General features: G+C 42.1%; 2 protein-coding genes across 5 annotated transcripts; one reads left to right on the top strand and one right to left on the bottom strand.

Moving 5' to 3' along the window:
* Positions 1 to 31,585: 31,585 nt before the first annotated feature.
* On the bottom strand, positions 31,586 to 35,647 carry LOC147640695 (alpha,alpha-trehalose-phosphate synthase [UDP-forming] 6-like). 3 transcript variants are annotated; one of them, XM_086814293.1, is made up of 5 exons: positions 35,263 to 35,647; positions 32,851 to 35,027; positions 32,486 to 32,759; positions 32,005 to 32,388; positions 31,586 to 31,884 (listed from the first exon to the last, which is right to left on the bottom strand). In XM_086814293.1, the coding sequence occupies exons 2-4, from the start codon at positions 34,833 to 34,835 to the stop codon at positions 32,056 to 32,058; spliced, it is 2,592 nt and encodes an 863-aa protein (XP_086670419.1). In that variant the 5' UTR covers positions 34,836 to 35,027; positions 35,263 to 35,647; the 3' UTR covers positions 31,586 to 31,884; positions 32,005 to 32,055. The 3 variants fall into 3 exon arrangements, with proteins under 3 accessions (XP_086670419.1, XP_086670410.1, XP_086670414.1); XM_086814284.1 differs by having other exon boundaries at positions 32,851 to 35,030; positions 35,408 to 35,647; XM_086814288.1 differs by having other exon boundaries at positions 35,408 to 35,647.
* Positions 35,648 to 49,843: 14,196 nt separating this feature from the next.
* Positions 49,844 to 119,500, top strand: LOC147640694 (uncharacterized). Of its 2 annotated transcripts, none has more exons than XM_086814276.1 (15): positions 49,844 to 50,304; positions 76,047 to 76,169; positions 83,551 to 83,692; positions 83,968 to 84,263; positions 84,397 to 84,452; positions 84,564 to 84,658; positions 84,752 to 84,854; positions 84,994 to 85,088; positions 98,701 to 98,839; positions 98,946 to 99,054; positions 99,210 to 99,322; positions 99,447 to 99,505; positions 99,592 to 99,700; positions 118,771 to 118,920; positions 119,043 to 119,500. In XM_086814276.1, the coding sequence occupies exons 1-14, from the start codon at positions 49,896 to 49,898 to the stop codon at positions 118,909 to 118,911; spliced, it is 1,989 nt and encodes a 662-aa protein (XP_086670402.1). In that variant the 5' UTR covers positions 49,844 to 49,895; the 3' UTR covers positions 118,912 to 118,920; positions 119,043 to 119,500. The 2 variants fall into 2 exon arrangements, with proteins under 2 accessions (XP_086670402.1, XP_086670398.1); XM_086814272.1 differs by having other exon boundaries at positions 99,577 to 99,700.
* The last annotated feature ends 22,862 nt before the right edge of the window (positions 119,501 to 142,362 follow it).

Below are 142,362 nucleotides of genomic sequence, written 5' to 3'. Positions count from 1 at the left end.
CATTGAAGCGACATTCATCATTTGAAGGAATTGGCCTTCGATAATGTCCCTTCGTGTGGAAGGATTCTTGTCAAATGTTGTTGAGTAGGACCTGTTTCTGCTTTCTTCTGTCCATGTGCTTTTTATGTTTTTATATATATTTAAGTACTCTTATGAAGCAGATATACATGAAGTACAAGAATTGAGTCATATAGAGTCTTATTGAATTGCTCTGTGTTGAAATAGCCACTTGTTGGTGAGGATTGAAAGAATTACGTTGACTTGCAAGGCTAATATAGATATCTTCACTAAGGATTGCATATCATTGATTTGTGAAGATGGTGACCACAGGCTTTCGCCCACCATGGCCCCCCCATCCAGAGATGTACCTAGAAATTATCGATGGTGAGGTTTTCGTCCAAATGTTCTCTAGTGCATGAGTATGGATATGTACTCATGGAGTAGCTGCTACATTAATTTAGCCAAAAGAATAGTAAGCTATAAGCTTAACAAATATATAATGGCTATTGAAGATCGTTGGGAAAGTGTTAATGCGTGAGATGGCTTAATCCGTGATATGGCTTAAATCGTGAAAGTGTAGGTTCTTAAGCCGTAGACTATTAATTCGTGAGAGACCTGAACTCATGAGATTGCAGGCTTTTTGGCCATGGGATATTCCGTGAAATGGGGTAAACCTGTGAAAGTTAATTTCGTGAAGTGGAATTCCGTGAAGTGGAATTCTGTGAGATGGAATTCCGTGAAGGGTAATTCCATGAATTGGAATTCCGTGAAGGGTAATTCTGTGAAAGGTAATTTCGTGAAATTGCAATCTTTTTAGTGTGAAAGGTTATTCCGTGAAATGGCAAACCCGTGAAAGTGTAGGTTTTGACCCCAATGATTTTTTATTGAAACGATTCTATGGGTTACCTAGGGCATGACATGCGAGGAACAGGTTCTTGTGTACTTATGCTTCACATCTCCCAGAGGGGTGACAAGAGCATTGTGAGTTTGTATTGCAAGTTTTTTGGCCATGGGATATTCCATGAAATGGGGTAAACCCGTGAAAGTTAATTCCGTGAAGTGGAATTCTGTGAAGTGGAATTCCGTGAAGTGGAATTCTCTGAGATGGAATTCTGTGAAGGGTAATTCCATGAATTGGAATTCCGTGAAGGGTAATTCCGTGAAATTGTAAATTTTTTAGTGTGAAAGGTTATTCCGTGAAATGGCAAACCCGTGAAAGTGTAGGTTTTGACCCCGATGATTTTTTATTGAAATGATTCTATGGGTTAGCTAGGGCATGACATGCGAGGAACAGGTTCTTGTGTACTTATGCTTCACATCCAGAGGGGTGATAAGAGCATTGTGAGTTTGTCTTTGATGCGCTCATAAGTCTCCGTGTTGCAGACATGGAAATTGATTCTTGAATTTTTGGCTCACATGTTGTCGAGGCAGTAGATAAGACTGCTCGTTGGTTACCATTGCGGTTGCTTGAACACACAAGCTCTTGTGTAGGTGTTGAATGCACGAGAGTGGTTGAGTGGCTTGGTTGGTGTTGCTTGGGCCTCCATTCTTGTCGAACTTTAGGTGAAGATGTTGGGGTTGAAGTCCGTGGGGTGAGGTTTTCTTTAGGTTGTTCAATTTTGGCAACCATATGATGGGATTACCATCATAGTATCTTTGTTGTTGAAGCACATGCACAGGCATCCATCTTTGATAAACATTATAAACTAGGGGGCTGATGTGCTTGGTGCTGAGGCTTCCTTCTTTGTGCAAGCTTAGGGGACTTTGTGATGCACTTGGGATCCAAGCTTTGGTATTACTTTGGTAGTACCCTTGTGCTTGCAGTAATCTTTTTGGTACCCACACTTGCTAACTTGGTGGAATTTGTTGAGGAACTCGCATAGGCTTTTGTGGACGGTGTTGTGAAGTACTTTTCTTTTTCCTTGGGCTCTGAGTAATATGTTGAGGAAGAGGCTTTGACTGTCAAGGCACCCAAATTTGATTGGCACCTTCATAGTAGCCTTGAGCTACAAGTAGCTGCTTCTCCACCCACATCTTGATACTATTAAGATACCTTGATCTTGGTTGTCTTGGTGGAGTTTTCTTTTTGATTGATGCGGAAGGTTTGGGGCCCACCTTCACACTAGAGTTTTCTTGATCTTGATCTTGGTTGTCTTGGTGGAGTTTTCTTTTTGGTTGATGCGAAAGGTTTGGGGCCCACCTTCACACTGGTTGGCACTGAGGGTGCAGGTTTGAGACTCATGGCAATTTTTGACGATGATGAAGCTAGAGTCTCTTGTGGGGTGGTTGTTGAAGATGAGGCTTTCGAGCATGTGGTTGTCTCCTTTGGTGGGGTTTATCGATAAAGGGGTATAGGCTCCGGGGCTTTTCCTTTGAGTTCCTTGTGAGAAATAGATGGTTACATTGTGGGAACTTCTTCAGGAATAGCTATTGATTGCGACGTTTTGGCATTGAACTTCGTTGGTGAGGATGGGGTTGAAGGAGTAGATGCTTTATCGGATTCGGTCGTTGATGCATATTGTAGGTCATTGTGTAGAGGGGTTTCTGTGGAATAGGCTTGTAACCTTTTGCGTTCAGCATCATAGAAATCCATTAAAGTTGGATCCTCTTCCTTGCAGTATGGTATTGTCCACTTTTTATCGTTGATCATCATGATGACTCTATTGCTAGCAAAGCACAGTGGTGCTTGGGTAGCAATAGTCCATTTATACCCCAAGATCAAATATGCTTCCAACACATACTCAACCACAAAAAACTTGCAAGTAAGGAGGTTAGTTTCAATATACATTGTAAGTTCAAAATACCCTAAACATGGCATGTTCAAGTCTTGTGTAAAGGGAATTCTTTCAGGATGGGCTTTGAGTGTTGGTTGACCTAATAAATCCCATAACTCGAGGGTCATGAGATTGTGTTCTCGTGTTGGATAAAGTTGTACTTGAGCTGTGGTGATTTTATTCAAAATTTCCAATCCAACCAGAATCTTAGGGATCTTTTCAGTAAGATATGTTGGAAGTTCCAGCTCCTCCAAGGTCTCTTCCTCCCGTAAATTGTACATTGCCTGCTCCAGGAGTGTTCAAGGTGACTGTTTGCATGGATTCATCTATTGAATACAATGATTCACCTATCCAAGTTCCACCAAGGATGACATCATACTCAAGGGAATCTAGGGTAACATGGAATGTAAATTCCATATCTCCACCGATTGTTTGAGTAGTGTAGCTAAAGTAACTTGGAACTTCAATGTTTTGTCCATTGGCTCCTCTTGCAAGACTATTGTCTGTAGGGATGAGTTTAGGTTGTCCCAATGACACCCAAGTGTCTATTGTCATGATGTTATGACTAGATCGAGGGCTAATAGATGCGCGTTTGTGCTTAACATCATTACCTGTCACATCCAATCATACCATGATGGAATCTTCCAAAGGAATCATGGATGTTTCAATTTTTGTTTTAGCTTCAGATCCCGTTTCTGTTTCATATTCCCATTCACTTTCATCCTTATTTTGGCTCTTAGCTTTTTCAAGAGTACCGAATGTGTATACTGGCACACTTGGCCCTCTAACAATTCTTAATGAGGTCTATTTGGAAACTTACGAATCTACACAGTCCTGTTCTATGGAGTTCTTTATGTCTTGGTATAACGCATGTTGAGCCCTTAAAGGTGTAAGTCCTGATGTTATGTTGGTGTCACCATGAGATAAGAGCATTCCTCCAAATGAATCATGGATGTTTCAATTTTTGTTTTAGCTTCAGATCCCGTTTCTGTTTCATATTCCCATTCACTTTCATCCTTATTTTGGCTCTCAGCTTTTTCAAGAGTACCGAATGTGTATACTGGCACACTTGGCTATTTCATATTCCCATTCACTTTCATCCTTATTTTGGCTCTCAGCTTTTTCAAGAGTACCGAATGTGTATACTAACACACTTTCATCCTTATTTTGGCTCTCAGCTTTTTCAAGAGTACCGAATGTGTATACTGGCACACTTGGCCCTCTAACAATTCTTAATGAGGTCTATTTGGAAACTTACGAATCTGCAGTCCTGTTCTATGGAGTTCTTTATGTCTTGGTATAACGCATGTTGAGCCCTTAAAGGTGTAAGTCCTGATGTTATGTTGGTGTCACCATGAGAGAAAAGCATTCCTCCAAATGAGGTTTTGAGAGACTGCTTTAATTTTGTAAGGGAATTATCGAATTCCTGACGTGCTTTCTCAATTGCATAATTCGTGCAATCTGACTCGAATGACTCTTCTATAGAGAGTATGTCTTCCTCTTGAAAGGGAAAGCGATACTCCTCCTGGTTTTGTATGTTGGTTGTTTTTTTAAGTTTGACATTATTAGGTTCAATCAGAACCAATGATCCTGTAAGACACTCAACCAAGCTAAGCATGCTCTCCTGAGCTTGCTTTGTGCATTCCGCATATGTCATATGATCATGATTTCCCATTTGGGGTGGTTGGGTGGGTTCTAGTTTCTTGATTGGTCTATCAAGTGCACTGAGTGATGAATCAGAACTTGTTTCGTCTTCTTTCTTTGGATTGTCAAATTTTCATTATGTTTGTCTATGATGCGACGACATCAAATTTTCTTTTGGGCTTTTTTAGCCTCTGTTGTACATATGGGTTTTGTGATTTGTGTAGTGGCCTTTGAGGTGGATGCTTCTGCATCATGTGTAGCTTTCAGCTCTTTTGGGTTTATGTTCTCCATAGGTTCCTTTTCCCTGTCCTTTAATTCAACCTTGGTTTCGATAGATTGTTGTCCCTTGTTTTTCTTGGGTTTTGAAGGTTTTGTTTTCTGTTTTGGGTTCTGCTTTAAAGCATATTCTTCTACCCATGTTGAGGTATTGTCTTTTGCATTCTTTTTGACCATTTCTCATGCCTTGGCTTGTAAACATGTAAGCACATTCAAGGGTACCGTGGACAATTGCCCGTTTTGTACACTTAAGATGTTAAGAGTTGTATTTTGTGAGGCAAGTTGCATTGAAGCAACTCGTCTTGGGCAATCTTGGAACATGTGATCAATGCCACAACATTCACACATGGATCGCAAGGTGTCAATGACTATTGGCATGGAAGTATTCCAAATTGTGCAGTCTGCCACCTTGTGAGGTCCACGACAATAGAAACACTGAAGTGTTCCATTAACTGCTTCCTGAGCAGTTTCTACCCTTTGGATTGTTTCTGTTTAGTGCATGGGAGATGGAAGTTTTGAGTCAATTGTGGATGAAGTGGGACACTTTTTAGTATAATGGTCAAAGGTTTTACAATATATGTAGTATAGAAAAACAGATGCCCATCATGAAACATCTCTTCAATTGGAAATCATTTAATTTTTTCCATGACTCACGTCGTGAGTCCAAGAGTTTTATCCATAGGATAAAGTCTCTAATGGATTCATTTGGTTTACGCTCAATTGAATAGAGTTGTTTTGCTGCACTCCACCGATCACCTTGTTTGGAAAAGCCGTGGATAAAGGCTATTTTCAAGGTTTTGAAGTTGGTCTTGATCGTCGGCATCAATGTGATGAACCATCAACTAGCTTTTCCCTCTAAGCATAGGTTCAATGCATGTACCTTGGTGGGACAATTGGGATTTTCAAAGGCTTCACATCTCTGTTCAAACATTTGAATGAATTGAATAGGGTCTGTTGTTCCATCGTATTTGCCCATAATTTTGGAAATCTGTACGGCCGTATTTCTGTATGAGTCATCACTGAGGCCATATGTGAGTGCTCTTGTTGGGAGAGACTGACTCAGTCCTTGGGCTACCCCCCTTCCTAGACTAGTCACAGTATGTCCAAGGTGTGGGCATCCAGGAAAGGGTTGGTACCTATAGGATTTGTGGGAATGTTAGATAAGGGACCAAATCCCGGTGTGATCGAAGTGACATGTGGTGTAAAACCCGATGACACACTTGTTAGGAGCATGGCCAATGGTATTGGGAGGTGCACTTGCGGCATAGATCTTAATGGCTCAAAGATGTCAGCCATTGGGTTCAGTCATTGTGTGATCCCTGGCAAACCCTCTATCGTTTCCATGTCTGATTGCGTGCTTGCTCCTTAATGAGCAAGCACACATTTTTTTTCTTTTTTGGGCTTTTTATACACAGCCCATTTACAGTCTCAAGAGGCCTGGCGTTCTCTTTGTTGGGTCAAATGGGTGTCCATTCGCCCTAATTAGCTTAAGCATTATACGCACGTAAACAACCTCTTAGGCGTTCTCTTCGTTGGGTCAAACGGATGTCCATTCACCCTAATTAGCTTAGACGTTATACGCACGTGAACGACCTTAGAGATATTTTTCTGGAAAAAGTGTATGCTAGTAACTTTCCAGATGAAAGAAGAGGTCCTAAAACCTATTTTCCATCACTGCCTCAAAATGGGAAAAAAAAATCAAGAATTTTTTCCATGTTTCACAGCACGTTTTTGAGAGTGTTTCAAAAGGAATTTTGAAAAACTATGTATGAGAGAGTTGTAGTATTTTTGGAGTACTACAACTTTGTTTCCCTAAGTCGTCCGTGATTTTGTCGTATCTAGACCCTCAAAAAGTAGCCCGAATATGGTTCAATGTCGTTTTCACACTTTTTTTTTTACGATTTTTCATGCTTTTCGAGTTGTTTTTTGCCTTGATTTTCGGGTCAAATTTTAAGGCTGCTAGTCGGAGGCCAAAACGATCGATTTTGACTTCGGATGGCCACTTCCAAAGTTGAAGAGCTAGATGTCAGCTTTCCGATATGAGCCATAGAGCGCCTTCATCGGATATACGGTTTAGGAGATACAGGCCTCCAAACAGGGGTGTTTTCCAGAGTTGTTTTTTTGGCCACGTGAACAAAGGGTTTCACGCCATGAATCCTTAGCGTTTCACGCTGTGAACTGGACTTCACGAAAAAGTTAAATTCAATTTTATTTTATTTTTTAGTGCGGACTCTTAGAGTGTGAAACCTTATGTCGTGAAGTTGTAAAAATGGTTCACAGCATGAACCATTTTTTTTTAAAAATGAGTCTAGTGGGAAAGATGAATTTCCTTTTTGGGAGGAATATTTTTTTAATTTAAAATTAAGGAGATATGGGCATTTTTCTAAAAAGGTAATTGAGATTTAAAAAGTCAACCTTTTTATGACACCTCTTACAATTTGACAACTCATGAGTATCTACTCATTGATTGCTCATTAGCCTTAATAGGTTTTATGTTAAAAAAAAGTGATTAAAAATTAAACCATGATTAATCTTTTCACTAATCTTTTTCTCTTTTACACTAATCAAGGACTCTAATTAATCACTAATCTCTAATTAATTCACACAATCAAGCACATCATTGGATAGAGCAAGGCAATACTAATCTATGTGCATTAATAATTGTGTAAATTAATCTAAAATAAGAGATTAATTAGACTCTTAATTTTGGTCTCCTCTATTAAGGCAAAACTAAGCAAAGAGAGTTAAATTTTTCCAATTAATGTGTTTTGATGCATCTAGATGCTCTCAAAACACTATAAAACATTAATTTCGACTACTCATATGATCAATTTAGGTCCCAATTAACACATTTTCTAAATTTTTTACCTCTTAAATAAGATTAATCACCTTTAATGACAAAAACCAGTCCATTAAGAGAAATTAGTCGAATTCAAGGGTTTTTTTTTATGGTTTTAAGACATTCTTTGAAATATTAAGCTACTCCTAATGCTTGCTAACACTCTAATGCAAACAATTTCAACAAAAAACATACAATTAAACTAAAATTAATGATCTTAGTTCTATGTTTAACACTAAAGAGAGTTAACATTCATTAAAAATTACATTCTATTGCATTGTTTGATGCAATGGATGCAAACGAAGCCTAATACAAACTATATGCAAGCCCTAATAACATGAAAAATCATAATAACCAGCAAAAATAACAAATTAAGCTAAAAATTAAGCAAAAAACATTCTTTTCAAAGAGAGCTATTCTACACCAAATCACACACAAATCACCATCAAATCCACATATTTTTCATGGGAAACCATTAATCAAGATAATGGGCAATGGGTAATGCGTAGATTAGAGGAAAAATGATGGAAAAAGCCAAGGGATGGTTCCCCAGCAGCAGCGGTGCCAAAAATGTTATGGCTCACCCTAACCTCCCTTGAAACACATCGAGCAAGAGATTACCTGGTGAACCGCAACTGTCATGAGGATCTTTCCAATGGCCAAGCTCATAACCCTTGAGGTCTCCAAGCTCCATAACTCCTTGATGAGAAGTAATCCCACTGTGCCTCTCGCGACGAGCGATGTCACACCACCGCGTTGCACTATGGATACTCGTCCCTCTTCTCACCTCACTTCACTCACACACACTCACTAGCATGCATAAGGGAGAGAGATTAGGAAGAGTCTTGATCTCCCTTGCAAAAATAACAAATTTAGCAAGAGCAAGACTCGATTGCACAATGGAAGAGTCCCTTGTATTATGAGAGATATTCACTTATATACATGGCCATAAGTGTTCACACTCACTTAAATTGTGGCCGGCTGGGCACTTTAGGCTCATAAGAGACCTAATACTATTACAATGACTACTCTCATAATATATCCATGAAGTACATCACTTAGGACTTCATCCTAACTTGCTACCACACACTCTTGAAGCGAGAATCGCTATAAATACTCCGTCACACCATTACAGGCCTATCCAAGTTGTAGCTTTGGACACTATTGCTTCATATCTTGAATGTATGACCCTTTAGTGTATCTATTGTCGTGACTCCTTGATGTAAGATAATGGCGGTAGATCTTGTTAACCTTGGAATTGGGTTAACATTCATGAACGTGAAACAGCAGGGTTTCACAATGTAAGATAATGGCGGTAGATCTTGTTAACCTTGGAATTGGGTTAACATTCATGAACGTGAAATAGCAGGGTTTCACAATGTGAAATAGACTTCACAGACTTAATTAAATTTATTTTTTGGGTGTGAACCTGTTTCACGACGTGAATTAGGTGCGGTTCACAACAACGTGAACACCTAGTTCACGGATTTTTTTATTTTGGCGACATGAACTAGGTGTGGTTCACGATATGAATTGGGTAGTCTATGAAAATTTACTCATGGGCAAGTACGATGGAACAACTAATCTTGTTTAATTCATACAAATGTTTGAATAAAGATGTGAAGCCTTTGGAAATCCAAAGTGCACTACCAAGGTACATGCTTTGAACCTATGCTTAATGGGAAAGGCTAGTTGATGGTTCATCACATTGATGCCAACGATTAAAACAAATTTCAGGATCTTGAAAACAGCCTTTATCCATGGCTTTTTAAGACAAGGTGATCGATGGAGTGTAGCAAGAGAACTCTATTCGATTGAGTGAAAACAAAACGAAACCATTAGAGATTTTATTCTTCAGATAAAAATCTTAAACTCACGATGTGAGCCATGGGAGAAACTAAATGATGCTTAATTGAAGAGATTTTTCATGATGGGCTTAAAAAATAACAGCTTACGCAACTTAATCATTGTATCCAATCCGAAAACATTCGATCAATGTTGCAAAAAAGCAATACGTTTAGATGACAACATAATGGAGAATAACCATGATATGAGATGTTCCTCATCTAAACCAAGTGAAGCAATGGCTAAAGAAAAATTAATCTCGAAATTGTCATTCCTTGAATTTTACGCATCCTTACTTAAAAGCTTTAAACTGGCATCTCCAAGAGAGGATGAGCTCCCTCAAAACCAAACATCCTTAATACCTCTCAAAGTGATGGGCAAAATGCCTTGTGTTCATTGCCATCTCTATGTCCATCCCAATCCCTAATGTGCGTACAATAGGCCTATTTTTATGTATTGCATATATTGTAAAACCTTTGGTCATTACACATTGCAATGTCCTAATTCACCTACCGTTACCTCAAAACCTCCATCTCCTGTACCCCAACGAACATAATTCAAAGGGTAGAAACTGCTCAGGAAGCAGTTAAGTAAACACGTCAGTTCTTCTATTGTCGTGGACTACAAAAAATGGTAGACTGCACAGTTTGGAATACTTCCATGCCCACTGTAACTGACACTTTGCATCCCATATGTGAATGTGGCATCAATTACATATTCCAAGATTGCCCAAAACGAGTTGCTTCAATGCAACCTAGCTTGCATAATACAAATCTTAACATCTTGAGTGTGTAAAACGGGCAATTATCCATGGTACCCTTAAATGTGCTTAGATGCTTAGAAGACAAGGCATGAGAAACAGTTATAAAGAATGCAAAAGAACATGTCACTTCAAAATGGGTAGAAGAGCATGTTTTAAAACAAAAACCAAAAGAGGAAGTAGAACTTTCTAAACCTAAGAAGAACAAGGGCCAACACTGTTGAAACCAAGGTTGAAATATAGGACAGGGGAAAGGAGCCTATGGAGGACCCAACCCCAAAATATCCAAAAGCTACACATGATGCAGAAGCATCCACCTCAAAGGCTACCACTCAAACCACAAAACCCACGGGTAAGATAGAGAACAAAAAAGTAAAAAAAGAAAGTTTGTTCTCGTCGCATGGGCAAACATAATGAAAACCTGACAATCTAAGGAAAGTTAGAAGATGAAACAAGTTCTAGTACATCACTTAGTGAGGACGAAACAAGTTCTGACTCGTCACTCAATGCATCTCACATACCAATCAAGAAACTAGAACCTGCCCAATCACCCCAAATTGGTAATTATGATCACATGACATATGTAGAACGCAAAAGCAAGCTCAGGACAGCATGCTTAGCATTGTTGAGTGTCATACAGGATCACTGGTTGTGATTGAACTGCATAATGCCAAACCCACAAAAGCAACAAGAATACAAAAACTAGAGGAGTATCGCTTTCCCTTCCAAGAGGAAGACGTACTCTCTACCGAGATGAACCCATCAAGCCAAGAAGAGTCATCAAGAGAAGATTGCACGAATGATGTGATTGAAAAATCACGTAAGGAATTCGATGAATCCCTTAAGGAACTTAAGCAATCCCTCAAATCCTCTTTTGGAGGAGTGCTTTCTCTCATGGTGAAGCTAGCATAGCTTCAACCCTTACACCTTTAAACGCTAACCCCATGAGTTATACCAAGATATCAAGAGCTACATAGAACAGGACTGTAAGGATTTGCAAGTTTCCAAAAAGACCTCACTTAGGGTTATCAAAGGACCGAGTGTGCCATTGTACACATTCAGCACTCTTGAAAAAGCTGAGAAGAGGATGAAAGTGAAAGGGAATATGAAATTGAAACAGGATCTGAAGCTGACACAAAAACTAAAACATCTATGGTTCCACTTGAAGATTCTATCATGGTATGGTTAGATTTCCCTATGGACAATGATGTTAAGAAGAAATCCACATTGATTAGCCCTTGAGCTAGTCATAACATCATGACAATAGACACTTGGGTGTCATTGGGCCAACCTAAAATCATCCCTAAAGACAATGGTCTTGCAAGAGATGCCAATGGACAAAACATTGAAGTTCTAGGATGCTTTAGCTATGCTACTCAAACAATCTTGAGAGAAATGTGGAATTTAGATTCCATGTTACCCTAGATTCCCTTGAGTAGGGTTGTTGCAAGATCAGGGTATCCAGTTTTATCCAGTTTATGCTGGACTGGGACATAGCTTGGAGAGCAAATTTTGGGGGCAAGGTACTTAAAATTAGATCAAGCAAATAATAGAAAATACGCTTGTCGTTAAATTAACCTAATATAACTTAAATTAATATAAATTAGTCTAATTAATCAAAATTAATCAAAAATATGATGAAATGATAAACAAATGATCTTTTCATACTTAGAGTGATCCAATTTATTTTTCCATAGATGCACCATTACAAGTACACTAGTCCCTATAGGTTTTAGATCATTCACATCAAAAATGTAATTTTACTAATTAGATTATTAATATTTGCACGCCTTCTAGTAGTCTGGAAGAATTTTGAAAAAGAGATCATTAAAAATCCAACCATTGGATTTGTAATTTTTACTAACCACCACATTCTACTAATGTCTCAGTATCTACCCACTCTTTTGATCTACAAGATTGAGGATTTTAAGTGGTAGCTATTGTGGGTACAAAAAGAGGCGTATATTATAACACTTTAGAGACCTTGAAATGTTTAAAGAAAATAGACAAATATCTTAAAATATTCTCGAAAAATCAAGTTAAGCTCCATATTATGTGAAGATCTAAGGTACAAAGTGGGAATCTCATATGAGTTTATATGTAAAAGATATTAGCATTTTATGGAATCAGTTCAAATTTGGGACAGGGTGTATACATTGACTTTGTACCTAAGAAAATGAGGACTTTTGACCATCTAATGCTTAATCAAATTATGCAACTATATTTCCAACTTTGAATATGATGTTCCAACAAAAGAACTTGAAACGAAATTCCTTCATTTACTAGGAGAGATTAGCCACTAAATGTAAACAAATGCCTGTTTTTTACTGTTTATAGGGTGCCTGAGTGGACAAAACTGGGTACCCTGATCTTGCAACCACCCAGTATGATGTCATCCTTGGTGGAACTTGGGTACGTCACTCGTTGTATTCAATTGATGAATCCATGCAAATAGTCACCTTGCACACAACTACAGGCATTGTGAAATTGCTATTACAGGAGGAAGAGATGTCGGAGGAGCTGGAACTTCCAACCTATCTTACAAAAAAAATCCCAAGAATTATGGTTGGATTGGAACTTTCCAATAAAATCACCACAATCCAAGCACAGCTTTATCCAATGAGAGCACAATCTCATGACCCTTGAGTTATAGGATTTGTTAGGTCAACCAATAATCATGGCGGCTCATCCTGAAAGAATTCCATTCACACAAGACTTGGACATGCCATGTTTAGGGTGCTTTGAACAAACAATGTATATAGAATCTAAACCCCTTATGTGTAAGTTTTTTATGGTTAAGTATGTGTTGGAAGTAGATTTGACCTTGGGGAATAAATGGACTATTGTTGGCCAAGACCACTATGCTTTGCTAGCGATACGATCATCATGATGGTCAACGACACAACATTGACAATACCATACTGCAGAGAAGAGGATCCAACCCTAATGGATTTCTATGATGCTGAATGCAAAAAGCTATAAGCCTCTTTCTCAAAAGCCTCTCTACATAAAGACCTACCATCTACATCAATGACCAACTCCGATAAAGCATCTACCCCTTCAACTCCATCCTTCACCAATGAAGTTCAATGCCAAAACCTCGCAATCAATAGCTATTCCTCCTAAAGAAGTCCCTCAAGCGCAACCATCTATGTCTAAAAAGGACCTCAAAGAAAAAGCCCTAGAGCCCACACCTCTTCATCCACCACCCTCACCATAGGAGAAGGTTACATATTCAAAAGCCTCAATGTCATCAGCCAACACCACTCCACGAGAGATTCTAGCCTCATCGTCGTCAACAATGCCCATGAGTCTCAAACCCGCAAACTCAGCGCCCACCAACGTCAAGGAGGCTCCCAAACCTTCTGCGTTAACCAAAAAGAAAACTCCACCACGACAACCAAAATCAAAGTATCTTAATGGTATCAAAATGTGGGTGGAAAAGCAACTACTTACAGCAGCTCAAGGCTACTACAAGGGTGCCAATCCAATTTGGGTACCTCGATAATCAAAGCCTCTTCCTCAAACGAAAAACTCAAAATCCAAGGAAGAATAAAAGTACTCCACAACATCTTCCACAAGTGCAAATGTGAGTTCTTCAAAGAACTCCAGCCACTCAACAAGTGTGGATACCAAAAAGATTACTGCAAGCACAAGGGTACTATCAAGGTAATAATAAAGTTTGGATTCCCAAGTGCATCAAGAAGTTCCCCAAGCCTACTCGAAAAAAGAAGCCTTAATTAAAGGCATCAACCATTGTTCATCAAGGATGGGTGCCTATGCACGTGCTTCAAAAACAAGGATATTATAATGACAATCCCATCATATGGTTGCCAAGTTTCAACAAAGTGAAGAAAGCCTCACCACCGACTTCAATTCCAAGAACTGTACCAAAAGTTTGACAAGAATGGAGGCCCAAGCAACACTAAGCAAACCACTCAACCCATCTTGTGCATATAACAAATACACAAGAGCTTGCATGTTCAGTCAACCCTAATAGCAACCAACCAGAAGCTGTACCTATCGCCTCGACAGCATTTGAGCTACAAATTCAAGAATAAATTCCCACATCTGTAAACAATGGAGACTTATGAGCGCATCAAGGACAAACTCACAATGCTCTTTTCACCCCTCTAGAAGAGAAGCATGAGTGCAGAAGCTAAGCGGCAGTCGTAAGAACTTATTCTCTCAAAAAGGAGAATAGTCACAAGAACATGTTGCTCGCATGGTGGTAACAAACAAAAAATAAATAAAAGAAAAGAAAAGAAAAAGAAAAAAGAAAAAACCAAAACACAATGGAGTCACACAAATGGCCTACCTAAAAATCGTAGAATATCACAAGAAACTCCCAACAATCTTCAATAGTAGCCAACACATTTTTGTTAAGATTATAGCAAACTATTCTTTTGGCTAAGTTAATGTAACAGCTGCTCCATGAGTACATATCCATACTCATGCACTGGAGGACATTTGCACCAAAGCCTCATCATCAACAACTTTTCAGGTACATCTCTAGATGGGGGAGCCATGGTGGGCGACAGCTTGGTCAATGGTACAACCCATCGCCTGGAATTTTCCTTCAAATTGCAAACCTCTCCAAACGAAGCGAGAGTCTTCACAACACATTAATCTCTAATCCTTAGTGAAGATGTCTACATTAGCCTTGAAAGTTGATGTAATTCTTTCATGCCTAACCAACCAGTGGCTACTTCAACAAAAAGCATCAGTTCAATAAGAGTCCAATTGACTCAATGTGCTTCATGTTTACCTGCTTCATAGAGCACTTAAATAAACATAAACGCATTAAAAAAACATGGGAAGAAGCATGCCAGGAATAGATCCTACTCAACAACATTCGACAAGAATCCTGCCACACAAAGAGACATCATCGACGACCAAATTCTCCAATGATGAATGTCGCCTCAATGAATCAAATGAGGAACTGAGAATCATAATCTCATTCTAATGATTTTGTCTACGTTCCTCTGGATCCTTTCTCTCTTCTCCTTATTAACATCTCTTAGTTTCCCAACTAACACAAATAACATGTAACTCTGTTTATGATTGTCAAAAGCAAAGTGAGCAAGCTCACAAAAATATAAAAATGCAATCACTCGCAAAAACCCCACCACCCCACTCCGTTAGGAATTCCCGCTAATCTTTAACCTTTTTATTTACTTACTGGCCTTTCTTATTCCTTCCAAAGGAACAAGGACCATTGAGTGTCACTCAATATCAAAAGCCATCAACAAAGCTAGTCAATTCTCCCCACACAAAGGTCCTCAACACAATCCGAGGATGCGATCGACATTAAAAAGGGGGAATGTTAACCCATTCTGAGGGGGATTAACAAGAGCTACCGCCATTATCTTACATCAAGGAGTCAAGGTAGATACGCCAAAAGTTCATACATTCAAGATAAGAAGCAATGGTGTCCAAATCTACAACTTGGACGGGCGCCCATAATGGTCCGATGGAATACTTATGGCGATTTCCACTTCAAGAGCATGTGGGTGGTAGTAAGTTAGGATAAAGTCCCGAGTGATGTACTTCATGGATATATTATGAGAGTAGTCATTGTAATAGCATTGGGCCTCGTATGAGCCTAAAGTGCCCAACTGGCCACAGTTTAAGTGAGTGTGAACACTTATGGCCATGTATATAAGTGAAAATCTGTCATAATATAGGAGACTTTCCCATTGTGCAATAGAGTCTGGCTCTTGCTAATCTCTCTCTCTAATCTATGCTAGTGAGTGTGTATGAGTGAAGTAAGGTGAGAGGAGGGACGAGTACACGTAGTGCAACGCGACTGTGTGACAACACTCGATGGAATTGCTTCTCAAGGAGTTGTAGAGCTTGGAGACCTCAAGGGTTATGATGGTCAATGACCTTGGCCCTTGTCAATCCATGAGGTTTGCTATCTCTTGCTATGTGGACTTTCCTAGTTGTTTAAGTACTCGAGTGCTAAGCCACACAATAGCACAGTCCCAAGTAATAGCACCAAAATCTTGTTAACCTAGTTGTTGTGTGGGTACAGAAAGGTCTTGTTTAAGTACTTGAGTGCTAAGCCACACAATAGCACACAGTTCCTAGTAATAATAGCGCCAAAATTCTATTAACTTGATCATTGTGTGGGTGCAAAAATGTTTGTGGGATGCTATATCCAATTACATAGAAGAGCTAATGTTGGAAAATGGTGATGACAACACAATAAATCTAGTTACACCTACTCCTACTATTCTTCTCACTCCTAGTCACACCTACTTACACCTACTCCTACTATTCTTCTCACTCCTAGTCATACCTACTTACACCTACTCCTACTATTCTTCTCAATCCTAGGCATACCTACTTACACCTACTCCTATTATTCTCCTCACCTTAGTCATACCTTCCCTAACCGACAATTTGGAGTCTTTTGGATTACCTGAGGAAGGTTGGAGCTCCATAGACTAACTTATCTACTACTTGCAACTTAGATGAATATGCATGCAAGGTGTGAGGGGCATAAGGCACAAGGCATGATGTGTACCATGCCAAGTGTGAGGGGTGCAAGAAGTTGTAAATAATGAAGCACAATGGGGCAATGTGATGTGCCAAGTGTGAGGCATAAGGTGCAAGATACAATGTGCGACATGGATGGTGCAAGTTGTAATGTGACATGGTATGTGTAGTGAATGTTGTGATTGTTCATCCAAGCATGAGAAGTAATCTTCTTTGTACTTAGCTCTCCTCGTACCTTCTCCTTCAATGGTTATGCCTCCTTATGCTAACTCATTCTCTCAAAGCAACACAAGGAAGAGAAAATGGGAGTTTTCTCTTAAGATTGAACTCTTATCATCACTTGTATAGTCCCACTCTTCCTCTCCTATGCACATCTCCCTTTCATCTCCCTTCCATCTTCTTAGCTCCATGTCTCCATTTCATCTTCCTAGTTCCACTCCCTTCCCATGTCAATGTTCACTCCACCCTAATCTTATGATTTCAATCCAAGCATTTCTCCTTCAATCAAGCGAAGTCAATGTGACCTTCTTCCACTCACACACACACCTCAAATCTTTACCAAATAAAACTTAACTAGAATACACAACTTAAGCAAAAACACAACAAGATAAGAGCTCAATGTAAACAAGTCCCATGAAATTTAAAAATGCCAAGATCACACATAGAGAGTAAAGAGAAGCACACATAAGAGAGAATGAGAGCAAGAGAGCTCCCAAGCCAAAATGAGCATTTAACAAGTGTTGTAAGTGTAGAGATTTTGACTTATATATGACTTAATTTACAGGCACGTGTTCACACTTGTCCACCAACCCATAACAACTCACTAGTCTCTAACAACTCACTAGTCTAGTCTCTAACTTATTAGCCATAACTTATTAGCCATAACTCACTAGTCTCTAACTTATTAGCCATAACTCACTAGTCTCTAACAACTCACTAGTCTAGTCTATCTCTAACTCCTTATTCCCCCATAACTCACTAGTCTCTAACTCTTTATTCCCTAGGCTCCTAATTTAGCACATGTGGGGTACTATTGGAGCATCGGATTTTATCTTTAGTGCATAGTGAAAGAAACTTCTATACAAGATCCTTCAATCTTATAGTCCCATTAGTATGTAAATTTCTAGTGAGGACTAGATAATATATATAAATGTTTTCTGGTAGATAATATTTATAAATGTTTTCTGGTAAGGACTAGATTATGGAACTTTTAGATTCCTCGAACGGGCCTAGCCTAGATTTGTATAGAAGTAGTCTCTCTTGACAGTGAACTTACAAGTCTTAATATATTTATCATGCCACCCTTTCCTTATTATTATGGATGATTTGCTGAGCCCGTGCCCCTCATGCTCGGGTTTCAGCCAACTTGGAGAGCTAGCCAATTACAAAGGGACTTAATATCAACAAGGTAATGTTAGCCTCTCACAAAGGGACTTAACATCACCAAGGAAATGTTTCGCTATAACTCATAGCCTTGGGATTTGAAATTCTATAATCTCTCTCTCTCTCTCTCTCTCTCTCTCTCTCTCTCTCTCTCTCTCTCTCTTAGAATTACATTAGTAATGAGGGATACATTAGCAATTAGGGTTACATTAGTAATGGGGATGATGAAGTGTTGAGATTAATGAGAGTTACATTAGAAGGGTGTCTTAAAAACACATCAACATTACATTACAAAAACCAATAATCAACCCAAAGAAAGAAACCAAAAGGAGGAAATAATTTGGTAGTCTATGTTTTACTAACATAAGTTCTCATGTTCCTTTAAAAAAGTCTTCTTCTCATGTTTTTGTTCCTCGTGTAGTTGTTTTCCCTCATCGTCGTCGGGATTGTCTTCCTCAGGCAGCACACTCTCCTCTTCAAGGTTGTCTTCCTCTGGTAGCTTGTCTCTATATCGAAGAAACTTTTAGTGTTGGTTGTCTCTAAGAGCATGAGTATTTAAATCAATAATTGCCTTAGCATAAGCTACATTAATTAAAAAATACCCTACCTCTGATCCCCAGAATCCTGGACCATATCCAAATACCCGTATTGCTTCTTGCCTCTCTAGCAACATAATGTTTTCTACATTACGTTGGATCTTAGCATATCCAAGGTATGTTGATCGTTCGGGCCATTAGTGGAATGTGTGGATCATCTGAATACTTTGAATGATAAATGATCAACACATTTAGAAGAATCTTTGATATATAGTGTCCAAGGGCATAATCTTTCCCAAAACAAACATACATCTGCCTCCACCTTGGTTGAGGAATCCATCCTCATCTGTTGTCTCCAACTTAAAAAAAGGAAGCATAGATAAATTACTTGATTAAAATATTAACTCAAAGAAAATAACCTTTTTATGTGTACTTCTAAAAAAATACCTTTTTTCTCATCTGCAACACAAGTCGCCATAAGTTTATTGATCCTTATAAATGAATTTCTTCTTCTGCCTCAATAACCTTTAGTATTGGATCTCTTCCCATATTAGTAATTCCTATTTTCTCTTGAATAGCTTTAAATTCTTCTTGTGTGGGAAGAGTGTTTTCCTATTCTTTAGCTTTTTTAAGACACATTTCTAAAGCCCTTCGTGCTTCAATGAAATTGTTACCTGCTTCTATATCAAGGACTGAAAATTCATCAATCTCGTCTGGATCAATGAAGTCTAAAGCAACTTCACAAGCATATGCTACTATCAACCCAAGGGAATAGAATAGTTCATCAGTCTCTGGATATCTATGTGATGAGTACAAATTATTGATTCTCCTTAAGTGGAAAGGATGGTAGATATGGGAGAGTTATCTCCTTCTCAGATACCTCTATGGTAACATCTTTCTCCACTGATACAATTGATCTTGCCTTGAAATCAACAACATCAAAATCTCTACTCAAGGTTTGTTCCTCCTCTTTTTCTAGAAACTCCTCCACATCATTAAGTTCTTCATGACTTTTAATATCCTTTAAGAAAACAAGTAACTATGTATCAGAATTGTGAGGTTCAGATGTCCCAGCTTCCTCATCAATAGCATGTGCATGGAGGTAGAAAAGCAATGTTTCATGGTGTTGAAGAAGCCTACATTTCCTATTGTGGAACCTACAATGTTCAACGATTACTTTCACCTTCTCAAAGAAGGCATCATATTTCTTTTGTAACTTGGACTTCTCTAATGGTGTCTTTGCCAAACTTGTTAAATGATCAAACCTTAAACCCTCATTATCAATTCCATTAGCATTTGTAAGAGCAAAGAAATATCTGATTTCTTCCTCATAATACTCCTTAAAATGCATTAAAAGTGAGTCCAAGTCAAAAGGCACATTGAATGAAGCCTTGCACTTGAAACAAATATACTTTCTGCACTTGATGCTTGCAAAAAGTCAAATAGTCCTTCTTGAATTGTTTGTTCTAAGACTCGAATCTCTTCATCTAATCCATCATCTATACACCTATATAATTAAATAGACATTAAAAAGTTTATGCAAATATACCACAGAAAGATGGCGCGATATGTGCAATCTGTTATTGATGGATTCTTCATATCACGTCATCTTTCCTTGGTGGCAAGCTAATTGTTGAAAGCTTGCAATTAAAATTGTAAAAAGGTTTACCTTGTTCTTGGTTAGGTGTAAAAAGCTTAGTCTTGGATTAGTTAAGTGTCAAATACACAACTGATACAGTGAATTGTGAGGCTGAACCCGACTGGGAGAAATGGGTTTTGTTGTGTAATTGAGTTCAATTTCATGTGGTAAAGAACTTTGAAAAATGTTGGGTTACCCCTTTTTATACTACTTTTGGAAATCGTACGAGTGAAACGTGGTAGTACGACCACACGTGTCAGTATAACTAGCTGTTTTGACAATGGACATGTGGCAGTATGACTAGCTGTTAATAGTGGACACCTAGAAGTACATCGACATGTGTAAGTCAGTATGTAGACATGTGGCAGTATAATTGACCGTTGCAATGACATGTGGTAGTATGACATTACATGAATCGTATACACATGGCAATGTGTCTACAGGCCACACGTGTGAAAATACCAACTATATATATGTTGAATCGGGCTCATATATTTTGTTATATTTTTGTGCACACTTTTTGTCCTCAAGCCCTCATATTATGAGGGGCATTAATCAATACCTTAGGTACCTTCAAAATTTGAGGAAATATAACCCTTACAAAGTGGAAGCCCACTAATTTGAGGAAATAGAACCCTTACAAAGTGGAAGCCCGCTAAACCTAGCAAGCTTAGGAATCTCATGTGGTTCGGCATCGGTGCTATCATCGGCACCATCGACATCTTCGTTCTCACCGACAAAGAAGCCAACCAGGATGTTGGCCCCGCCATCTTCCTCTCCTATGTTGCGACAAGCATCTCCAACATGCTCTCCGTCTTCTGCTACATTGAGTTTGCCACTTGCTTACAATAAGGGCGATCTCTCTCTCTGAGTAACTCTTGATAGGAAGTAGGTTGGTAAGAACTTGAACACAAAATGACAAGGTTATTTGCGACCACATCCTTTGCCTTAGTGAGTGCCATAGCTTGTAGGTGGATAACAATCAATCCCCCCTTCAATTCTATGATATGCAAGGGCAATGGTGGAGAAAGAGTACATGGAAATGTGATCCGATGTAAGCACAATGAGTTCTTTACACAATATGTTGTCACAGAAGGAAAGAACCCACTCCCTACAAACTAACGAGTAAGAGAGAGAGAGACGGAAGGAGGAGGGAGGGATGACATTCTGCTTAGCTTCTAACTGAACCTAGAGAGCGCAAGACAACCCTTGTGAAGATATGTGTAGGTCATGCAGAAAATCCACTTGTCAATTATTACTTCTTAAGGAAGATCTAGAATGATTACTTACAGGCACTTCTTTGCAACTTACAAAAACCTTTGAAACCATGTCTACTCATTGCCCAAACTAATTAGTTTATATATATATATATATATATATATATATATATATATAAACGTTTTGGGTGCTTATTTTCGAGGGCATTTATGTGAACTCTTATGCTATTGACACATTAGCATAAGAGTTTTGGGTGCTCGTGTCATACATCGTTTTCTATCATATTCTCTCCCGTGAGATTTTTGCGCCCACGTCTGCCCACAATGCTACTGCTGTTTGCTGGCGACGATCCTCTTAACTTTTCGAAAGTCGGCGGCCTCCCGCTTTGACATGTTGAGCTTATAGAAGCGCACAACCTTTTAGAGCCGAAAGTGCACCGGAGGTCCGGAAGCATTTCTGGAAAGCGGGTAGTTGTCGGAACCCCAGATTTCTACAGGTTGCTGCACCGATAAGAAAAAAATCCAAGTTTAGTGTAATATCACCTTCAAATTTTAAGAAAAAAATACGTGCAAATTTATAGCTTCAAGGTACCAATACTTGTAAAATTTGAGAGAATATAGTACAAATACCTTCAAAAATAAAAATAAAAACTCTTCATTGATAAATTTTTAATTTTATATATAAAGGTTTTCCAAATTTTAAGAAAATATTTTTTTTCGAGCACTGCGTCTGGCTGGCTGCTACTAACCAACCCTTCTCCTTTTCCTTCGGCAAACGAAACCATGGATTATGGAGAGGAGTTTGGATGGTCAATTTAGAGTCCTCTCTCTCTCACACACATGATGTCACTAGCTTTGTTAGCTCCAATCAGTAAATAAATAGAAGTCATGATTCATTTATAAGAGCTTCTCTCTCAATCAAATGTAGCCTTACATCATATGATTGCCTGCATCTACATCTGAAGCCTCCCTTCAATCACAACATCCTGACATCTTCCTACTTAAAATATTTTTTACAATCAAAGCTACCAACATCCATAATCGCCATCTTCCTTCCATCTTGATCTTTAGTTTCATTTCAAATTTGTTTCCATCTTGTCCACTTGAGGGCTAGAACAAAGAAAACTGTAAGGAAAGTCGGTGAAGGTCTAGGTGTTGCCCAAAAGGCTGCATCAATTGAAAAGAAGGTCCCAAAGGTAAAGTTAAAGAAAAGGATAAACCAGCATTTGAAATCACATCAGTTTTTTATTTTTTTGGTATGTTACCTAAGTTTTAATAAATATAATTAAATTTTTAATATGAATTTGTTGAGAGTTTAGTAAGAATTGTTATTGCTATAGTTCCATTACAAACTGATGGAATTTCATGTGAATGGAGAGTGATAGAAAATGCATGGAGATACATGCAATCAAAATTTCCATAAAAAATAGTAGCTATGAGTGTGTGTGTGTGTGTGTGTGTGTGTGTGTGTAATATCCCATATCATACTAGTATATACTAAGACTTGTTTCAATTTTAGTTGTTTTTATAGTTATCATTTTCATGTTATACAGACATATATATATGGTGGGTGAGAGTAAAGGCAATCAGATTAATGCTTGAGAATCATGTAAAGCTTCCCCCTAATCCATATTCACCACCACCATCACATAAGAAGAAAAATAATATATCAAAAAAGAAGAGTTTGCCCATAAAATCTCCATTGAAATTTGAGGCATCCACAAAGAAGAAAACTGCAAAAGTGCAAGAGAATAAAGGAAAGGCTTGTAATCTTGAAGTTTAGTTCTTAATACAAGATATTTTTGCACACATTTATCTTATCTTCTGGATTAACTATTGTTATATTTAAGACCCAAGACAAGCTGATCAATGTTAAACAAGAAGTTGAACTCAGTAGTTATTCAACCTTCTTATATTTAAGATATAAGAGAAAATGATCAATGTTAAACAAAAAACAAAACTCAATATATAGGGTAAATATACAAGTTGGCTAGATATAAAGAGTGAGAACAAAATCTCTTGTTCTCAATAGTTTTCTACTCCTTAGGCTTTGGCTAGATAGTTGGTCTCCGTGGGTTCTTTAGTTGACTTGGACTCCTTTTCAACAGGCGTCACTTTTTATATACCATCACCACATAATCAATGCAAGCATTACACTATATAAAATCACCCTTGTGGAAGACTTTAGTCATTTTCCATTCCTCTCTAACTGCATTATCCAAGTCAATCTCATATATATGTCTAGAAGTCCACATTTCTTTTGTCCTCTGCATGTTTATTTCTCTTGAAAACATCCCACAAATACATGAAGAGGTATAAACCATGATAGCTTAATCCTCTTAGAAATCCTTCCTACTTTCATAGACTTATGAATATCCAAGATAATCTTTAATTTAAATGCTAATAGAGTGCCTTTTTCTGGAAAATCCCAATCGAAAGAATCTAGACTTGGTATAGGCAAACTCTCTAGTCTTCCAGAGAAGAATCTATTACACAATGGAAGAGTATATTACATTATGAGAGAAAGTGACATATATATAAGGCCATAATTATTCACACACACTTAAACTATGGTCGAGACCGAGCACCCAAGGCTCATAAGTAGAATATTGCATATACAATGCTTAATCTCATAATACATGTGTGAAGTACATTTACAAGGAATCCATTCTAACTTGTGCTTTTGTGTAGTGAGAATCGCTACTATAGGCATCAATTAGACCATTTCCAAGCACCCATCCAAGTTGTAAATTTGGACATTGTTGCTTCATAGTTTGATCATACATGCTTTTGGTGTCTCCGCATTTTTTATTTGATATAGAATTATAATGGTATCTTCTGTTAAACCCAAAATGTATTGATAGATATGGTAATTAAGGGAATTCTGTACATACCTCTCGATAAGGGCTTTTAGTACATAGGAATTAGAGCTTTTACCAATTATTAAGGAGCACCTAGTGGAGCTAGAAAGGGGGTTACCTTGGGGTGGCATGGTGCCATAATTAATACTAATAATGAGTTGTATCATGGTTCTTCATGTGAGCGCAAAACTTTTATTGTCTAGGCTTTAGCAATGGACACATTGTACTTGTACGATTTTATAGAAATTACACACCAAAATGTATTCCTTCATAGAAATAGGTGTGGGTGTCCAGCTTGAAGAATTTACCATTATTGTTGGTTTACCCTTGCTGATTCGGGCTAGCCTTGAGGTTTACCCTTGCTGATTCGGGCTAGCCTTGAGGTTTACCCTTACTAGTTGGGGTTGGCCTTGAGGTTTACTCTTGGGGCTAGCCAATGTTAGGGCCTATTCGATTGAGTAAATTTTATGCCAACTCATCCATGCTCATGTCCTTGATGAGGACTCTTGTTGGTGTTGGTTGGGCACCCTTGGCTGCTAACAGAGGCTTTGGATGATGATGTAGCATCTCCTATCTCTTAACTCTTAGTTTAGATGGATGACTTCTACATCCCTATCTTATTGATTATGTACAAGATCTACTACCTTGTGGAAACACTCATCAAAGATGTAATGTCTAGACCTATAGAGATGGTTGTGAAGCATCTTTCTCTTGAGACCAATCATGAATCAATTGATGAGAGATAGACCATCCAATCTTTTGTGGGGATCGTATCTCATATGGAGATGCTTGGTTCTAGCAATGTAATTGTCTCTCCTTCCTCTTGCCTTCCTCTTGCTTGAGGTTGTAGATTTGTGCAACAGGGCTCCATCTAGATCCATTGGGTGAAAATCCTACAATAAATGTGTGCCTAAGACCTCATACCTGGCCTTTTCAAGTGCGTTTAGTAGCCTAATCCATTGGCCCACTTTGCCTTCAAAGTTACAAATGGATCTTGGTAGGACCATTCATCCTTCCCATGGCTTCCAAACTTGATCAAACTTCTATATGGGATCTCCAGTTTCGTCTTTTTGGTCCATTCCTTGAGATGTGGATTGGATTTGTTTTGCCAAAATCTGAGCCTCCAGGTGCTATTTTCATGCCAACCCCCCCTTCCCATTTCAAACTCCATCCTTAGCATGTCTTGTGCATATTCACATGGTGGTGGAGTGTAAAAGAATGGTAACACAAATTCATATGTCTTAGGGTTTGGTGTTTCTTGCTCTATGGGATTAGTGGGCTATATAGTTTTAAATGGCACTTATACTATACATGCTTAAGATTACAATAGCACTGGGCACATCATGTGATTTCTCTTGTGGAGTCCTTTGGTTTGATGTAGTCCCTACCATTGGCTCTTTTCCCTTCCTCACATTACATGTTCCTCATGCAAATAGAGAGGAACTGGAACTTGGTTCCATGGGTGAAAAAGTTTCTATAATGTGCTCCTTAAGAAGATATGACACTCCTGCTCTTTCATGGTATGTGCTTACTGCTAAGTGTTTTGTAGAATGCCCATCCCTAATGGTACATCAAAATAGCCATGTCTTGGTTGCCCCTAATTATGGTTATTGCTACTTAGCCATGGTCAGATTGGGATAAAGCTAACTCAAGATCAACACCAAAGGCCTTAAAATTTGTAGCATTCGATATGATTTGACCACTTCTTGAGGGAGCAAACCTTGAGGTTCCTAGTCTTGTTCCTACTCCTTCACTCGAGCTTCACCAAAAGATAGGGCAGTTTAATGCCCTTTTCACACAAAGTTCATTAACTATTTATACTAAGCTAGGTGAATCATCATATGGAGATCAGAGGATCATGGTAGCCCTTGTTTTTAGGGGTTTTATCATTCCTCCACTCATGTCAATGTTTAATTGGCTCATCTCATCCCAAAGCTCCTAGAGGTAGATCTAAAGAATTCTTACCTTCTTAATAGAGGGGAGCACTCTATTGTGAACCAAAGGTTGGGTGAGTTTAAAGAGGGGTATGTTTTGATGTACTACAGTTGACTAGATTGTCGTTTCCAATAATTAGCCCAAATTGAGTTTGCATCAAAGTGTTTCTCCCTATGGTGGGGGGTCGATCTTTGAAGGCATGTCTAAATGGATTCAGACTTGTGTATCCAAGTTTTTTAGTTTTTTCAATCTTTTTTGGGAGTTAACTCACATCATACATGGTTGACTCACATCTCACTCGACTCTCACTTCTGGGGTGAACTCGTGCAAATTCAAAGGAGCTTGGCTCATGTGAAGTTTCTCATGGTGGCTAGCTCAATTCTGGTGGGCTCATGCAAATTAGAGTAGCTTGGCTCATGTGAAGTTCCTCACGAGCTAGCTAGTTTTATATCACAAATTTCTTATACAATGACTCATGTCTCACATCTCACATCTCACATTTGGTGAGCTAGCTCATGTCTTCTTTGCTGACGTCTCATCATGTCTCACATCTCATATTTTTATGGCTAGTTGGGCTCGTGTGTCATCACGGCTAGCTGGGCCTGTGAATTTTTATAAAATGCCTCACACAAGTCTAGTGAGCTAGACTCATGGATCATGGTCCATGTCTCATGTCTCATGCCTTGTGGACTCATACTTTGTGGCCTCATAGCTCACGTCTCATATCTCATATCTCTCATCTCTCATGTTAGGACTCATTGATTTTTATGAAATAGTCTACCAATTGTTTTCTTTTATGACTTGGGAACATATTCTAAGTAGTATGTGGGGCCTCGTGCGCCTAGGTTAATTATTGTGAGCAATAATCATAGTAAATGCTCCAATCATAAAAAGAACAAGAATTTCCTTGGAAATTCATGCTTATATAGATTGTATGACATAAAATTACTAATAAGACATTGAATAGGAGTGTCCTTATGAGTCTTCAAGGTAAGTTTAATTGGCCTGCACAATATAGATTCAACTACCCTTTGACTCATGCTCACGTCCTAGTTAAATTATGTCTCACATTTGTTATAGCTCATGCTCACATTTGTTAAAACACATGCTCACGTCTTGTCCATTATAGCTTACGCTCACATCATGTCTGTAATGGCTCATACTCACAAATTTTTTGTGTATGAGTGTGGACTTACCTCTCCTACTTGAGAGGTGTTTTTTGTCTGGTTTTTGAGATTTTTTTAGGTTTCTTGTACTTGTATGGGGTTGGCACCAATGTTGCCTAGTGAGTATCACCTCCATGTGGTATACTATTTCTCTTCTCTTTAAGGGCTTAGAGCTAGTAAAAACCCTCATCAACTTAAGGGGTGCTGCAAAAGCTTTATGACCTTGATTCTCCAAAACTAGGACAAAAGGTAAATGTCAAAGAGAAGGAAAAAATAAGAGGTGAAGAAATTAAAAACTTGGAGTTTTCACAAGGAGGAGCACAACGGGCACACCTTCATCCATCATAACCCATACACCTATATCATGCACCTGCATTACTCACAAGAACAGGTTGTATACAAAGGCACTCACACAACAATAGGTACCACCTACATTAAACCTCATCTTCAATAGCTATCAAGGTACATCGGCACTCACACAACAATAGGTACCACCTACATTAAATCTCATCTTCAGTAGTAGCGATTAAGGTACATTGTCATTCACACAACAATAGGTACCACCTACACCAAACCTCATCTTCAACAGCTACCAATGTGCATCTTAGGATGGGGGGACATTGTGGGTGGGAGAAAGCATGATCCATGGTACGACCCATCGCCTAGATCCTACTTGATTATGCAGGAACTTCCAACGATCTTCAGAGCAAACAACTCCTTGTGGTACCCAATGAACCATTTGCCTCTTCTTTAACTACCTTCACCATCATAATGCCAAAGGTATAACATGCAACAAAGCCGCGCCCAATCTCTGGTACAAGAGATCTGGAAATTATAACTTGCCAAGCTAGACATTTATTAACCACCATCAATCATTTGTTAATTAAATGAAGGTGGCCTTGGTACATAAATCTACGAGGCAAACCCATGGACCATGGGCCCAAACAACTCACAACCCTGAAAACGAGGCGTTGCATGAAGCATTTTCATGGCCACATGGAATCTCGACATGCTTCCTACTCGAGTAAATTAAACTCTATCTCCAATAACCCAAGAAAGCATGTGGATTGGTCTCTTCATCTTTGACCATCCACACCTCTCCTAAATCGATAACATTTTCACCACCTAAGCTTGATTATGCAAGGATGTTAACACTATGCCAGTTAACATGGGTTCACCTAATCATCCTACTATAAGGTGCTTTGTCATTTTACTAACGTCATGTAATGAGACTCTATTCTTTGTAAATGGCACTGGAATGTATGAAGCAGCCTTACCTTGAGCTTAATTAGGGAAGTCACAAACTTTCACCTTATAATATGAGAGACATAATCCCACCCCTTCAACACCATCTTTTTTGTGTTGAGATATATAAGGTGCATCAAAGAGCAACTTGAAAAGAGCCAATCTCAGTAAATATATCATAAAGATTGTATTTTTAATCATGTTTTTTAATAGTTCCATCATTATACATTCTAATTTCAGCATGTCTCTTACGGTAATATGTAGACATAGTAAAAATTGTTGGAGGACAACTAATTTCAGCATGTCTCTTACAGGTAATTTGTAGACATAGCAAAACTTGTTCGAGGAATAACAAGCATCTTTTGTCACCACTCCACTCCCCCAATGCCCTTGTTGGAGGCACCATAGCATGGGTAGTACCAATGGTTGCGAAGGTGAGATACATATCCAAAGCCACCAGGTGTTGTGCTACAAGATAACTTTTCTTTATCCACTAGCAGTTATAATCAGGAGGGCTCATTCAATAGTGGAAAAGGCATAGCAATGGCATGACTATTTATAGTTATGTAATTGGCATGCAAAATGTATAGCCATGTAATTGGCATGTAGTGTTTTGTGTGTGTGTGTGTGTGTGTGTGTGTGTGTGTGTGTGTGTAAGAGAGAGAGAGAGAGAGAGATGAAATGGGATTTTGTCATGTCCATCATTATTCCCACTGGCTTTTTTACAATGTTCGTGTATGTTTGAGAGAGAGAGAGAGAGAGAGAGAGAGAGAGAGAGAGAGAGAGAGAGAGAGAGTAATGGCAATTTTATCATGTTCATCATTATTTTTTTGTAATGTCTCATACATGAATTTGTAGACAGAGCAAAACTTGTTGGAGGACAAGCAGCATCTTTTGTCACCACTCCATTGCTAGCTTCCCTGTTGAAGGCACCATAGCATGGGTGTACTAATGGTTGCGAGGGTGAGACACATATCCAAAGCCACCAGGTGTTGTGTGCTCCAAGATAACTTTTATTTATATCCACTAGTAATTATAATAAGGAGGGCTCAATCAACAATGGAAAAGACAATGAAAATGGCAGGATTCCCTTATCATGTGCCTCAACCCTATGCACCCATCCCATTGCTTCGTCGAAACTAAATTAGACCTCCACGACCTTTCCGTCCACATAAGCCACCTAGCACTTTGAATAGTTTGTGTACCCCTTCTTGAACATAAATGCTACTTATAGTCATGTAATTGGCATGCAAAGCTTTATGTTTGGATTTGATTTTATGAAGAAATGAATTTTTTATTGAGAATGGTGTTTTGTAATGTCTCTTTTGTGTGTGTGTGCGTGCGCGCACGCATGCGTGCGTGCGTGCGTGCGTGATAGACCATAGAGAAGATGGTGAAGAATAGTTTAAGAGAGGGAGATGGAAAGCTCAAGTAAGAGCTGGCATAGAGGATAGAGTCGTTTTCCAAGCAGAAATAAAAGGAAACGAAGGGAGAAGCACCATATAACTCAAGACAATGCACTCACTATACACAAAATAATTTATTTCATTTGAAGAGACAATGTACAAAGGGGAGAACACCATATAACTCAAGACAATGCACTCACTATACACAAAATAATTTATTTCATTTGAAGAGACAATGTACAAAGGGGAGATAAGGGTTAAAGACAAGTCCAAATATGTGTCTATATGCCATTGTCTTAATCCAAATGGCATAATGTCTATATGCCATTGTCTTGGTCCAAATAGCACAGTGTCTCTATGTCATTGTCTTGGTCCCAATCTCTATAGTAGTGGATCAAAAATGCGAGGGCTATATGGGCAACTCTTGTAGCAATTATCCATCATTTAGGGGCTCTATGGGTAAGTCCCATATAAAATAGTTAGATGGGGACACAAGCCTCTTGTGGTCCAACTTAGGAGTAGACCTCTCTTACTTCAACTTGGGAACATGCCTTTACCCAACATAGGACAAATATGGGAGCTATGCCACTTTCTTATAATAATTGTTCTCAAGTGCAACAAAACATCTTTGTGAAAGATCTTTTGTGGGAGCTATGCCACTTTCTTATAATAATTGTTCTCAAATGCAACCACAAATAATCTTTATGAAAGATCTATCCTATATATATATATATATATATATATATATATATATATATTCCTTTTCGGGAAAGACCCTTAGGTAGGATTTCTTATGAAGAAATGATGGCACTTTTCTTGATGGCAAATATGCTCAATGGCCCTATTGAAGCTGAAGTGGCCAAGTGCTAGTAACAATTGCTACTTTCTAGGAGCTTGAGCTAGGAAATGTTGGGGGGGATTCCTATGGACAATAACGCTCCTCGAACATAGATTTTGAAACCTTTGGACACAAAAAGCTGTAGCTTGATAAATGGGGAAAAGACGCTTTGAGCATTCTTTTTTTTCACGACTCTGAAAGAGCTATTAGCCAACTAGCCCATGTGCTCTTGCTGATGGTCCAAAAAATCCCATGTGGGATGACTCGGTCTACATGGTAGCGACGGTACACACCTCTGGCGCGGTAGATCCAACATGTGCGTTGCAACCTCTTCTTGGATCATTTGCAACTTGCATGTGCCAAAAAACAGTATAATGCGCAAGCCAAAGAAAAAATTAAAGAAAATTAAAACTAATCATAAGGACCTGTTCACCCAAAGCATGCCTTCCAACCTGGCTGTGTGCATTGGGTGTCAGTTGGGGCATCAATTGTGTGTGCCTGGCTGTGTGCATTGGGTGTCAATTGGGTCATCAATTGTGTGTAAAAAAGAGGGTGCAAATACCCAAAATTGTGTTAAAGATCTTTACAGACACGTTCCCCCAGCCCATCAGATGGTAAGATTCATGGATGGGCAGGCAGGAATTGCGCATGTAAGGACCCATTGATAATGACAAATGCACTAGAGCAAAAAGTCAATAAAAAGAGCCCCCAAAACAATTTAATAAAAAAACTTGCACCATTATCTAAAAATAAAACTTGTATGTACACATGATTGTCATCATCTTTTACTTGTGGCTGTGAGACTGTACAGATGGCCACATGTTTTTGAACAAACTGTCTTTAACACCCTTTCAATTGGACCCTTCTCCACTGCTTCAAAATGTAGGAGGGAGGAAGTAACAAGGTGGTAAAAAAGAATAAAAGAATGCAGAAAAAAAGGGCTTTCCAACACTAGCTAGAAAATACTCTGATGAAAGATCCCAAAAGGGGGTTTCAGCAGCCTGCAAAGCATGCACCTGTGACAAAAGCCGAGTCGGCATTAGGGCATGAAAATCGTGCGTGTGCATGTACACAACTATTAAAACACCCGGAATACCCAGCTTAAATCTGGGTCGGGATTGAAACAGAGAACAAACCTGCTCTTTGGCATGAATTGCAGGTTTCTCAATCACCATTTTCCAGTAAGGTTAACAGAACTTTGTCCTCGGATGAGCCACGTTATGATGCATCAATGGATTGATGCCTTGCTCATCAGAAGGTGTCGTAAGACCCTGAAGCATCTTAACCACCTCCACTGTGTCCTCGAGGTAGTACTTGGCTTTGCTGGGTTTCTGGCCCACTGTACATGCAAAGACCTCCGCCAAGGGTGCTTGTGGAAAACCCTCCATGGCAGTTGCAATGCTTTCAAACATGTCCTCATCTGACCTGTCGTCTCCGACACACACGACAAACTCAGGCGGCTTCCCCCTTTTCACCATGGAAAGCAACAGTTCCTTGGCCACCATACCCTTGCTCACTCCCTACAATAGAAACCCTCCCATGAGCAAACATAACCAACACATTGATTCCAGTAAAAGTATTAGCCAGAAAAAAAATGCATGCATCATAGATTCATACCTGAGGCTTAACTTCAACTATATGATGACCGCTCTTCACAACAACAGGCTTATTAGCAAGCATGCTTTCCAAGTGGTCTAGAAGCTCCTTCGCTTGCCATGACCCAAAGTCTGGATCAGCATCTTGATAATGCCATACCAAAGCACTCTCTTTTGCCTCTATGTAAGACCCATCTGTGCTCTCGGTATAGCGTTTCAATACAGGTTGAACAATCTCCTTCCAGCTGAAATCCGAGACACAGACAGAAGTTTCCCACTCTCCATCTTGCTGCCATCTGGTCGACCAAAACATGGCATTGTAAAGCCCACATAACACAAAGCATTTATTTAAGAAAAACATACATGTTTGAGATGTTGAAGCAGTACCTGTTGAAGAAACCGTGCTCTGCTGATAAGCCCAACTTCTTACATGGAGAGAACAAATCATGCAGGACATACCGGCCCCTTCCACTCACTATGAAGACTAGATTATTAGGGTCAGCGCATAAACCATTCAGCAGAGATATAATCTTGGGGCTGGGTGTTTTATCAATTGAGTTGCATGGCACCATGGTGCCATCATAATCCAGCAGAATCAATCGGTTTGTTGTCCTCTTGTAAGCAGATGTGATATGCTCCAATGAAAGCTTTCGGAAACTGGAATCCAATGCAACAATCCTGAACCCGAATCCAAAACCAATACCCCAGCAACGGTGCTGTGCATGATCCTTGCATGTCCTTTCCAAGTCTCCCATGAAGCTCCGGACCCAGTATGCAATGTCATGGGTGCTCACATACCTGTAATGCTTCTCATGCCTCATTTCTTTCTCAGGACTGGCCATAGTGAGGGCTGATTCCATGGCTTCTGCTACGTTGTTGATGTTCCAAGGGTTCACCCTTATGGCTCCACTGAGAGAAGGGGAGCACCCAATAAACTCGGAAATAACTAGCACACTCTGCCTAGAAGGAGATTCCTTTGAGGACAAGCTGGTGTCTCCATTGCTGCCCTGTCGGCACACAGTGTATTCATATGGGATCAGGTTCAATCCGTCCCTTACAGCTGTCACAACACAGCACTCTGCAATGGTGTAGTATGCTATTCTTTCCTTTAGCAAGACCGGCCGTTCGACCAGCACCACAGGCTTGTAATGTTCTGATCCGAAGTTTTCATTGATCCTCGTCACAGTGGTGTGGATCTCCTCCTGGACTTCAAAAGTCTCTTGGCTGTTTACAGGATTTGCAATCTGCACCATCACCAGCCTCCCTCTCCATTCAGGATGCTCTATCAGAAGTTGCTCCATTGCGAGAAGCTTCAAGCTGATGCCTTGAAAGATGTCAAGATCATCCACCCCAAGAATGACGGTCTTGTCTTCAAACCGTGCCTTAAGTTCACATATCATAGCCTGTGTTTCCGCCATCTCCAAGGTGCTCATCAGCTGGCCCATGTGGATGCCGACCGGCATGATCTTGATACCCACTGTTCTACCGAAATACTCCAAGCCAATGTAGCCCCTCTGGGTCTTGAAATGAAGCCCCAGCATCCTACTACAGCAAGAGAGGAAATGCCGGGCGTAATCAAATGTCTGGAAACCAATCAAATCTGCATTGAGGAGCCCTCTCAGGATCTCTTCCCTGACAGGCAGGGTCCTGTATATCTCTGAAGAAGGGAATGGGGTGTGAAGAAAGAATCCCAGCTTCACCTTGAAGAATCTCTTCCTGAGAAAAGTTGGGAGGGCCATGAGATGGTAATCATGGACCCAAATGAAATCTTCTTCAGGACTGATGACTTCCATGACCTTGTCAGCAAACATCTTGTTCACAAATACATATGCTTGCCAGAGCGCGCGGTCAAAGCGCGCACCATGCTCAGGGGTGATGGGCAGCATGTAGTGGAAAAGGGGCCAAAGCTGGTGTTTGCAGAAGCCATCAAAGTAGTTCTGTCTGAGATCAGGAGGCACAAACACCGGAAGACAGTTGAACTTCTCAAGCAGAGTGGCAGCCACCGTTTCTTGCTGAGTGAACTCTATGTCTTCACTCAAGCAGCCCACATAGAGAATCTCTGTGTTTTTGGATACCCCATCTCTGATCTGCAAAAGAAGGGAGTTTTCATCCCATGTGAAGGACCATGATCCACCTGGACCTCCTTTTTCAACTTGCAAAGGGAGCATGCTGGCAACGATTATGGTTCTCTCTTGTGGTATTCTGGGAGATGAAGGTAAGGTAGTAATCCCGGTGTTGCCACCATCATCATCGTAATCAGAAAGAATTCCAGCAATTGTCATCACCTTGGGCAGGCTTCTACTCACAGTGGAGAGAGCAGAAGAGTGGCTTGCTGTCAGATCCAGCAGGTTAGTATAAGATCTTGAGTTCATCTTTGTGTAAAGCTGCCTCTCTATATGTCAAGTGAGGCCGTGTAGTCAGATGTAAGCTAATCTCTAGGATTTGCAAAGCTCTTTGATCTGTTCAAGAAGACCAGTATAGCCTGTTGCTCTTGAAAGGGGCAAATATGCCCAATAAAAACCAGCTGAGAAATTCGAAGATGGAGCTAAGGGCTCTTGATAGGCCTGCTGCGCTCACCCATAAAAAAACAAAAAACACAAAAAAAAAAGGAAACAAAATAAGCCATTGCTTAAATGAAGAATGAAAACGGACACCTTTGAAATTAGATTTTCCTTTTTTTTCTCTGCAGATGGAGGCAACCCAAATTCTTTTTAGCAATAATATGCATAGGCAGGTAATTATGCAAGCCTTCTTCACATACAAACATGGAAAACAGGCATTATTCAACAACCCAATTACCTTTATAGACAGAAAAATATGGTTTTTTCCAACAGAAAAATGCAGCCCAATCATTCTTTCTTTTTTTTAGGAGAAGGATGAAACCCAAATGCTGGTATGCACAGAGAGCATGGAAAAAAGGGAAAACTGAGTGAAGGATGCCCACCTACGCTTATCAAAGGAAGCGCACCACGGAAGAGGCAAGAGGGAGTGGGAGAACAGATCAGCTTGATCGCACTGTCCAAGAGCGCCAAAGAAAAGGGGAGAAGTTGGGGGGAGGTAGGCAACAGCAAAGAAAGCAGGCGGGCTGGTGGAAACTTCAAACAAGAAAAGAATATAGGTTTTTGGCTTACCTATAAACTGTAAAACCCCATATAAAAGAAGCGCTTGGCTGTGTTGGTTTGTTGTGTTGTTGACCCAAGCATAAGCTTGGCATTTAAAAAAAACCCCCTTTTTTGGAAAAGGGGTTTTGGATAAGGGTGATGATGACTATGAGGATTGGGCTGAAGTGTTTTATTCAATAACGTACACCTCTTCCACTTCATTGAATGTATCCTCATCATTCTCTAGGCATATATTACAAGTCAAGCCCACCTTGTAAGTTGTCATACAGCTTACTCTTTCCACCACCTAGGCCTATCCCCATTCCACCACCTAGGCCTATCCCCATTCCAATGGATTTTGGATTGGGACTAGGTTAGTCGGTAGGACTTGTGGGCTTGCAGTGGAATGCACATTCTCTACCCCCACCAAATGAGGTGTAAACCTTAGCCCTTTCTACATGGCTTTGCATAAACAATGCATTGGGAAAGCCCTTAGAATTTAAGCCTTGTATGCAATGTTGAAATGACTTTGTGCTTGTATGAGAGTACTCATGCATGTGTTTAGCACGTGAATGTGCATGAATGTGAATGTCAAATGATGTACATATATTACATGTGTCTTGAAGTCTACACCACACATATATGCACAACATGTGTGACGTGTCTGTGAGCTTGTGTGTATACGAGCTTGCATGTGTTGTGCACCTCATGTTTCCATGTGTGTGTGTGTGTGTGTGTGCACGCACACACATGCATGAGAGAGAGAGCACTTGAATGAATTTCATGTGTGTGAGTATGTGCATACTTGAGTAGACTCCTAGGGGATATACTAGTAAGTTGACAAGTGCTCATGATTTAAATACATATATGCCATACTAGCATGATTAAATGTAGTAGGTATAGCCATAATATTTCATTGCAAACTATGGGAAGAGACTATGTAACCTATGGATCCTAAAACACATATATTAGTAGTAAAGCACCATGACCAACATGATAATCCTATAACTTATATATTAGTAGTAAAGCACCATGACCAACATGACAATCCTATAACTTATGGATCCTAAAACACATATATTAGTAGTAAAGCACCATGACCAACATGACAATCCTATAACACATATGTCAGTAGTAAAGCACCATGACCCACCATGACCAACACGACAATCCTCAAAATGAGCTCCTTTGAGGCGATGTCTCCCCATAAGTAGAATCCAATCCATGATCGCCTGGCACCACTATATATATATATATGCATAGGTGAAGAAAATAAGCTCCTTTTTGAAGCAATGTCTCCCCATAAGTAGAATCTAATCCATGATTAACTGGCACCACCATATATATATCTATGCATAGGTGAAGAAAATGTGAATATGTGGGTGCTTTATTTTTATTTTTTTAAGTATGCATATTAGAGTCAAATAACTACAAGCAAGCACAAAACAAGTTCTATCTTTACAAGATATCAACAACCATGAGAGGAGGACATGTTGATGCCAAACACTTGTGGCATAGAGCCTATAGCAAGAGATCCCATACAAAGCAATATTTACACGTATATATTACTGAAGATAAAAAGTTATAAATCAGTAGCCCCAAGTGTAGACCTGGCTCAGCTTGTTGTGTGCGGATAGATTCAATAAAGTAGAATCAACCTAGATGTCATCAATTTTTTCACTGTGGTAGACTACAACAATAGAGTTCGTAACTAGTACGCCAACTTATTACTTTTGGATTGTGCCATAAAAGAGTGATCTTCTTGCTTCCCCACCACTAAAGAGGGATAACATGTATAAGAGGGAAAAGCTGTGAGCACAATAACTTTTATTTACATCAAGAATAAGATCAAAGCCTTCCCATAAGAGTGCCAAAGTTATTATAAGATCGATTATTCATATGAGCTACTAGTTGCACATTGTATTTATAATTCAATTTTAATTAAAGTAGATCTAGCCCTTGAGTTGAAGAGCCTTTAAAATAGATATCATTCCTTAAACACCACACTTTCCATAAGCATGTGAACCTGGTTGGCAACACAAGATAACAGATTACACTCCTCTCATCTCCAGAACTAAGTCTTTTCCGATTAGCAAATGTGACCAAGTGACTCTATGCTCTAAGGTGCCCATTATCTATCTCCCAAAGTTGAGTCCAAAGAATTCTTAATGTCGGGCATCCCCAAAAAGGGTGCCGGGCAATTTCCTTATTGGTTTTACACCTTGAGCACTTCCTTGAACCCACGTTTCTTTGCATGAGTGTCTGTATACACTTTTTGGAAATCGTGATGGGGCTCTTTCTTAATGTGTGCTTATTTTCTTCACTCACCCCATCAATATCTTGCTTGAGAAAGCAATAGATGTGTGTTTCTCTTCTTCATTATGGAAGTTAATTAGCTACATTTTTACAAGATTTCTTTGAATGTGAGGTTGGAGAATACACTCAAATCTTGATTAAACTCTCAAACCTTGTGTTCTAAGAATCTTGTACTAACTTCATTGCGTGTAAAAAACAATGGTATGTCAAAGTTCATTAGTTTGCTACATATGCCATACAATAAAAATTAGAAAAGATTATCCTTTTTATGTTTTCAATATTCACTAGTCACTTGCAAGACAATTGTGTGTACTTTAGCAATCATAACACCACCTTCACAATATGTCAAAGTTCATCATTAGTTTGCTACATATGCTATACAACAAAAATTAGTTTGCTACATATGCCATACAACAAAAATTAGTTTGCCACATATGCCATACAACAAAAACTAGAAAAGATTGTCCTTTTTATGTTTTCAATATTCTCTAATCACTTGAAAGACAATTGTGTGTTACTTGGCAATGATAACACCACCTTCACTATTGAATCTCACCATCTCTTTAGTACCTCTACTATTACAAGTTGCTTTGCTTATTGTTAAGTCCTTTTGCATACATGTATGCTTTGCTTATTGTTAAGTCCTTTTACATGCATGTATGCTTTGCTTATTGTTGTTAAGTCCTTGTGCACTAAACTAATTTGCCATCACAATAACAACATAAATTCGTGGGCCAATTAGGTTTCCATACATCTCATTATAACCAATCTTGCCACCCTATATATAAACTTTCTATTTTTGACTTTAAATAGTTAACGTATCATATTGTTATCAATAAAGTATGTCAAGACCTTAAGCGTAAAATGTAAGAATTTCTATTTCTTTACGAATTTTAATGGATGGATCTTAGATACAAAAAATATAAGAGTATTTTCTACTTGTGTAACATGGTACACGCCACCATAAATGTACCTTAAATCCTTTTTCATGTTCTAGTCTTCCTATTTATGAGAATTATTATCGATTTGGAATAGGATTAATAAGGTCTTAAGTCTTCCAATTACTCACTCTATACCTCAAAAGGTAAGAAATTCTACCTCTTTGTGAATGTTAATGGATACAAAAATTATAAGCACCTTTTTTACTTATACAACATGATGCAAGCAATGTAGCTTTAGCATGAGCCCTTTCATTGTAAATAGTTTTCTTGAATCTTTTTCCATGTTTTGGTGTTCTGATTTATGAGAAGGACTATTGACTTGCACTGGGATTAATATGATTCAATCATAAGATGCAAAGATCACCATGTAGAAAGGAAGCCTATATATCTTTTAATTGTTTACACATTAATATATATATATATAGCAAGTCAATGATGAAATTTAATATATTTAAAAAATAAAAAAATTATAAATATTTAAAGATGATTTTATGCAAATACATCAAGATTACCTTTAAGTGGACAAATAAGTAAGGCTCAATCAAGATATCCTTTATGTCGACATTAATATTTCTTAAACAACTTTCTATTACAAGGTTTTGCAACACTCTTAACATAATGTTATATCAAATAATATGTTATATGTTTTTAAATGCACATCTAACTCGTAAAAAGTGAAGATAAAACCATGTTGGATTTTCACAACTTCAACATTTAAAATCTAATCTATATATATTGTCAAAAGTATTGACCTTTTCACTTAAGTGTGATTGATTAAGAGATTATTACACTTTTACTTGAGTGTGTAAGCAATTAAAACATGTGGAACAAAGCTTTCTAGCTTGAATGTAAAAAGAAACTAGACTTGTCGCTTCAACAAAGTTCCACATCATGCCTAGAAATTGAAGGCTGGTGTACCCTTCCAAGGGGCACTTATAATCAAAAGTTAATACCACTTTAATATTTTTTATCCCAACACATAAGCTTTATGTGGCTATAAAGTCTTATACATTTGTATAGACAATCATGCTTACCTTTATTTGTATAGATAATTATGCTTGCCTTTATTTGTATAGATAATTATGCTTGCCTTTATTTGTTGGAAAGTGATGAGACTCTGATGCATGTGATGAAATGAATCAAGACTTGTACATAATCTTTATCAAGCTAAATCCCTAATGTGGGTTTTGGTTCGTGATTAATTGAATCTGCATTTTTTATAAAGTGACACATAAGCACATCTAGGTTCTATTTTATTCTAATCTCTAATAAAAGTATACCTATAGTTGTTTTTTCACTTTATGATGATATTTGCATTTTTTCACAAGTAGCTTAATAAGTTATTCAAAAACTATGCTTTTAGTTTGGTTATTTAGATCAATGCGATAACACTTTGCATACATTGAAATGTTCAAGAAGCTCTTTCACCACAAGGCATAAAATATTTGAACAAGCTTAAATTTTTCCTTTACATTAAAGCTACTCCAATAATATACATAATAGCCATACCAAAATGGGGCATCAATTTCTAAGACTAAAACTTTATCACAATGTATTAATAGTTTATCAACCCCTTAGCACCAATGATATTCTCCCTTTTATATTATAACATAATTTATTTAGGATTAATTTTAATTATCTTATGTAACAAGTTGGATCATGTCCTTGAAAGAAAGAAGCATATTAAGCTAGGTGAATTGCAAAGTGTAATGATTTGTCTTATGTGACTACCATAGTTCACTATGGCATGTTAGATTGAGGAAGATAGAAATACTTACCTTTATCACAATTCTTATGTTATATAAAAGGTGGGTTAAAAATAATGTATAAAGTTTAATATCAAGGAGGTTCATGTAATATTTTAGCATTTAATTATTGATTTAAGTTGGTAGTGATTTTGTTATAGCCACATGTAACCATCAATTATCAACTTACGTAAACCAATGCACACATTCAGAGACATTGAAAGCAATTGAAGCACTCAGTCTTGATAGCTCTAAACCAACCCTAAGTCACTGAAATTGGACAATGTTTGTAAATTTAGATTCTCTCTTGAGACAAGAAGCTACTCTCGAGGAGTGTCCCACTTAGTTGTGGCAATCTCTAGTGGCCCTCTATCTTGCTTATGGGAAAAAGTTTGACTTTAACCCAAATCAAACAATGTTCAAGTTGGATCCTCTCATGAGATAAGAAGCTACTCTTGAGGAGTTTCCCACAGTTGTGGCAAGATCTAGTGGTTCTCTATCTTGCTTGAGGGAAGGTGTTTATTACTTTAACCCAAATTAAACAATGTTCAAGTTGGATCCTCTTGTGAGACAATGTTCAAGTTGGATCCTCTTGTGAGACAAGAAGCGGCCCTTGGGGAAAGGTAGCTTCCTCCCAATGAGTGGTGGCAAAAGCACGAACAGTATTAAGATAACTGAGTTTTAAAGTCTAATGTTCTATCTTATGTAACTAGGGTAGATCACAATGGCATGTTAGTTTGATGAAGATAGAAATACTAACCTTTATCACAATTCTTATGTTATATAAAAGGTGGGTCAAAAAGAATGTATAAAGTTTAATATCAAGGATGTTCATGTAATATTTTTAACATTTAGTTATTGATTTAATTTGGTAGTGATTTTGTTATAGCTACATGTAACTATCAATCATCAACTTACATAAACCGATGCACACACTGAGAGATTGAAAGTAATTGAAGCACTCAGTCTTGATAGCTCTAAACCAACCCTAAGTCAGTGAAATTGGACAATGTTTATCAATTTAGATTCTCTCTTGAGACAAGAAGCTACTCTTGAGGAGTATCCCACTTAGTTGTGGTAAGCTCTAGTGTTGAGGGAAGGTGTTTCTGACTTTAACCCAAATCGAAACCATGTTCAAGTTGGATCCTCTCATAAGATAAAAGTGGCTCTTGAGACAAGAAGCTCCTCTTGAGGAGTGTCCCACGTAAGCTCTAGTGCCCCTCTATCTTGCTTGAGGAAAGGTGTTTTTGGACTTAATCTAAATCAAACAATGTTCAAGTTAGATCCTCTCATGAGACAAGAAGTTGTCCTTAGGGAAAGGTAGGTTCCTCCCAATGAGTAGCGGCAAAAGCACCAACAGCCTTCTTCCTTGCTCTATGGGAGAGGTGCTTCTAAATTTCACCCAAATCTAACAAGAAGTAGCTCTTGAGGAAAGGTACGTTCTTCCCACATTGAGTGGTGCTGACAAGCATTAGTAGCTCTCTACCTTGCTCGATGGAAGGTGCTTCTAAATTTCACCTAAATCGAACACAATTATATATATATATATATGTATATATATATATGTATATATGTATATATATATATGTATATATGTATATATATATATGTATATATATATATGTATATATATATATGTATATATATATATATATATATATATATATATATATATGTATGTATATATATATATATATATATGTATATATATGTATGTATATATATATATATATATATGTATATATATATATATATATATGTATATATATATCTGTATATATGTATATATATATCTGTATATATATATATATATATCTGTATATATATATATATATATCTGTATATATATATATATATATCTGTATATATATATATATATATCTGTATATATATATATATATATCTGTATATATATATATATATATCTGTATATATATATACATATGTATGTATGTATGTATGTATGCATATATATAGTTATATGAGCAGTAGGCCATGTTGATGGAGGCACACCAAGGGACCAGTCCATCGTTGGAATCATATGAATGAGTCTACCTTTTATACTTAATAAGTTAAGGCTTATTGATGCTTGCCACTGGGCTAATGGTCACTTTATTTGGGCAATGTTTATAAGCATGCTCAATCCACACTTATATAGTGTGTTCCCCCATAAAGGATAATTTCCAAGTCCTAACATAGGATTTGGTGCACTTGGTATATTGAGGATTTGTAAGGGTATTCAATAGCATAGTGCGGGACTTTACAATGGAAACATTGAAGAGGTTGCATGTGTGCCATATTAATCATGTTTCTTGGTCTTTGCGATTGCCTCAAACAAGGCATAGCTATAACATATGGGTTCTCCATGTTTGAGGTACCCATATTAGTCTTGTTGCTCATAGTTCTCTGGCTCAACAATCTCAAGGCTAGCTAACAATGTTATGGAGTATTGCTGAATCGACATAATACTTGGTGGAGTGGGTTGAGGAGGTAATATCGAAGGTGGTAATAGGCATGGTATGTGGTTTATACTATATACCTCTTGGTAGAGGGTTTTGTGTGCTAGAGGCACAACATGTTAATGCTTGTTTTAACGGAGCATTAGGATGCTGGGCAGGGCTAAGGGTTTGCCTTGGTGGAGGAAGCATTGGGCATTGGTCTCAATTTTTGTTTATTTACCTTTAACAACAATGAGAAGTGGAAAGCTCTAGTGGCCCTTTATCTTTACCTTTAACGATGAGAAGTGGAGAGCTCTAGTGGCCCTCTATCTTGCTTATGGGAAAGTGTTTATGGCTTTAACCCAAATCAAACAATGTTCAAGTTGGATCCTCTCATAAGATAAGAAGCTACTCTTGAGGAGTGTCCCATAGTTGTGGCAAGATCTAGTGGTTCTCTATCTTGCTTGAGGGAAGGTGTTTCTTGCTTTAACCCAAATCAAACAATGTTCAAGTTGGATCCTCTCATGAGACAAGAAGTGGCACTTGGGGAAAGGTAGGTTCCTCCCAACAGTGAGTGGTGGCAAAAGCACCAACAGTATTAAGCTAAGTGAATTTCAAAGTTTAATGTTATGTCTTAAGGACCCTTTTTGTACTTCTTGAAGAAATAATTTAAAACTCACAAAATACATCAAAAATTGAAACAGACTTCAATTAAATTTAAAAATAAATAGCATAGCATAACACAAGAATTAGAATAACATCACCATCAAGAGTAAAAGAGTAAAGGATAGAGAGTACCACACAGAAAACAAGATTGGGTGCAATCTCCCCCCTCAAGTGTGCAGCTCCACTTCCACAACTTGAGTATTTAGAGAATTTTATTCATAAAAATAGCCCAAGGATCTCAGAATAGATGTGCGTACAAATTAAGAATCGTACCTTTTGACTGTAATGATGTTCTACATTAAGAAAAATGAGAAAGCAATGCGAATGGATCGAGATATAATTATTATTCCAAACATAACTAGGGTTATATTAAATTATGACTTTATAAGAAACTTAGAGTAGTATGAATTTAAATTTTATGCATAATTATTTAAACATGATCATTATTGTAAGGATGGAAAGGAGAAACTTACTTGGAAAGTGTTTGAATCAATGTTTGAAAGATAAAGCTTACATAAAGATATTGGAAGAATTATTTACTAAGTTATAGAGGGTAGCAACTTACTTGTAAATGTCGAATAGCTTTGCTACAAAATACATCATTAAAATGACATAAATATTGCAAGTGTGACATTTTAATTTACTAAGTTATAGAGGGTAGCAACTTACTTGTAAATGTCGAATAGCTTTGCTACAAAATACATCATTAAAATGACATAAATATTGCAAGTGTGACATTTTAATTTGTTGATGATTAACATTATAGAAAATGGAGAAACTTACTTGGATTGGACTGCAAAATATCAATTAGAAGAAAACAAACCGACAAGTATCAATTTTATTTTATACAAGTAATCAAATTACACAAGGTGAATACTTAACTGGTAAATCATCAGAGATTTCGCATATACTAATTTGCACGTTAGTTTCAATTCATAGCATAATATTAAACTTCAATTGTTAATCTATAAAATTTAGAGGGTGTAGTTATTAGTTAGCTTTCACCTGTAATTCGCAAAAGTTGGAAACTTGTAGTCGAAGAGAAGTTGTTATCCTCATGGTTGACTTGTCATAATTAACAACCCTTGATGAAATCTGTAAAAAGAAAACCTTGACAAAACTTTTGAAAGTCTTATGTTGCTTGTAGTCTTTGAAATCCTTAATTTAATCTCCAAAAGGCAATGGTAGACATCATGCTTACACCACACATACATGTACAATCTCAAGTCTATAAACTAGGAGTGAAATGATCATACGGCCTATAATAACAGCAGCCTTAAGTTAGGAGTCTAGTATGAAATTTTATCCCAAATGTGAGTCCTTATAGATTTAAGAAAACATTTTAAAACCATTGAATTTAACAATGGATCAATATCGTACTAATAATCGCTCTTTTTGTCATTATTATTTTGCTTTATCAAGCTTAATTAGATGGGCAGTAGACGAGAATGAAATAAAACATCAACATATTTAAACAAATAAAAGCTTTAAAGTCAAAAGCTTTTAGACTTTAAAGCTTTAATTCAAAGCTTTGGTAAAGCCCCCCTCCCTTTTTAGAACTTATATGCTTTTATTAGCTTTTTCTAAAATTTCTCTTTATATAAATCCTTATTCTTCCTTGAAATCTCTAGATAAGCTTTTAGTTTTGGATCACTCTTGAGGAGGGTCCCACTTAATTGTGGTAAGCTCTAGTGCCCCTCTATCTTGCTTGAGGGAAGGTGTTTTTGGCTTTAATCCAAATCAAACAATGTTCAAGTTAGATCCTCTCATGAGACAAGAAGAGGTCCTTAGGGAAAGGTAGGTTCCTCCCAATAAGTGGTGGTGGCAAAATCACCAACAGGCTTCTTCCTTGCTCTATGGAAGGTGCTTCTAAATTTCACCCAAATCGAACAAGAAGCAGCTCTTGAGGAAAGGTAGGTTCCTCCAACACTGAGTGGTGACAAGCATTAGTAGCTCTCTACCTTGCTCGATGGAAGGTGCTTCTAAATTTCACCCAAATCGAACAATGTTATATATATATATATATATATATATATATATATATATATATACGTATGTGTGTGTCTGTGTGCGCGTGTGTGTGTGTATGCATGCATGCATATATATAGTTATATGAGCAATAGGCCGCCATGTTGATGGAGGCACACCAGGCGATCAGTCCATCATTGGAATCATATGAATGAGTCCACATTTTATACTTAATAAGTTAAGGCTTGTAGATGATTGCCACTAGGCTAATGGTCACTTTATTTGGTCAATGTTTATAAGCATGCTCAATCCACACTTATATAGCATGTTCCCCCATAAAGGATAATTTCCAAGTCCTAACATAGGAGTTGGTGCGCTTGACATATTGAGTCTCTGTAAGGGTATTCAATAGCATAGTGCGGGACTTTACAATGGAAACATTGAAGAGATTGCATGTGTGCCATATTATTCATGTCTCTTGGTATTTGCTAAACTATTGTCTCAAACAAGGCACAGCTATAACATATGGGTTATCCATGTTTGAGGTACCCATATTAGTCTTGTTGCTCATAGTTCTCTAGCTCAACAATCTCAGGGCTAGCTAACAATGTTATGGAGTATTGCTGAACTGACATAATCCTTGGTGGACTGGGTTGAGGAGGTAATATCAAAGGTGATAATAGGCATGGTATGTGGTTTATACTATATACCTCTTGGTGGTAAAGGGGTTTGTGTGCTAGAGGCACAACATTTTGATGCTTGTTAATGGAGCATTAGGATGCTGGGCAGGACTAAGGGTTGTCGTGGTGGAGGAAACATTAGGCATTGGTCTCAATTTTTGTTTATTTACCTTTAACAATGAGAAGTGTCATGGTTCCCATAATATTGGGAGTGAGCATAGTACGGGGGGGAACCTTGGTCTCACCTAGGAACACGTTGTGCCCTTCGTGCACAAAGTGTTTGTACAATGTTAAGATAAGGATACCTTTGTTGTTGAACTCTTTGGGGGTTGACCCCACTAATGTTGGTGGAGACAGTTGAGTAGATTGTCTACCAACTCGCATCAATGCTCGTGTCCTGAACTAGAGCACTCTCTTGCTTGGTGGGCATTGTTGAGATATCGAGCTCATCTAGTGAGGCGGTGGACACTGATGACCCGCCTGGGGGATAGGCCCCACACTTACACTACTGGCATGGTTGGTGAGATCATGGGTGATATGCGGCCAGTGGGATGACAGGCTGTGTGACAGCCATTCTAGAGACCGGCATAGTTATAGCACGAGCTCATTTAGTTGGGTTCACACACTATAGAGAACCCTCGTATGTATTTGCTTGAGTACCTTTTCATACTCATGTGTACTCTTATCTTTGTATATGGTGTGTTGAGTGTTGTGTGAAGAAGAAGAAGATTTTCAGCCTCTTACCGTGTGTGTTCTCTTTTAGGGTTTTGTGAGTGTGTGTGTGCTTGCAAGAGCTCAAGCTCTTTTCTCCCCTGCATCTTTTCAGGCATCACACCTTTTGAAGTCGAATGTTTTGAGAATGTATCCTAGGTTGCATTATACAACTTGTATAATAATTTGATGTGAATAATACATGGTTATTCATGAAATCTTCAAATATCTAGTAGTGTATCAGATAATATACATTCATTTTTATTGAGAAGATTTCAATAAAAAAATTATTATGTAAGCAATGCTTTGAGACCATTTCAGTTTCAATAAAGAGAAAGGGAAATAGAGAGCTCAAGTAATATCTCCCCCCTATGTGTGTGTGTTTGTGTGTGTGTGTGTGTGTGTGTGTGTGTTGGCGCTCTGTGACCACCCTAGCATATATGGGCCAAGTGTGGATACTTTGATTTTTAAATTTTAATTATTTACATATTTAACTTAGTTATTTTTAAATATAAAATTAATTTAAATTAAGTTTTAATTTATTTTAAATTTTATTTACTTATGTGTTAAATTTATATGTGTGTGAATTTGGGTTAATCGCACACTCTAGCACCTTAATGGGGTAGTTGTGCACATTCTAGCCCAGTGTTTCTTTATGTTTATCTTGGGCTACTTGTGTTCACTTTAGTGTCACCTGTGGATTAGCTATGAACACTCTAGTTCCATTTATTTGGGATAGTTGTGTTTACTCTGGTGTCGCCAACTGTGAACACTCTAGTTCCGTCCTATTTGTTTTATTTGGGGTAGTTGTGTTCACTCAGACCTCACATGTAGGCTAGTTGTGAACACTCTAGTTCTGTCCTATTTGTTTATTTGGGGTAGTTGTGTTCACTTTGATCTCGCTTACAGGCGAGCTATGGAGACTTTAGCTCTATCCTATTTGTTTTATTTGGGTTAATTGCATTCAATTTAGTCATTCACGTGGAATAGGTGTGAACACTCTAGTCTTATCCTAGAACTAGTTGTGTTCACTATCTATGGTCATGCATGTGGGCTAGATTTGGACACTCTAATTCTACCCCATTTGTTTTACCAAGACTAGTAATGTTCAGTCTGGTGACACATGTGTGGCTAGCTATAAACACTCTAGTCCTATCCCATTTTTTTTACCAGTACTAGTTACTTTGGTCACACATGTGGGCTAGCTGCCACGTTGGCTTTGTCATACCCGATGTGAAACTTTATGACTGTATGATGGTGTGAAAACTAGAGTGTGTGTCAAAGTTTGTAGTTTCCAAGATTAGTCGTACACATATAAAGGGGGATGGTGTCAAAGTTTGAAATTGGTGGGTTCAAAGAGACAATGTATGAAAACTCTAGTTCAATCCCATTTGTTTTGTTAAGTCTAGTTATGTGAAAACTAGAGTATGTCATACTATAGGTTCTACTCTTAGTCGCAAACAGAGTGTGAAAACTAGTGTGTCGTACTACTAGTTCTAAGATTAGTCGTAAAACAAATTAAGGAGGGATGTTGTGAAAGTTTGTTACTTCCAAGGTTAGTCATACACATATTAAGGGAGATGGTGTCAAAGTTTGAAATTGGTGGGTCCAAACAGACTGTGTATGTTTGTATCATGATGTGAAAGTTTTACTTGTACACGTTTACAAACTTGTGAAAGGTTCCGTGTTGATTTTTCTGACTTGAGAAAACTTTGAACCTCGATGGTTTTTTCTAAGGTCTTAGAACATGCCGGTTTAAAATTGGTTTTAGACAAGGTTAAAAGTTTCCTCCACGAGGTGGATTTAAACTCTTAGATAGTGAGAGTGGCATTAAGAGTATCTAAGGCACAGTTTCAAAGTCCTTATCTCATGGTGGTTTCAAACCTCTTAGAACCTAGTGGGATAAAGGACTTAGCTCATGACATATCAAAACTTTGTTAGAACCAATGTGAAAGTCGTTAGCTCATCGTAGGTGCTAAGGCACATTTCCCACAATTTCCAAGATTGTTAAAAACTGCTAACATGATTTCACCTTGAAACTTACGTGGTTTGATTGGGAATGCTAGGATAAAATTTGGCATGAAAATTCAAAATGAAGACAAAAATTTGGTGTGAAATGAATTTCCACGATGAGAGTTGGTGTGTGTGAACATTGAGTTATTTCCCATGACAAAAGTGAGTGAGTCAGTACACATAAGGGAAGTGGGTGAGTCTATCCACATAAGGGGAGTGGACAAAAGTGGGTGAGTCTGTACACGTAAAGAAAGTTTCCTCTTTAAATCTCAATGTGAAGGATTGAGTTAGGTTAGTATCACCTTAATGAGACAATACATGGATAGGACCTATCTTTTCAACTTAATGAGACAATACATGGATTGAGTTAGGTTAGTATCACCTTAATGAGACAATACATGGATAGGACCTATCTTTTCAACTTTTGTAAGCATGTAATAACCTTTTTCACATTTTGAATCAGGATGTTTTGGTCTCACTTTGTTTGACTCTTTTCACCAAAAAAAGAGGAAATTGATCATGCGGTAGATTAGGGATTTGATATTATTTGTCAATAGCAAAGGAGAGCTTAGAAGTGTTCCACAGAAGCACAAGTGTTGTAAAAAAAGAACTGTCCACCCAGATGGTAAACAAACCTTCAATTTTAAAGCTAGAAGGCAATAGTTGAAAAGTAAAGGATTCTTGACTGTTTTAGAACCAAAAACTTGTTCAAAATTCTAAAAGTTTATTTTCTATATTTTAGTTGGAAATAAATTAAACTCGGGTTTTTTTTCTAAAACATGATTAAAACTAAGGATCATTGAGAATCATTATCTTCATATATATATAGTTTTGGGAGCTAGCTGCTAGAGTAATGGCAGAAGACGACCTAAAAGAGCGAATGCACTACGCAGAGGAGCTGGTACGCGAGTTTCTACTCTTCCGAGGCTTCACGTCCACACTGCGGAGCTTCGAGGCCGATCTGTCGGGCGAGCACGCCCACGCCTTCCAGGTGGACCAAATCCTGGACCTCTTCTTCTCGGTGTACATCCCGCGCTTCGAATCCGACAAGCTGCATTCACTGCTGGCCTTTCTCAAGAAATCCTTCTTCTCTCCTCAGGACGCCCGCCATGCCCTGGCCCTCCGGAAGTTTGAAACCTCCCTTAAGCGCTATTACATCGTCCATGCCCTCCAGAAGGGCCGGGTCGACCGCGTACTCGAGTTTTTCCAACGCCATGGCGCGGGATTGCTTCAGAGTGGCGAGGATTGGCATGCCTGGTTCGGTATGTGTTTGTTCTTAGCTCAGGGGTGTCAGACATTCATTACTTAAAAAAAAAAAGTGAGTGAGAGAAAGAAAGAAAGAAAGTAAGTTGTATTAACGCCATCCTGGTACAAAATAGTAATAAAGAAAGATAACAAAAATCTAGAACTATAAAATGTACATGAGCGGAGAGCTCTCATACCACCTTAATACATATCTCATGGGTGCTCAAGGTGGTAAAACTAAGCTGGCGCGAGAAGGTTTTGCGATGATGGGAGATGATGGCCTGGATCCTCCTATGGTGGCGTGGCCGTGTTTGTCGAGTATCATATCTCTCGGCCAAGCGCCTGCACTAGCTTGTGCCCTCGGAGTGCTCGAGCAAGTACAACTGATCTCTTTAGCATCTGATTTGATCTCAACCAACTGTTAATATCGAGTATGCCTTCACATTCCTCTATTAATGTTAGGTGGAGATACCAAGGGGAGCTTCACATGTGTGTGTGGACACGTGTGACCCAATCGGAAGGAATTTAAAAAGTTGTCCGCTCTCAACTTCACACTTCAGTTGTGGGCGGTCAGACATAGCATTTGCTGAGATGTTGTGCCAGTCATGGATAAGAATTGCGAAAAGTTGTAGGGCACATCTTCCTTGCCCATTTTGTGTCCACCACCGAGTTAAGGGCCAATGAAAGGGATGCACAATGTGGAAGGCCCTACAGAAAGTGACTTCTAGCTTTCATGGGTTTTGAACCACTGCCCAAAAACAAGGCGTTCTAATGTATTTTTATCGACCAGAATTAAGAAAAACTGTTTGAGATTTTAAGTAGCCTTACTTTTAAGGATTGATTTTTCATATATTTGTGTTATAAAACTGACATATAGTAGAGATTTCAGAAACAAAAACCAGATAAATTTAAGAGTTGTTCTTATATTGAAAAATACATTTTTTTTCGAGCACTAATTTGAACCCATGATCTCCACAACTATAGGCCCCAGACAACTTTTTGAAATCATATTATGTTTTGTGTTGCCCCTTGGACACTCCCTGTGTCTGCGGAGCTCTAGAAAAAAAAGTCCTAGGCATCTCTAATCCGGGAAGTCCATGATCTTGGAAAGTGGTCCGAACCCAGCTTGGAAGAGGCAGTGGAACCACCCCCGAATCTCATAGTATATCGAATGAACTTGTGCAAATTTTTATGCCACATATTAGTTTTGAGCTTAACGGCTTTTTGTCCATGGGGCATGAGAGAGAGAGAGAGAGAGAGAGAGAGAGAGAGAGAGAGAGAGAGAGAGAGAGAGGATGGATACCTAGATTATACTATCTCTTATGAGACTGAATACAGCCCACGAGACCCAATCAAGCAAGTACATGTCTATATAAGAAAATGAAAAATGATAAATCAAATGGTCGAAGAGCTAGGAGTTTGTTGATGTGGTCCCGCATCGTCGAAGACTTTGCAAGATTCATCAATCGCATCTGCACTTCCAAGGAAATCTGCTTCATGGGTGATACCCTGTTATACAAAGAAGCCAAGTGTTGCCAAATCCCTTGGGCCAGCATCATGTGTTGATGTGATTGATCATTTGGGGTGTGCAATTAAGGAAGATGAAAAAATGCACATGGGCATTGACACGATCCCACAACTGTGCATGAGCCTCTCGCTCTTTCCTAGTAGAAGGTAAAAGGTCACCCTTCTCCAACTCTCGCCGTGCAACTCCAACCACAATGAAATCAGTTGAATCATATGACTCTAGGATAGACTCCATCATTACCTTCCAGATGCTATAATTGGTCCCATCCAACTGCCGGTCCATTGGGAATGTCGGGAGGCTGGGGATCTTCACATGCTTCTTAGCCACCTCAAGCAAATCTGCCATCTCAAGGGTTCACAAGGTCTTGTGAAGGGACGGTGGGTGGGAAAAAAATGAAGAAGAGGCTGCAAACACTATGCAAGGTGGCTGTCCAGCAATGATGGCTGCCTTCTACTTGTTTCTCCACGTCTTGAACAGCCCAAAAACTCTCCGATCAGCACCAAAAACCAGCAAACCCTCAAGCTCTCACTGTCTCCAAGCTTCAAGCCACATGGGGCTCTGATACCATGTCGGAATGCACAGCGGCGGCAAACAGCTGTGAGAGAGAAAACACAGAAGTGTAGAGAGAGAGAAGCTGTATAAACTCTGCTATATACATTGAAGATCTGGAACAAATGATACAAGAATGGTGTGGGGGGACAAGGTGCTACATATACTACTATGGGTAGCAGGTCGGCCAGTATAGAACAGGCTGACAGCCCGTAAATGAGGCCCACGACTGGGAAAATCCAGTTGGCCAGCACCAATGCAGCCGGCCAGCTCCTGCAACATGTCGGCTAGCACATGATCAAGCCAGGTAGCAAACAGACCATGTCGGCCAGCAGAAGACAGTCCCCCACGACTAGAAAAAAACAGGGAAAATATGGAACATGAGGAAAAATGGAGAATACTCCTAATAACTGGGCAGGCACACCTACAACAGAGGCCCTCACTCCCTATTGAGTAATATGGTACAGACATGAGACAACTGCCAACAGTGAGAGCACGTGCACCCGGCTTTGGTGCATGATCTCGATTTAGTGTAACGTGGCTCTATGGTGCCACAAGTAATTGAGCAGGACTTTCAGTCCCTAGTCCACGTCAATCTCACCTAGGGGTGGTGGAGAATTAGGGGCTAGGAAGCGGAATGTCAGGGACATGCATTCTTGGAGGGGAGGTCTGCATGGTTTGGTTGGTGGTCGGAGTTTCATCAATGTGATGTGTATTTTGTATTTGTGATTTGAGGGGAGACGTGTGTTCTTCTAGAGTATCGTGTGAGGAGAGGCAAGTGTTTTTTCGAAATTAGTGTAATGTTGTATGCTCTAAGGTTATTTGGTGTTTGTAAAAGGGGAAAGTGAAGGTCAAAGGGTAAATTTCAGATGATGTAAGTGGTGATGCACAGTGCACTTTAGGTGATGTATGAGCCACATGGAATAGAGAACATCCTTGTTCTAGCTTAAGAACTTAGCTTAGCTGCGACCTATGACAAGCAGCAGCCAGTGGCACATAAGTCGCAACCAGTGCTGACCAGCAGTCGTACAACAGTATACTTTCGCTGTCCCTCATCAGCAGCATAATCAACACCAACCCCCAAAGAAGCAAAGCAAACTCAAGAAGGTACAGATTTGGGGCTTTCATCATTCCCCGAAAATGCGGCTTGGCATCGACTATGAGGATACCTTTGCACTGACAGTGAGGATGACCACGATTCAAACAGTTCTTTCCCTTGCCTCTTCTCAATGGTAGCCCGTTGTAATATGCGGAAACTTCGGAGAAGGATCGGTACTTCAAAACTCAGAAATCAGCACTCTTTTCGCGACGGAATTAACGCACAAACTGAAAGACGATGTGCAGAAAATAGAGAGAGAAGGGGGAGATGGAGAGGACACAGTATTGGGTCCCAATTACCCTCTGTAGAGCCCCCACCACGGATGGTGTATTTGCTTTATTAGAATGATGTAAATCTGAAAACAAATACAAAGTACTTGACCTTTTCTTGGCTGGAAAACCTGTCCTTCACCCCTTTGCTTTGGCAAGTTCTTGGCTGTCCTGGCCCTTGTTTGGTTGGAGCACTTGGTGAATTATGAGATGACTTCAATGAATTCTTGGCTGGGCTTTTATACCCCCTTTTGCATCCAGTCGGCCTGTTTCATGAAGCCCCACGACTAGATTCCAACAAAATGAATTCACACTATATACCATGCTGGCCATCCTGCGCAGCCTTCTGGGGCAGCATCCTGGCTGCTGGGCAATTAGCGCATGGGTGTGGGACTGCTCCCTACACCTGGCCGACTAGCTGGGTAGGGTATTAGACCTGTCGGCTGCCTGTCCAGCAGCTTGAAAGCTGGCCGACAGCCCCTTCCAGCCCATGCCATGGCTGGTGGGCACAGCCTGGGCCCTCCTGGCCCCTTGGGGGTGGTTCTACACCTCCCCCATGCCCACACTACAAGTGCAAGTGCAAAATCTTCTCACTGGGGTAGCCCTATGGGCTGGCCCCATCTCTACATGCAAACCTACATGCCTACAGAGGCCTGGCATCCAGTTGCAAACCAGATACACAGAACATCTGACATCATTCCAGAGGGAGACTCACAGCGCGGACTGGCACTGCTTCATGTGCAGGACAGTGCACACCTGACCTTGGACGCATGTGCAGGACAATGCACACCTGACCTCGGACAACTGAGATGGATCCCTGGCTGACTCGTCCCGGACTGGGCTCACATGGGACCAGTTCACCATCCCAGGTCCTGCACCTTCTGTACAGAATGTCTACGTGGCATCCAAGTGCGTGTCAATAATGCCGGATAGTCTTCGAAAAATTCTTTGTCGAGCCATACCGCTTCATGAGTTCCTCGGTCCTGAAACTTCGTGAGAAACTGTCTTAGTCTTCGGCCTGAGCCATGCTTGAAACGGTGCAGAAGGATCTGTTCTGGAACCATTACTTCTGCTTCATCAATGATGTCTGGTTCCGCTTCATCTTTGACCTCTGAAGGGGGTGGACCTGCATATGGCTTTAACCAACTGACATGAAATACATCGTGCATAGTCCAACTCGGAGGTAGCTTTAACTGCATAGACACCTCATTAATCTTTTTCCGGATGGGAAATGGTCCGAAGCTCCTGAAAGACAACTTTGGGCATCGCTTGCCCACCTGCTTCAATCTTTGCTTCATAATCCGAAGATACACCCAATCTCCTTCCGAAAACTTCATGTCCCTTCGGTCTTTATTGGCCTGTCGAGTGTAGGCCTCTTGCGCTTTAGCCAATTTGTCTTTAACGGACTCTAGGATCTCCTGGTAAGACTCCGTTACTCTGTTCGCCTCTGGTACTGAAGACGAAGTCCTGGTTAACAACGACTGGAAAGGCCTTCCAAACGCTACCTCATATGGAGTCCTGCCAATAGCTGAAGAAAAAGAGTCATTCAAAACAGCTTGAACTAAAGGCAAAAACGATTCCCACTTACCTTGCTGATCGTGGACATAACACTTCAGCACATCAAAGGCCAACTGGTTGTATATCTCTGTCTGGCCATCTGTCTGTGGGTGGAATGCACTGGAAAAATTCAACTTAGTACCAAAATTATCAAACAATGTCCTCCAAAAATGACTGGTAAACTTGGCATCTCGGTCTGACACTATGGTCCTAGGAATCCCACCAATCGGGTACCAATGCCGAATGAATAGCTGGGCAACATCCTCGGCGGTCACATTGGCCCTGCAAGGAATAAGCATAACAAATTTGCTGAACCTGTCAACAATAGTTAAACACTGTGTATTACGCTTACTCGGACTGGGAGGCAGATTTGTGACAAAGTCCATCGAAATGTCTTGGAAAGGACCCTCAGGAATTGGCAAAGGCTGTAACAACCCTATCTTCTTTCCACGAGGAGCTTTCACCTTTTGACAAATGTCACAGCGTTTAACATAAGTAAACACATCACGCCTCATCTTTGGCCAATAGTATTGCCGTTCTAATTTCTCCAGAGTCGAATTCATGCCCCTATGACCACCTGTAATGGCGTCATGGGCATCATGGAGAAGAGCTGCCCGGAATGATTTCATGACACATAGTCGGCCTTTGTAGAAAAGCCAACCATCGCGTATCAGAAAATGGGATGGTCCTGTGGCATCCAATGCCTGTTCCCACTGTGTACCGAATTCCTCAGAATCCGCATACGTGTGCTTCATGTCTTCTAGTCCTGTACCAACAAGGTCAAGTCTAGTGGTCTGAATCGCAGATACTTGTCCCTTCCTGCTCAAAGCATCGGCCATTGGATTGGCCTTTCCTGGAAGGTACTCAATCATACCACCGAACTGCTGGAATATCTGACTCCAGCGGTGTTGTCGATCACTCCACTGTGCACTTGGCATCGTCTGAATCCAGCGCAATGCCTGATGGTCAGTGCGAACCTCGAAGTCACGGCCATACAGGAAATGTTTCCAATGTTTCAAGGCCTGAATAACTGCTAGGAGTTCACGATCATAGACTGAGTAGTTCTTTTCGGCGGGCAGTAACTTACGAGACATGTAAGCTACTGGATGACCATTTTGTTGCAATACACCTCCAATTGCGATGTTACTCGCATCGGTGATCACTTGAAATGGTTCGTCCCACGAGGCAAGGGCTAAACAAGGCGCTTCTGATAAAGCCACCCTGAGGTTCTGGAATGCCTCCAACGCTCGTGGAGTCATTTGAATCCTTTGCCTCCTTGTTTTCACTCCCTTTAGCAGATCGGTGAGGTCTGCCGAGAGATCAGAAAACTTGTCAATGTGGGTGGAATATGCCTGGCATATACCCACAAATGATCTAATGTCATAAGCGGTCTGAGGTACTTCCCAGTTAACAATCTCGGCCACTTTAGTCGGATCAAGTCGAATGCCTTCGGCACTGATTATATATCCCAAGTAATGTACCTGGAACAGATAAAATTCTGACTTCTTTTCATTGACATAGAGCTCGTTGCTTTCCAGCAACTTAAGGACTTTCTCCACATCAATGTCATGCTGCTCAACTGTAGCTGAAAATATGAGTATGTCGTCCAGAAATATGAACACACACACTCCAATCAACTCCCGAAAAATACGCATCATCATGCGGTTAAATGTAGCTGGGGCGTTCGTCAAACCAAATGGCATGACCACAAATTCATAGTGGGCCCGTTCTGTACGGAAGGCTGTCTTGGGGATGTCCCCCTCTACAACCCGTACCTGGTGGTACCCACTCTTTAAATCCAATTTAGAGAACACCTTAGCTTCATTCAGCCTCTCGAGAATATAGTCAATTCGAGGCATCGGGAATCTGCTCTTGATAGTCAGCTTGTTGAGTGCACGATAATCGACACACAACCGAGAAGACCCATCTTTCTTCTTGACAAATAAGATCGGTGCTGCAAATGGCGACACGTTGGGACGGATGAAGCCAGCTTGCAACAATTTTTGGAGTTGGCGGTCCAACTCCGATTCCATTGCCTTAGAAAGGCGATACGGAAACTTGCTCGGGGGTTCCGAGCCTGGGAGGAGGTCAATCTTGTGATCCTCCGGTCTGGACGGGGGGAGCTGGGGAGGGAGACTGTCCCGAAGAAAAATCTTCTGGAACTTTTCATGGAGAACCGAGTACTTCTCGGAAGCACTGGCCACCGTCTGGGCTGTCTGGATGTAAATCATCGCACACTGTGCGCCTTTCCTGACTGCTCGCTTAGCTTGCAAGTGGCTTATGAGCGGAAAGTTTGGAATACCTGGCTCACACTTAATGGTCACCGGGGTGTTTGACACATTCCGATCGATCTGGAACGTTTGCTTGTCCCACTTGACATCGGGAAGAAACTTGTGAAACCACTGGATACCCAAAATTATGTCTGCTCCTACCAGAGGGGCAACCATAAAGTCACGCACAAACTCTATGCCCTGAATTACTAATTTAGCACCTAGAGCTTCATACTTGACGCTCGTTGTCATACTTGTGCTAAAACCCTCAACTTGTTTGTCCACCGGAGTCAGCTCGAAACGGGCACGCCTAGCGGCCTCTTCCGTGATCACATCCTCCGTGCTGCCGCTGTCAAACAAGACAACGACTCTTTGGCCACCTATGTAGCCAAAGGACTTGAGCAATTCGTTGCGCTCATACTCCTGGTCATGGGCGCCCTTCTGCTTATCTTCGAGCTCCCGGCTAATAATTGCTCCAACTGAAGCACCGGGGGTTGAAGAACTAGGGGTAGCCGTTGGGGTCTGTGTGGGAGCTGTGCTCACCACGGAAGCTGTGGAGGCGGCGGCGGCCTTTGGAGGCTTCTTCGGACAACCCCGAGAAGTATGTCCTTTTGTGTAACAAAAGAAACATCTACCCTCCTTCCTGTACTGAGCAAGGTCCTCAGCACTCAACTTGCCACCTGTCTTGCCTGCCTCCGCTTTCTGGTCTGGAGTAAGCTTAGACGCATTGTTCGAGTTCTTGGAGCCAGAGGCTCCCGGGCTCTGTCCTGGGGAAGACCCCGTCTGGTTCTGGCTTTTGCCCCCCGAGGCGTTAGCCTTGGGAGAAGCCGGCTGGGAAGTCTTGGGCTTGCCACCATTGTGTTTCATTTTTGCACTCTGCGCGAGCGAGAGTGCGTCCTCAAAGGTGGCTGGCCTAAACATACGCACCTCCCATTGGATTTGCGTGTCCAGGCCATACAAAAACTGCCCTTTCTTGTCCGTATCAGATAAGCCTAATTGCAGACACAAGGTCGAAATTCTATTGGCAAACTGAAGGACTGGTTGCGCGTTCTGACGCGCTCCCTTGAACTCGTCTTCGAGTCGCTCAAGGTAGTGGGGCGGTAGAAACCGCTCCTTAAGGTCACGGACGAACTCGTCCCACACATAAGCTGCCATACCTGCTCTGGTGTGGGCATGAGCCCACTGAGTCCACCAAGGAATGGCCTCACCTTCCAAGTACCAACTAGCTAAGATCACTTTGTCAATATCTGTTTTCCTAACTGCGGCAAAGTAAGCTTCAAATTGATGTAACCATGAATACAGAGTAGTGGGATCGAGTTTACCGTTTTACTTACTGAAATTCATTTTCTCGGGAAAATGATTCGAGGGCGCCGCCGGTGTCAATCTGGCGTCCAAAGCTCGGAGGTAACGCTCGTGTTCCACTCGTCGTATGGCGTCGTCTTCTCGTTGTCGAATCTCCAATGCACGCATCTGCATCTCAAGCAAGGAGCTTGGCTGTGGCTGTGACCCCGCGAGAGGGTTCCTGTGACGAGGATCTGGTATCTGGGATACGGAAGGAGAGGGAGGAGGAGATGGAAAACGCGACGCTGGAGAGCGAGAACGCTCCTCCAGAGCCAAAATCCGCGCCTTCTGCTCATCCAACTTGGTTGTCTGGTTTGCGATTGCTCGCATCATCTGCTGGAACATGTCTGTTACACTCAAGCCGGGTGCCCTAGCTGGGCTGCCTGGTGCACTCTGGTCCCATGGTTCTGGTTCTCTCTCGTCGCCGAAACTCGCCATAGCGGAAAAATGCAATTCCTTTCCGGAACGCAATCTGACCATCCACTATCTGTGTGGGAGACTTCCGGAGGCTTCCGGAGGCTAAAAACCAACCGTCCTTCGAGGGACGGGAGTCACTTCAAAAGGGGTAGTCCACCGGCGTCTAAAAACCAACCACACGAGCGAAAAAATTTTCTGGTTTTCTTTGCTGAATCTTTGTCCTTGAAGTGAGCTCTGATACCACTGTAATATGCGGAAACTTCGGAGAAGGATCGGTACTTCAAAACTCAGAAATCAGCACTCTTTTCGCGACGGAATTAACGCACAAACTGAAAGACGATGTGCAGAAAATAGAGAGAGAAGGGGGAGATGGAGAGGACACAGTATTGGGTCCCAATTACCCTCTGTAGGGCCCCCACCACGGATGGTGTATTTGCTTTATTAGAATGATGTAAATCTGAAAACAAATACAAAGTACTTGACCTTTTCTTGGCTGGAAAACCTGCCCTTGACCTTCAGTCCTTCACCCCTTTGCTTTGGCAAGTTCTTGGCTGTCCTGGCCCTTGTTTGGTTGGAGCACTTGGTGAATTATGAGATGACTTCAATGAATTCTTGGCTGGGCTTTTATACCCCCTTTTGCATCCAGTCGGCCTGTTTCATGAAGCCCCACGACTAGATTCCAACAAAATGAATTCACACTATATACCATGCTGGCCATCCTGCGCAGCCTTCTGGGGCAGCATCCTGGCTGCTGGGCAATCAGCGCATGGGTGTGGGACTGCTCCCTACACCTGGCCGACTAGCTGGGTAGGGTATTAGACCTGTCGGCTGCCTGTCCAGCAGCTTGAAAGCTGGCCGACAGCCCCTTCCAGCCCATGCCATGGCTGGTGGGCACAGCCTGGGCCCTCCTGGCCCCTTGGGGGTGGTTCTACACCTCCCCCATGCCCACACTACAAGTGCAAGTGCAAAATCTTCTCACTGGGGTAGCCCTATGGGCTGGCCCCATCTCTACATGCAAACCTACATGCCTACAGAGGCTTGGCATCCAGTTGCAAACCAGATACACAGAACATCTGACATCATTCCAGAGGGAGACTCACAGCGCGGACTGGCACTGCTTCATGTGCAGGACAGTGCACACCTGACCTTGGACGCATGTGCAGGACAATGCACACCTGACCTCGGACAACTGAGATGGATCCCTGGCTGACTCGTCCCGGACTGGGCTCACATGGGACCAGTTCACCATCCCAGGTCCTGCACCTTCTGTACAGAATGTCTACGTGGCATCCAAGTGCGGGATGCACGTGACACCCGTATATCGATGGATGTAAAATTTGGGTTCCTTAATGGTGACTTGCAGAAGGAGGTGTATGTTGAACAACCTCCAGGCTTTGAGGTTCTGGGATTAAAGGGGATGGTTTACAGGTTACGGGAGGCCTTGTATGGTCTTAAGCAGGCTCCCAGGGGTTGGAATCAAAAGATCGATTCCTTCTTTCTACGGACAGGTTTTCAGAGATCAGTTGTAGATCCTAACTTGTATCGCTTTCGGGCACATGGTATGGTCACGTTGATTATCCTTTATGTGGACGATCTCATTCTCATTGGCGGTCATGTGGACCACATAGCTGTGACGAAGGTTGCCTTGTCAAAGGAGTTTGAGATGACTGACTTAGGCTTACTCCATTTCTTTTTGGGATTGGAGGATTGGTAGACCCAGTGCGGTTTCTTTCTTTCTCAGCAGCGGTATGTTCATGAGTTGCTGGAGACCTTTGGGATGGAGAACTGCAAGCCTATTTCTTCACCGATGGAATCGAACACCAAACTTACCGTTAATGATTCTTGTGAGTAGGTTGATGTCTCTTTGTATCGGAAGCTTGTTGGTTCATTGATTTGGTTAGATTGGACTTGAGATTTCCAGTGGGGCTGTTGAGCTCATTCATGCAGACGCCTTTGAAGACTCATTGGGATGTAGGATTGTGGATCTTGCAGTATCTGCAGGGTACGAAGGATCTTGGACTCTTCTATGACACTAGAGGGGGAACGATGGATGGAGTCAGACTCCAAGGTTGGAGTGACTTAGATTGGGGAGGAGATCTAGACACGACGAGATCTACATCAGACTACGGATTTTCCCTTGGCTCAGGAGCTATTTCTTGGAGCAGCAAGAGGCAGCCAACTATTGCCTTGTCTTGTACTGAGGCAGAGTACCGGGCTGCTTGTGGTGCTTCTTGCGAGGTTGTGTGCCTGCGGAGGTTACCTGGCGAGGTTGGGTTTCCATAGAAGGAATCCACGGTCATCTAGTGCGATAACCAGAGCTGTGTAGCTATTGCTCGGAACCCGGTCTTCCATGCCCAGACCAAGCACATAGAGATACAATATCACTTTGTTTGTGAGAATATTTTGGCTAGTGACATCTTGCTTGTTTATTGTTCGACGGAGGACAATGCGGCGGACCTCTTCACGACGTCTCTACCTCATGCGATGCTCCGGCAGCACTCCAGCTCACTGGGGTTGGTTCCACATCCAGGAGCTGAGAGGGGGTGTTAGTAGTCATCTCCTGTTTGTACATATTACTCAGTGAGGGCCTTTGTTGTGGGTGTGCCCTCCAAGGAGTTTTCTCATTTTTCCCCATTTTTTCCATGTTTTTTCTCCCTGTTTTTGGGTCGTGGGGGTTGTCATGTGCTGGCCGACTCCGTCTGTTCTGGCCGACTCCATGTCTTTTGCCGGCTGATTGGCTATCTCCAGTCGTGGACATGATGTGCAGGCTGTCGGCTGATTTAGGGCTGGCCGACCAGCATTGTAGGGTGGTATAAGTACCACCCTTGCCCCCCACACTCTCATCGTATCGGATCTTTGTGTATATAGCAGAGTTTATACTGCTTCCCTCTCTCTACACTGCTGCGTTTTGTTTCTCACAGCACTTGTCTCATTTTTTTGCTGTGCATTCCGACAAAAATTTCTTGTTGAACATAACCTTGAAGTCGGTCCATGTCTTTGGCTCAATTCCTTCTTGTACCACCTTTAGCCACCAATTCAAGGTAGCATCCTTCAGGTACATGCGAACCTTGCGAAGCTTGGACTTTTCGGTGAAGTCCTCTCCTCCAAAAGCGGCATCGAATTGCTTAATAAAAGATAAAGCTTTTTGTGTATCCTGCTTACCATAGAAAGCATCGAACTTGACACTCTTCTCTCCCGGCTTGAAGTCCACTTTGCCGGTTGTTCTAGGCTCCTCTGCTTTCCTTTCTTTTACTTGTCCCAAAGAGGCTGCATCTGAGAGAGCATGTGTAGGAATAGCCTCTCTGTCTCCTCCGTGGGAAGCAGACCTGGTGGCTCCAGACCCTTCTGCATCGGTGATTCTGGTAAGAAGATAGGCTTTGGCAGCTTCAACTCCTTCGGCTTCGGTGGCTCTATCTTTGATGAAGTCTTCAATATTTGAGCCCTTCTTTTATCCTGTTCCCTCTTGGCTCTCCAAGCACGGAATTCTTCATCCTTGAGCAAACGCCGGAATTGCTGAAAATCACTATACTCTTTCTGGCGACATGGCTGCGGTCTCATGAGTAATGGATCGACGAACCTGGTTGCCATCATAATTGTTCCCATCTTGAATTCCTAGATCGGCCTCATAATTGTTCCCTTCATTAGGCCCTTGGTTGCCCTCTACTATTGACATGGCTTTGTCACCCCATGAAAGATTTCTCGAGAGAAATCTTGCTCTGATACCACGATAAGCCCAACGGGGCATGCTATGATAGATTCCACCATGTATTCAAGAGATAGAAAGATAAAGAGAGAAGATAGAGAGAGGAAGAGTAGGGTTTAGATAACTTTGCACAGGACACACACACTGAGCCGAGAACAGGCCCCGCCTCATTTAGGAACAATCCATGGGCTCGGAAGCCAGGATCAATACATCAATGAATACAAAAGCAAAAAAATATGCCGATGTAGAAACCCAAGTTGTAGTCGATGTCGAAGCACGAGATCCTGATGCCGAGCACACCACGGTGATGATCCACAAGATCTCTCACTGGGCTAGTACCAAATCCAATGTATCCCAAGCTTATGAACTAGGTACACAAGTGATATGAGTAGATGACGGGATATACGATGATTAGCTGTGGTTCTGTCGCCCAAACCAAAGCAGAAACAACCCACAAAAAGGTTGTGTAGGAGATGATGAATTGGATCAAATCCACGTGGCAACACGGTACGGTTTGATCGGCAGTTGGTAGTCGACAACACAAAACAATAGAGCAGACGGTGGTTGTATGGTGCAGACAACATCAGCCAATCGGTGCACCACACAGTTGGTGCAGGTGGCGTCGAACAATAGCTGGTGACGACAGTGTTGGCAGCTGCTGGCGCATAGGCATCGGCGGATAGTACAACAGTGGTGCAGGCGGCTGGCGGTGCACAGGTAGTACAACAGCTTTTTAGGCGGAGACAGCCACAGGCGGCAGCGGTGGCCAGTTGGCAGAATTCTAGACGACGCAGAGTAGGCGGCCGTATATATCTATATAGTTGAGTTGTACGGTGGTGGAACGACTTCCAGATGGCGCAGATTAGGCGGCCGTAGAGTCGTACAACAGTTCCATGAAGCTAGGGTTTCCCCTTCCTCCAGATTTCACTCACCAGGGCAACTTCCCTTCCATGAATGTTGATAATACTCATCAGGGTTACCACCCTTCCATGAGTTTATGCGAGACTCATGGGGGCTACCACCCTTCCATGAGTTCATGCGACACTCACGAGGGTTACCACCCTTCCATGAGTTCAGAGAATCACTCACCAGGGTTACCACCCTTCCATGAATGAATCCATCCACAGTTGGCGTAGACACAGTCCCCTGCCAATGAGATGTTCAATCACACGACCCTTGGCGTAGACACAAGTCCCCTGCCCACAAGGTGTCAAGTCCACTCTACCACATGCACTTCGTGTCGGTACTCAGAGCATACGCATTGGAGGAGAGGTGGGATCAAGGTCACTCTACCACATACACTTTGTGTTGGTACTCTGACCACACACCTTGGAGGCGATGTGGGCTCAAGTTCACTCTACCACTTGCACTCCGTGGTGGTATTTTGATCACAAACGTGGAAGGAGAGGTGGCCACGCTCAAGTGTAGAACATAAGATGAGAATGAGTCACATGCATAAATATCCTGGTGCTCCATAAACATTTTTGCTGCATATAGTTTTACAAGCATTTCGACCGCCAATAGTTTTACCGGCATTTCGGCCGCCAATAGAAATCCATAGAAAAATCCTCGATCCGTGAGATATCCATGAGTTCCATAAGTCCACGGCATGCCAAATAAAGGGAGCCAAAAACATACTCCTGTTAGAAGTCATCTCCTGTCTATTTGTATACACCAGGGCCTCTGTTGTGGGTGTGCCCGCCCGTATATCATTTTTCCACACTCCCTGTATTTTTTCCCTATTTTTTCCCATTTTTCCTAGTGGTGGGAGGGCTGCCAGATGATGCCAGGAGCACCCCATTGCTGGCCGACTGGATCTTCATCAATCGTGGACATTAGGGCTGCTGGCCGACTGCTTTTCTTCAGTCGTGGGCATCATGATTCTGGCCGACTGCATTTATGCAGTCGTGGGTCTTTTTTTTCCAGTCGTGGGCACTATCTGCTGCTGGCCGACTGCCCTCTTGGAGTTGTATATATTGCCTCTCAGCCCCCACCACTTCCCCATTCAGTTTTTCGGGATCTTGTGTATAGAGAAGAGTTTACACACCTATCTCTTTGTGTTTCTTGTGCTGATTATTTTCTGCAGTGTACTTGCTCTTGTCTACCCAAGTTTGGTTATCGTTTCCGCTGCATATTCTGACATGGTATCAGAGCCCTAGGCTCTAGGAGATCTTGGGCGTTTTTTTGAGCAAGAGGGGGAGCAACAGGTTGTTGATTGGTGGACTGTTTCGGGCTGAACGGGAAGAGAAGGTGCAAGAGGAAGGCGGGCAAAGGTGCTGGACAGCCACTTGCAGATTTTCAGATTTATTTTTTTTCCCCACCCACCCACCCTTTCAGGTTACTCTCCACGATGGCAGATTTACTAGAGATGGCTGAGAAGCACGTGAAGATTCCGACTCTCCCCACGTTCCCAGTGGATCGTCAGTTGGACGGGTCTAATTACGGCATCTGGAAGGTCATGATGGAGTCGGTTCTGGAGTCATATGACCTTGCTGATTTTATTATCATCGGGGTGCCACGGCCGGAAGCTGAGGAAGGGGAGTTATTATCGACGAGGAAGGACCGAGAGGCACAGGCACACATGTGGGATCGTGTCAACGCCAGGGTCCGGTCGTTTATTTTCCTCAATTGCACACCACAGGTGATCAACCATGTGAAGCACATGACGCTGGCGAGAGGCATATGGGAGCACTTGGCTTCTTTGTATAATAGGGTGTCACCCATGAAGCGGATATCCTTGGAAGTGCAGATGCGGGTTATGAACCCTGCAAAGTCTTCGACGATGCGGGAACACATCAACAAGCTGCAGGCCCTTCAGCAGGAAGTCCTTCAAGCTGGGAAAGAGATATCATCCGAAGATATGGCCATCACGTTACTTTCCCACTTGCCTGGTCAGTATTCTGCTTTCTATTCCTCGTTGATCACGAGTGGCAGGCTCAGTACCATTACTTGGGAGGAGCTTGTGCCAATGGTCTTGGACCAGGAGGAACGTTTCACGAACCCTCCTCACGGCGGAGGTTCAGAGGCCTTAACTGGCCAACGGTCGAAAGGCCGTAATACCAACAAGGGCAAAGGGAAGGCTTCACCGGAGAAGTCTTCTGAGAAGAAGCCTGATCCAGAACGAGAGAAGCTGAAGGCCGAAAGATCGTGTAATGACTGTGGCGAGAAAGGCCACTACTGGAGGAAGTGCCCTAAGCGGACAGGGAAGAGTGTTGATTCCTCAGCCTCAGCTGCAAAGACTCCGGCATTTGTGCACTTAGAGATGGTGGACTCCGATGCTTCATCATCTTCGAGCGAGGAGGCAGTTGGCTTCACCGCGAAGGATACCCGAGAATGGATTCTCGACAGTGGTGCTTCCAGGCACATGACTCCATCCCGTGACTTCTTTCTGGATCTGAAACGGCAGTCAAGTCGTATCTTTATTGGCGATAACTCCACTATTCCGATTCATAGTGAGGGCTGGATGGAGATTATTCCCGACGGCAAGGGGGGCAAGCATGCTTCCCGTGTTCTTTATGTCCCTGCTCTGGGTTTTCATCTTCTGTCAGTGCATGAGGTATGCAAGACTGGCTTTCGGGTGGAATTTGAGGAGCATTCAGTTGCTCTAAGGGACCGTGAGACAGGCAAAGTTGTTTGGGAAGGCGGTGTGGAGAATGGCATCTACAAGCTCTCTGCACTCTCCTCATTGACAGGCTCTCAGGTCGGAGATTTGTGGCACTTTCGTTTTGGCCACTTAAATGTGGATGCTTTGCGGCGCGCCTTCCGAGACCAGATGGTGGTTGGCTTGCCAAATGTTGGTAATAGGCAAGCACGCTGCAGTTCTTGCATACATGGTAAGCAGCACAGGGAATCCTTTCCGAAGCAGGCTTCCAGGCGGGCTTCGAAACCATTGGAGTTGATTCACACTGACTTGTGTGGACCACAGCAGATACCATCCTTGGGAGGATCTCTCTACTTCATGCTGCTTGCTGATGATTGTACCAGATTCACGTGGGTCTACTTTCTTTCCCAGAAGGACCAAGCTTTTGCTCGGTTCAAGAATTGGCACGTGATGGTGGAGAAAGAGTCTGGATTGCAGGTCAAGACTCTCAGGGCTGACAAAGGAGGTGAATTCTCCTCGACTGTATTTTTCCGGTTTTGTGCAGATCATGGCATCAAGAGGGAATTGGCCAATACCGGATCGCCTTCGGAGAATGGAGTTGTTGAACGTAAGAACAGGATTGTGGTGGAGATGGCGAGGACCATGCTGGAGCATCGTGATCTTCCTCGTCCACTTTGGGGTGAGGCTGTGGCAACGGCTGTCCATACCATTAACCGCTCTCCGACGACTTCTGTACCCCATATGACTCCATTTGAGGCATATTTTGGCAGGAAACCTGATGTCTCGCACTTCCGTGTCTTTGGGAGTGATGCGTATGTACATATTCCGAAGAAGCAGAGGGGGGAGCTTGACTCCAAGTCCCGCAAGCTGGTATTTGTGGGGTATAACTCTCTTTCCAAGGGATACAGGTTGTATGATCCAGAGAGGAACGAGATTGTTGTCAGCCGGGATGTGGTCTTTGACGAGCATGTTCCAGCATCCACTGTCGAGGAGCCGCCACTTCTTGGAGATCCAGAGGAGTCTGATGATGATTCCCAGTCTACTACTCCAGTTGATCCACCTCAATCATCACAGGAGGTTGAGCCCGCAGCTGGAGTTGAGCCCCCGCGATCACAGGAGGCTCCACGATCTGTTCGAGTACCTAGGTGGTTGTTAGACACCCTTCGGGAGTCAGGTGTCACGGAGCTACCCTCCGAGTGGACCACAGAGGACGGCCCTCGAAGATCACATTGAGTCCAAGATAAAAGCAACACGGCGGAGCTTCTTCAGGTGAACTATGCTTTGATGTCTCGTATCATGCGGGACAAAGAGCCCACTTCCGTAAAGGAAGCCCTTTCACAGGATACTTGGAGGGAAGCTATGCAGGTGGAACTTGATGCCATCGAGAAGAACAACACTTGGGAGTTGGTACCGAGGCCGTCGAAGCGGTCAGTCATTGGTGTCAAATGGGTCTTTAAGACCAAGTACGCGGTTGATGGGTCGGTGGACAAACACAAAGCCAGGCTCGTGGCTAAAGGTTATGCTCAGCGGCCAGGCATCGACTACGAGGATACCTTTGCACCGACAGCGCGGATGACCATGATTCGGACCGTTCTTGCCCTTGCTTCTTCTCAGAGGTGGCCCGTGTACCAGATGGACGTAAAATCTGCGTTCCTTAATGGTGATGCTGGATTTCAGAGATCGGTTGCAGATCCGAACTTGTATCTCTTTCGGGAACGCGGCATGGTCACACTTATCATCCTTTATGTGGATGATCTCATTCTCACCGGCGGTCATGTGGAGCACATTGGAGTGACGAAGGTTGCCTTGTCAAAGGAGTTTGAGATGATCGACTTAGGCTTACTCCACTTCTTCTTGGGATTGGAGATCTGGCAGACCCAGAGGGGGTTCTTCGTCTCTCAGCAGCGGTATGTTCATGAGTTGCTTGAGGCCTTTGGGATGGAGAACTGCAAGCCTATTACTTCGCCGATGGACCCGAACACAAAGTTAACTGTTACAGATCCTTGTGAGCCAGTTGTTGATGCCTCGCAGTACCGGAAGTTGGTTGGTTCATTGATCTGGTTGCTGAACACCAGATTGGATTTGAGCTTCTCCGTGGGGCTGTTGAGCTCTTTTATGTAGACGCCATTGAAGACTCATTGGGACGCATGATTGCGGATCTTGCGGTATCTGCAGAGTACGAAGGATCTGGGACTCTTTTACACAGGAGGGAATGGAGTCAAGCTCCAAGGTTGGAGTGACTCAGATTGGGGAGGAGATCCAGACACGAGGAGATCTACTTCAGGATACACTTTTACCCTCGGCTCAGGAGCAATTTCTTGGAGCAGCAAGAAGCTGCCAACTATTGCCCTTTCTTCGACAGAGGCAGAGTATCGGGCTGCTTGTGGTGCTGCTTGTGAGGTTTTATAGCTGCGGAGGCTGCTAGGCGAGATTGGGTTTCCACAGAGGGAGCCCACAGTCATCCAGTGTGATAACCAGAGTTGTATAGCTATTGCTCGGAACCCGGTTTTCCATGCGCGGACCAAGCATATAGAGATACAGTATCACTTTGTACGTGAGAAGATCTTGGCGGGTGATATCTTGCTACTTTATTGTTCGACGGAGGACAATGCGGCGGACCTCTTCACGAAGTCTCTACCTCAGGCTACGCTCAGGCGGCACTCCAGCTCCCTTGGGTTGGTTTCACAGCCAGGAGCTGAGAGGGGGTGTTAGAAGTCATCTCCTGTCTATTTGTATACACCAGGGCCTCTGTTGTGGGTGTGCCCGCCCGTATATCATTTTTCCACACTCCCCGTATTTTTCCCTTATTTTTTTCCATTTTTCCTAGTGGTGGGAGGGCTGCCAGATGATGCCAGGAGCACCCCATTGCTGGCCGATTGGATCTTCATCAGTCGTGGACATTAGGGCTGCTGGCCAACTGCTTTTCTTTAGTCGTGGGCATCATGATTCTGGCCGACTGCATTTATGCAGTCGTGGGTCTTTTTTTTCCAGTCGTGGGCACTATCTGCTGCTGCTGGCCGACTGCCCTCTTGGAGTTGTATATATTGCCCCTCGGCCCCCACCACTTCCTTATTCAGTTTTTCGGGATCTTGTGTATAGAGAAGAGTTTACACACCTATCTCTCTGTGTTTCTTGTGCTGATTGTTTTCTGCAGTCTACTTGCTCTTGTCTACCCAAGTTTGGTTATCATTTCCGCTGCATATTCTGACAACTCCATCCCAGTAAAGGGAGTGATAGAGCTATATATAAAGCTCAAGAATCATTGAGCCAATGATAACGATATAAATGCGCCAAACCATCATATATGTATAAATCCCCGAGCAAAGGATGTGCCATAAAGTTAGTCCATAATCCTTGGACATGTCCGTATGAAAAACCATGTAAGGTAGGCTTTTCAACTATTGACAGTGTTTACCTGAAACAATTCAAGGCAAACAACGCACAATTCTTCTTGTACGGGTATATGAGTGTTAAGTGTCCAGAAACACTTACAAAAAATTACAAAAAGCACCAACTTTGCAGAACGCAAAGTATACTTAGCTTTTCTTTACCAGGTTCGTCATGAAGCCAAAAGAAATATCTCCTCACTAATCCATAAGATATCTTGAGATATATCTCCATATAACTTGCTTGTAAGCTTGATTTATAATATCCATATGGAAAGAGTGCTGAACATGGGCATATAAAACCAACTCCATACTTTGAGGATAAAATCTGTGTATCCATAAATCCTCAGACCAAGCTGTCTACTGTTGATGCTCTTGACACATGACTGCTTGCATAAGCTCAATAGCCAAACAGGTGATCGCTGAAGTCGCCACTTCCGATCTTTTCTCTTTCTCATTGTTGGAAGAAAGCCTCTTGCTTTCGAGAAAGCCTATGCTCTGATACCACTGTAACCGAAATCGGGGACCTGGAGCGATAGACCAACACCTCAAATATACCAGACAAAGCTTTTGAAAACACAGTGGAAGAAACATAAATAAAATAATGACACCGCACTGAGCCGGAACGGCCGCCCCCCCTAGGAACTTTTTTATTCAGACATAAGCTTTTACAAGATACCCAGGTGCGGGTGCAGACTTGCACTAGATTTTCTATAAAGCATCAGCAGCTTTTCTCAGAGCGTACGCAAAACTTGAGCTTGACCTTCACAACAAAAGACAGGCCACAACTCAGCCCAAAACTGTCACAAAACAGTCCCAATAATCAGCCTCAAACACCGTCCTTTTTGCACCGGAAAAGAACACAAGCTGATAGACCATGCACGGGGCTGACTACAAGGATGGTGTACGGCAACTAAGTAGTGCTATATGACTGCCATACCACTGCTGAATCACTGCTGCAGTGTAAGACCAGCACAAGGAATATATAAAAGAGCTGAGCTGTACAGCCAGCTCTGTACGACCAGGGGACAGGAGAGAAAAACAGGTTGCTGTGAACAGCGCGGCCAGCACAGGAGGGAGATAAGCAAACAGCCGTTGTCGCCTGTGTTTGACCAGCGCACAGTAAACCACCAGAGGCGACTTTTGTACGGCTAGATGCTCAGCTGTACAGCCAACGCTGAAAGAGAGAGGAAGAGAGCTGCAGTCGGCCAGCAGATGCAAGCGACTGATCCAAGTGTGAAGCCCCTCCTTGCTTTTAATAGAGTCGACCAGCCCTACTTTTTGGGCTTGTGCTTTTCCTTTTTGCCAAAAGTAGCAGGGTTGGCCCAAAATATCAGCTTTATGCTTTTCCCAGGCTTCTAGCCCAAGTTTCATGTTGGCGCCTCTTTTGTCCACCTTTCCATGCCCCAAATAATAAATATGTCCAGCCCTTCATTAAAGATATGTGAACACACTGGATTATAAGCATTATAAATCAATTTGATGAATAAAATCCCATGTTGTTCATGTTCTGTAGCCATCTTTCAGGCCAAACTTTGCTAGTGAATGCTTCAGCTTTCTTCTGTGGAAAATTCCCGTTCGTACCTTGGTTCTGCTCTATGCATGGGCTTGCCCCAAAACATTGATCAAGACTGATGAAGGGACCAAATGGTGACAGATTCCAAAACGATTTAAGAGCTGTTTCTAATGACCATGTCCATCTCTTCCTTCCCCCTAATGGCTCTCTAGCTCCATTGTGTAGGCTATACTCCGAAGAAAAAGCTTTAGAGTTGATGAATCTTAGGATTGAGTCTTCATTATAATGAACAAAAAGAAAAACTGTAATTTTCTGCAGGGTTGAATCAGGGCAACCTAAAGAGCTCTATGAGGGTGGAAGATGATGGAGAAGAAAAAGAAAAAAGGGCTTCTGCAAAGACTGGCTGAATACCACCAAGGAGGAGGCTGAAATAAGCTATGTAGAGGCAGCAAAACTAGTTGTACAGTGAGCTGAATGGGTTGGGCAAGAGCAGCTGGTCGAATAAGAGGTAAGAGGGCTGGAAATAAACGTACAAGAACCGTACAAGGCCATACAGCAGGCGGAATCCAAAGTGAGCAGATTTCAGGTGTTTCTTCCTATGAGCGTGTGAAGGGCTGGCCATGAAGGGACGACTGGGGGAGAACCCACGTGCCTCTCTCTCTCTCTCTCTCTCTCTCTCTCTCTCTCCATAGGTTGTATGATGATGATGGTCCCGCTTTGTATCATATGGCTCAGATTTCACATTCCCAGCTCATAGGTCTAGTCTTTGTTTTCTTTTGTACCACGACGAGATTACATGGATACTAAAGTGGGGAACTTAGCCTTTTTAGGGCAAGTGTTCTCTCATCCAAAAAATGGAAAATATGGGGAGAAATGGACATGTGTAATTGAGCCCACACTACATCAAAAAGAGGGCGCCCCTTTAAAAAATGGTTTGATTGCTTTGTGGGCCTCCCATTCTTTAATGAAGTGTGAACACCTTGAACATTTTATAAACAAAGGTACAATTTATAGAAGGTTCAAGGCATTACTTACCACCTGTCACAAGCCACAACCTGTCAGCAAACAAGTTCACGTGCACGAGCAGGTAGTATTCCTGGGTGGCCCTGGCTGGCTCTGCAGGATATACACATACCCATCAAAATATGCATGAAAACCTCTATCCAATCATTTTACTCTAAGTAAAAAGGCATTTGAAATTTGCACTTTTGTCTTAGAATTAACAAACAAAGCATGCTAAATCTATCCAATGACCTTTCTAACCCTGTCTAACAGATGGTCCTTTGGATGCCTACTATAGGATATGCCAAAACTTGGTAAACAACCTTGCCCTACCCTCTACTACAACATTATAGTATTCACACAAGTTCCAAGCATGCAAAAATGTAATGCACATGCACCATGTCACTTGGAAAACTCCTATTCTCAATCACTTATATCCCATGCTAATTGAAGCTCACATTTGGCTAATCCAAGCCAAGCTTGAGGTGGAAATGCCAGTGACAATTTTGCAAACATAATGCAAGATCTATTTCTTGTTTTTGGTGTTATTCCTTCTTAATTCCTAGTCTAATCTCTTGATCTAGTACCAAGATGCATGTTTAGTCACTCAAGCCCTAATCTTGCATGAAAAACGTGCCGAACCCTAACCGCAACACCACACCTCACCTTCACTCAATCTCTAGCAATGTGATCCATTGACAACTAACTTGTACATGTTCGTTGTTTTAACCCGAGTAGTAATGCATGTGACATTCCCTTGTGCTTAACTTGGAACAGGAGGGTGGAGTGTCTCCAAAAGGTATTTCTAAGGTGTTTTTGGACACCTCAAGAATTCAAGATCTTTATGTGGGGCTATGAAAACCGGTGTCTTTGGGATTGTCCTATCACACTTACACCCGTTGCACAAGGGTGCCACGTGGCCTCACTGTTAATTACAATTTAGTCACCTAGTTATGTTGAAAGCTCAACATTAGCCGCATAGCTATCACCATGGAAACTCTTTTGAGACTTTATTGATCAAGGTGGATGTTATTAATTTTCAAGTTAATAGAGTCTCAATGAGTTAAAAATGCATGATCTTTTGGGCAGAGGCCAGCGGAAAGATGTAGATGAATGACAAAAATGCTGAAGCAGTAATCCTCAAGAAGAAAGATGGATACAACCAGCCCGTAGTCGAGGAGTGGTCTCCGTAGGCAGAGAGCTGAAGGGTGCTCGCCAAAGGATAAAAAATGATGATGAAAATGAGGGGGAGGTATATACTCTCCATATGCATTGCCCTACTCACCCATGAGTCCAACAACGACCTAAAAAGATGGGGAAAAATAGGCATAAATGCCATAAAAGGGTGGGCAGCCCACTCGATTGCCATCTGGAATGAGAGGCACCGTCTCTTCGCCAAGAATGGGGACAATAGAGTTATCTCCAATGGCAACTTTGCTGTGACATTGTTGCAATGCGTCAAGCCAATCCTTGTGATAACTAATGTGCTGTGTGGCACCGCTGTCCAAAATCCAATGAGGTGAGTTGGAACAAGAAGGAAAAGCTTGCTCCACCATTGGATGGGGACTCGAGATCAATCAGGGTGAGGAAAGTTGACTCCACAACTTTGGCAGATGAGCTCACCCCTTTGTCCTTTGACTTCTCTTCCAAGTCCCGCATACGACTCTGGCGTCGTCGTCGTAAGTGCCCTTGCTTGGAGTAGTAATCACAAACCTTTTGGTTGCCAGAAGAATTAGGAGCTGAAGACCCCTTCAGCATAGCGTCCTTGGAGTCCTTAGAGTTATTAGAGGGAGTGCAACACCTTTGTCTTTGTTAGGCACCCCCCCTCTTTGTCCAATGAAAGCCTCCTAGTTACCTTTCTTTGAAGAAGAATCCTTGAATCTGCTCTCCTAATCAAGGACCATAGGCACCAGCTCATCCCATGTAATGGTTTCCGTCAGTCCTAAGGTGAGAAGTGAAGAATAGAAGCTCTCAAATTTTGGGGGCAACTAAGCAAGTAGCCGGATGGCCATATCCTCAGCAGAAGCCTCCTTCCCGTACCCAGAAATCTCAGATTGCAATGACTCCAGTTACATGTGCATGGGTATCCCGTTTGATGTGAGTGATGACTAAGGGTTAAGAGTTTAGAAGGATGAATGACCGAGCACAGGCATTAAGTCGATCCCATAGAGTAGCTTTGTGTGCGAGGGTAGCCCTCGTATCCTCATCCTCTATGGTGTCTGGGTTTAGGCTGGAGGACCGGGCGAGAAATGAACTCCAGAAGATTGTAGGTCTCCAAGACTTGCCTCCACCATGACTTTCCTGATGTCATAGTTTATGCCATCCAACTTTGGATCTGTAGGAAAAGTCAGAAGAGTGGGTATCTGAACTGCCCGAGGTTGGATGAGTGCCGTGATGTACCCCTTCTGAAAAACACACAACACCAAAACAGCCCAAGAGCTGCTCTTTGCACTTGTAGGGAGGGTGGATGGGATAGAATGTGAATGGAGAGGAGAGAAAAAAAACGCAAAGAATGCAGATCTGCCCCTTCAGAAATGAAAACGCAGGTATAATACACTGCTCGAGGAAAAAACGCAAAGAATGCAGATCTGCCCCTTCGGAAATGAAAACGCAGGTGTAATACACTGCGGGCAGCCGCCAGGCTCGTGTGAAAACGTGGCAAAAATCATCACCAATCAGCCTCCAATTAGCGATCCCGGATCTAGACGCCTTTGCTCTGATACCAAGTCAGAGGGCATTGGAAAGATGTAGACGAAGGACAAAAACGTTGAAGCACTAATCCTCAAGAAGAAAGATGGATACAACCAACCCGTAGGCGAGGAGTGGTCTCCGTAGGCAGAGGGCTGAAGGGTGCTCGTGAGATGATAAAAAGCAATGATGAAAATGAGGGGGAGAGGCAGCATAGATATACTCTCCATTATGCATGCACTACTCACCCATGACTCCAACATGACCTAAAAAGATGGGGAAAAATAGGCATAAATGCCATAAAAGGGTGGGCAGCCCACATTAGAGACCCAAGAAAAATAAGGGGGGGGGGGTGCCTCAACATGGGAAGGGCACTTGTAGACACCAAAATAGCCACCAACAGGAGATGATATATCGTGACACTTTTTTGGTAAAGTGAGGTACGAGTGGGTGAGCATTACTTGCTCCAAGAAAAAGACTCACAAACTTGAGCACATTCAAGAAAGGAAGATCAATTGCGACATTTCATACTTGCTATGCCTGCATCAAGTATATTGTTGTTACAGTAGACAAACATGTGTATGAAAGCATAAGGTTTCCAAACTAAGCCTTCGTTAAAAGTAATAACATTAGTGTTTTTATCACTTGTTCTTGCCTTGTGGAATGAGCATTGTGGAGGCTTATCGGTTAGCTTCAGATGACTCAGTTTATAAAAAGAAGATGAAAGAGTGTTTTTTTTTGGGGAAGTAATTCATATATTATAAAAGCTCATATTATATATCAAAGAGTTTTTCCAGCTGAGATTTTTCTTTCATCTTTTTTTCCTTTGGCAGCTCTTCCATACATCAAAGGCCCGCACTTAGATCCACGATTTCAGGTGTATTTTTCAAAGGAGTGGTTGGATACTCTGGTTGTATCATTTGGGAATTTCCTCAACGAGGTCCTCGGTGGCATTCATATCCTAAAACAGGTTTTTCAGGACTAAGTTGCGCATAGTATAGCAATGTCTTATGTTTTTATATGAGAAAGAAAGTTGTATTAACGTGTACAGGCAGGCCAAAATGACCTATGAGACCAAAAGGTTACATCATGTCCATGAAATACATCATCATGGGTACTAAAAATAAAAATCAAAGAAAGTAATAAGAGCTGAAATGTCAGATCTGAGAGAGAGAGAGAGAAATGAAATGAAATGTTATATTAACGTCTTCAAAAGGCCAAAGAGAGAGAGAGAGAGAGAGAGAGATATCTTAGTAATGTCTACTGAAAGCCCGAAGAGTCTATGACACCAAAAGATGTTAGATACGATCTATGTGTAGACTGGCTGTCAGAACACAAAAAATAAAAAGGTAGGGGAAGCGTACTACATAGGTCTCTGACTCCTGAGTGTACAATGGAGAGCTTAAAGGTCCATGAGGGAGTAGAGCTCCAAGATGTCCACCTCCCATGTTGGTGCTCCCTATGGCATCAGAGGATGTCTCAAATCTAGAGCTGACAGATGGAAGGTCTGAATCTTTTGGTGACTTCGCGGGGGTATATGGTCGCCTTAGTGTTCAAAAGTTCCAAAGGATGTATGGGGACTGAGAAGATAACTCCATGAAAACTGAAAACTGAAAAAAGGAACTAGCTACCAATACCATGAACATGTGTTGATGAAAAGGTAGTACAGGTAGCCTTGTGGCTAATACAAGATACAAGTATGTAGAGTGAGGTGGGAGGAGTGCATGCCTCATCCAATAATAGTACCATCCTCCTCCATAACAGAGTGCAGAGTAAGGATCTTTTTCCTTGGGAAAAAAATAACAGAGTGCAGAGTTGTGATGATGTCCCCTTCCTGTAGTGAGGGTCGAGACCTCTCCATGGTGCCGGTGTAAGTCTTGGATCTGCAGCTCACAGATGGAAGGTCGGGCAGGGGTGTCTAGCTCTCAAAAGAGATCGCTCTCTCTCTAGTAATTCCCTGGGGGAGGTGGGGACAAAGGGTCTCGCGATCAGGTATGTAGTCAGTGACCTGTGTGATACCTGTGTTCCTGTGGAGCCTGGGTGACATCCTGTGTCGTAAGCGAATGCAATCTAAAGGAGTCTGTAAAGGAGGTCTGAGAAGCATCTCATTGGCTTTGACTCCATGGCTGTTGTCTTACAATGACCTCTTGTTGTGGCGAAACCCTAGTAAATACAATCCCAAGCATCTCTCCTCATACCACATGACCCATGAGAGAGGGTCGAATCCATCTCCAAAAAACAATAGAATCTCCCACAAATCTTATGATAGGGTGGGCATCTGAACATAAAATGCTTCTTGGTCTCCACCTCACTGGTCATGCATACCTTGCATACTTGTGCCTCTTGAGGAATGCCCTTTGCTTTGCCAAAGTCAATCCGTAGATGTTTGGGTGATACTCTCAAACGGACAATGGCAATCTGCATGGCGTGTGCATGTGCCTGTGATTGTTTTCGTGGCTCACAATGAATCCATTCTCGGAAACTCCTAGGAAGTGCTCTCTATGGAACTGGGAGCTCTGGTGGCTCACGTGAAGCCCCGTTAGGTTGAGACGAATAAGGTGTTTGAGCTTTTCCCTAGAGAAATCCAATAAAGGGGAGGTTGTACTCGAAGGGGGGGAGGTGGTCCTCTGAAGGCAGGCCATGTTTGTCGAACCAGCTGACCATCTGTGAGTACCAAGGCCTGCTCTGTCCCTCTCGGGTAAGCTGCATAAAGGAATGGAAGAAAGGTTGCACTGAATTGGGATGAAGTGCACACATCCTAGAATTCATTACATGGAATGCACACATCCTAGAATTCATTACATGGAATGCACACAAGGGAAGACAAACCACCATGGATCCTTGAGCAATTAGCTTGAAGAGAAGATTGTATATTCGAAAAGTCAGTAAGTGAATTATGTCCATGGGCTTATATACTTGGGCCCCTTTTCACACCACTTATTAATGTCCTTTTACACTCGACCATGGCCTTTGGCCCATACCGTTATATACATGATATTAGTAACCATGTTACAAACCATCCCTTCCCATTAGTTTCATCCTCAAAACCATAAAAATTCAGCTCATGAAATGAATGTAACTCCAATAACCATGTAGACCATATGTAGCATATAATGGCCTTGATTTACATCGCTCCAAATCTGTCCATAAGAACATAGTGCCTTCCATACACCAAGAATTGCATAATACGCCTTCAAGTCATTTCCATAATGATTCCCAATGTCAATGTATAATCCCTATGAAAGATTCCTTGCATGAGAACTCAAATCTTCCACTTATGGGACCTCAAAAACTGTTATAACAGTAAATTCCAGCAAGCAAGTAGCTTCCGTTTGGTAACAATATCATGCATGATATGTATCCAAAAGTCCTTCAAAACTTTCCAACATAAAATCAGGTTGCCATGAAGAGTCCTCAAGAGGTAACTCACGCCACTTGACCAAGTACTCAATCATAGTATGATTGCGAAGCACTCTTTCACATTTGTCCATTATGCTCTTCGACACATATTCAATCTTTCCTTCTTTATCTATAGGTGATAGCTCATCAAAACTTGCACCTCCGGTCAAACATAAGCCTTCAAATGGGACACATGAAATGCATCATGTATCTTGGTAGTTGATGGAGCAATAGTTGGTATGCAAGCTCACCAACTCTTCTCAAAACTTTATGAGGACCATAATAGCGATGAGCTAATTTGGTATTGCTGTTGCCCTTGAGAGAACCATATCTTGATTTAAGGTTTCTTAAAAAACATCTAATCCCCTTCTTTGAACTCCAATGGTCTTCTATGAGCATCTTCATAGTGCTTTATCTTTTCTTGTGACCTCTTGATATTGGCCTTGCATTTTTGAGGTATTGCTTGCATCCTTTCCACCTCTTCCTTTGCATTTGGATTAATATTCTCTTGCTTGATTACCACCATTGGTATATTAATGATATACCCATGCAATGTCTCAAAAAATGGTGACATGCCAATGCTTACATAATGAGTACTATTATAAGCAAATTCATCAAGAGGCAATCCATCATCCCATGCATGTTGTGTCTCATGGCAATAGTGTCTCAAATAAGTCTTCACCCACTTATTCATCCCTTCCGTTTGATCATCGGTATTGGGATGATAAGCGGTACTAGGAGTCAACTTGGTTTCCATGGTCTCAAATAGGTGTTTTGGCTTGATTTTTTAATTTTTTGCTTGTATGGGGTATTCTAAGGTTCCTTATTCTAAATTTGGGTGTTTATGTAAGTGATTAAGTGTTTTTTTATTGATTTTAGTTGCTCCATGCTACTAATTTTCATTGATTTTAGATGCTCTATGCTACTAAACTTTTATTGATTTTAGATACTCTATGCTACTAATTTTAACAATGCATGACAAAATCAAAGGAAATAACATACACAAGCTAATCCACTTAATTGGACCCTAAAGCTTATGTTTTTGGAATAATAATTACTCTTAATCACGCTAGCTAAGCCACTTCTTAACTCTATGTAACCAATCTAAGCCAATCATCACAAATGAAAATCTAATAAAAATTTAATGTAAATCACCAATGAAATAGGGTTTCCCTAAATAAAAAAAACAAAAGCAATCACCTGAGGGAAAGGCTCTCTGTGTTGCTTGCCATGCAAACAAGCCACACAAGTGGAATGGGAGGGTTTCAACTGTGGAAGATCCTTGACCATGTATAGAGAAGACAACTGTTGATGAAGAGAAGCATGGTTCAAGTGGCTGTAGCGAGCCTGCCACAAGGATGTATCTTCCTGAGCGACCAAGGCATGATAGCTTTGAAGAAGTTGTAGCAAATGAGACTAGCAAATGAGATTGTGACTCATTCAAAGAGCCACCAAAGTCTATTAACGTGTAAAGATTGCCTTCTTGTATACCTATGGCAACAATCTGCAAGGTGTTGGTATCAATTACCTCAAGAACTGAACAGTCAAAGTACACGTTGTAGCCTTTCTCTGCAATCCGAAACATTGAGAGTACATTGCTAGAGAGCTTGGGAACATAAAGCACATCTCAGATGGTAGAAGGCTTGCGAGGAGAAGAGTTAAGTCGCACACTACCGATACAAGAGGCATCAAGGTTGGAAGCATCACCAATGGACACCTTCGAAGAGTTAGGCCGAATATCATGCATAATGGACCTGTCATGAGTCTGTGAGCAGTGCACCCACTAAAGACCAATCAAGGTAGTTGGTCCCATCTAGGATGAATTCCTTGGGAAGTCGGGGAATAGATGAAGAGATGACAGTCGGTGTAGAAGCCATGGAATCCTCCTCTTGAATTTATAGCAGAAAGGTTGCAAGTAGGCACCTGGGGGCTTCCCACTCCTCCCTAGATGCTAGGAGAGGTGAAAGATGAACTATACTCCTTCCAGAGATCAAGGCACACGGGTGAAGATGGGAGCTGACCCGATGTGCGATGGAGTAAGGGAGGGAGAGGCTAATGGAGTAAGTTCTCAAGTCCAGGATAGTGATAGAACTATACTCCTTCCGGAGATCAAGGCACACGGGTGAAGACGGGAGTTGACCCGATGCGCAATGCAGTAAGGGAGGGAGAGGCTAATGGAGCAAGTGCAGAGTGCTGCTACTAGTCCAGGGTAGTGACAAAAATTAGGGATGTTGTAAAAAATGTGTGTTAAACTACAGGGAGAAGGGGCTAAAAAAAAAGAAAACGCCGTCTGATAGACTTCTTGTAGAGTGTTAGGGATGCTGCAAAAAATTTGCGTTAAGACTGCATGGGGGGAGGGCTAGAAAAAAAGAAAATGCTGGCTTATACTCTTCCTGAGCGTAGAAGCAAGAGCCTGAGAACCTCAGCGCCCTGATACCATGAGAGAATGGTTGAAGGCAGCAAGCGGAAGCAGAGGAGAGACTTGGAGCAGCCAACAATGATCCAACACTTGAGCAAAATGATGAATGAATTAAATGGCGAAAAGCGTGTTGTTACATACGTCACAAATAGCCAAGTCAGCTAGTAGAAGAAACCCAAGACTGGTGAAATACCTATACGAGTGGGTAAAGTGTCTAAAAATGTGGGGAAAAATACCCATGACTAAGTAAAATACATGAGATAAATATGCTGCATAAATGGTGCAATAAATGGGATAGATGTTGGAGATGCTTCCACCATGTACAATGCTTTATAGGCACCAAGGCCTTATCTTTTGACCCTAAATAAGAGGGTGTTCACACCACTTGACTAGACTCCAAACTAACTTCAAAATACCCAACAGTATTGGCTCAAGATATTGAAGCCCGTGGCTATGTGGCCTATTTCTAGAAGGTTCTCCTCATGCGCTCGAGGACCGTCCAGCGGACAGAGCAGGTTGAGTGTTTTGTGGATGGATTGAAACTGTCCTTACGTGCAGATGTGTGTGTAATCCGTCCCCGTGATCTCCTGGTCGCAAAACATATGGCTACTACCCTCTAAGCCTGAGAGAGTTCTTGGCCTGAACTTAGTAGCATAGGCAACAGAAAGGCAAAAACAAGGGTGGCTAGTCTCGATATCTCACCTTGCCCTTGAAGAGTGGCGTGGCAAGATAGCTACTGGCGGTGCTTTGATTGCGATTCCATCGAGCAACTATCGAGATCTTGCCACTACTAGGGAGTAGCGAGAGGGGAGGTAGATGTTGCTAGTGTCATCATTACTATGGCCTTGTGCTTCTCCTTTTGCCCTTTCCATTATGCTTCTTAATGTTCCTCGGACAGTCTTTCACAATACATGGGCCGGCATGGTATGGTGATGTGCCGAGACAAGGGGCATGGACATCCGGATTCCAGTATCCATACTCTTTGATGGAGGAACCTCAAAGCACATCAGCAAGGGCAGTGTGGTTGAGCTGCCTGCGACAATTTTGGACACCACTCGCATGGTTTTAGTCTTGAGATGATAGGCAAGCGGAAGAAGTTGAACCAATTTCTGGTTTCTGAGACATTGGAGGATGCCATTCTGAATTTTGGGGATTTGTTTGGTCGTTGTTTTTTTAAGGTGGTATTAATGGATTAGGTGGATGTTATTCTAGGTCATGTGGGTGGGTTCTAGCACAAGTTGATATTTCAGGTCGTCGTTCTTTCAAGCTGGGAACCCTATTCTACCTACTGAACCTACTGGGAACTCTACTGTTGCTGTGAGCACCTACTGTACCTACTGTACTTGCTGTGCTGCTGGGAACCCTACTGTACCTGCTGTGCTGCTGGGAACCCTACTGTACCTGCCTACTGCTGGGAACCAATTGTATCTATTGTACCTGCTGGGAACCCTGCTGCACCTGCTATACTGCTGGGAACCCTACTGTACTTGCTAGAAACCCTACAGTAGGGTTCCCAGTAGTAGCACAAGTACAGCAGGTATAGTAGGTGCCCACAGCAGCAGGTACATTATGGTTCCCAGCAGGTTCAGTAGGTAGAATAGGGTTCCCAGGAGGTGCAGCAAGTACAGGTGCCCACAGCAGGTACAGCAGGTACAGTAGGTGCCCACAACAAGTGCATAGCAGGTACAATAACTATCCATGAGGGGACCAGTCAACCAGCAAAAAAAGTGAGAGGAAGAGAGAGATGGTCAACTCTTAGCGAGGAAGGGATGAGAGTGATGGGCGCCAGAGTGCAAGAGAAGGAAACCGGGTAGAAAGGTGGAGAAGAAAGAGGAGGTGGAGCAGATTGGGGGAGAGGAGGTGGAGGGGTCCAAGCCCCTTGTGCCATGTGGCACAACCCACCATAATTAATGGTGGGCATCTCCTTTAGAGCTAACAAAGCTCAAGCAGCCGTTGGAGATGTTGGTCAAAGGGTCAGTCTATCCAAGCTTCTTGCCTTCTGGAGCTCGGATCTACTGGTTAAGAAGGATGGGAGTATACGTCTTTGTATGGACTACCCAGCGTTTGATAAACTCACCATCAAGAACAAGTTCGCGTTGCATTGCGAAGTGGTTTAGTAAGCTGAACGGAAATCTGGATACCATAAGGTTCGCATTCATCCGGATGATATTCAGAAGACAGATTTCCGGGCCTTATTCTAGAGAGAGAGAGAGAGAGAGAGAGAGAGAGAGAGAGAGAGAAAAGATATATCAACATCTACTTAAGACCTAAAGGATCTGTGTGTGAGAGAGAGAGAGAGAAAGAAAGAAAGAAGGAAGTTATATTACAGTGCGTCTATGAGATCCAAAGTGGTAGAAGAATTCCATGGGGTATTGGGCCATGAAAAAGACTAACTGAGAAAAAAACTAATAAAAAAGATAAACCTATCTCATCATCATCACCATTGGCACGAGCATGAGAGAGAGAGAGAGAGAGAGAGAGAGAGAGCTGTTTAAGCCTTAACAAGCAGCTCATATCACGACTACCAGCACTTTTGAAAGTTAGTTCTGAATTGTTGAGTGGGAGGGTGCTTGAGCGCAAAGTTGAGGAGCTCTCTGGTGATTATGAGATGCTTCAAGTCGTATTGGCAACAAAGGAGCAAGAAATTTTTGAGTTGAAAAGGTTAGTTGACATAGATGTGGGTGTTGCACATGGCTGCATTTCTTATTCACATCCTGTGCCCCATGTTCAAGCGCCACCCTCTCCCAGCTTTTCTTCCTCCCCCACCCCTCTTCCCTTGTTTCAATCTTGTGTAACCATCCATGACCAGAGCTCAGGCCTATGGTTGGGTTGGTGAGTCCATCAACTGCTTTTCACGTCTCCTTCATGTGCATGTGTGTGTTGGTTTGGTGCTCTGGATGTAGATTGATCACGAATGGTTTGTATATGCTCCACAGGGTGTTGTCGGCATGCTCTCAGCACTTGCGGTTGAAACAAGATGGTGAAACCTCTTTAGCTCTCCCTATCAATCAACTTGATAAAATTACAGGGTTACGCAATGGCTCAGAAAGAGTAGGGATAATCAGTACGGAAGGGACCAGTACTATAGTACATTCCAATGATGGCTCTTCTCATGGGTGTGTTTTAAGTTCCGTGCAAGAGGAGGGCTCCACTTCTCCTAAACGTGGGAAAACACAAGCCAGCTCAGCTCCAATTGAGACTACACCAACCACACACTCTGCGCAATTGTCAGGTACGGAATCCTACTTTTGTATTGGCGCTTGGGAAGCTGTGTGTAGTAGTAAGTTTGATGCCTTCCAAAGTAATGCACAGTTTCTTATTTTTAGAATGCTATTGAAGGCTGTCCTCTTCTGTATTTATAACAGATGGAACAGATATGTCATTGGAAGAGGAGTTTCCGGAAGTATCAATTGATTCTCAGGTGGAAATTGGTTGCTTAACTTGTACCACCGTTTTTAAAGAAGAGATTCACCCCATGTTAGCATGCTTCAGTGGATCTCATGCCATGTTAGATAAACACCTTTTTGCTCAGGAAAGCTTCTCTGGTCATACAAGCCCAATCACAAGATGCCGCTTTTCTGCTGGCGGTGGGAACATTGCCAGTGCTTCAGTTGATGGGACAGTAAGGTGATTAGCATTTGATGTCTAAGCCTTCCCTTAATGGTACGAACCTGCACTTTTTGTTTTGCTATAATGTCTTATAACTGTCCTTTTCTGCAGAGTCTGGAACTCTGACTCAGGATCCTCAACCTCAAGAAATGCAACCATTTACTGCGGTGCAGAGGTTTTGTCTCTTGAATGGGACTATAAATCAGACCGCTTGGTATAATACGATAATTGATTAGGTTTTGTGTTATTGCACTTTTTACCTATGTATTTCAAAATGTTGCTTGACTTGGGTCCATGTTTTCAAGGTTTAAACTTTTGTCATGATTGAGATTTTACCAGTCGTCGTGATCTAGCTGCTTATAGGCACAGCAGAGCGAGGTATCAAAGCGTGGAATGTGGATGCGAAACGAGTAGTTTGTGATTTAACTACTGATGCTGCATATCCAAGGTTAGATCTTCATTTTATTTCCAATATATAGATAAAAACTTAGATAGATGGACAGGCAGGCAGGGAAGGATCGGATGGCATGGATAGGTGAATAGAAAGTAGATAGGCTTATGTATGTATATATGTACACACACACACACACACACACACACACACACACACACACACACACACACACACTTTTTTTTTTTTTGGTGAAACCACTGTTTATATTAAATAGTAAACTGTACAGTCATAGTCACCCGAAGCGGGTGGAACTATGAGAACGAACTAAAAAAATTGGGAAAATTCTTCAAACTGCTGGAGAGAAAGCTCACCAAGATCATAGCAATCTCGAAGAGACCGGAGTAGGGCAGCACGAAAATAGGGGAAGGGATGAACATCACCAGAAAAGTGCAAATGATTTCTGGTGGAATAGATGGTCCAAAGAGCCCAGAAGCGCACCCATGTGAAGAAATGATCATACCCCGGTAAGGCCGGGGATAATCTGCCAAAAATCCAAAAAAGTCGCCCAAAGCGCTGTCGAGGGAATCTATACTACAGCAGTGCTGTCAAGTATTGAAGAAAATCGCGGGCATGCAAGCAACCCCACAGTAAGTGAGGTACGGGCTCGGGCATAAGGCAGCAGCACCGACATAAAGCTGGAGCAATACGCCTTTGAGCCAGTAGAGTGCCAATTGGTAGCGCGCCCGTAATGCATCGCCCAAAAAAGACCCGCTTCTTAAGTGGCAACTTTGACTTCCACACCTTTTTTAAAGTCAATTTCCACCAGGGCAAAGGCTTATCCAAGTGCCATAGCATGTTCCCATGTTCCACTATCCAAGGCTGAGGAATAAGCAAACGGAAGGCCTTGGAAGCAGTGAGGAGATGGCATGGGAATGAGGCATAACCCGGCTGCGGACGATCGAAATGCCAATCCTGTAATGAATCCTCCTCCTCAAGAGGGGGTACCGGCTGAAATGGAGCCATAAGTTCAGCTATGGCACGCCATATCAGCATATGATGCATGCCTAGATGCCATTGCCTGGTGACCTTGGGGAAAGAAAGAACCATACCATGCTCATCAACCCCATCCTGTACCATATGTATTCCCAAAGTCGATAGATGATAAGCCTTTCTTGGGTGATCCAGCGCTAAAGGTCAAGGAAAGACTCGACTCCAATGAATGCTTTGAAGTCAGAGTGAGTTCCCTGTATGTGGAGGTCTACTTGACCAGTGGATGAAACATAAGATCTGCTGCCAAGCTGTAATCAAAGAAGTGGCATAAGGGAAACCTGGTATGCGCCCACAAGATGACCAAAATGACATCCGAGTGATCCAAAACCTAGTGACCATAAGCATCTACTTTCATGTGTGCACACATGGCTGCCAACATCTTTGTCCTGTGTGCACACATGGCTGCCAACATCTTTGTCTGGGGCTGTGTTTGACGGACAAAGTCAATAAGCAATGTGGCCTTTGTCAGAATATGCAGCGGAAATGATATCCAAACTTGGGTAGACAAGAGCAAGTAGACTGCAGAAAATAATCAGCACAAGAAACACAGAGAGATGTGTGTAAACTCTTCTCTATACACAAGATCCCGGAGATAACTGAATGAGAAAGTGGAGGAGGATGGGGGGGAATATATACAAGCCCATGAGGGCAGTCGGCCAGCTCTGGAAGAGGCCCACGACTGACAAAATGTCCACGACTGCTGAAAAACAGCAGTCGGCCAGCATCTGGTGCCCCACGTCTGCACAGAACAAGTCGGCCAGCACTCAGATAGCCCACGACTGCTACAGATGCAGTCGGCCAGCCTCAGATTGGTCCTGGCATCACCTGGCAGCCCTCCAGCCACTAGGAAAAAATGGGAAAAATAGGGAAAAAATACGGGGAGTGTGGAAAAATGATATACGGGCGGGCACACCCACAACAGAGGCCCTGGTGTATACAAATAGACAGGAGATGACTTCTAACACCCCCTCTCAGCTCCTGGCTGTGAAACCAACCCCAGGGAGCTGGAGTGCCGCCTGAGCGTAGCCTGAGGTAGAGACTTCGTGAAGACGTCCGCCGCATTGTCCTCCGTCGAGCAATAAAGTAGCAAGATGTCACCCGCCAAGATCTTCTCACGAACAAAGTGATACTGTATCTCTATATGCTTGGTCCGGGCATGGAAAACCGGATTCCGAGCAATAGCTATACAACTCTGGTTATCACACTGGATGACTGTGGGCTCCCTTTGTGGAAACCCCATCTCGCCAAGCAGCCTCCGCAGCCATACAACCTCACAAGCAGCACCACAAGCAGCCCGATACTCTGCCTCTGTCGAAGAAAGAGCAATAGTCGGCTGCTTCTTGCTGCTCCAAGAAACCGCTCCTGAGCCGAGGGTAAAAGTGTATCCTGAAGTAGATCTCCTCGTGTCTGGATCTCCTCCCCAATCTGAGTCACTCCATCCTTGGAGCTTGACTCCATTCCCTCCTGTGTAAAAGAGTCCCAGATCCTTCGTACTCTGCAGATACCGCAAGATCCGCAATCCTGCGTCCCAATGAGTCTTCAATGGCGTCTGCATAAAAGAGCTCAACAGCCCCACGGAGAAGCTCAAGTCCAGTCTGGTACACGGGCCACCTCTGAGAAGAAGCAAGGGCAAGAATGGTCCGAATCGTGGTCATCCGCGCTGTCGGTGCAAAGGTATCCTCGTAGTCGATGCCTGGCCGCTGAGCATAACCCTTAGCCACGAGCCTGGCTTTGTGTTTGTCCACCGACCCATCAGCCGCGTACTTGGTCTTAAAGACCCATTTGACACCAATGACTGACCGCTTCGACGGCCTCGGTACCAACTCCCAAGTGTTGTTCTTCTCGATGGCGTCAAGTTCCACCTGCATGGCTTCTCTCCAAGTATCCTGTGAAAGGGCTTCCTTTACGGAAGTGGGCTCTTTATCCCACATGATACGAGACATAAGAGCATAGTTCACCTGAAGAAGCTCCGCCGTGTTGCTTTTATCTCGAACTCGATGTGATCTTCGAGGGCCGTCCTCTGTGGTCCATTCGGAGGGTAGCTCCGTGACACCTGACTCCCGAAGGGTGTCCATCAACCACCTAGGTACTCGAACAGATCGTGGAGCCTCCTGTGGTCGCAGGGGCTCAACTCCAGCTGCGGGCTCAACCTCCTGTGATGACTGAGGTGGATCAACTGGAGTGGTAGACTGGGAATCATCATCAGACTCTGGATCTCCAAGAAGTGGCGGCTCCTCGACAGTGGATGCTGGAACATGCTCGTCAAAGACCACATCCCGGCTGACAACAATCTCGTTCCTCTCTGGATCATACAACCTGTATCCCTTGGAAAGAGAGTTATACCCCACAAATACCAGCTTGCGGGACTTGGAGTCAAGCTTCCCCCTCTGCTTCTTCGGAATATGTACATACGCGTCACTCCCAAAGACACGGAAGTGCGAGACATCGGGTTTCCTGCCAAAATATGCCTCAAATGGAGTCATATGGGGTACAGAAGTCGTCGGAGAGCGGTTAATGGTATGGACAGCTGTCGCCACAGCCTCACCCCACAGTGGACGAGGAAGATCTCGATGCTCCAGCATGGTCCTCGCCATCTCCACCATAGTCCTGTTCTTACGTTCAACAACTCCATTCTCCGAAGGCGATCCGGTATTGGCCAATTCCCTCTTGATGCCATGATTTGCACAAAACCGAAAGAATACAGTCGAGGAGAATTCCCCTCCTTTGTCAGCCCTGAGAGTCTTGACCTGAAATCCAGACTCTTTCTCCACCATCACGTGCCAATCCTTGAACCGAGCAAAAGCCTGGTCCTTCTGTGAAAGAAAGTAGACCCACGTGAATCTGGTACAATCATCAACAAGCAGCATGAGGTAGAGAGATCCTCCCAAGGATGGTATCTGCTGTGGTCCACACAAGTCAGTGTGAATCAACTCCAAAGGTTTCGAAGCCCGCCTGGAAGCTTGCTTCGGAAAGGATTCCCTGTGCTGCTTACCACGTATGCAAGAACTGCAGCGTCCTTGCCTACTACCAACATCTGGCAAGCCAACCACCATCTGGACCTCTGGTCCCGGAAGGCGCGCCGCAAAGCATCCACATTTAAGTGGCCAAAACGAAAGTGCCACAAGTCTCCGACCTGAGAGCCTGTCAGTGAGGAGAGTGCAGAGAGTTTGTAGATACCGTTCTCCACACCGCCTTCCCAAACAACTTTGCCTGTCTCACGGTCCCTTAGAGCAACTGAATGCTCCTCAAATTCCACCCGAAAGCCAGTCTTGCATACCTCATGCACTGACAAAAGATGAAAGCCCAGAGCAGGGACATAAAGAACACGGGAAGCATGCTTGCCCCCCTTGCCGTCGGGAATGATCTCCATCCGGCCCTCACTATGAATCGGAATAGTGGAATTATCACCAATAAAGATACGACCTGACTGCCGCTTCAGATCCAGGAAGAAGTCACGGGATGGAGTCATGTGCCTGGAAGCACCACTGTCGAGAATCCATTCCCGAGTATCCTTTGCGGTGAAGCCACCTGCCTCCTCGCTCGAAGACGATGAATCATCGGAGTCCACCATCTCCAAGTGCACAAATGCCGGAGTCTTTGCAGCTGAGGCTGAGGATTCAGCACTCTTCCCTGTCCGCTTAGGGCACTTCCTCCAGTAGTGGCCTTTCTCGCCACAATCATTACACGATCTTTCGGCCTTCAGCTTCTCTCGTTCTGGATCAGGCTTCTTCTCGGAAGACTTATCTGATGAAGCCTTCCCTTTGCCCTTGTTGGTATTACGGCCTTTCGACCGTTGGCCAGTTAAGGCCTCCGAACCTCCGCCGTGAGGAGGGTTTGTGAAACGTTCCTCCTGGTCCAAGACCATTGGCACAAGCTCCTCCCAAGTAATGGTGCTGAGCCTGCCACTCGTGATCAACGAGGAATAGAAAGCGGAATACTGACCAGGCAAGTGAGAAAGTAACGTGATGGCCATATCTTCGGACGATATCTCTTTCCCAGCTTGAAGGACTTCCTGCTGAAGGGCCTGCAGCTTGTTAATGTGTTCCCGCATTGTCGAAGACTTTGCAGGGTTCATAACCCGCATCTGCACTTCCAAGGATATCCGCTTCATGGGTGATACCCTGTTGTACAAAGAAGCCAAGTGCTCCCATATGCCTCGTGCCAGCGTCATGTGCTTCACATGGTTGATCACCTGTGGTGTGCAATTGAGGAATATAAATGACCGGACCCTAGCGTTGACACGGTCCCACATTTGTGCCTGTGCCTCCCGGTCCTTCCTCGCGGATAAAACCTCCCCTTCCTCAGCTTCCGGCCTTGGCACCCCTTTGATAATAAAATCAGCAAGATCATATGACTCCAGAACTGACTCCATCATGACCTTCGAGATGCCATAATTGGACCCGTCCAACTGACGATCCACTGGGAACGTGGGGAGAGTCGGAATCTTCACGTGCTTCTCTGCCATCTCGAGTAAATCCGCCATCTCGGAGAGTAACCTGAAAGGGTGGGTGGGTGGGAAAAAATCTGAAAATCAGAATATATGCAAGTGGCTGTCCAGCCCCTCTGCCCGCCTTCCTCTTGCACCTTCACTTCCCGTTCAGCCCGAAACAGTGCACCGATCAGCAACCTGTTGCTCCCCCTCTTGCTCAGAAAAACGCCCAAGATCTGCTAGAGCCTAGGGCTCTGATACCATGTCAGAATATGCAGCGGAAATGATATCCAAACTTGGGTAGACAAGAGCAAGTAGACTGCAGAAAATAATCAGCACAAGAAACACAGAGAGATGTGTGTAAACTCTTCTCTATACACAAGATCCCGGAGATAACTGAATGAGAAAGTGGAGGAGGATGGGGGGGAATATATACAAGCCCATGAGGGCAGTCGGCCAGCTCTGGAAGAGGCCCACGACTGACAAAATGTCCACGACTGCTGAAAAACAGCAGTCGGCCAGCATCTGGTGCCCCACGTCTGCACAGAACAAGTTGGCCAGCACTCAGATAGCCCACGACTGCTACAGATGCAGTCGGCCAGCCTCAGAGTGGTCCTGGCATCACCTGGCAGCCCTCCAGCCACTAGGAAAAAATGGGAAAAATAGGGAAAAAATACGGGGAGTGTGGAAAAATGATATACGGGCGGGCACACCCACAACAGAGGCCCTGGTGTATACAAATAGACAGGAGATGACTTCTAACAGCCTTATGTGCCAGCATGTGATAGTGAATGTCGAGAATGTTCAGGCCTCCATGCATTTTTGGCGAGCACACATAAGCACGTTTGAGCAGATGAAGCCCTTTGCGATCCGATTGTGTTCACCAGAGACAGGCAATGGCACGAGACATAAATGTATCAATCTGCTTACTAGTCCAGGGTAATAAAGGAAGGTGAAGCTGAATGTACGCCATGATGATCGACTACAAGTGGACATGCAAAGGCCAAGTGGATAGCTTCCAGTAATCAATTTCACACTCCAATCAAGTCAGCACCCATACCATCTCATCTTTCAAAGAAACATCCCAGCCAATCGGGTATCCCAAATGCTTGACCAAGTGACTAGGTGGAACAATCTGACCTAGCCAAAGATTAGAATGCCAAAGATAGTGGTTGATTGATAACAGCTTCGACTTTCAAAAATTGATATGCAACCCAGCTGCCAGCTCATAAAGCAAAGGGCATCCATAATCCGTTGCAAATCCGTTGGGGTATTTCTACAGAAGGAGGAGGAGTCATCAGCATAGGCCCGTGCCACAAAGTGAGAACCATCCAGCATCGCAATACAATGCAAGCTGCCTTGCTGGATAAGCTTGTCAATATATAACAGCAAAGGGTGTGTGGCAATGGCATAAAGCAACGCACTAAGTGGGTAGCCCTGACGTACCGATTTACCCAAAGTCCAAGCGGCCAAACGTTCCCGACCAAAAATGCATTGAGCAGTACCCCCCCTGGTATATCCAATAAATCACATTTTGCATTTTGGGTCCAAAGCCCATCCGATCCATCACCCTAGCTATGAAGTCCCAGTGGACAATGTCAAATGCCTTAGCAATATCTACTTGCATGATCAGGACATCCTGGTCAGTGTACTTGGCATACTCAATACCCATGTAGGCATTTGCTATGTTGTCCATAATTTGCCGCCTGGGAACAAAGCCGTATTGTGCCGGGTGCAATCCCGAGTGAAGGTAGCCCTTAATGCGATTAACTATCATTTTGGTGACCAATTTATAAACAAGTGGCATAAGAGAGATGGGCCTCCAGTCACCTAAATTCTCACAGAGTTGCTTTTTTGGGAGCAATTTCAGCAAGCCTTCCTTCCAAGAATGAGGCAACATGTTATCACACCAACATTGATTAATCATGCATAGCAATGGAAGCTTCAATTCTGGCCAAAATGTGTGGAAGAATTCAACCGTCAAACCATCCCACTTGGGAGATTTCCATTTTCCCAAACTCGTAAGTGCAGCCTGTAGTTCTTTCTCCGTAAAGGACTCTTCCAAGCCTTGTGCCTCATCAAGTGATAGGATCGGTGTAACCTCATCCAAAAGCATGGTGCGAGCAGCCAATGCATCCTGTGTAAGTGGCATAGGGTGGGCAAACAAATCCCTAAAGTGAGTGACATATTTCCGCAAGCTGTTGCTTGGTAGAGGTCCACGTGCCATCAGACAACACAAGACGTGCTATGCCTTGCTTTTGTCTAGATGCATGGAGACCTTTGAAAAAAGACTTGGAAGAGCATCCCTTATCAAGCATTGATTTTTACCGGGCACACACTTGCCACTTTGCAATCTTTCGTTTATCATTGTCCTTGATACAAGATTCAACATCCATGAGTGACATTTTCCTCGACAGTCAGTGGTCTTGTATGACTAAGTTAAGTGTAAGACTACACAATCCTTTTGGCCTCTGCCACCCTCTCCTGTAAAGCACCCATGTACCACTTGCCATAGTCCTGTATCAGCATTTGCATGTGTGAAACAAAACAACGACATGCAATGTCAACATCCTCATTCAACTGCAGCAAAAGGGGTTGCACAGCCGAGCGTACCAAATCAGCAAATGCATCATGAGTGAGGTAACTATTGTTGATGGGAAGTAATCGTTTATGCGGTAGAGGTGAGTCATGAATCCCCATTCCAAAGTATAGAGCTAACCACAACGAAGCATGATCAGACAAACACATTGTGTGGTCAATCCATATGTGGCATGTAAAGGCATCATACTGATTTGCATTTAACAAATGCCATTGGATCAAGACGGGCAAAATAGTGCGACTGAGCATTATGCTGAAATGTGAATCCAAGAGTGTCTGGCATGAGCCATCTCCAGAGATCCAAAGCATGCAAACCCTCAATCATACTATGCCATTCTGCTCAGCCCGCAACATATGGGAACGATGTGAGGAGTCATCCTCATGGCTAGGTGAGTTATTGAAATCCCTTGTGAGAAACACATTTGTAACCCATGGGTAACACCGCATGGAGCGCCAAAGTTGCACTCTACGAAGCAATGTCTGTGAAGCATATATACTAGTGAACTCGTAAACCTCGCCAGCAATGAGACATTGCACCACCATCCACCGTCCATGTGAGTCATTGTATGCGACACATGACTACAAATCATGTTTAACCATGATGGAAGTATGCGAAAAGTTGCTTTTGCTAGCATGAAAAAAAATCAGATACCCCAAGAAAGCACCATTTCTACCAGCAAATAGGTGTTGATTGTGTTCTTGCACACACACTACATGCGGTCGCATACTATTTACATATGCCCAAAAGAGCCTCCATTTACATTATGTTACTTCGGCAAATCTAGACGCGGTTTGCTTGCAAGAACATAATCAACATGCTTTTGCTGGAAAAATAGGCGGGAACTGTTAATTACTCAGGAACATGCATAATGATATGAATAGCTTTGAGGCCATTGATTGCCTATAATGATACTCTTGGTAGATACATTGTGCTGCAATGTATGCTAAATGAGCAAACGCATGAATTTGCGAGTGTATATGCACTGACAACGTTAGCTAGAAGGATAGAACTCTGGAGAAGACTTGCTGTCTATCCATGGTTGACAAATGCATTTGTGTTAGGGGACTTCAATAACTCTCCATCAATGCAAGGTAACACATGTGGGAATTCACACATGATTGTAGCAGACAAAGTGGCTTGGTAGACATTTATTAGAGACACTGTAGCAATGGATATGTGGAATGTGAAGCGTCCGGACAAAAGAGGATACACATTTTAGCATAATGCTAGATCAAAGTATCAAGCGAGGCTTGACAGATGCTATATGTTAACTGTGCACAATGGGGATCCGAGCCCTGCGAAGGTATGGGTGGATTATGCATGACAATTATTGGATCATTATCCATTATGGGTGGGGATGCATTTTGAAATAGCTATGGACAATGCAAGGCTGCCATGTAAATGATTGTTTATAGTCAATAGCTCCTACCTATCACATGATGCGTATTGAGAAAAGGTGTACAATAGCATTGCATTACTTAGAGAAGATGCTTGCTCTAAGACCTAGACTTAGCATGGAGAAACTTTGCAAGAAGGATGCAATCTATCATTATAGAATATGACAGATGGTATATGTGGCGGAAAAAAGAGCAAATAAACCGATGCAAAGTGGATGTGCAAGCATTGCATGAGGTTGCACAAACAAGGCAATTGAATCAAGAGGAGGAAGAAAAGCTGTAAATTGCATGATATTTGATAGATTGCAATAATCAAAGGACATTGAAAAAAATGGCAAATATAAGCGAGGAAAAAGCCTTTACTAGATAAAGGCTGCTTGTAAAAACAAATTTTAAAAGGCTTGCATGCTAGGAGACAAAAGTTAAGCACACATTGTGTGGACCAATGATGTAAATGGACTTGAAAGGGAATGCATGGCACATTTCCAATGATGTAAAAGGGAATGCATGTCACATTTCCAATCTGTCTTTGCTATACCAGGGCACTTCTCATGGGAAGAGTTGAAAGCGAAAGCCATGATGCTTATAAATGTGACACCAATTCTTAATCAACAAGAAGCTGCACAGATGGAATCCCCTTTCACGAACATGGAATTGCAAAATGCTCTTGCTAAATTGCGAAAGTGGAAGTCACCGAGATGGTATGAATTGACTGTGGAATTATTTCAACATTTTCGAGAGGAATTGGAAGACATTCTACTGGCAATGATAAATGTTGCATGGTTACAAGGAGTGATGCTTGCTCCCTTGCTCATAGAACATAGAGCTCAATGGGCAGCCCTGCCTAACCGATCTTCCCAAAGTCCACGGTGATGATAATCCTTTCCCAATGATACATCTAGTTGTGTTGCCTACATACAGCCAATAGATGACTTCTGTCATTTTCGAACCAAACCCCAGACATTTCATGGTGGTAGCAATACAGTCCCAATGCACTGTATCAAAAGCTTTCGCAATGTCTACCAGCAGTAGCAACACCTCCTGACCAGTATATTTGGCATACTCCATTCCCACATAAGCATTACTATGTTGTCTGTTATTTGTCGTCTAGGAATCAATCCATACTGGGCAAGATGCAACCCTTTGTTAAGCATATTGATTATTCTATTGAAGATCATCTTTGTCACCAATTTGTATAGCACTAGCATTAAAGTGATAGGTCTCCAATCAACCGAATTCATGCATACATCCTTTTTTGGAGCCAATTTCACAGGGCCCTCGTATTGCACTCATCCTCTGCTGATGTATATGAATATTCTTTCTCGGGAAGGAGAATTAGATGGACTGGTACAGTTAGATGGGTCATCAACGGCTGCAAAGGCATGTGATGATGACTCTTTTTGCTTCCCGGAAGATTTGACAATGATTATGGATGTTCTACAATTGTTTGGGATAGCAGAAGGGCTGAAAATGAACTTTAGACTTTAGAGTTCCTCTGGCAGCGCCCTCGGGTTGTGGGTATTTCTTCATTTTCTCGGCAAGTTTCGGCCTCTTCTGGTCTTCGCCCCTAGGAGGACTCCATGGTAGCCGCTCCGTCTCCCCTGACCGAGGGCGTCGTTACCTGCCTTTCATTTTTCAAAGCGGACCTGCAGCTTCTCGCTACGATTGTCGCATCCCTAGAGACCTCCACTCTAGTATGCAAGATTGTTGGTAGCCGCTCCGCGTGTGGCCAACTCAGAGATCTTCTTTAGGCTAGCCTCCTAGGTGTGCCAGCGAAGATCGCAGATATTCATCCTTTGGGGCGTGGCTAGTACCAGGTCGAGTTCGACTCACCAGCAGCGTTTGATCTTGTCATGTAGATGAGCCCCGTTGCACTGCGTACGGCTCAAGCCTTCTTTGCATGGTGGCAACACCCTTCGACCCGGCATCTGACACACAGGAGTCTGGCGGTGGGTACTTGGCTAGCAGTCGGAGGTCGGTCAGTAGCTTGCCCGAGATGCGGCCACCCCCAAGAGTCTCAGCAACATTGCCTTTGGGATTGGCCGAAGGCTCAGTAGGTTTGGTATCGGATTCTCCTCATCTTTGCTATGGACAGGACCTCAAACCGGATCATCACTTGGGGTACTGTCGCTTGGGCCACCGAGGCTAGAGTGGTCAGGACTTACGAGGAGGATGGGGGAGGCCTTCTCCTTTAGGTCTCCCACCATTGTATTGCAGTAGTACCAGTCACAACCCCACCTCAGGTGTCTGGCGACCAAGCTCATGCCAACGATGGGAGATTTGCAGTAGCATAGCAGCCTGACACATCTGGCGTGCTAGATGTAGCGAGGCCATCGAGGGTATCCACACTCCGTTGGCTGAGACCATCAAGAGCATATGGCTCGACATCATTCACACCTTCCGTGGTCAGTGGGGGAAGCTGCAGGGAGGTTCCGACCGCATGCGGAAGTGGCAGGTTGCCTTCTTGAGACTTTGGAGGCATGGCCCTTTCCTCACAGATAGAGACGGTGACCCCATTTGGCATTACAGACCACCTGTGTGGTTGTTTCCCCCCCTCCCCCTGTATGAGATAGCCTTCTCCTCATAGAGCGGCCAGTCGGAGGAGAAGCATCTCTTCCCCTTATGATCATTTGTTTTCCCGCCCTTATATGAGGCAAGTTTGTATTTAGCTCTTTGTGGTTTTTTTTTTCTTTAACTAATTGAAGGATCTTTTTCGCAGAAAAAAAAAAAAGAAAATGAACTTTAGAAAGTCGAAGTTGCTACCACTAAAACAGGCGGATTGGCATAGTATACTCTGGCCAAGAGATATACTTCCCCCGGGCCAAATCACTAAGCATTTGGGATATATTTTGGGTTGAAACATATCTTTCAAAGAAGCAGTTGCATGGGTACAAAGAAAAGTCAAACAAAAGGTTGATTATCGGCACTTGTCTACATGGCCTTTGCATGTCAAGTTGCAAGTAGTACAATCCATCATAATTGCTTACATATAGTTCTTCTTGCTGTTGCTAACTTGGGACAAAAAATCGCTTGACACATTCATGTTATTAGCAATGAAACTGTTATGGAAAACAAGCACTGATAGGAAGGCTTTAAGGCTATTGAAAATGGAGCATGTATGCAACCTTAAAATGCATGGTGGGCTGAATATCTTAATGTGCATTACCATGTATTGGCTTGGAAAAGTACCATCATAATAACTTTCGTGGAACAAGGACAACCATGGGCACAACATAGATGCTGGTTGCAACGTGTGCACGTTACAAGGTTGATTCTTTTGGGCATTGGAATCTCTCCTACTCGGATATCTTGGTAGGTCAGGTACAAGAAAAAATCTGAGGCTGCTCCTATTCTTCTAGATTACTACAAGTCTAGAAGTCTATGCTCATACTTTTGCATTTGGCACAGAGGCCAATGCCTCCTGGAAACACACTGGTAACTGAAAATGTGCATTGCAGCAGAGCATTTGATATGCCATTGGTTGTGGTTGAGCCAAGAAAAGCTTATTTTTTAGCACAAAAAGGAATTTGCATAGTGGGAGATGTCATATTGACTATAAAGGCAGACCATTATAGTTTCCACAAGCGCAACGACGGTGGCAATTGGGAGCCTATTACCGCCCAGTATGGAGACTTGCTGCTCAGCTAGTAGGGCATGGGGATATGTCGTATATATCAGTTGAGCAACGACAGGATGATTGGCTGCTAAAGAATAACCGACCAGGTTATATTACGGAGTTCCCTCTTTGTGGAATGACAGCGGCAAGGGCATATAGATTATTGCTTCCACAACCATGGATGAAGGGACATGCGGATTGGGTGTGGCATATGAACAAGTCCTTAGGCTGGTGGAAAGGTTATTTGGGAAAGGTATGGCAAAGCAAATTGCCTTTAAAACGGAAGGTTTTTCTATGGAGATGCCTCATAGGAACGCTCCTAGTAGGAGAGTATTTGGCAAAACGGATTTGACAGTGGTTTCACAAAAAAAAAAAGGGAGTGTGTGTGTGTGTACATATATATATATATGTTTGTGTACACTCATACACACGTTCATACGTACGTATGCATGTGTGGATGTGAAATTCATGTTATTTCATGCTGTACCTTCAATGTAATAGCTCAATTGCTTGAAGTTTCACTGCTGCAGCTAGCATGTGAATATCTTTAACCTTCGTCTATACATGCGAAACAGGATCTTGGACTTAAAGTGCAACCCCATGGAATATGTCTTTGTCTCTGCAGCATCTTCTACCGGGCATGGAGGGCAAAGTCTTGAAGCTAAGGGGTTTGCCTCTTTAACTCTCTGGAACATGAAGACGTGGAAGCCTCTGGTATGTTAGAGTAGCAACAAATTTCTTGTGGCTTCTCTTGGAATAGTGATGTTATCTGTCCTTGAGTCTGAAGGTTAAGGAACAGTATATTTGTCCTCTATTGTAGAGCTTTCTACCTTTGGGGGAAGATCCACCTGCAATTACCTCTGTATGCTTTAATCACAATGGGAAGATGTTGGCAGCCGGAGCGACAGATGGCATGATCCATCTTTTTGGTATCCTCATTTGAGTTAAAACCATCTCCTGGGTTGATAATATACTTGTGGTCTTGTGGAATTTTATTGTGGTTTGCAATTTATTTGGATGCATCATGGGCTATTACAGCGATTGATTGATAGAAATCTTTTCAATAAGCTCTTAACTTTTTTAGACACATATGCGAGTTTGCCAATCACGGGCTGGCCAGCTCATGACTCTTCTGTTAGCTGTGTAAAATTTGGGCCAGACCAAGCGAGCATCTTCAGCCTAGGGGCTGATGGGAAGGTGATTGACTCAAGTTAGAATGGACAAGTTTATGGACATATCTAATGACAAGAATGGTGTGCAATACAACCTTAATATTTTGAACGTCAACAAATTAGCCTGCTAATCTTTGTATATCAAACAGGTTTTCGAGTGGAGCTTGCATAACCAAGGTCAGGTTCTTCAAGAACAAGATGCAAGCAGGTTAGCAATTAGATTTGGATCCTTGATTGTTCTTAAAATTGAGATTTCTGAGCTTCTCACTTAGACAACAGTTTCTCCTATTGCAGATTTTGTGCAGTGAGTGAAGTTGATGTACCACGCCATGAAATGGCAGTAGATGCACAAGGGAAAATGCTGCTTTTAACATCTAGTTCTTCAACCTCTCCTCTGTATCATGTAAGGAAAAATTTGATAATAAAAGGTTTTTATTTTTATTTTTAATGTTCTTTTTATGGCATGTGCTGAAGGTGGTTTTGTATTTACTGAAGGTGGCATTCCTTGCATTAGAGAGAAAATTATATCATCTATAAAAGGAAAAATTGTAACATGCACTTCTTTCGGAAGCATTTTAATGATTAGATAATGATGCTTAACACTTGCTGAAAACTGAATTGCAAAGTTTAGGGTTGAGAGAAGTATACATGAACACCAGATTGGCTCCTGGTCCACCCTTTCAAGGGTCCCGACCGTATAGGTGTATTTGCTTTATTGCTTGCAAGAGAGTGAGTACAAGATTGACTGACTTTGCTGTCCCATGGTACTATAGCCATGGCTTTATAGCCATAAACATACTTTTAGGGTTTGAATACCTTGGTGAGGCTCCACGTTAGATGTCTGCAGAGCATAGGCTACTCCTGTGTTGTGTCTTGCTGAGGTTTCCAGAGTATAAGCTCCTAAAATTAGGGCTCGACATCCATGCTCAACTCAAAGCTCCAAGCTTGACAACAATGCTCGACTCCACTCATGAGTTTGTTTGAATGCATGGCTCTAAAGCGCTTCAAGTAGGTGCTGCACGATATGGTGCAGTAAAAGTTCTAGGCTTGGTTTATGCCTAACCAAGGGCTTTGAAGCCCTTTGCATTGGAACCACCTCTTTGCCTAGCCAATTGGCTTTGATGCCACTAAAATCAACTGTGCAGTATCTTTAGTGGAAGCTAGGCATCTGAATCCCTCATATGAGGGCATTAAATCCATGCGTAGCTTCAGTGGATCTTACCCGGACTGAGATGGAGCTGCTTTGGGGCTGAGATGAACCCGTGTGGATCTAATTCCAGCCACCCTTTAATTTCTGTCCAGAAGGCCGGCCCTGTTATGACCTGATCTAGGTGCCCTTTGTGTGTGTGTTGCTGCCCTGTTGGCCGCCCCTGCTGTACTTTAGCTGCCCCTGAAAGAGGGCTGCGTTTTTTCTCTTGGGCCTGCTGCCAAGAAGCTGTGCGTTAGCTTCCACTGGATAACCTGCTTGTTGGTTGATCCTGGTCGCCCTCCTCTTGTGTTGTGTTTGCTCTCTTGCTTGTGCTTTGGCTGAGAACCTTGTGCTCTACATGATGGCTATGACAAGATGACAATACTCAGCTTTCAAAGTCACTATATATAGGGACTTCCGGCTGATCTAGGGCTGGCCCAAGCCTCCATTAAAAGGTGTGCCAATTTGGCACACATCCACAAAGCACTTTATGCCAACTCCACAGATAGGCACCTTTAAAAGGTCCACTCGTTTTTCCCATGTTCGGACATACCCAATGCCCACTTAAGGTCTTGGACTCAAAGGTACCCATGGGCTGTCCACAGCTACAGGGCCCCTAAATGAGCACTCCTAGTGACCACATGACAATGTGACTTTCACACATGGCAAGACACATTTTCCCGAAACTTGGACAAGGACCTGACACATGACTTGGCCTTCCCAGACACCACCATGGGTCTAGTAAGTGGCCTGTACAACCATTACATCTTGCAAAGAGGGTTACATAGATTTGTGCCACGGGCACGACAAGACTACACCGTACTTAAATAAATGGTGCCTGGCGACTTGCCCCTCGGACTAGGACTCGGACTAGGACTCACAATGTGCTCAAGGCCTTTATTCCCACCTTAGCTTCATCACAGAGAAGGGCATCTACAGGCACCTTTATCAGCCTGAGGTGTCGCTAGAGAGCGTGAGCAACAGCCCCATCCAAATGGGGCCATGTTGCTTCTGTTCCGGCCATGAGGGCACTACTACTCCCCATCAAAACCCACCCCAAAGATGCTCCAGCTGGTGGAGACCCTTGCTGTTGCCTGCCACCACCTCATCTTCAAACCATGAAGCTAGCTAGCTTCATGAAACATTCATGGCTTGGGAGGAGCCCACTTCAGGCGAAGAATCCCGCGGACGTGCGAGGAGCTTCAGTGAGCCTTGGTAGAGGGCGCCATCAATGTTCTTACGATTCAGAAGCATCACCTTACAGCTGTTTGAGTTTTTCCTTCATGATTCCTTCCAGATACCTAGATACCTGATGGTTCTTTTGTTGGATGGGGTGGAAGCTCCCTGCACACACACACAGACACACACAAGCAACTTGAATATAGAGAGAGAAAGAAAGATATATTAAGCGTCTACGAAAGACCCAATGGACCTATGAGACCAAAGTGATACAATAATGTCCATGGCATATCTCATCATGGAATGGAAAATAAAACAGAAAGAAAATATAAACATAGCTATCTCACTGGGGTGATACAAAATTGTCCATGGAAACTCATCATGGAATACTAAGAACATAGAAACATGAGAGCAACTTCAGCTCCGAGTAGATGGTAAACCACTCTCCAAAATATCAAGCATGGGGCTAATGAGTATGGCCGAGAGGTCTCCCTCAGCTATGTCATGTGGAAAGGTAGCTTGATGGCGGTGGAGCATGTCTTGGATCTGGAGCTGATGAGGTGATCGTGGCCGACGGGGGGGCTGGGGGCGTTGGGCACGTTGGAGTGCGGAGGCTCAGTCCGAGGTAACTCCTCTCGGGCGAGGTAGGTCCAGAGCAGCTCGTGGAGGGTCCACAAGATCCACTATATCGGTGTCCTCCACCTCCTAGGTCCGGAAGAAACTGGTGATGGTTGGTTGGCGAGGGAGGGGGCGGGGTGGCTGCCGAAGCTCTCTCAAGAAGGTGTCCCTATGTCTACGGAGCTCAAGCAGAAAGAGGCCTAGGCAACGTTGTCCTAGAAGTCAATGATCGTGGGGAGTGGACCAAATCTCTCACGAAATAGACAGTGAAACCTCCCATGGATCTCATAGTATAATGGGTAGTGGCATATGTAATGCTCCTCCGTCTCAACCTCTGTGTGGCATAATCGGTAGATCCTCTCCTCTCTGGGTCTCTGTATGACTTCTGAGCTCTGAAGATGCGCTCAGCTCTACCTGTCTCCACTTTGAGGCGGTGGGATGAAACCCGTATCTGGCCAATTGCAATCCGCATGGCATGGGACATGTGAACACTCAAGTAGCCCGGCTGCTGGATGAATCTATCCTCAGTGAATGTGAGGAAGCAATCTCTGTAGAAGTGCATCTTCGTGGGGAGCTCTGGAGGTGTGATCCATGTGTAGTGGGTGTAGAGGCTAAGAAGATCTAACTGGATAACCCGGTTGGTATCCTCGTGAGACAGCCGGAGAAAAGGGGAGTCCAAATTGTACTTAAGGGGGGGAAGGCGGTCCATGCGGAGCCCATATACTGAGAACCAAGTGGAAACTAGTGCATACCATACTCCAAAGTGGCCCTCAAGTGCTAGTTGTCTTGAGGACTCCAAGGCAAGCCTCGGTACCTATGGGGATCCATGTGACTGATGCGATGGAGGTATGTTATTGTCTAGAAGAGTGCATCCACTACCATCAGGGCTGCAGCAAACTCTGCCTGGATAATCTGGTGTGGGACTGATGGTTTGCTGCGGATCATACGGGAGAACATCATGACTTGGGGCCTCTCAACTTGCTGCCAATCCTCATCGGAGAAATTTGCCCCCCAGAAGGCTGCTCCATACATCAAGGCTGGTGTGACGAGGGTGTCAAAAAGCCAGCCCTTCGTCCTGGCCTCCTGGAAATGTGCCTGGAAGCACTGTCGCTCAAGTAAGCTCAAGGCTGCATATCCCCGTGTCACTCTGGCATGTGCTGCTGGAACCATGGTAAAGCGTGGGCCACTGAAAGTGACACCAAGGTAGACATAGGATGAGACAATCTCCACAGTATCCCTCCCCATACTACTTTATGCAAATGACATTGTCCTCCTCTCACACTCAGTCGAGGGGCTTCAGAGACAGTTGGATGCCTTATATGACTTTTGCACTCAGCGGAAGCTCTTTGTTAACCTTGGTAAAACCAAGGTAATGGTCTTCAATACCTCTCGCCCCTTCACATCCAGATTGAGCTGCACATATAGAGTCAATATGCCTGCTAGTGTGGGACCAGCCCCACCTAATCCGTCAAGCTCGAGATCTCATCAATGTAGAGGCCGAAAAGAGTGGGTGATAGAGGGCAGCCCTGTTTCACACCAATAGTGTTGGGGCTCTCACTCGTCCGGTGACGGACTCATAGAGGACGATGATGCTCCAAACCATGTCAGATGGGACTCCGATCTCTTGTAGACGGTGTAGGAGGTGGGCTCGGGGTACAGTATCAAAAGCTTTGCGGGAATCCACAGCATGCCATTGCAGTTCCATACTGCTAACCTCAGGTGTTTGGTCTCATAGACCCCTACCATCTCTGTAGATAGCCCACTTGCCTGCTTTGTGGGCCTCATGAACTATCACCATCGCCTCATGTTGGTGTGCCACCTGTGCTGGAGTGAGATCATCTCCCATGTACACCTGTGTACATGGGAGAGAGAGAGGTACAAAGCAAAACGTGTTGGAAAGTACTTAATGATAATGATAACATGTAAAGTGAATCACACGGGGAAAAAACCCTTGCCAGCACAAGGTAAAAAGTGTCCGTGTGTAAGACTTTTCACACCAGGACTTCTCGGAGACCAAAGGCGAACAAACCCCCCTGAAGTGAATGGTGTGAATGTGTATAGGGTGTAGCAGACTACACTGGTAGAGGTCATAACTTTGGAGCTTCGTGGAAAGCTTCAAACTTCTCTCTCGAAAGAGACTTGGTAAACCCATCTGCCACATTAGCCTGTGTAGGCAATGTAAGTAAAGGCTCTCTCTCCAGCATGGAGCCTCTCCTTGACATAATGATAATGCACCTCAATGTGCTTTGTCCGTGCATGAAAAACCGGATTTTGCGCCACTGCTAATGCACTTTGGTTGTGAGTGAAATGGTGGTAGAAGACGACTATCTAATACCAAGATCTGCCAATAGACAGCGGAGCCATACACACTCCATAGTATAAGAATATGGCACGGCGGAAAGAGAGAGCAAGACAAAGCACAATAGACAATGCTGTAGATACACAATGGAGAGAATTTAAAATTCTGATTATACCAAAGAGGTACAAGTGATGGTTAGAGCTTAGATGGCCATCTAGATAGACTCTAGATGGAGGATGTATGAAGTGTAGAAGGGGGTGTATACTCACAAGCATTGGATGCCTTAGCTCATGGCAACCATGTCCATATATAGTATTGTAGGCGGTGTGGTAAACGCGTACACAACGAGGGCGGTTACACTGCATAGACATGGTCACCACCCGCGTATCAAGAACGCGGCCCACCCACCACACCAACCACCATCCACTAACGATGGACCTGCTAACGCTCACACCCTTGACCATCGCCTAACCATCATCACTGGTCACAATAATGACCCCATCAGTGTCTAAGCCGAGGTTCCCGCTAAAGACATGCACCATGGCTACTCCTCATAATGGGGGCCTAACAAATGTGCATTATACATCAAAGTGAGATACATGCTAAGAGGCGGGCATTGAGTGTATACTAACATAGTAGTTGTGAATGCTGCCCTGTACTCAACCTCACAACTAAAAGTGGCCACTGTTAGCTGCTTCTTACTGAGCCATGAAATGCATGAACTTCCAAGAAGGAAACAGTTACCACTGGTCGACACCCTAGTGTCATAACATCTTGCCCAGTCACCATTACTGAAGGCGGTCAAGCATAAAGAAGGCGCATTGCTATAAAACAATGCAAAGTTCTGAGTGCCTTTAAGGTAACGAAAGACACGCTTCATTGCTTGCCATTACGTAGTACTAGGGCAACGCATAAATCTGCTCAACTGTGACACTGCATACTAAATATCAAGACGGGTAGTGCATAGATAAAGAAGGCATCCCACAGCCTGCTGATAAGTGGCAACATCAGATGGCTCGGAAGAGTCCTCATGTGATAGTCGTAAGCCTGGTTCCATAGGAATAGAAACAGGTTTGCAATCTGTCATTTGGAACCTTTCTAAGGACTGCTCAATGTATCTTCTCTAAGTGATGCTCCCCTCAACTGGCATAAATTGAATACCCGAATTATAATGCAAAAGCTCCATGCCTATAACATCAAATGCATGGTGTAATTCAGCTATGAAAGCTGAAATTTGCCCCTCATCAAGGCCAGTCACTAACAAATCATCCACATAAAGGTTGAGGATTATGAAATCATTCCCCTGTTTGCGAACATAGAGCGTACTCTCAGTAGGACTATTCTGAAAAATATGAGAGAGTAAGTACGCATGAATCTTTTGATACCAAGCACGAGGAGTCTGTTTGATGTAATCGCGTTGTTGTGTGTATGTGGGAAAGCATCCTAGAGGTGCAAGATATTGTGGCAAGATAAGAATGCCACATGCGATATGCAGCGGAAGTCTTTGTATTGGTTGATCCTGTCACACAATATGCTCACACCGTCTTCTGTATCCTGAGTTTCGTGAGTTTAGCAATCCATTTCATTTACTTCAAACTTTAAAGAGATGAGAGAGAGATATGAGAACTGTACACCAGATGGGGTCCCGAATTACCCACTGAAGGGTCCCCTATCCCGATAACGAGATAGTATTTGCTTTATTACTTTAGAGAGAATGACTTTGGACTGTAGATAAGCCAAACGCAAGATCTCGGAGGATCGGAGAGCGGCTGATCTGTACACTGCTGTAGAAACACCTCAATGACTTGATCTCGAGCCTATGCACTCCTCCCAAGGGCATGAGGAAGGGCTGCACACCTGAGGCTCAAAGAAGAAGAAGGTGGACTGTTCTACACACTGTTAGAATGCTGAAAACACATATGAATGCTGAGTTACCTTCACCAGATGACTGCTGAATGTGTTGATGATGCACAGAATGCTGGACACTGATGCAAACAACTGTTTCAGGGCTGGAAACTGCTGTAGACTGTTGCTTCAGGGCTGGAAGAAACGCAGGTGTCTGGAGTGCTGATGGACTGAAACGCAGGTGTCTTGGGGCTGCTGGACAGAAGCTGCAGGGAACTGAGGCTGCTGGACAGAAAAACGCAGAGGTCTTCTGCTGTACGGCTGTGCAAAAACGCAGATATGAAGGCTGATTGCTGGCGTTAAACTATGCTGAACTGTGGGCTGAACTATGGGCATGAACTGATGCTGAATTCAGGGCTGAAAGAGGCTGAAGACAGGCACCTAGGGCTGGGCTGAAGCTATGGATCTCAAGGGGTTGGAGAAGAAAGCTTATGGGCACTAGGGCTGGATTAGTCTTAGGCTGAAAGCAAGAGAGAGGAGAGCTCTTAGCACAATGAAGACTGAATGAGCAAAAGAGGCTCTAGGCAAGCCTATTTATACTAACTGGAGGTTGGTCATTAAATAAAATTAATATTTATAAATGCCCAATAATGCAAATAATGATAAATAAATACTAATAAATATGGGAAAAATACCAGATAAATCCCAGTAAATTCCCTAAGGCTTTGGGGATGTTCTAAATGCATATGTATGCATATTATGCAAGATGCAGAGTGCTTTCCGATGCAAACCCTAAGGCTTCTACTGACTCTACATGCATGAATGATTCTCTCCAAGTGGGTTAAGGGACTTGACTGACTGACTGACCCACTAAGGCTGAGGAATGACCTACGTAGCTCGTGCCTGACTTATCCTGGACTGAGGATGTACAATGGGGTCACGGCGTACGACAAATATCATCCTATTGGGTTCTAAAACTGTACAAATGTTGCACTTCTGATGATGAGCCATCTTGTCACCATGCACTGAGTGCAGAGTGCATGTGACACCACATGTAATATTGAATGGTGTGTGAGTGTTGACCAAAAGAAGTGGAAAAGGGAGTGCCACATGGATGATGATGTGTAAAGTGGGATAAGGCTAAAGGGCCTATATCATTGTATGGTTCATAGTGATATGCAACAGAATAGAATTGAGTGTTGAGTGTGCATTCTCTCTCTCTCTCTCTCTCTCTCTCTCTCTCATGGAGTTCTTAGTGTGGTATAACCCACCTTAATTATGTTACTTAATCTATGTCCTTCACCATGATCAATCCCATTTTAGGATTGTTAACACGAAGGACTCTCACGGGGCAAAGCCTGCCAAGGTCTTGACCAGCCTCGGTATGGTTGAAAATGGTGCACTTTTGGTACAATGGGCGAGGGCCGACAAAGTGGTCCCTGAGTGAAGTGCTTTACGCAACCTGCATACTTTATGCTTTACACTTTTCTGAACAAAGCTAGGAGGTTGTGATACATAAACCTCTTCCTGCCTGCAAATCACCATCCAGAAAAGCAGTTTTGACATCCAACTGATGCACATTCCAACCTTTATGCGCAGCCAATGGAACAATAGCGTGAATGGTAGCCATACGTGAAGTAGGCACAAAAGTTTCAGCATAGTCAGTGCCCTCTCGCTGGGCATATCCTAATGAGCTTTATAGTGATCAATCGAGCCATCAAGCTTGCGTTTCAATTTATATACCCACTTTGTGCCTATGGCACACTTGCCTTTAAGCAAGTCACATAACCCCTATGTAGAATTCTTTTAAATGGAGGCCAACTCCGAATGCATGGTTGTAACTCAATTATCACTCTCCAATGCATCAAAATGAGTAAGTGGCTCCTCATTATATGCGGTAGCAACAAGGGTGTGTCAACAAAATGAGATGCATATCGAGAGGCAATGCGTGTATGACATGCCATAAGTGTAGGCACCTTGCTGTGTGTCAATGAGCCAGCGGGGAACTCTCTGTGAGTCACGAATGCATCACCCATGGCATCCTAATCAAAGTGTGGCAGACTCGAGCAATAGGGGGAATGTTGGGTTGTTGATTTTACTGATTTTCAGCAGCAAACAGGAGGCTAATTCGGAGCCAAATTAGGCTCAACAGGTTCAGCACCTGTACCAAATAATGGCATCAATGTATCAAAGACATCTAGGGCATCAATTGATGGCTGTAGCCTACAAGTTTATGTCTTTGCTGTGCTCAAGGTTGTTAGAGGCGTCAGAGGCGTTTGGTACATGGCTCGAAAGACTCGTATTTTTTAGAGACGTTAGAGGCCTGTTAGAGGCGTCTGTTATAACTTATATATATATATAGTGATAGATAGATATAATATATAAAGTGAAAGTTGAGAGAGAGAGAGAGAGACTAGAGTGTGTATGTATGAGCCTTGAGGGAGGGAGAGAGGGTGTGTATGAGAGGGAGAGAGAGTGTGTGTGAAAGAAAGAAAGCTAAATTAAACGTCTGCAAAGGCCAAAATGACCTATGAGACCAAAATAGTCCATCCTCATCATCTGGATACATCATCAAGATTCAAGGGTACAAAGTAAAATGAAATGAACTGAAAGGAACCAGTAGAGTATAGAGAGAGCTCCAAAAGTGGGTATAAAAAACATCATCATCCTAGTGTGTTTGAAGTTTGAACTTTGAACTTTGAACTTTGGGTCTTGAGAAAGGCTTAAGGGAGGGAGGGAGAGAATGAGGGAGAAAATGAAATGAAATGAAATGAAATGTTATATTAACGTCTTCAAAAGGCCATAATGACCTATGAGACCAAAAAGTTACATCATGGTGGATCTGATACAATGTCTAGATAAAAAACTAGAAAATGAAAAATAAAGGTGATACTACTAGCACCTAGAAAATGAAACTGGAACTGGAAGGTAAACAGAAACCCTTATAGGGTGTGAATATAGTGAGGGGGGGGGGTACGCTATGGAGGTGAGTGGAGTACAGTGAGGGGATACAATATCATGTGGGACGGGGGGGTACACTATGGAGGTGCCTCCATCTCATAATATGGAGAGAGAGTGTGTGTGAGAGGGGTTGCCTTGGGCCCTTAAAGCCCCCGTCTAAAGACTCAAACCAGCAAAAAATAATAAATTTTTTAATTTTTTAATTTTTATTTTTTTGTGGACGCCTCGATCAGGCAGTCGTACGCCTCGAACTGTTAGAGGCGTGCCTCATAACAACTATGGCTGTGCTGGTATATGCACGTAAGCCAGCCAGCCATCCAAAAAGATGCATATGAGTGACTGCAGGGATTTTGCCATTCCAAGCCTCATAAACTGTCATAGATTTCAATGCTTTAATGGGACAGTGGTTCAGCACATAGTTGGCGCACATGACCGCTTCAAGCCAAAATCTGGATGGCAAATCCTTGCTTTTGAGCATACATCTTGCCATTTCCATAAGTGTACAATTACGGCGCTCATCCACACCATTCTGCTGTGGTGTATAAGGAGTAGTACACTGATGAGAAATACCACACGACTACGTAAAATCTGTAAACTCATGTGACAAATATTCCCCCCTCGATCTGTATGCAATGTCATGAGCTTATGGCTGCAAGCATTTTCAGCATAGGGAGAAATTGATGGAAAGCTGAAAATGCATCTGATTTAGCTTTCAAACCATACACCCAACAAAAACGAGTGTAATCATCAATGAAAGTCATAAAGTACAGATATCCTGCTAAAGATGATGTCCTCATAGGGCCACATAAATCACTATCTACGAGTTGCAATGGCTGAGTAGCTCGCACAGTGCCATCCTTTGGAAAAGACTGACAATGCATCTTTCGCAATATACATCCCTGGCATACATGCTTGTGTGGGAGCTGCACAGGTGGCAACTCATGAACCATAGACTGATCTTGTAAACGCGTAAGAGAAGGGAAATTAAGGTGACCGCATGCTACAGCTAAGTGTCACGCATAACCTGTGATGTGGAAGCAACCGTAGCATCATCATGAGGATCACTACTCTTGTCATAATGTCAAGCCTATAAAGGCCATTGCACAATGTACCAGAGAGCAAAGTGCATCAGAATTTGTTCTATCATAAATGAAGCATCAATGATCAGAAAATTGGATTTTGAGATCAGCTTTTGCAAGTGCTAAGACAGAAATAAGATTCTTGCGAATTCCAAGTATATACAAAGTATTTGCAAGAGTAAACGTGTTTCCACATGACATTAACTCCACATTGTCAATGCCTTTAATGGCATAGGATGCATTATTAGCACACAATTGTACCACCTAACGGTGCATCTCTCAAGGTAGCAAATAGCTTCTTGCACAAAGTGATGTGCTTTGTAGCACCTAAATCAAAATACCAATCAGCATCTGACAATGACAAACAAGAGGCAAGCAAATCGCTGCATGTGACTGTTAAGGCATAGCCATCATGTACAAAATTTGCTTCCTCACATTGTCACCTGTAGCCACAGCAAGACCTTGTTGCTGCTTTTTTTTCTCACTCTCTTTACGCTTCTTGCATTCCTCAATTACATGACCAGGTTTTCGACAATAGTTACATCTCTTCTTCTTCTCAGTCTTCTTCTCTTTGGACTTAGGAGGATCTGAATGGGCTTGTGCTGTGTCCTTAGGTTTAGCACTAGAACCAGCCCCAGATTTTCCTTTGCCATGATGGGAGGCAGCAAAAGCCTGATCTGCAGCAATCATGTTGTGCCAGTTGGAATGAGATTTCTCTTCCTGTAACAAGAGAGCTACCAAATCATGAAATGTGTACAAATTTGTATTTCTCTTCGTCAAGAGGCGAAGAGTGGTAGCAAATCCTTGATAGGATTCAAGCAAACCATTGAGAACTGTAGAGACAAGTGAAGTGTGAGGTATCACCTCATCAATATTGATTAACTTCTCTCGCAAATCCTTAACACGGGTGAGAAATGCATCCATAGAATCACCCTCAGTCATATGCTCTAAGTCAAGCTTTTTCCATAGATAAACTACACGAGCTTCATTGCGGACTTGATATAAAGAGGCAAGTATATCCCATGCACTTTTAGAAGAAGTACATGAACGGATATGAGGTATGACTTGCCGTTTACACGAGAGCGCAATCAAGGCATGAGCCTACGCATCTTTAGCATCCCATCTAAGTTGTTCTTGTGTAGAAGGAACAGGTGCAAGCGGTGCACTTCCACTGGAACCAGAATGACTCGTTCTAGCAGTGAATCTCCCTGACGTGCTAGCTACAAATGTGGGACCAACAAGCCTTATCTCAACACCAGATACATACATCCACAAATTCTTTGCAACCAGTACATGCTTCATCATATAGGATAGTTAGTCCCATCAAGCTTATCCTCAGCAGAGAGCATCCCAAATACATTATTATTAGCCATGGCTCAAAGGTAACTGACAATCTATCCCAAGCTCGCTGCACAATGCAGTGCAAACCCTCAATGTCCATTAAAAGACAGGCTTCTGTGATGCCCAATGATTCACTGATGACAAGGACTTGCAAATGTATTGAGATGACAAAGTGTAAGGATAGAAAAGTTATGTGAATAGAGGCTTGATGACCAAAAGAGACCCCAAAGATGGGTGTCAGAATGTTATATTTCGATGCCAAGTGCACTAAGAGAGCACGAGGAATGTTGGATTTAACCTAGGGCTCGATTTAGCTTTGTTTTTGGAGAAGCTGAAAATTTGCAGAGGGGTTTTGATGGCCTAAATGGGCTCCGATTCTGGAGTTCTTCAGCTTGGGAGACTCGGAAAATGATGAGGAACATAGTTGCACAAAAAAAATTTGGTTTGAAAAACTAGCTCTGTAATGGTGGTGCGAGTGGGCGGAGCATCAATCGGCTGAGTCGGTGGAATGGGCGCTGCTATGGCGGCAGAGTCAGAAAGCCCCAAATCAAAAAATTGATTTTTTGATTTGGGGGTTTGTTAATTCGCACCTAGGCGAGTCTCCCAGTGTAGGTGAAATAGTGAAGTAGTGGGCGGGGTAGGAGGCGATTGTTGAGTTCGTGGCGGTTGCTGGCTGCTGTTGCTGCTGCAGATCCGTACGGCAAGCAGCTGCAGATCCTAGTGGTGACCACCTGATGGCGACTGTATTGTTGCAGATCCGTATGACGAGCAGCTGTGGGCGGCTGCAAGGGGCTGCGCAGGGCAACAAGGTAACCAACACAATGGCTCTGATACCAATGTTGGATGGGTGGAAGCTCCCTGCACACACACACACAAGAAACTCGAACACAAAGAGAGAAAGAGAGAGACATACGGGGCAAAACATGTTGGAAAGTACTCAATGATGGTGATAACATGTAAAGTAGAAAGTACTCATAGTCCTAGGGCTAAAGTGGCCAACACACTAGAGTGTGTTCACAAGGGAAAAAACCATTGCTAGCATAGGGTAGAAAGTGCTCATGTGTAAGATTGTTCACACCAGGACTTCTTGGAGGCCAAAGGCTAACATCTTTCCCCTCCATTAGAGAGTACCGTGTCCTTCAAAGCTCACACCCACGAGGAGTGGTATGCGCTTGTAATGCCTTAGCTGAACAACTTGGACCAGAATTCTCCTTGATTACCCGGACTCATGGTAGACCAATCTTACAAAGTAGATCTGGACCATTGCAAGGGTGATCCAAGAGTCGTTGATCTCTTGGGAGGTTTAGATGGAGATACACACCTTGGTGTCCCATCTGGTACACGATATCTAACAACTTATTGGTTTGGATATTTGACTGGGTCTAGTTATAGATGGGAGTTTTCCTTTTGGGTAAAATCCTTGACCTGTAGAGAAGAATTTATTGTAGAGACGATTGACTTGGGAGAGATGAGAGAGCCTTCTTTGGCTAGTCTTGCCAAGGTAACCTTGAGTTTGTTACGATGAACTCTAGGTGTGGATGTACTTTGGTGTTTATTCCGTGACCCGTGTGTTGGAGAGTAGAACGCATGTTTTTAATGGGGATCCTAGTGATTGCAGGCCACCTGGTATGAACCAAGAAAGAAAGCGAAGGATCCATAGCATGACTTTAATAGTGCTATGTATACTATGCACTTATATAATTTATTTTGCCGGCAGAGTTGTCATGATCGATAGTCTCTTCGTGCAGCTAGGAATAACATTAGTTATTCCTGGATACATAGACGCCAATCGAGAAGCCTCGACGAAGAAATTTCATATGGCATTTACTTTGATTGCAATCCATATGCGTCACAGCCGAGTTCTAGTGACCAGATTTGTGACTATTTGTAGTTACTTATTACTTTCCTATACGATCATTGATCTTGCCTATTTTTAGTTACCAACAGTGACCCTTAGGTCATGTATTTGATCGAGCACATTTCTTGGATGTGGTGCACAAGATGTCAGGGACGGTTTATTCAGTTATCTTTTGAGAGCGAGGTTCCAGCTTTAAGCTAGGAATTCAATGTAGCTTCATGTGGGTAGTTATTTTCTTGATGAATTTGACTCATGAGGGAAGCATGTCATGACTTGTATCAAGAGATTACATTGATGAGGTTTCTTTGTGACCTATTAGCATGGTGAGGATGGGCCATTGGGCCATATTTTCTTTGAGGTGCACTAGGTTTACTGATAATTATACTGATACTTTTACAATGTGCAGATTCGGGTTCTGTAGAGTAGAGATCCCTTTACAGACCAAAATTTAGGTTTATCTTTCGGAGTTGGATTGGTACTAGGTTTTCATACCAGAGATGTTACCCGAGGAAGACATGACGCACAGATGTGTGATATGCACAGCATTGATGGTATGACCTATTGGAAACACTCAAGGAGTTGCTCTATGTAGCTCCACTGAGACAACATGATACCCCCATCAACAGGTATAAACTGTATGCCCAAATAGTAATGCAAATGACCCATGTCTGTGACATTAAATGCATGCTATAATTCAATATTGAATGCTGAAATTTTATCCTGAACAAGGCCAATTACATAAAGAATAAGAATCAACAGATTCTCTCCATCGTTGTGAACGTAGAGAGTACTCTTTGTTGGTTTAGTGTTAAACCCAGTGGCAGTCAAATACGCATAGTGCCGATAGCATGCTTACCAGCAGGCTAGTCACATAACTCCCAAGTATTGGTTTGCTCGATGGAGTTCAACTCCAAGCGCATGGTTGTAACCCAATGCTCATCCTCCAAAGCATCAACATGAGAAATAGGTTCCTCATTACATGCGGTGGCAACAAGAGCAGTGTCAACAAAATGTGAAGATGCATGACAAGATGCAGTTCAAGTATGACCATGCATAAGAGTAGGTTGTTTGCTATCACGCGAAGTGTCAATCAGCCAATGAGGTACATTCTTGGCCTCACGAATAGCTTCATTTTCATTGTCCAATGCATCAAGAGCAGTGTCAACAAAATGTGAAGATGCATGACAAGATGCAGCACAAGTATGACCATGCATAAGAGTAGGTTGTTTGCTATCACGCGAAGTGTCAATCAGCCAATGAGGTACATTCCTGGCCTCATGAATAGCTTCATTTTCATTGTCCAATGCATCACCTAAGGTCTCCTGATCATCATGAGGCATATTAGGACCAATTTGAGTAGTGTTAGGTGGCTGAATATCAGGAATTTCAGCACCATGTGATGGTTGTAAGCGAGCCAAAGTGGGCTGTACATCATCAGCATGTGACGCAAATAAAGGCAACAATGTATCAAAGACATCTTCTGGTCCAACTGATGGCTGTTTTTTAGATGAAAGCAATGGCTGAGATGCAAATTCATCAAAGATAACATAGTGAGACACAATGATTTTTGCTTGTAGTAGGCACATAAAGTCTATACCCTTTGCCTTCACTGTTGTAGCCTGTAAAGATACATTTAATGGCCTTTGCATCAAGTTTATGTCTTTGTTGTGCTGGTATATGCACATAAGCTAGACAACCAAAGACTCCCATATGAATAATTACTGGGATTTTGCCATTTCAAGTGTCAAAAGCTGTCATAGATTTCAAGGCTTTAATGGGATAGCGGTTCAGCACATAGTTGGCACATGTGACCGCCTCAAGCCAAAATCTACTCGGCAAATCTTTGATTTTAAGCATGCATCTGGCCATCTCCATAAGAGTATGATTATGTCTCTCAGCAACACTGTTTCACTGAGAAGTATAAGGTGTAGTACATTGATGAGATATGCCATGAGACTACATAAAAGCTATGAACTCATTAGATAAATATCACCCCCCTTGATTTGTACGCAAAGCAACAAGCTTATGGCCACAAGCATTTTCAGCCAAGGGTAAAAAAGCACGGAGGGTTTCCCGGGGAAAAAAAATTAGCACAGATGGATGCAAACACACCTGATATTGCTTTCAAGCTATACACCCAAGTGAACCAAGTGTAGTCATCAATGAAAGTGACAAAATATAGATGTCCCCCAAGAGATGGAACCTGCATTGGGCCACAAACATCACTATGCACAAGCTGCAATGGTCGAGTAGCTCGCACAGTGCCATCCTTGGGAAAAGAATGTCGATGCATCTTCCCAAGTACACAACCCTTGCATACATGCTTAAAAGGGAGCTGCAAAGGAGGCAACTCATGAACCATGTTATGCTTTTGCGATTGCATAAGAGGAAAAATTTAGGTGACCAAACCCAACATGCCACAACTCAGTGTCACGTAGAACTGTAGGGGTAGAGACAGCCATAGCATCATGGGACAATTGTATCTTGCCATACATATCCACCTTGTACAAACCATTGCACAATGTACCAAAATTGACAATAGAATCTGCATCTCAATGGTCATAAACTGAGCAACAATGATAAAAAAACTGAACATTAACCCAGTTTTAGCAAGAGCAGACACAGAGATGAGATTTTTACGAATTCCAAGTACACACAATGTGTCATGTAAAGTGAAAATGTCACCATTGCATGCTGTCAAATCTACATTCCCAATGCCTTAAATAGCATATGATGCATTAGCACACATCACTGTACCACCTTTAGGGGCATTCTGCAAAGTGACAAACAACATCTTACATGAAGTGATGTGCTTTGTAGCACCGCTACTGAACTTTAACCCAAGTTTTAGCAAGAGCAAACACAAAGATGAGATTTTTACGAATTCCAAGTACACACAATGTGTCATGTAAAGTGAAAATGTCACCATTGCATGCTGTCAAATCTACATTCCCAATGCCTTTAATAGCATACAATGCATTAGCACACATCACTGTACCACCTTTAGGGGCATTTTGCAAAGTGGCAAACATCTTACATGAAGTGATGTGCTTTGCAGCACCGCTATCAAAGTAGTAATCAACATCAGAAACTAACATAAACAAGTTATTACATGTGACAATGAATGGATAGCCATCATGGCCCAAGTTGGCCTCTTCCTTAATGTCATTTGGGTAGCAGCCAAACCTTGCTACCTTTTCTTTTACTCACTTGCAATATGCTTTTTGCATTCTTCAATGACATGTCCAGGTTTTCTACAATAGTTACAGCATTTTTTCTTGTCCCCACGCTCTTTTGACATAGGAGGATTTGAACAAACAAGTGCCTTGTCCTTAGACTTAGCAATAGAAGATATCCCAGATTTCCCTTTGCCACGAAAAGAGGCAACAAATGCCTGAGTTGCAGCAATCATGTTGTTCCAGTTTGACCGGGAGTGCTCTTCCTGCAACAAGAGTGCTACCAGATCATCGAAGGTATACAAATCTGCATTTCTCTTCGTCAACAACCGAAGGGTAGTAGCAAACCCTTGGTAGGATTCAAGCAAACCATTGTGAACAGTAAAAACAAGTGAACTGTCAGATATTGATTTGCAAATCCTTAACACAAGTGAGGAATATATCCATAGAATCACCCTCAGTCATATGCTCCATGTCAAGCTTCTTTCATAGATAAGCTATGTGAGTTTCATTGCGGATCTAATACAACGAGGCAAGTATATCGATGCACCCTTAGTAGAAGTACATGAATGGATATGAGGAATGACTTGCCGTCTACACGAGAGAGCGATCAATGCATGAGCCTATGTATCTTTCATCTGAGTTGTTCTTGTGTAGAAGGGACAGGTGTAGGCAGTGCACTCCCACTGGAACTAGAATCACTAGTCCCAACAATGGACCCCTTGATGTGTTAGCTGCAGGTGCAAGACAAGGAGGTCTTAACTCAACACCAGATACATATACCGATAAATTCTTTGCAAACAATACGTGCTTCATCATGTATGCCCACATGGGATAGTTCGTACCATCCAACTTATCCTCAACTGACAACATGCCAAACAAGTCACTGGTGTTTTCCGACATTTTCCAACAATAAATATGCACAGACCGTAAGCAAATGTGACGCAAACGAGTACTGCAACTGAATCAAAATGCCCAAATGTTTGCTCAATACATGTAGATATGACAAACTGTCTCTACCAAGGAAACTTGCAACAAACTGAAGCAAAGCACTGCAAAAAATTGGAACAAATAGATGCAAAATGCACAATTTCCTGGATGTAAAAACCTGCACATGTTAACAAATTTTTACTTTCACCTGTAAATCCTGTAAAATGCCCAAATTCCGGACAAAATCGGTGAACCGTGTAACCTGTAAAACTTGTATAGGATCAATTTGCAAGAAATGCAAAAACCCCCAAATTTTGTAGTAGTGTGCAGGAGCAATTTTGGAAAAATGGAAACTTGCAGGAGTCTGCAGGAGCAATGGAGAGGTAAAAGATTTAGGGAAAATCTGATTTTTGAGAAAAATTTGTGTTCTGTAAAAAATTGCAGAACTTGCAGAGAGAAGAAAACCAAGTCGTGCTGCAACAGAGTAAAAAATGTAGCTCTAATGTGTGCAAGAGACACACACAGTATAATTTTCCACAGCAAGTGCTTATTACAGGCAGTGTACAGCAGCGTATTGATAACATACAGCAGCCACGCAGGTGCCATATCAGCAGCGTACAGCAGCGCAGGTGCCTTGTTAGCAGTGTACGGCTCGCAGCACACAGCAGCGAAATAGTCAGCATAGAGATGTACTGCAGGGTGGGAGCGCATGCGTGGAACTGCAGGGTATGGCGAGGAGCTGTAGCGAGACGAGCTTATAGCTCTGATACCAATGTTGGGTCGCGGGGGGAGAGCTCTCCAAGAGGCAAACACACAACACAGACACACACACACACAAGCACACGGAGAGAGAAACGTTAGGTGAGCTCGATAGTTGCTCGAGAAGATGGTACTTTGGTAAGGATAAAATGTGTAGTAAAAAGTACTGTATGCGGAGAAAAAAATGGTGTATTTTTGTGAAGGACTCCATGGTTTACCTTTTCTCTACTTCAATGCAGTTGCACAAGAAACAGAACAATCAACGAACACTTCAACACAATGCGGCAATCACTTCTGTGGACTGGCATCCAAGTCAAAGCAAGTTCCTTACCGGCTCTGCAGATCATTCGGTCCGTGTAACATCCATTCTGTCAAGTTGATTCTTTCAGGTAGTGTCCTCTCCACATAATTTTGCATTGAATTCCCACTGTATATCTCTCTTCATTCTTTGAGCAAACATAGAAGTGAGTTCAAATTATTGAAGCTTTTGTGTGCTTTATACTTCTTTCAGTGACAATCCGATAATTCTACCATTCGGTGGAGTGGCTTACCACATCCTGTCATCTGACTGAAGATGTGCTTTCCCTATGCTTTCAATTTTTACATTGTTATTGTTTTCCCTATGCTTTCAGATGTGCCATCTGTTATATGGTTCATTCTACTTAGCTAACGTGGCTTAAAGATACGACTTGATTAAGAAGACTGGAATATTGTGATGCTAGTCAATTATTCCTTACATCATAGGTAGGGCTGCGTTCTAAAATCCCAATTACCAAGGTTCCATGGCGTCATGAGACGCAATTGGGACGAATAGCTACCAAAGTTGTGTGAAGTGAAAATACGTTGGTTGGGATATAGCCCTAATATAGTATACATATCCTACCTTATTGGAAGAAATTTCAAAAGCAATCCAAACTTGTAATGCATGTTAATCAAAGTTTCTTAATAAAAGAAGTCTTTTTAAAGATATTCATAGTGTATTATCCACCACAATTGTTTGCCATGCTACGTAATTAAGCTATTCGAGTGTGTTTCATCTTGTTTATTTGTCATTTTGAATGTCTACATCTCCCATTATTAAACCTTCTATCTAGTGGGTGCACTCAAGTTGCTTAAGCATTATCACAACCAATGGTTTGGCGTGGGATCATTGGCACCCTTTAAATCCTTGGTGATACTAGAGCCACCTCGATTGCATGTGATGGCTAGGGGCAATGTTATGCCAAAGGCAGAAGATTGACTTAGCATGCGTGAGTTACCTCCGCTTGGGTCTCAAAATTATGTACCTGAGCCCACAATGTCACAAACTTAAATAGCATTGATTCCATTCATTCTTAGCACAAGAAAAATCAAAGAACAATCGAAGTATGCTATATTTTGGACACCATGTTCATGCAAGGTTCTTTTAAACATTATCTAAGATAGAAAAGAAAATGACGGACTCATTCGACCCACCCAACAATAGGCCATTATGTCGGCCACCACGTTCTCCTTATTCTTGCTTTACCTGACGACGCTTGGACTATGCGATCGATTGAGCTAGGAAGCATCATCACCAGGGGGCCGGTTCCCCTAGGGGCCCCACTAGCAAGTCTTCACCCTTAGGCTGTTAATCCTAACCTCACCCAAACTGAACCGGAGGATTTGAGTCAAGGTTGCCACTTCCCACGATGAGTGCGAACTTCCTCACTACCCTGTCAATCTTGTCAATTGACTTCTAATTCCAATCCTTATTATTAGTCCCACCATCCTTATTATTAGTCTTAATTTTACATATCCTTTGAGATAACAATTGTGTGGAGACATTATTGTAATATTTTGAAACCCTTTTCAACATTCTTTCCATGATAAAAGAAATTCTCATAGTACTTGACATATTCATTGTTATTTGTCTTTGACTCACCCACTCAGGTATTCGACTTCAAAAGAGTAACTATGGTGACTAAACAATAGTTAATTCCAAGCATGAACAACAAGACGTAGTTTAACACTATCACTTGTAGATTAACTCTACGCAGGAACAACAAGACCTAGTTTAAGGAAGACAATCCTTTTTACTCACGCATACCAATCTCTCCACTAATAAGCAAAGGAAAGCTCTTTTTAATCTCCTACACTCTCGCAAAATCCCTGTTTCTCTTATAGTATAATGATAGGGAAACCATAGCTTGTGTTATGCTCAATATACAAGGACAATTCATTCTCGCTCAATCCAAATTTGTATCTTTAAGGAGAATCAAAACCCTAGCCCTAATCATACTAACCCACAAACTCAACATCATAAAATAATAATTACAATAATAATTACTCTTTTTGGGAGAAAAGGAGAGTTGGATTAATCTCTCTAATCTTTCTACATACCATAAAAGTAGTAAAAATCTTCTTGTTTGATATTTTACTATACCATTGCCCTATAAGTTTAGAAAATATTTATTATTACCTATCTCTACCATTGCCCCATTCTCAACATGCTCTAGCCTGAGTGGTTTAGCCCAGGCTATTCTACCCTAATCAAACGAATGGACCCGAGTTCAAACCTTGACATTCATGATGTGTGCGAGTGGTACAATGCTTGCATTGCATCCCCCAAAAAGGGGCTTTGAAAAAAAAAATCAAGAAGAATTATTATATCTCCATATAATATCCAACTTAAGAAGCTTTTTAGCTTGTTACCTAGGCAAAATTCACAAGTCTTTTCCTAAGGAGTATCTTCTAGTGGTATGTGTTTCCACTTTACCAAAATTTATCGAAGAAGTCTATTTTGAAGAGGCTTCTCTCGGAATTCTAATATTTGCTCAGGGACTTCAAACTCTCCTTGTTTAGGGATGCTCATGTGTACATCATCTAACATATGGGAGGGGTCAGCCACATACCTCTTAAGGAGACTTACATAAAAGATGTTGAGTCTAAAGATGAGGAGGTAGAAGTAACTCATAGGCTTGATCACCAATGTGCCTTGTGATCACATATGTACCACAATAGTTATGAGCGAGCTTTCAAAAATTTCCCAAGGATAGGGAGATCTTCTTTGGTTTGACTCGAAGAAACGCCATATCTCCATCTTTGAGTAGTCTCTCAGATCTCTGAAGGTGTGCATAAATTTTTTATTAATCTTGAACGACCTTGAGATCTTAATAGATTAACTTAACTTGACGATCCATTTCATCTAGGATCTGAGGATCTAACCAGAGTCAAAGGTGTAATGCATTCTCGCCCATTCAAGAGACACACCCTCCCAAGTGAAGCCGTTTATATAGTAGTGATGTGTGGATGTAGGCTAATTATGAGTCAGGGCACCTTTTCCCTCTTTAAGTGGTTTTTTCACCCAAGCGTATGTACACACTCTTATGAGTCAGGGCACCTTTTCCCTCTTTAAGTGGTTTTTTCACCTAAGCGTATGTACACTCTTATGAGTGTTTGTAAGTGATCTTATCATGTCACTTCGCTTGTATGTCACTCATTCTCATCAATTTACTTTGAGTGTTGTGCTTCTCTCTATCTCTCCTTGCTTGTTGCATCTGTGTGTGTTGCTACCTTTGTCTTTGCTCAAACAATTGGTATCAAAGCATATCCTCTTGGGCCTCACCCCCTTGTTATCTTCTCCTCGAGCTGCTCTTTTGATTGTCTCAGATTGAGCTATCTTCTTCGGTTACCTACAATAACCCCTCTTTCCCTCTCTCTCATGCCCCCTACCTCTCTACCCTCTCTCTCTCTCTCTCTCTCCCTCTCTCTCTCTCTCGTTCTCTCGTGCCCCTTCCGCTCTGTCAAAATCTATCCCTCCCTCTTCCTCCCTCTCTATCCCTCTCTCTCTCCCTCTCCTTGCTCTCTCTCTCTCTCTCTCTCTCTCTCTCTCTCTCTCTATATATATATATATATATATCTTCCTCTCACCTTCTCTCACTCTCTAACTATGCATTTTTTGACTTCTCACCCCTCTCTACATTCTCTCTATATCTCACCCTCTCACCTTCTCTCACTCTCTAACCATGCATTTTCTGACTTCTACCCCTCTCGCTCTCTCTCTCTCTCTCTCTCTCTCTCTCTCTCTCTCTCTCTCTCAAATATAGATTTATTTACGCGCAAATACTCAAAATCATAACTTTAAGGAGAGGAGAACTATTGAAGGAAAAAAACAAACAATACCATACTTTCTGAAATAACTTCATGTCAACAAAATTACAATTAGAAAACACTCATTTATTAGAAACAAATATGTCTATACAAACGAGAGATCTCCAACCAAAACGAGAGATCTCTAACCAACACGAGCAAAACTATTTAGATCTTCTAGTTACCGTGATTATCCTCTGTTATTTAATTCATGGCAGAACTACATGATCTATTTTTCACTTCTAAACTAGGTGTCTTTTTCTTAAACTTTCTTCCCAAGCTCCTCTTTGATGAACAGATTCTTCGTTGTCACTTATGTAGCCATATGCGTGCTAACTCCCTATTGCAGTACTCAATTTCATATTCCATTGATATACGTCTCCATCTTTAAACGTAACATCTTCGTTGAGTTTGTTTCATAGCTTTTGTGCTTCTACACTCTACTGCATGCGCTCCAACACTTCATGTTCATTCTGGCTCGTGTCTTTCATCTGCACCCTTTGCTTAGACAAGACTGTGTGGCGATGGCTTCTTTCATGTTTGGCAATGTGTTGCTCAAGCTAGACATGTTGAAAGGATGAGAGGGTGAGAGATAGAGGAGGGTAAAGGGTTGATGTGAGAGAGAGATAGAGAGGGAGAGACGAACAACTTGTTGAGGGAATATGTGTTCAAAGAGAGGAATTATGGTAGATCTAATGAGATCCAAGATATACCTTTATATTGCTTTAAGGTGGTCTACTTATAGCCTCCCCATGTTACTTTCAATAGAGACCTCTCCTTTTTTTTTTGTCACTTTCAATAGGGACCTCACCTTTTTTTTCACTTTCAAAAAGGAACTCTCCTTTTTTTTTTGGTCACTTTCAATAGGGACCTCTCCTTTTTTTTGTTGCATGCAAAAAGGAACATCTCTCTTTTTCTTGGTACCTGCAAATAAAAAACCTCCCAATGCCATTGGCCATGCCTATAACAAGTGTGTTATCAGGTTTTACACCCCCTATGACTTCGATTCCACCAGGCTTTGGTTCCTTTCCTAACATTCCCGCAAGTCCTATAAGTACCAACCCTTTCCTGGATGCCCACACCTTGGACATACTGGCAAGTCTAGGAAGGGGGGTGGCCCATGGACTCACTGAGTCTCTTCCAACAAGAGCACTTACATACAGCCTCAATGACATACAAAAATACGGCCGTTCAAATTTTCAAAATTATGGGCAAATATGACGGAACAACAGATCCTATTCAATTCATTCAAATGTTTGAACAGAGATGTGAAGCCTTTGGAAATCCCAACTGCCCCACTAAGGTACATGCGTTGAACTTATGCTTAGAGGGAAAAGCTAGTCGATGGTTCATCACATTGATGCCGGCGAGATCAAGACCAACTTCAAAACCTAGAAATCAGTTTTTATACATGGCTTTTCCAAACAAGGTGATCGATGGAGTGCAGTAACAGAACTCTATTCAATTGAGCGTCAACCCAATGAATCCATTAGAGATTTTATCCTTCGGATAAAACTCTTGGACTCACATTGTTAGTCATGGGAAAAATTAAATGATGTTCAATTGAGAAGATGTTTCATGATGGACTTAAAGAATAACAGCTTATACACAACTTGATCATTGTAACCAATCCGGAAACATTCGATCAATGTTGTAAAAAGAAGCAATACGTTTAGATAACAACATGCTAGAAGATGATCATGCTACGAGGTGTTCCTCATCTAAACGAAGTGAAGCAATGGCAGAAGAAAGATTAATCTCGGAATTGACATTCCCAAAATTTTATGCAGCCTTGCTTAAAACATTACAGCAGACATCTATAAGACAAGATGAAAACCGTCAAAACCAGACATCATTAATACCTTTAATAGTGAGGAGCGAAATGCCTTATGTTAAATGCAATCAATACAACCATTCCAATCCTCATTGTGCATACAAGGCACCTGTTCTTCTATACTGCATATATTGTAAAACCTTTGACCATGATAGTAAAAAGTGTCCTGCTTCATCCACAATGGACTCAAAACCTCCATCTCCCATGCACCAAACAGAAACAAACCAAAGGATAGAAACTGCTCAGTAGAGGAAGCAGTTAATCGGACACTTCAGTGTTTCTATTTTCGTGGGCCTCACAAGGTGGCAGACTACACAGTTTGGAATACTTCCATGCCCATAGTCATTGACACCTTGCGACCAATGTGTGAACGATGTGGCATTGATCACATGTTCCAAGATTGCCCAAGAAGAGTTGCTTCAATGTAACTTATCTCACAAAATACAGCTCTTAACATCTTAAGTGTACAAAACGGGCAATTCTCCACGGTGCCCTTGAATATGCTTACATGTTTACAAGCCAAGGCACGATACAGTAAGAAATAACGTAAAAGACAATACCTCAACACGGGTAGAAGAACATGTTTTAAAATAGAACCTAAAAGAGAAAACAAAACCTTCTAAGACCAAGAAAAACAAAGAACAACAAATTGTCGAAACCAAGGTCGAATTAAAAGACAGGGAAAAGGAGTCTATACAGGACATAAACCCAAAAGGGGACATAAACATGAAAGAGCCAAAAGCATACAAGATACATAAGCATCCACATCAAAGACCACCACACAAACCTCAACACCCATATGTACGACACATGATACAAAAACCCAAAAGAAAATTCGATCTTGTCGCATGGATAAACATAATGAAAAACTGACAAACCAAAGAAAGTCAGAAAATGAAACAAGTTCTAGTACATCACTAAGTGAGGATGAAACAAGTTCTTACTCTTTGCTTAGTGCACTACATAGACCGATCAAGAAACTAGAACCCACCCCAACCACCCCAAATGGATAATAATGATCACATGACATATGCAGAGCGCAAAAAGCAAGCTCAGGAGAGCATGCTCAGCTTGGTTGAATGTCTTATAGGGTCACCGGTTGTGATTGAACCTCATAATGCCAAACCTAAAATGCAACTAAGATACAAGGCCTGGAGGAGTACCGCGTTCCCTTTCAAGAGTAAGACATACTCTCTACAGAAGAGTCATTTGAAACAGATTGTACGAACTATAAGCTTGAGAAAGCACATGAGGAATTTGATAATTCCCTTAAAAGATTAAAATAGCCTCTCAAAACCTCATTCGGAGGAATGCTCTTCTCTCATGATAAAGCCAGTATCACATCAACACTTGCACCTTTACTGGCTCAACCTGAGTTATACAAGGACATAACGAACTACATAAAACAGGAGTGTCAGGATTCGCAAGTTTCCAAACAGCCCTCAATAAGAATTGTCGGAGGGCCAAGTGTGCCATGGGTACTCTTGAAAAAGCTGAGACCCAAACAGAGGATGAAATTGAATGGGAATATGAAACAGACATAGGATCTGAAGCTGAAACAATAACCGAAACACCCATGGTTCCTTTAGAAGATTCTATCATGGTATCGTTAGATTTCCCTACAGTAGGCAATGATGTTCAGCGCGCAAACGCGCATTGATTAGCCCTCGAGCAAGTCATAACATCATGACAATAGACACTTGGGTGTCATTGGGAAAACCTAAACTCACCTCGACAAGCAATAGTCTTGCAAAAGGAACCAATGAACAAAACATTGAAGTTCCAGGTTACTTTAGATACACTACTCAAACAATCAATGGCAATATGGAATTTACGATTCATGTTACCCTAGATTCCCTTGAGTATGATGTCGTCTTTGGTGGACCTTCCGATAAGTGAATCCTTGTATTCACTAGATGAATCCATGCAAACAATCACCTTGAACACTCCTGTCGGCAATGTATAATTGTTATTACGGGAGGAAGAAACCTTGCAGGAGCTGGAACTTCCAACATATCTTACTGAAAAGATCCCTAGGATTTTGATTGGATTGGAAATTGCAAATAAAATCACCACAGCTCCAAGCACAGCTTTATCCAACACGAGAACATAATCTCATGACCCTCGAGCTATGGGATTTATTAGGTCAACCAACACTCACACGGCACATCCTGAAAGGATTACCTTTATACAAGACTTGAACATGCCATGTCTGGGGTACTTTGAACATACAATGTATATTATGACCTATAATCTGCGTCGTCAACAACCAACTCTGATAAAGCCTCTACTCCTTCAACCCCATCCTCACCTACAAAGTTTGATGCCAAAACCTCGCAATTAGCAGCTATTCCTAAAGAAGTTCCCAGAGCCCACCAACCATCTAACTCTAACAGGGAACTCAAAGGAAAGGCCCCGGCTCCTATGCATCTTCATCAACAAACCTCACCAAAGGAGATAACCACATGCTCAAAGGCCTCGTCATTGACAACCACTCCACAAGAGACTCTAACCTCATCATCAACAATGTCAATGAGTCTCAAACGTGCAGCCTCAATGCTAACTCACTCACGGAGGGCCCCAAACCTTCCACACCAACCCAAAAGAAAACTCCACCAAGATTCCCACAATCACGATATCTTAATAGTATCAAAATGTGGGTGGAGAAGCAGCTACTTGTAGCTCAAGGTTACTATGACAGTGCCAATCAAATTTGGGTGCCTCAACAGTTAAAAACTCTTTCTCAATGAAGCACTCGAAAGCTAAGGAAGAAGAAGAGTACTCCACAACATCATCCACCACAGAGCCTATGCAAGTACCTCAAAGAACTCCACCAATGCAACAAGTGTGGGTACCAAAAACATTGCTTGCAAGCACAAGGGTACTACCAAAGAAATACCAAAGCTTGGGTCCCCAAGCGCATCACAAAGTCCCCTAAGCTTTCACAAAGAAGAAAGCCTCAACACCAAGCACATCGACAACCAAATTACAGTGTTCTCATCAAAGATGGGTGCTTGTGCATGTACTTCAACAACAAGGATACTTGATGGTAATTCCATCATGTGGTTGCCAAAATCGTACAATGTGAAGAAAACCTCACCACCGACGTCAACCCCAACAACTTCACTATAGTTTGACAAGAATGAATCCCAAGCAACATTAAGCAAATCTCTCACCACTCTCGTGCATTCAGCACCAACATAAGAGCTTGTTTGTTCAAGCAAATAATCAGTAGTCTTCCCTACTGCCTCAACATCATTTTAGCAACAAATTCAAGATCAAATACAGAGACTTAGGAGCACATCAAGAACAAAATAACAATGCTCTTGTCACCCCTCTCTAGTAGTGAGAAATGAGTGTTGAGATATTAAGCTCATCTAGTGAGGCGGTGGACACTGATGACCCGCCTGGGAGATAGGCCCCACACTTACACCACTTGCATGGTTGGTGAGATCATGGGTGATATGCGGCCAGTGGGATGACAGGCTGTCTGACAGCCATTCTAGAGACTTGCATAGTTATAGCGCCAGCTCATTTAGTTGGGTTCACACTATAGAGAACCCTAGTACCTTTTCATATTGAGTACCTTTTTATATTGTGTGTACTCTTATCTTTGTATATGGTGTGTTGAGTGTTGTGTAAAGAAGAAGAAGATTTTCAGTCTCTCACCTTGCGTGTTCTCTTTTAGGGTTTTGTGAGTGTGCTTGCAAGAGCTCAAGCTCTCTTCTCCCCTGTATCTTTTCAATGAGCGCACAAGAAGCTGTTTCTTTTCAAGTCATGACCTAGATGACCCATTTAAAAAAAAACTCGAGTCAAAACCTACAAATTCACGGAGTTCCATCTCATGACTTAAGAACCTGCACTTTCACATTTAAGCCTCATCATGGATTAAGCCATATCACACAATAGTCACTATATATTTGTTAAGCTTATTGCTTACTATTCTTTTGGCTAAATTAATGTAGCAGCTGCTCCATGAGTACATATCCATACTTATGCATTGGAGAACATTTGCACCAAAGCCTCACCATCGACAACTTCCACGTACATCTCTGGATGGGGGGGCCATGGTGGGCGAAATCCTAGTCAATGGTACAACCCATCACTTGGAAGTTTCCTTCAAATTATAAACCTCTCTAAACGACGCCACCATCTTTACAAATCAATGATCTTTAATCCTTAGTGAAGATATCTATATTAGCCTCGCAAATCGACGTAATTCTTTCAATCCTCACCAACAAGTGGCTACTTCAACACAGAGCAATTTAATAAGAGTCTATATGACTCAATTCTTGTACTTCATGAAAAATTACTTCTAAGAGCACTTAATTATGCATAAAAACATAAAAAGCACATGGGTAGAAGAAGATAGGATCAAGTCCTAATCAACAACATTTGACAAGAATCTTGCCACACAAAAGGACATCATTACAAGCCAATTACTTCAAATGATGAATGTCGCTTTAATGAATCAAATGAGGAACTGAGAATCACCATCTCATTCTGATGATTAAGTCTACGTTCCTCCGGATCCTTCTCTCTCTTCTCTCCCATTATTAACATCTCTTAGTGTCCCTACTAACAAAAATCACATGTAACTTTGCCGATGATTGTCAAAAACAAAGTGGGCCAAAAAAAAGGGGTCACACAAATATAAAAATGCAATCATTTGCAAAAAACCCCCCACCCTGTTAGGAATTCCCAATACACCACTAACCTCTTCATTCATTAACTAGCTTTTGTTATTCCTTCTAGGGAAAAAAATACCATTGAACGTCATTCAACATCAAAGCCATCGATAAAGCTTGTTTATTGTCCCCACCTAAAGGTCTTCAACGCGATCACGCGGACGCGATCATCATCAGGAAGGAGGGAATGTTAATCCAATTCTAGGATTAACAAGAGCTACCACCGTTATCTTACATCAAGGAGTCACTATAGATACACCAAAGGGTCATACATATTCAAGATATGAAGCAATAGTGTCCAAAGCTACAACTTGGATGGGCGCCCGTAATAGTGTGACGGAGTATTTATGGCGATTCCTGTGGTAGCAAGATAGGATGAAGTCCTAAGTGATGTACTTCATAGATATATTATGAGATCTTGCTAATCTCTCTCCCTAATGCATGCTAGTGAGTGTGTGTGAGTGAAGTCAGGTGAGAGGAGGGACGAGGACCCGTAGTGCAACGCGGCGGTGTGACAATGCTTCGCGGGAGACGCGATGGAATTGCTTGTCAACAAGGAGTTGTAGAGCTTGGAGACCTCAAGGGTTATGAGCTCGGCCATTGGAAAGATCCTCACGACAGTTGTGGTTCACTAGGTAATCTCTTTTTGGATGTGTTTCAAGGAGAGTTAGGGTGAGCCATAACATCTATCCAATGTTGTGTCATAAAGAGAGATGGCCCCCTTGAACCCCTTGCCAACTAGCCAACTTGCGTGCTTGGACTCCACCAAGTTCGTCCATGGAATGTGCTCGTTTATTGTGTTTTCCACAACTCGTGAAACGAGATAAACATAAAAAATAATTTCAAATAGATACATAACTACCGCAAACAAACACTAATTCTCTCACCCCAAGAAGTTGTTCTCTCCAATGAGGCTATCGTACATTCCACGAGCTCAGCCAATAATCCATAGCACGAATATTTATGTCTGTCACTTTTCCATTACCCCACCATCCTCTTATATATCTGTATTTAGCTAAGGCATCCTCTTCACTTTTTGCACACCTCCATTGCCTACACAAGACCTTATGCCCATCCTAGTAATTCTTGACCACGTAGTGCTGTGTATGTATGTGAAGACTTTGTTCCCAATGAAACAAGCATGATCTTTCTCTACCCTCCATTCTCTTCTCTAGCCCACCATTGTAAATAGACCTCACAGCCCTCTGATTCGCTTTAATTTGCTTACCTCATAGCCCTCTCATTCTCACTTACGTCTCTACCCTCCATTCTCTTCTCTAGCCCACCATTGTAAATAGACATCACAGCCCTCTGATTCGCTTACGTCTCGTTTGCCTGAAGCTGGCAAAATTTGGTTTTGGCAGCCCCTTTTGCTCCACTACTTGTATGAGTACATTTAAAATCTTTTTACAGCATGGACATTGTATAAGTTCTATCACAAGGTATGCCTAGGGTCATAAACATGTGCCACCATCATGGTCGACCCTACAACCTTACGTACATGGGCAAAGCATACCCACACCTACCTCAAATCTCCATTCCCATAGCGATGCATCCTACTCACAAGGCTGACACCTCTGATGATGGTCTAGTTAGTTGACATCTTAAATACATAGCAATGCTCATGTATTGGGAATCTACTTCCATGAAAGAATTCATATGGACATATTTTTTCAGCGCACCAGTATGCTTGACTCTGCACCACTTGAGAGACCACCATGCTTTAAAGCCTTAACCATTCTCTTGAACCTAAGAAAGAGGAAAGAACTAGTAGCATTAGGTGGAAAAGAGTTCACTCAAAAAAGTTTAAAGTATATAGATTCTGGAAGCCTTTACTTGTTCACTTGAATGAGAGGTTGCATTTCTTCTAAAAGACTTCCAAGGTCTACTAGTCTGGTTTGATTTTCCATTATACTTGGTGTTCTCACCACCACTACATCCATAACAAGGCACTTCGTGATATTCATTTGAATTTTACATTGTCTAGAGCATGATAAATCAGATACTGCCTCCTTAACTAGCTTCTTAGTTCTATTGATGGCAGCTCTTGAAGTTTCTTTTTGGATTGCATGTTGATGCACACCTTGGTGTATTATCAACCTCGTTGAATGTGCATGGGCAAGCATGTAGTAGTATACTGAAGCCCCACATGTTGCAATGCAAATAGGCATGCTTTTCTAGAAAAAACATAACAAGGATCCAAAGCTATGGGTAGAAATCCTCACTTAGGGTACTGTCTCTGTTAATTTACCTGCAATTCAAGACATTGGTTGGTTGCATCCTATTGTGTAATTAACATGTGAAATATCTGCAAACACTCAGCACTCCATGACAATTTGATTGCCTTGCCATTGATTCTTAAGCTTCCACATAGACTATTTGTGCATTTAAAAACCCCTCCACAATTGCTCTTTCTCACAACGCCTCATGTGTCTTCATCGATTTAGGCCAATAATGGCCTTCATACATTTGTTCCATTCCATGCATGGGAGAAAGAAAAGAATCACCTATGCAAGGGAGCTCAAAAGAAATGTTGCCATTATATATTTTAGTAGGAACTACAGAAACTTCATCTATACATGGACACCCCATCAACATTTTCTTCAATTATATACTACCATGACAGTCACTATGCATTATGACATTGACAACATTGTTCGACTCATCTTCCTTTGGAACCACACGGAGGGTCGTTGAAGGTTTTTCATTCATGAGATCCACCACCTCTATAGACCATGATGGAGCATCTACCGTGAGATCCACGAAATCTTGTTTAATGTTTGGAGCAGATTGCTCACCCTCACTTGATGGAATCACTAGATCTCTATTTGACAAATCCTTATTAAAAACATACATGGTAGAGAGGGAGGTGGTCTTAGTTGGACACAATTACATTAGGTGATTTGGGTTGTCTTTTAACTCACAGATGTCGAAGACACTAAGAGAAGCATTTGGATTTCTAAAGAGAAGTGACTATAACTCCTAGTCTTTCAATGCCAAATATTGATTTGCACAGGGAAAAGATACCATGTGGTCATTGTTGAAGGCACCAAAGAATACTGATATAGCAGAGCAATCCATTGCAAACACAAAAGCTTAGACAGCTCATAGCACAATATTAGGGACGAAAATGTAAGAGAGATAGAGTTAGAAAATGTGGGAGAGATGGAGTTAGAGGTGTGCTTAAATTAAATGGAATTTGATAAAACTTTTAAAAATTTAAGAAAATCTGAAAGAATTTGCAACAAGAACAATGATTAGCAACATTTGGGATGCATTAACTAGTTCTTCCTCAGTTATTAGTAGATTTTATTCTATTGATTTTTTTTGTTAAAAAATAATGACTGATAGTAAAAAAGAATGTATTTAATGTCATTTAATGACATTAAATGTGATTTGGCCAAGATATGCACACATGTTGGGATAAATGTTGCTTGTGTTGAGCCCAATGTGTTAAAGTGGCTACACATGCCTTGTTGCCACTTGCTTAGTTGTAAAAATCCTATCTGATGAAGAAATATACAACACTTTTGTGAAATATTTTATAGTCAAATGAGTGTTTGTGAGAGAGGGAAAGAGACTGGACCATCCAATTGTATGTATTTTCAAAACAATGTAGGTTAGTGAAGGTTGTGATGCAAGGAACAAGAATGCAATATCTATGTAACAATAGATATAGAGGCATATGAAGTATAGAGGGGTGGAAAGGAATGCTTAGTGGTGAGATAACACGAGAGAGAGAGAGAGAGAGAGAGAGAGAGAGAGAGAGAGAGAGAGAGAGAGAGAGAGAGAGAGAGAGCGTGGATGTATGGTGGTAGGGGGGAGAGAAAGGGACAATGATAGATAGAGGGAGAAAGAGCATGAGCAAAGAGAGAGAGAGAGGGAGAGAGATATGTGAAGAGAGAGAGAGAGAGAGAGAGAGAGAGAGAGAGAGAGAGAGAGAGAGAGAGAGAGAGAGAGAGAGAGAGAGAATGGAGGTGTGGAAAGAAATGCTAAGTGGTGAGCAAAAATGAGAGAGAGACAGAGAGAGATAGGGAGGGATGGAAGGAGAAGGAGAGATTGAGAGAGAGGGATATAGAACAATAGAGAAGGAGAGATATAGACCGAGGATGAATGGTGGCAGGGAGAGAGAGAGAGAGAGAGAGAGAGAGAGAGAGAGAGAGCGTGTGTGTGTGTGTGTCGAAGGAGAGAGAGAGAGAGAGAGAGAGAGAGAGAGAGAGAGAGAGAGAGAGAGAGAGAGAGAGAGACTAAGGGTGTATGGTGGCAGGGAGGAAGAGAGGGAGAGGGAGAGGGAGAGAGGGAGTCAGAGGGGAGAGAGAGAGAGAGAGAGAGAGAGAGGCTGGGCTGGGTTGGGCAAGGCGGGGTGGGGATGGGCTGGGCGGGGCTAGGTGCAGGGTGAGGGGAGGTTGAGGGGGCTGAAATTGTAGAGAGAGAACAAGGAGAGAAGGGTTGAGGAAAAAAGCCCGCTTGGAGAAGCCCACTCAATGCGCACATCCATAATGCATTATGGCTTTGACACCATCATCATCATTTTCTCATTGATTGCCATTTTTCATACATTTCCTTTATCAGATCAGGGATTTACTGATAGTAGTAGTCATCTTGGTTATATTCAATAGGCATCGACAATACCTATAGGTAGTTGGGATATTTGGATTTTGTCTAATATATTCGTTATTAGTGATGTATTTGGGATGCTTTCCGTTGAGGATAAGCTTGATAAGACCAACTACCCGTTGTGGTCATATAATGTGCTATGTATTTTTGCTACCAGAGGGATTTGGAATGTCATTATTGGCATTGAGGCATGCCCTATCTCTATACTCTATCATTTTTCATACACTTTGCAAGTTTCCTACATCATCAATGATCTATTGGGATAGCCATCTTGGTTGCATTCACAGCAGCCATTGTCCGTACATGTACATTTGGGACATTTGCATTTTGTCTCAGAAAGATTAGTTATTTCCAAGGTGAAATTGCAGGCAGTGATGTATTTAGGATGCTTTCCATTGAGGATAAGCTTAATAGAACCAACTCCCATTGTGGTCCTATATTATGCGTGTGGGAGATCATGCATTTGTTGTTGCTAGTCCAAAAGGTGAAGGCAAAGCTTTTCTTAGAGAGATTATAAGCCGAAGATAGAATCAGCCCAACACATGCCAAGAAGGGGGTGATAAGTCCAAGAAGAAAGGAAAACGCAACTATTAAAAGCCAAGATATTAAAACGCAACTATTAAAAGCCAAGATATTATATCAATGAAGTAGAAAAAGGCTAGAGAAGGAGAAGAAGAAAGAGTTAGCCATACCTATGGTTGATGCATCAGTACCAAGTGTTGAAAAAAAGTCAACGAACTATACACATGATGATTGCATTCATTATCATGACCCTTTTGTCCATGATGTATGCATGTCAATGACAAATTAGCATGTCTCATATTTTGGTAGTCATGATAGTAAAGCACATTATCTAGTGAAAGGAGTAGTAAGGTTGTTCTCACTACTGAAAATGGTGGAACAATCACTCTCTTAGAAGTCTTGTTTGTGCCAAGCACTAAAAATAACTTGTTATCAATCTCTGCCATTGCTAGGGTAAACCTAATGGCGAGGTTTGTTAATGACATGTACAATTCATGACCAAAGTGATGGAGACATCACTGTGGTATATCCAATACTCTAAGCCATGGGCTTTACATGTTGGTGGACATGTATGATTGGCACATAATGCTTGTTCAATTATATTGCCACACATAATATGAGTGATGTGGAGCTATGGCATGCTCGCCTTGGTCACTTGAATTTTGGCAGTTTGTTGTGCCTTAAAAGGTAAGAGATAGTTTCAAAGTTGCCAAAACTTGAGGCCCGTATTAAATATTTATATGAGGTGTGCATTTTGGGAAGATGTAACAATCAACATTCCCAAAAGCTGGATTAGTAAGAGTTGTTTAGAAATTACAGCTTATACATAGTGATTTATGTGGTCCTATGAGGACACCATTAATCGACAATATCTCTAATTTGTGACTTTCATTTAAGACACTCGGGTGTATTTGTTAAAAGCAAAGTCAAGTATTTTTACATGCTTTAGAAACTTTGTCTCTATGGCTAAAAATGTGTTTGTATGTAAAGTTTGTATGCTTTGTAGATATCGAGGGAGGGAGTATATGTCAAAGGATTTTCATGTATATTACATGGCTAAAAAAGGCGTAAAAATTTGTCTCTATGGCTAAAAATATGTCTATATGTAAAGTGTGTACCCTTCATACATATCGAGGGAGGGGGTATATGTCAAAGGAGTTTCATGTATGTTATATTAGCTAAAAGAGGCATAAAACTTAAATGCACAGTGCCTTACACACCGCAGAAAAATGGTGTGGCTGAGAGGAAGAATATATCTCTCATATAGAGATGGCACGTTGCATTGTTACATGTCAGGATTTACCTCATGCTTTTTTATTGGAGGCAGTTATATGTGCCACTCATGCTAAACAGATTCCCCAACAAGGCCTTGCAAACAATTACCACTTATGAAGCTTGGAATGGTAAGACGACCTCTAGGCATGTTTTTGGTTATCTTCCTTATGCTCTTGTGTCTCAACAACAATGAAATAAGCTAGATAATAAGGCTGTAAATGCATTTTTGTGGGATACAACTTAGAAAGAAAAGGGTATAGACTCTATCATCTAGCCACAGGGAGGATTTTGATGAGTAGAGATGTTGTCTCTATTGAGAACTCAATTCAGCCCATGTTTTTATGTAAAAAAATAGCAAAATTTATGCTCATGGGAAATCTTTGATACACTCTTACCTTTGTGTACAATACCGGGTAAGCCATGTGTTGAGTAAAAATGCTCAATAAGGTATTGTAAATTAGCCCATAACCTATTGAAAATTACCTCTAATTTTATCCCATAGAGCAGCCTATTAGAGGCAATTATGGATGATGCAGTGGATGAAGAGTGGATGAAGAAAGGGAAACCATACAGGTATTCAAGAGTCTGCCAACAAAATGATTGAACCCTTCTTTTATGTTTTTTTTAGTTTTTGCTTCATTGATTTACAAGATTAAGGCTAATTAGGCTAAACTAATTATATCCAAACGATAAAATTTGGCTCATTCTTTCAATTAATTCGTATTAATTATTTATTTGGATGTTTATATGATATAATAATCATCTTAGAACCATTGTTAATCTAGGTACCAAGCAAAAAACCCAAAAAATCAAGGAAAACAACTCGCTATAAAATTGGAATAATTTCTCAGTTGAATTGTTTCGTCGATCCTACCACTAGGATCGTTTTGGGATAGAATCATCCCCCAATCCAATCCCTGGAGTTATATCATTTTGACTACGCGACTGGCACAATCGTTGACCTGACATCTGGAATCATCTGCATGTGCATTAATTAGCATTAATTAGCATTTAATTAGCCCCATAAATGGTCGTGAACATGGGAACTATTGCCAGTGTACCTACCAAAATCTACAAGGAATATTTGATGATAGTGTAACATCGTAATTATTACAATCAAGGCACTACAAGCCTATGACACTAATAGAGACGGATCGTGCTGATCCAAGAAGTGAAATCGCTTGATCTAAGCGTAGACAGATGGATCATTATGATCCTAGAAGTGAAATCACTTGATCTAAGTCTCGGATTGTGAGTCAAGTGAAATCACTTGATCTAAGTCTCAGATTGTGAGTCAACTAGAATCATTATGATTTAAGGATCGAATCTGTCAGGATCTTTATGACACTTGGAGAAGAATTCTAATTCTCAACACAAAAATTAGAGTAAACCATAGACTAGAAATAAATTAAAAGCATAAACCTTACACAAACAAAACAAAATAAATAAGAGAACTTGAAAATAAAAAGAGATTACCATCGACATAAGATTGGGTTGAATCTCCCCTTGATGAGTGTGGCCCGCCATACCACTCACCCATATTTATATATATTAAAGCCTATTTTTCAAAAAGATAACTCAAAAAATAAAGCACAAGTACTTTTTGAGTTTTTGAGCGTAAGATTTCTTACAAAAATATAACAAGCTATAAATATAAATTCAAGCCTACCAAAAGTACAAATCCTAATTGGTATATACAAAGGTTTGAGGCCTTAGCCTTACAAAAATATTAATGCCAAAATATGAAATCATAATAAGTGTTCACATGTCTTCCAAAATATCTCATTGTGGTCCAACAAATGTTCCATACGTAGTTAACAAATAATCCACCACTCAATCATTACCTTCATCTAAAATAATATTAGTCAACGTACAAAGCCGATTAAACACATTAATCCTAATTATATCATACCAACGCACACATCTGATTAAACACATCAATCATGGAAAACAATATAAATAAAAGGCACATCCGGAATAAAATATCCTCGAATATTTTCAATAAAATAATAAGCACCCCTATAGAGGTTATGCTTAACATTTCCTCTTGTTCGGGTTACAATTGACCTAAATTACGTGGATGAGATTTTGGTAAGAACAGAATAACTTTTCTAGCATACATCCATTTAACATCTTCAAAACAATGATTCTTAAAGGTCACAAGATACTTAACATGTGTTGCTTGTGTATGTAGTGTTTGTTGGTCCCATGGTTAATGATAGACTCAGGCACAATATGTTCTTCTTCATCTACTATTTCTAAAGGTTCTTCTAATGTAGAACGAGAAGGTAGAGGTCCTTTTAAAGGTCTCAAAAGACTAATGTGAAAAGAATTATGGATATGCCAATTAGAGGGTAGCTCCAACTTAAATGCATTATTAGAGGGTAGCTCCAACTTAAATGCATTATTAGAGGGTAGCTCCTTAATAAATCCTTTAAAATTCTCCTCTTGCTTATGTTTATGCTTAACTTTTAGTAACTTGGGTAGTCATGAAGCCTTAGAATACTTTAAAGAGTTTTAATGTAAAGCTTTTTAAAGCTTGTAAAGTGCAAAGAACTAGTTATGGCCACTCAAAGCATGGAGTGACAACATGGGTGTAAGAGCACCATCCATGAGTAGGGAGAAGGGAAAGATTGCCATGAAAGCTAATTAGCTTGTAAATTTGATTAATATGAGTTAATTATGATTAGCTATTCACATTGGCCTATATACCATGGCCCCCTTTTCACACACACTTATTAGTGTCCACCCCCACTTGGCCTTTGGCCCATAAGCCTATGTCCCTCAATTACAATTAGCCCTTTGGCCCAATACACCTATGCTTGGCCCTTGGCCTCATATGTACAAGTCATGTCCACAATTATGTGTCCACCGCTTCATTACAAACCATCCTCAAAAAATGCTCAAAGTATAACCATAGCATGGATGGTTTTCATAAGCATCAACATGAATCACTTCACACTTCTTTGCCAAAGCTGTCCACAAAAGAGCATCATTTGAGCCTTTGAGACCTCCAAATTTTCATGAAATTCTCCCCAACACATTGCCAATCATAGTAAGAAGTGTATATGTCAATTGCATCCATTTGAGCCTCTTTTATGCCTCATGACAGTAAATTATAGTAAGCTGTCACAACACATTGCCAATCATAGTAAGAAGTGTATATGTCAATTGCATCCATTTGAGCCTCTTTTATGCCTCATGACAGTAAATTATAGTAAGTTGTTTTTTCTGTTTTGGCTCAAGAATGCACCTCGGATATGCATCAAAAAGGTGTTTCATCCCCTCCAACATAGAGGCGGACTGCCATGTTGCTTCATCTTGGGGTAAACCTTCGCACTTGACAAGGTATTCACGCAAAGTGCGATTGCATAACACCTTCTCTCCTTCTCCCAACAACTTCTCGGGTATGTTTTTCAAGTTCTCTTGTTTATTTATTTTTTAATATAAGGTTAATGCTTTTAATTTGTTCCTAGTCTAAGTTTTGCTCTAATTCTCTAATTTTTGTGTTAAATTAGAATTCTTCTCTAAGTGTTATAAAGATCTTGACATAATCCTTCAACATCTAGAATTACCAGGGTCTAATCGTTCTGATCCCAAAAGTACAATCACTTAGTTCTTGAATCATTCTATAGTAGAATAATTTTAGTTGAATCTTTCTAACTAGAATCGTTTCGACGATAAGGATTGTTTCATCTAGAATCATTCTAACAAAGGATCATTTCCTCTAAAATCATTTTTAGTATAATCGTTTTAATTGAATCTTTTTCCACTGAACAAGGATCGTTTCATCTAGAGTCATTTCTAGTAGAATCATTTTTGATAGAATCGTTTTCAAGAAGAATCATTAGAGCTGAATTGCCCAAGTAGGATCATCGATCCTATTGAGACAACATTTTAGAATTATAATTTTTTTTTAAAAAAATAGCCAGTACAAGCTTGGGACTTTGACCAACCATCACCTCTCATACCTAGAACTGTTAAAAAAGCCCAACCAGAGAAGGAAAAGTTTTATCAAAAACTGAGGAGGCACTGCCAAAGGCCAACAACCAATACTTCCCATCCTGCTACTTAGTTTCTCAGAAAAAGCCCCAAAGTTCTAGATGAAGCAAAAGCAAATGTAGGTACCGAAGACATCAAGAAAGCCTACTCACTTGTTGGATGAGCCCACCAAATAACTAAAGCCAAAGAACGAAAAGCCTAAACAAGTGTGGATTCCAAAGGAGAGTATCCCCAAAATGCCGACAAAAGTTGATGAGAAGTGGGTGTGGATCCCAAGATAAGAAGAAATCGAAGGCCATACACAGTGATCCACCCACACAAGGATGGGTGACATTGTAAAGGTCCCTAATAGCCCAAGGATACCAAGGTAGAAGCCAAATATGGGTGCCAAGTGGATGTAATTTGCACAAAGATGCAACCCTCCTAGAGCTAGAAAAGAAAAGTTAACAAAATCATTATCATGGTCAAGGACCTTGCATCAACAAGTCACACCAAAGTAGGTATAGATGCCTAAAAAGAAAGATAAGGGAAAAGCTAAGATAGAGCACACATGGACTGTAGAAGAGTAGGAGCAACTTTAGCATAAAATACAAGAACTATCCTCTTCTTCAACTCTAGCTTTAGAAGCAAATCCAAGAACTACCGAGTTCAAAAGTCAAGTTGCTAAGGGCCAAAACAAGCCTAAGGTATAACAGTCAAAAGCCGGGTTGCAACAAAAGGCCAAAAAGTGTGCCAATGGCATAAGAGTTCAAAAGTCAAGTCGCTAAGGGCCAAAACGAGTCTAAGGCATAGAAGTTGAGAGTCGGGTCACAAAAGGCCAAAACGTGCCTAAGCGTAGTTCCTAAAAGGTTCACCTCACTCATATATATGAACATAATTGCTACTTCAAAAGTCGAGTTTCTTCTGCTAGAGAGACAAGCATAAGAGTTTAGTCAAGTTGCCTATGCATAGGCATAAGAGTCAAGTCCAATTGATTTAGGAGAAGCAATGAAACTAAGTCCTTAAATATACAAAAGATGCAATAGGAATACTTTTATTGAACCTTGCCATCAGAAGCCCAAGAACCTCTCTAATCACAACTTTACTTACACTCTAGTAGGAACACTTTTAGTGAGCCTTGCCATCAGAAGCCCAAGACCCTCTACTCAAAACTTTACTTGCATTGCATATGTTTGTTGGAATGTTATCTTCAAAGCATTTAGGTGTCAAACCTAACTAACATATGCATTAGGAAACCTCAACATCGATGGCTCACACATTGAACACTTTGGCAAAGAAACCTCAACATCGAAAGCTCATGCACTGAACACTTTGGCAAAGAAACCTGAACATCAAAAGCCCATGCACCCTTGCACTGTTATGGCTCACCCTAACCCTCCTTGAAACACATCCAAAAAGAGATTACCTGGTGTACCACAACTTTCATGAGGATCTTTCCAATGGTTGAGCTCGTAACCCTTGAGGTCTCCAAGCTCTACAACTCCTTGAGAAGCAATTCCACCGTGTCTCCCCCGTGAGCGTGTCACACCACCGTGTTGCACTACGGGTCCTCGTCCCTCCTCTCACCTCACTTCACTCACATACACTCACTAGCATGCATTAGGGAGAGAGATTAGCAAGAGGATTAGCAAGAGCAAGACTCAATTGCACAATGGAAGAGTATGTTGTATTATGAGAGAAATTCACTTATATACATGGCCATAAGTGTTCACACTCACTTAAATTGTGGCCGACCGGGCACTTTAGGCTCATAAGAGGCCTAATGCTATTACAATGACTAGTCTCACAATATATCCATGAAGTACATTACTTAGGATAAAGGTACATTACTTAGGACTTTCTCCTATCTTGCTGCCACACACTCTTGAAGCGGGAATCACCCATAAATACTCTGTGACACCATTACGGGCGCCTGTCCAAGTTGTAGCATTAGACACTATGGCTTCATATCTTGAATGTACGACCCTTTGGTGTATCTACCGTGACTCTTACATCCTCCTTGATGTAAGATAATGGTGGTAGCACTTGTTAACCCTAGAATTGGGTTAACATTTTCCCCTTCTTGATGGCGATCGCATCCGTGTGATCGAGTTGAAGACCATTGTGTGGGGAGAATGAACAAGCTTTGTCGATGGTGTTGATGTTGAGTGACGTTCAATGGTCTTTGTTCCTCTGGAAGGAATAAGAAAAGCTAGTTAATGAATGAATAGATTAGTGGTGTTTTAGGAATTCCTAATGGGGTGGGGGGTGGGGTTTTTTACAAATGATTGCATTTTTATATTTGTGTGAGACCTTTTTTTTTTGCTCAATTTGTTTTTGGTAATCATCAGCAAGGTTACATGTGATTTTTGTTAGTGGGGACACTAAGAGATGTTAATAATGGGAGAGAAGAGAGGGAAGGATTCCAGAGAAATGTAGACTTAATCATCAGAACGAGATGGTGATTTTCAGTTCTTCCTTTAATTCATTGAAGCGACATTCATCATTTGAAGTAATTGGCTTTTGATGATGTCCCTTTGTGTGGCAGGATTCTTGTGAAATGTTGTTGAGAAGAACTTGTTCCTATCTTCCTTTTATGTTTTCATGTATATTTAAGTGCTCTTATGAAGCAGATTTACATGAAGTAAAAGAATTGAGTCATATAGACTCTTATTGAACTGCTCTATGTTGAAGTAGCCACTTGTTGGTGGTGAGGATTAAAAGAATTACGTCGACTTGCTAGGCTAATATAGAGATCTTCACTAGGGATTGAAAATCATTGAGTTGTGAAGATTGTGGCATCA

This window comes from Cibotium barometz, chromosome 2, assembly GCF_041138505.1.
Source record: "Cibotium barometz isolate CiBa-2024 chromosome 2, ASM4113850v1, whole genome shotgun sequence".
NCBI lineage: Eukaryota > Viridiplantae > Streptophyta > Polypodiopsida > Cyatheales > Cibotiaceae > Cibotium > Cibotium barometz.
The sequence above is the reverse complement of the archived record's forward strand: the minus strand, read 5'-3'. Positions and strand labels throughout refer to the sequence as shown.

What these genes read in the sequence shown, in the direction of transcription:
- LOC147640695 (XM_086814293.1), bottom strand. Translation starts at nt 34,835, where the DNA reads ATGAACTCAAGATCTTATACTAACCTGCTGGATCTGACAGCAAGCCAC. An exon ending in GAGCACGGTTTCTTCAACAG is followed by an intron (nt 32,760 to 32,850) that starts GTACTGCTTCAA and finishes TTGGTCGACCAG; the next exon opens with ATGGCAGCAAGATGGAGAGT. An exon ending in TAGTTGAAGTTAAGCCTCAG is followed by an intron (nt 32,389 to 32,485) that starts GTATGAATCTAT and finishes TTTCTATTGTAG; the next exon opens with GGAGTGAGCAAGGGTATGGT.
- LOC147640694 (XM_086814272.1), top strand. Translation starts at nt 49,896, where the DNA reads ATGGCAGAAGACGACCTAAAAGAGCGAATGCACTACGCAGAGGAGCTG. An exon ending in ACTGATGCTGCATATCCAAG is followed by an intron (nt 85,089 to 98,700) that starts GTTAGATCTTCA and finishes CATGCGAAACAG; the next exon opens with GATCTTGGACTTAAAGTGCA. An exon ending in TGAAGACGTGGAAGCCTCTG is followed by an intron (nt 98,840 to 98,945) that starts GTATGTTAGAGT and finishes CCTCTATTGTAG; the next exon opens with AGCTTTCTACCTTTGGGGGA.